Source organism: Apodemus sylvaticus, chromosome 2 (assembly GCF_947179515.1).
Source record: "Apodemus sylvaticus chromosome 2, mApoSyl1.1, whole genome shotgun sequence".
NCBI classification, from domain to species: domain Eukaryota; kingdom Metazoa; phylum Chordata; class Mammalia; order Rodentia; family Muridae; genus Apodemus; species Apodemus sylvaticus.
Window position 1 is genome coordinate 32,366,407 of NC_067473.1, and position 104,718 is coordinate 32,471,124.

Consider the following 104,718-nt stretch of genomic DNA (forward strand, 5'->3'; position numbering starts at 1 on the left):
GTTTCTATGCTGCAGTCATTCTCCCATGTGCTAACCGTGACCTCAACCAAGGTTGTAATTCTGTTTCCCTATCTGAATAAGGGAGATAGTATTCATGGTCTAACTTGTGATGAAACTTTCAACAAAAACATCATAGATTTGAAAGTGCTTAAAGAGTACCATGAGGTTCCTAGAAGATCCAGGAGACTGAAGGGGGAAGTTAGGGAGAGCTGTCACTTCTCTGTACCTTTGAATAGTTTCAGTTTCCATCTGTGGCTAAGTACAGAGCATACATGTGTGTGATATTTATGGAAACATTAAATGCATGTCTATACTATGAATAGCTATGACTGAGAAGTGTTGAAAGAAGTCATACCTTCCTTTGAAAATTAACAAAGGGACTAATCCCTTTAAGGGGTTAGGCAACTTATAGCTGGCTCGGTGTTCTGTGCACTCTGACTTTCTTCAAAGTTCCCCAGTAAGAGTTTTCTAAGAACAAGTGTAGTAAGGTTGGTCTGAGAGGAAGGAAAGGAGGCAACTCAAACCTCTTTATTCAGTAATAACTTTAAGGGCCTTGTGTATTTTTGTATTATTAAGCGACACTTCTGTAAATACTTTGTTGAATAATGGTGCTGTGGCAAAACTACCATTTATTTAGGACACTGCTCCACCCAAGGCGAGCGATTAGAGATGGTATGTGTGTAAACTCAGTCACCCTGACTCCCCAACTCAACCCCGGCCACAGGTGAGCAGTACCAGAAAGAACAAGGGGGGTGGAGCACCTGGCACAGCTAGGGAGAAATAGGAAGGGCCGGAGAGGAGACCGCCAGGAGGAAATCTGTAAGTGGAAAGTCGTTCTGACTACCGATCCCAGCATAGTTAAGAGACGTTGGAATGGCATAAGATTTATTAAGAAAAGAATTATTTCCCTCCTACATAGTATAATAACAACAGTCTTATTTTAAACGCAGCCAGGAAGACTGAGTTTACTCATGACATCAGGTTTCCTCACTTCCCACACCTGTAGAAATAACAGCTAATATTGACTTAACGCTCAATTATACCTGTTGGTCGAGACAGGCTACAGTGGAAGAAAACTGGGAAAGATCAGTGACTCTATCTGTCCTGGAAAGTGACTTGGGCTACAATGCTCGCACACTGAGACAATTCATTCTTTATGAAGGGAGAAAACAAAAGAGGTTTTTACAGACTTGATCTACTCTGAGCATCAATACTGCTGGGGTGTCAAAGAATTTGTTTTAGGCTCTCAGGAATGATAGCTCTGGATTTTATTATACTTAGTTTGCTAATCTGGTATGTAAAGCAATGTGGAAGCAGAACACCCTTTAAAAATATCGGGGTCATTATCATATCAGTCAAATAGTAACTGTTAGCGAGTCCATCCCATTTGCCTGTTCCTCAGTGAAATTCTATGTAATTAAGATGCTTCTGTCCTTCTGGGGCTGAAGAGATTGCTCAGCAATTAAGAGCACTGGCTGCTCATGCAGAGTAAACTGTTCAATTCCCAGTACCTAGAGGGTGCTTTACAAGTGTTTGTAACTTCAGTCCCAGGAGAAAAGATACCCACTTCTGATTTCAGAGAGCACAAGGCATGCATGTGATAGAGAAATACATGCAAGCAAAACATTCACACACATAAAAAAAATAACTGGGTATTTTTCCTGCGGATCCCTACTTTGAATATCACTGTACTTTATTTGAAACCATATGATTATATGCCAATTATGGGAAATGCCAGACCCCTTAGATTATTTTGTAGTTATCCAGGTAGAACTTTGGAAGCTCTCTTTTGGCAGTTTTCATGACTAAATGGAATATATCAGTGCTGACCCGCAACTGGCTGAAAATGAAAAGCTATTCAGGTCCTTGACAAATATTTATTTCCAAACTAGTGTTTCCTAGATTTGCCTTATCATACCCATCTTTGAGGGAGCTTGCTAAAACTTGCGACATTGCCTCTTTAAAATCAGATCAGCTGTGACTACCCACATAAGAACCTTACAAGATTGAACCGGTTGACATTCCCTTGTGCAACAGAGGGAAGGCTCACAAGGCAGTAAGCACTCGCCAACAGCTCTTCTGTGGTAAGATAGTTTCCTTTGGTGGTAGCTTTTTATAAGATGCCCCCTTCTGCAGGTAATCTTTCAGCCATGTTCCTATAAGTAACCTCAATTAAATTTATTGGTTCACTGATGTGGAATTCTGTGGAATCATTTCTTTGGCTTGTGTTTGGTACCTTATTGGGGGAGAACAGAGGCTCAAATTTCCCCAGTAAAAGTCAGCGCAGAGCCTGTTCAACATCATATAACACTGCTAAGTACCCCACCCTTTTAAAATCTTTGTTAAACAGTGGCCTTTTGATGTAAAAGCAGAAACCTACTGTTATGGTTTGAATCTGACCTGTCACCAAGGGCTTGGCTACTGCTAGCTTTCGGGAAATGACTGGATCCTGATGACTCTAAGCTAAGGAATGGATGAATTCCTTGAGGAATCACAATATGATGGCATTTTAAGAGGTGGCAAAGGGGATCATATGGTGCTTAACAAAGAAAGTCTCTGGGGTATCTTGTCTCCTGGCCATCCATGTTTCTCTTTGTTTCCTGGTTATCAGGAGTTGACAGTTCTACTCTCTCATGTCTCACCATGATGTGCTGCTGGTTTCTGGCCAAAGCAATAGACCCCATTGCGTTTAGACTGGAATGTCTGAAATATGAGCCTGTAAGAGTAACTTATTCGTCTAACATAATTGTACTCTCAGACGCTTACTGCTGAATAAGCTCACTCTTTCTAGTTCTTTCTGACTCTTGGTGGCTGGCTCAACTCAAGCTGTTCTGGCTCAAACTCCTCTCCAAGCTGACTGATTCAAACTGGCTTCTCTTAGCTTCTGACTGAATTGCTCTGTTTGGCCTCAAATTAACTCTAGCAATCTTCTAATCCTTTGGCTCCTTCTCCTTCTCTGGTTCATTCTGTCTTCACCTGTGTCTAGTTTGCTCTCCCTTCAACCTGTCTCTATTAAAAACTGTCCCTGTATGAACTGCCTCCGAACTCCAAAAACTGAACTGCCATGAACTCCACTTCACCGCACTGCACTGCCTCTCAGCTCACTGACTCAACTGAACTAGAACCCAGAGATCTGCCACCCCCTGCCTCCTGAGTGTTGGGATTAAAGGTGTTGTACCACCAAGCCTGGACCTAAGTTTCTCTTTACTTGAAACCTGCTCTATACCAGGATGTCCTTGAAGTCAGAGACTTGCTTGCCTTTGTCTCCTGGAATGAAAAATGTGTCTGGATTCCAGCTGGGCCTCACAGACCTAGAAGGTCTGTGGATGTGATCTCTTGACAGAGCAGCTAACACAGAAAGTGCACAAAAGTTGTAGAAATAACTATAAGGAACTGAGAGGCTATCAACAACCAGGAAAATTACCTTCAGGTATTACTAGGCACCTGCTGTATTTTCGTCACTATGTAAGCATTAAGTGATCAGTTAATGAATACGAAGAACAAGGTCCCTGCACCTGGGGACATTACTATCTCATGGGGAAGTAGAGAAATACAAATACATTACGAGTGTATAACTTGTAATGAGAACTGTGCTTGAAACAAAGTGTCTTAATGATGAATTATTAGTGACAAATGAGGACTCAGAAAGGACATTTTAGATCTCTGACTTTTGAGACTTGAAAAATGTGAGGGGAGCCCTCAGGGTTTGACTGGGCTGAGGACACACCTGTGTAAGGGCTCTGCAGAGCCCTTTCAGAGGAAGTGAAAGGAAGCCATGATGGCCGAGACACACAGGGGAGGGGAAGCTCAGCAAAACCAGGCGGAGAGGGAAGAACAATGAGAAACAGGCCAGGCTCTTTTGAGCAATTGTAGAAGAATTTTAATCGAGCAATGTGGCTGCTGTGATCACATCCAAAGACCCTCTAGGCATGCATGATCTAGTAAGAATGCAAAAAAGCTCTTAGTACACCTCTTTAATCCATCTGACTGCAATCCTGTAGAACACACTTTTAATCCCAAACTAATTGAGGGGCAGACAAAGTGACAAATCAGAGAAATATGTGACAGAGTGACTCAGAGATAGGCTACACCCAAGTCTCGGGATAAAAGCTATTTAAGAGCAGTGCAGAGAGAGCGAAGGCAATTCAGTCAGTTGGGAGTCAATGCAGTGAGTGCTGTGCACTGGAGTTGAGTTTCTTCTTGCGTTCATGCAGTTCAGTGCAGGTCAGCAGAGCTAGTTGAAGCCAGAGAATAAGAAGTATCCAGAAGTTTAGAACAAATTACCAGAATTAGTTTGAGGCCAAGCAGAACAATTCAGTGAGAAGCTGAGAGAATGCAGATTGAATCAGTCAGCTTGGAAGGGAGTTTGATCCAGAACAGTTGAGTTGAACCGGTCAGTCAGAGTTCAGAAAGAACTAGAAAGAATGAGTTTATTCAGCAGTATGCCTCCAAGATGACAATTATATCTGCTGAATAAAAGTTATTTTTACAAACTACGTTAGAGAACTTGGATTTCATTGCAAAGTTATTGGAAGGCATTGTCCAACATACTTTCAAGGTTACCTTGAGTGAGAATTGATGACTAGAAACAAGCAAGGAAGTGCAGGTGACCAGCTGTAACAATCACTTAGGTAAGAGATGACAATATTTGGAATTAGTGTAGCAGCAGAAGAGATGAAGGCAGGTGGATGTGTTAGATATCTATGTATAAGGGACAAAAAAGCTTAGCTGAGAGCTCGAGGTGGCAAGTGAGGGAGAGTGACAAATCAATATTGTCCAAGTTTCTAATTTTAATAAGTGGAAAGATAATAGCACTCTATGAAAATTAGGAAAAATATGAAGACAGGAAGAGCTGTTGGGAGACAGTAGAAACACAGGAGTTAAGAACTTATTTCTAACTCTGGGAGGCAGAGACAGGCGGATTTCTGAGTTTGAGGCCAGCCTGGTCTACAGAGTGAGTTCCAGGACAGCCAGGGCTATACAGAGAAACCCTGTCTCAAAAAAACCAAATCCAAGGAAAAAAAAACCCAAAAAAACATTTCTATTGTGAAAATATTTATTTAAAGCATTCCTGAAGACTTCACATTCATTCAGGTAATTGGATGTATGAATACTGAGCCTGGAGGAAATGTCTGGTCTGGAGAAATAGATTTAAGAGGTGCCAGCATTTTACAGTATTTAAAGCTGAGATTGATAGGAAGATGAGCAAAAGAGAAGAAAGCAGAGTCTTCGGTTCAATTTCCACAGCTACGTAGAAGAGAAAGAATCCCTAAAGGTATCAGTCAGTGGTGGTTAGAGAAGGGACAGACTAGGCAACTGCAGTGTCCTAGATTTCAACACTAGAGAATGCTTCCAACAAGCTGAGCTTAACCAGTTGTGTGGAAAATGGCTGATGGTTGGTGTAAGAGCAGGACTGGTGGATAGATATCCACTGTGCCCTGAAATATGGAATCTCTTGATACTCTCTAGTGATTGTCGATGACATGGAGTGGGTAGAAACCAGACTGGGTAAGAAATCAGAAGCGAAGAATAGACATTTCTCTGGAGATGTGTTCCTGCAAGAGGACCATCAAATTCTGAATAGTGATGGAAAGAAATAGGACAAAACCCCTTTTTCTGTTGTAATGTTAGCATATATTATTGGGATCAATCAAGCTGTTGGTGGTAGAGAGAGGGAGGATACCTAAAGAAATGAACTTTGCAAGAAGGTAAGAAAATATGAGCGAAGAAAGCTACACATAGAAGCTGAGGTACAAGTAGAAGAGATGGCTTTGGGAGGGATGGAGAAACATGTAAATGCAGATCTGATGGAAGAAAGGGACTGGAGTTGTATCCATGGTGATGAGGCAGGATGCTGATGGTTTCGCAGAACTGAAGGGAATGGGGAAGGCATGATCATTCAAGAGCCCTTTTCCTAGCATCTAACCTCATTTCTCCATTTTTTTTTTGTTTCTTGTTTTTTTTTTTTTTTGGATTTGGTTTTTTTCGAGACAGGGTTTCTCTGTATAGCCCTGGCTGTCCTGGAACTCACTCGGTAGAACAGGCTGGCCTCGAACGCAGAAATCTGCCTGCCTCTGTCTCCCAGAGTGCTGGGATTACAGGCGTGTGCCACCACCGCCCGGCTCATTTCTCCTTTTATACAAGTCACTTCATTCTTTTAGAGTTCTGCTTTTGTTTCCTTGGACTTGTAACAGAAAATGATCATGCTATGCACAAATTTCTGTGTTTACCTAACCCATGTCTTCAATAAAATAACCCTTTTCTTCTTTTTATTAGCATGCATTAATTATATAGAAGGATTTCACTGTAATGCTCCCATATAGGCATTTAATGGGCTTTGACATATTTCCTTCTTACTCTTTCTTTAAATTCTTCTTTAGGCTTATTCATTTTTTCCTCTTATATGTATTAGTGTTTTTATCTACATGTATGTATGTATGTATGTATGTACACATGTGTGTGCCTGGTGCCTGTAGAGGAGAGGGGTTCAGTTCCCCTGAAAATGGAGTTTTGTATGGTTGTAAGCTACTGTGTGGGTGCTAGAAACTGAACCTAGATCTTCTGCAAGAACAGCAGGTTCTTTGTTCTTTCCACCTCCTTTCTTTTTTCCCTCCCTCCCTCCCTCCCTCCTTCCCTCCCTCCCTCCCTCCTTCCCTCCCTCCTTCCCTCCCTCCCTCCCTCCCTCCCTCCCTCCCTCCCTCCCTCCCTCCCTCCCTCCCTTCTCTCTGCTTAATACAATCTTGAGACAATTATCTTCTATTTTCTTTTACTTGTTTCTAGGGTGTTCCCAAGCTTTCAACATTCCTATGTAGGACAGCTCTGTTTCCTAAAAGCTGGGGCTCACTGTCCGTCCACTGCTGTATTGCACTAGCCAGCAATACTGGTCAGGTCAGTGGTGGGTGGCTAGCAACTGGTTCTCCTAACAGCCAAGCAGTCCCTCCTGGCCCTTTATCTTCTCTTCTCTGCCATCTGCCCCTCCCCTGCTTCCTCTTCCACAGCCCATCTAGTCTTCCTTTTACTTTCATGTGCTTCTCCTCCCCCTGCACAGATTCCACAGGAGAGGAAACCACGCTGCCCTTGTCTCTGTGAGTCTGGCTTATTTCACTTAACATGATTATCTCCAGTTCCATTGATTTTCTTCAAGATGACATAATTTCTTTCTTCTGTACGGCTGACTAAAACCCATTGTAGACATTCATCATATTTTCTTTATCCATTCTTCTATTGATAGGCACTTAGACTGATTCAATAACCTGGATATCATGAATAATGCAGGAAAAAAAGTCCATGCAGGTATCTCTGAAGCAAAGTGACTGGTTGTTTTGGGCGTATACTTTAAAGTGGTATAGCTTTATCTTTCAATTCTTAGTTCCAAATTCCCAGGAGAGAAAATATGATTGCCACAGCTTTAATCACTCATTGAACGTCAGTCAAATCAACTGTAGCCAGAGGGGCAAGATTAGTGGGTACAAATATAGCAGCAGGCCCAGACTTTCTGTCCTGGGAGAAGATTCTTGGAGAAGGACATTAACTTACTTTTTGTAACACAAACTCTCAGTTTTGTGAAGAATACTTCTCTCTGCCCTTTCCCTCCCCCCATTTCCTCCCCTTCTCCTCTTCTCTTCCCATCCATGTATGATTTTCAAAATTTTCTTTGATTCTCTTTTCCTTGTTTTGCTCTTCTGCTTTACCAACTTTAGTTGTACTGATGGCTTTAAATACAATATCGTGTACATGGGTAATTCCCAAATCCATAATTCTGCCATTTTCAAGGTCAGTACTAATGAGGAAGAGGAAGAGGAAGTAGTAGTGATGGTGAAGAAGAGAAAGAGGAAGAGGAGAAGAAAAAAGAGAAGGAGAAGGAGGCAGGGGAGGGGAGGATACAGAGGAAAACCACTACTTTAATATTCTCTGAGTTTTAAATGTATAGCTCCACGCATTCTCTTTTCCCCAAACTCTTTGACTGCCCTGATGCCTACTCCAGTTAAAGCCATTTCTGTCTTCTCAGGCATCCAAACTTGGAGCCTCAGACTTGTCTGATCTTCTGGGACAGCTGGCAGGGTCATCAGCTAAGCGGTACCATTTGCATCTTTGCCCCCTTCTCCATGCCCACTGCCATTCTTCTTTCTTAGCCCACTGAACTCACGAGAGACCACCCTCAGCGCCCCCTACGCTGACTTCTACCTCTCAGTCTCCAACGCATGCAAATTATTCTTACATCCATTTTCCTAAACTGTAGCTCCACTCATGTTTTTGCACGTATCTCAGTTTCTCGGTGCTTCTCAGTAAAGTGCATGTCTCCCTCCGCAGCTAGATCCTTCCCTGATGCAATGTTATCTTCCACTGTCAACCAGCCAAGGCACACTGCAGTCTTCAGGCAGGTCCCAGGCATTCCATTTTATGCATGTCTTAAAAGTTTTCCGGAAGGGGGAGGAGGATGGGATTGGGGGTTTTCGGAGGAGTGAAGAGGAAAGGGGATAGCATTTGAAATGTAAATAAAGCAAATATCTAATCGAAGAAGAAGAAGAAGAAGAAGAAGAAGAAGAAGAAGAAGAAGAAGAAGAAGAAGAAGAAGAAGAAGAAGAAGAAGAAGAAGAAGAAAGTTTTCCAGAAAAGGGAGGTTTCCTCTCCCTTGGTCTCCATGGTACTTTGTTTCTATCTTCTTTATCATAGATATCATATCCTTTTGATCCTAAATAGATCACAGTTTACCAAAGTGTGAGAATGGGTATACTCTGCAGTTTGTAAAATAGAGGCCAGACATGTCAAGGATATTTAATAAGTAACCTCATGAAGAGCTCCTATGCCTTGGTGTAGTATTGTGGCTACTAAGCCTTCCACTATCTTTGTTAGACACATCAATATGGATCTCCTCACTAGAATACTAAGTAGACATGCCTCAAAGGTCTAAAATAATAAAGAAACTTCATTACTGCTGGTGAGTGCTTATTTTTGTTTTTACTATTTTTGGTATATGATGATTTGTCTGTATGTCTATCTGGTGCTCTTAGAGTGGACAGGATGACATTGGATCCCATTTCCAGACAGTTGTGAGCCTGTTATGTGGGTCTGGGATCCAACCAAAATCCTCTGAAAGAGCAGTAAGTATGTAACTAAGGAACCAATTCTCCAAATGTTGACTGCATTTTAACAATCTTTCAACACACTCGCTTTAGTGATTAACAAAAAATCATCAATAGATGAAGAAATTAATTTAGAGGCACATGGTAATCTTTATATACTCTCATCTAAAATATAATAAAACAGATTTCTTTCATCGGACTACCACTGGTTTAATATATTACAGACCCAGTGTGCTTGGGAATTAAACAAATGCAATGTTAGGGTAGAAAGGAATATTGCCCCACCCCACCTTGGGTTATCTTAATGTGTAGTTTTCTATAATATAGTCTTCCAGCTTAATGGTAAAAGTCTAGTTATTTGCATGTCTTTGGGGTGTGGGATTAACTTACCACTTGGCAATCACAGCTGCTATTGGAATTAAAAGCTAAAAAGAAAAAAGAAAAGGAAAAAAAAAAGAAACTGTGGTCCTTTGCAGGGTTCGTTGGAAATTTGTGAGTTTTGTCATATTACCAGCTACAAATATATTTGGTTTCTATTATTTCTTCTGAGTTTCTTTTAGAAACAAAACAAAGTTTTTCTAATTTACAGGTGATGGTCTGTGCTACTGAGTTAAATATTTTTTCAGTTCCCTTATACTGACTCTTGGGAATAGCTATTATAAAAAAAAAAAAAAAAAAATAGGGCCACCTACCAGTCAGCAGATGTCACGTATTAACTAATCTTCCTGAACTGCCTTTCTCTGCCAATTCTGTTCTCTTTTCTTTTTCCTGTAGGTTTCAACTACCAAGTGCAAGGTACAATTTGTAGCTCATGAGACAAATAGTGACTAAATGTTGCCATTTCCCCTCGCCATTTATTGTCATCTGTTGTGCCCTGAGCACTGGGGAGACCCAGCAGCTGTAAATCTGATAAATCCTCAAGACTTTTTTATTATAAACACAACAAAAATATTGTATAGTAGGTTGGATGGTGATAGGTACATTAGGAAATTATGTCGGCGTCGAAGAAACCTAGAGGGTGCTTCCAGTTTTTAAGAGGGCAACCGGAAGGGCAGAGATATTTGAGCAGAACACTGATAGCCAGGGGAAGTGTGAAGCAAGAGCATTTTAAAGGAAGGCAAAGCCCAACGTAATGATAGGCTATCCCAGGCAATGGAGAATTTTACTTGAAGCATCTGCCAGGGATAAAAACCAGGCAAGGCTTTGTTGCTGTTATTAAGGATCCACTACAAGAAAATGTAATCAGATTAAGGTGAACATCAGTGCAGATCTGTTGAGTGTTCTCCCAGCCATGACCTCATTGTTAATCTGGACAGCCTGGATGCTACTCAGACTGGGGTTAGCTGCAACGCTGCATTAGTCTGTTCTCCATTACCACAACAAAGTACCTGAGGCAGATTATTCGGGAAATTGGCTCAGCTGGCTCATTGTTTGGGATGTGTAAAATCTATGGTGGCAGTGGCGGTGGTGGGGGTGTCTCTTGCTGATAGTCTTTTTGTTAGCAGTGTCCCTGGCAACTCTGTCAGTGATGTAGAGCACCACAGAGCAAGAGACAGGAAGCCTTTGTGTATGTATGTCTAGTCTCTCTTCCTCTTCTTATAAGGCTTATAAGATCACCAGATTGAACCATGAGGGCTCCACCCTAACGTGCTTACCTCTGAAGCAGTCAGTTTCAGTTTCCACACTTTTGCATTCTTATTTGTGTGTATGTGTGTGCACCTACTGTGTGTGTCATGGTGTGCACAAGGAGGCCGGAAGACAGCATTTAGGAGTTGGGTCTCTCTTTTCTCCATGTTGGTTCCTAGGATAAAACTCTAGCTTTCAGGCTTGATGCCCAAGCTCCCTCATCCGTGGAGTTATGTCACTGGTTCACGTTTCCATGTGCTTTCAAAGCAGAAAACAAAGCCAAACAAGCAAACACCACCAACAAAACCACCACCAAATTGTTTATTAGTAGAGACATTTTACCAGCATGTGTATCTGTGCAGCATGTGTGTGCTGGTGCCCTCTGAGACCAGAATAAGGTGATTGTTGCAGGATGTTTCATCACACTGTGAACCCTGAGATTGTGTTATGGTGTGGCTCGGCCATTAACACACCTTTAATCCCTCTGGCTGGAATAATGACCTGTCCTTACTACACACCTTTAATCCCAAACAATGAAGGTAAAGTTGGTTTGTAGAAGAAAGCAGCCATGCTTGGAAGTGACATCTAATTGAGTAGTGGATGAAGTGATGAATCAGAGAAAAATTTGATAGAATGGGATATGCCCAACTCTCGCTAGAAGAGACAGGGAAGGGAAGCTACTTAAGGAGCAATGGAAAGAGCAGGAGGCGGAGGCGGAGGCGGTGGCAGAAGTGGAATTCTACAGGAAGAGTTTTATATAGACCGGTTGAAGAAAGAACAAGCTACACACAACAGGTAAATACAGAAGGATCCAGGGAATGAGAAGGAGCAGAAGATTAGAACAGATTGCTAAAATTAGTTTGAGGTCAAGCAGAACAATGAGAGAGAGAGAGAGAGAGAGAGAGAGAGAGAGAGAGAGAGAGAGAGAGAGAGAGAGAGAGAGAGAGAGAGTTGAATCCATTAGTGTGCAGAGGAGGTTTGAGCCAAAACAGCAATAGTTCAGAAAGAACTAGAAAGGGCAAAGCTTATTCAGCAGCAGGTCTCAGAAGCTGAAAACATTCTAGGCCTAGATTAGATACTATGGAGGCTAGAAACTCCCAGGTCTAGGCCTAGGTTAGCAGACTGGGGCAATAAGCCGTGGAAATGACAGTTTACCAGGAGCATAAAAGTTACATTTACATCTGGCACCTAATTACAGGTGATGGTTACAGGTAGCTGTGAGCCACCATGTGGATGCTGGGAATTGAATCTAGGTCCTCTGGAAAAGCAGCAAGTGCTCTCAACAGCTAGCCCATCTCCCCAGTTCTGAGTTTTCCCATCCTTAATATCTCACATTGGGGATAAACTTCAGCAGGACTTTTAGGGGACAAGTCATATTCAAACTGGGGACAATACTAAGCATGGATAGAGGAAACAAGCAGACAGAACTGGTGGCTTCTAGATGGAACTACAGGCTTCCCAATGTTTCATCTTGCTCTCTCTCTCTGTGAGGGGCAGCGTATTGTTAATTGCACGGAGTTAGAAACTTCTGCTTTCTCCTGTTTTAAGTTAGTCTTCTGACGGTCCTGGGATTTGCAAATTGTGGTTCCATATACATGAAACCTGAGAAAAGAGGGGTTCATTATTATAATTTTAATCACATGCATTTAGTTTGGATGGAGTGTTGTGCATGTGCCCGTGTGTGTGCGTATCTGTGTGTGTTTGTCACTAGAATAGATCAGAAGAAAACTTGGGCAAGTTGGTTCTCTCTTTCTGTCCTGAGTCCTGGGGAATCACACTCATGAGGTCAGGTTTGAGAAAGTGCTTTCTTTTCCCCACTGAGCCAACAGACATGTTTCTAAAGTTATCAACTTGTGCTTTCACTCCTTCAAGTCAGAATGGTGTAGCAATGGGTTTATAACTAACATTACGATTTATGTAAAATGTTCAGAGGTCATTACACACATTCAACAAACAGGGAAATTGCACGGGCCCTGTCTATGTTATAGTGGTGTAACGGTGGACTTCAAGCCCGGCAACCCATACTGTGGCTCCAGGGTTTAAATTTTACTTTCTCCAATGCTTCCATATTCTCTTAGCTTTTGTTACCATCTTCAGTAAGAATAAATTATCATGCATTTAACTAACAGGCATTTGAAGGCAGGTGCTGTATTTATTGTAGCTCATTTAAATTCTTAGGTTTGACCATCACTTCTTATTTCATGAGAATAAAGTTTTTAGAGGGACCATGTTTTCTTGAATAAAGAGAAAATGATTGGAATTTCAAATAACTCATGGTAAGTTCCTGGAAACTGAAAATAGTATTGTAAGATCAGATAGTGTCTGGGGGTGTAATTCAATGGCACGGCACTTTGAGCGGCCTATGCAAGGCTCTGGGTTCAATTTCTAGCACCAGATGCCTAACAAAAAGGCACTTCAAAACTCAAACAAATTCTCTCATTTAGATTTCAGATACAATTTAACTTCATTATGTTAGAGCTGAATGAACAAGAAACCTAAAATTATGGCCAGCTATATTGTTTTTAGATCCAAACGAAATGCTACTGATCAATGCCAAATGTGGCTTACTATGAATTTACGATCGTCGTGATCCGCGTGTTGTAGTTGTTCCACACTCAGATGGAAGTGACCAGAGAGGCCATCACCATAATGAAGCTATGCTGGAACCAAATCACCAACTTTAGGCCTTTGCCAACTTTATACATTTTTAGTGTATATTTGTTATCATCTTATTCTTGCTTTTCAAAAAAAAATCACTGAAAGAAGCCATTTATTGTTTCTATTCCCAAAAGGTTATAATATGAAACCATTAATCTTTAGGTGGAACAACCAATACCAAAGACAAATTTTAAAGTCATTTTGTTCAAGATATAATTAAAATATATGTTGTTCTAGAAAGTAAGAAAAAGGAGCTGCTTTTCATTTATAAAAATGCTTTTGGACATCTGTGAGCTACCATAACGACTTTTTGATCAGAACATACATCTTATGCTTGGAGGCACTAAGGCATGGACGGGGCTTCTGCAGACTCTGCCTTGGGCCCTCTGGTCTCAGCTCTCAGCTCCTGCTTAGCTGAGTAATCTCAGACAAGACAATTAACGTCTTTGTGCCCCAGATAGGAAACCATTGAGGTTAATAACAGCACAAACCTTGTGGATTATGTGAAGAACGAATGAGTTAACACGTAATAATGTCCTTAGAACAGCAGCTGGCACGTGGTGAATGTTTAGTAAATATCAGCTATTATTTCATATGTGATAAAGCGTGTAACTATGACTAATGTAGTGATATATAGTACTAGATGCTAATTTTTTTGTATTTTGATTAGGCATCATCAATATTTTTTCTAATATATATTTTTCTTATGCCCATCTAAAAATCTTTGCACTTCTCATTTTCCTTGCAGAAGAATAACCCCCCCCCCACTCCTGTCCCACCCATCACACAGACGAAAATAACCACAATGAATTGTTACATTATGCCTGGTATTTCTCCCAAGAGACCACCTGCTTCTGGGTAGTAAACTAGGTGCCCTCCATTAATAAATCTGATGAAACGATGAAGTAAATTTTCTTGTTGACATCTACAATTCTGAACTTGATGTTCTCCACCCCACCCTGTAACTACAAAAGGTTGTAATGGCAGGTGCATTTTGTTCATCCATACACTACTTCTGAAGTTGTTTTGACTAAGACACTTAAAGATATTTCTAAGATTAAAAGGGTTAGGCATCCTTTATTCAGCTTTAACTAAAACGTCTCACAGGATGCAGGTGTATTTGCAAAGTTGGTTTGGCTTCAGCGTCCTCAGCCTCAGGTTGTAGAGAGCTCTGGAGGGTGGAACCCTAGCAACTTGCTTACGGAACGCGCGCGTGTCTTTGGGCTCAGAGCACGGGCAGGGCACGCATGGACCCACTTTTCTAGCCCGACCCTCACCTCCAGGGCTGTCAACTCTTTTGTCCCGCCCTCCCCGCGAGGCCCTCCTCTCTCATCCACTTCCATGCTCCGCCCCTAGAGCGGAAACGTAGTATCATAATTGGCCGAATTTCCTCTCACTCCGACTGTACAACCAATCCTTGAAATGCTGGAGTAGGGTGGCGTTGCCAATCAGGACGCTCGCACCCGCAGGAGCCCGGGTCCGGAACGCCCAGAGGCGGGGCCGGAGGCGGGGCGCCGACACAGGATTAGTTGCCATTCCGAGTGAGAAGCGGGTCGAGGTGGCGGCAGCGGCGGCGGCGTTTGCGGTGGCGCGGGTTCCGCGCAGCGCGAGGCGCCTCGAGGCCCCTTTCTTTCCTCAGAGGCCAAAGTCCCGGCGCTACCCGTAGTCGCCGGGTCCTGTCGCGCGGGAGACCCCCGCGAGGGCTGAGGAGCCGCGGGAAGCCGGCGAGTGCCCTGTCAGCGCGATGCCCGGGGCGGCGGCGGCGGCGGCCACGGGCTCGACGCGGGCTCGGCCGTGAGCGCCCCGCAGAGCGCCGCGGGGCGGTCGAGCCGTTGGACGTTGGCCGTCGCGGCGTCCCCTCCCCCTCGGCGGCGGGGTGCGCGTCGGAAGGGGAGCCCCGCGGCTCCGCCCCTCGCCGCCCCTCCCCCGTACACATCGCACGCACCGCCGCGCCGGCTCCCACACGCTCGCTCGCGCGCCCGCTCGCCCGCCCGCCCGCGGAGCCACCATGTCCACCGCGTCCTCCAGTTCCTCTCAGACCCCTCACCCCGCGCCGCAGAGGATGCGGCGCAGCACCGCGGGCTCCCCGCCCGCCGCTGCCGGGAGCGGGACGGGACCGGCCGGGAGCTGCGCACCGGCTGCGGGAGCCGGCCGGTTGCTGCAGCCCATCCGCGCCACGGTGCCCTACCAGCTCCTGCGGGGCAGCCAGCACAGCCCCACGCGCCCGGCCGCCGCCGCTGCCGCCGCGCTCGGCAATCTCCCCGGGCCCGGAGGGGCCCGCGGCTCCAGCCCGTCCAGTCCGACTCCACCGCCCGCCGCTGCCCCAGCCGAGCAGGCGCCTCGCGCCAAGGGCCGCCCGAGACGGTCCCCCGAGAGCCAGCGGAGGAGCAGCTCACCTGAGAGACGGAGTCCCGGCTCGCCCGTGTGCAGAGGTAGCGAGCCCAACCCTCCTGTCCTCCCGGGCTGCGTCTCCCCGACGGTGCCCTGCGTGGAAACTTCAGCCTCTCCGGGCTTCTGTTTGCTAGTGCATTACCGAAGGTGTGAAAGTAGCTTTGGGAATCTCACTCCCCCCCCACCCCCCCATGAGGTCGCTGCAGGGCTTGAAGGAGCGACCTGAAAATCAACTTTTATCTGACCCTCACACCGCCACTCAGATTTTTATCTTGCATCCCTCGCCTGCAAAAGAAAAGTGTTTCGGTTTAATAGCTTATTAGCTTTCTGTGTTTGGAGCCGGGGAAGGAGGAGCAGGGCTAAACCCTTTTAAACAGGCACACAAACTCTCTAGCGGTGAAGAAGGTGGTAGTGGTAATCTCCATAGCCTTTGTGCTTTCCCACAAAGTTCTTGTCTGGAGTATGTTTTGCTCGTTTTGTGTTTTGGAGGCTTGATGGCAGTAGTTAGGTTGTTAGGATATCCTTTGCATGTGTAGGGGAGACAGTTTTAAGTGTATAAGGTTTATCCACCCTCTCATCTACTTTATATAGTCATGCATTAGATCACTATTGCACTACAAGTGGCTTATGCCCGAATGGTGATTTTTGTGGTAAGTTTCGTAAAGCCTGTTTGTGGAGTGTGTTCACTTTTTCCTTCCATCTTTAAGTTTACATACCAGTTCAGCTGAGCTGTGTAGGGATCTCAAGTTTCTTTTTTGTTAGGTGTCAAAGGTAATGGTGAGTGGGTGGATGCTGTGGACTCCCCTTAATGTTTTCTGTTTGGGTTTGGGTTTGTTTATGCCTAGGGACATAGAGCATGAACTAGTTGACTCCTAGGGGAGAAAAAGAAAATTAGGCAAAACAGGAACGTAAAGGCCATAAGGGAGAGTGGAGTGCCTAATATTCTTAGATATTACCTAATCTAGAGCTGTAGTTGCTGCTGCTGCTGCTGCTGTTGCTGCTGCATAGTGGAAGGAATCATTCGGAGTAGGGAAAGAAAACAACAAAAAAACCTGCTGAGAAGGGAAATACTACCAAGCTTCATACAGTGTTTATGTGGTATGTGGGATTTTTGTTTAAGGTGGATGATCTTAAGGTGTTTAGAGTTAGAGAAAGGATTGCAATACGATAGATCAAAGTTTAGGCATTTTTAGCTTTAATTTAGACCTGTAATTAGCATGTTGCTAAAGCACTTGCTTTCAGATCCCTTGATGGTAAGCCTCTGGGTAGGATGTAAGTGCAGTAGATAGTGCAGAAGCACCAAGACATACATCCTGTAATCTGTATGCACCAGGAGGAATTTGCTCCCCCACTCCTCCCCCAGGTCAAGCCAGCTGCTGCAGAAACTGACATCCTCCAGCAAATCCTGAATGAATGAATGAAAACAACGTGATCGCCCTAATAATGACCACAACTGAACACACATCTTTGGCTGCATTTTATAGAAAAGTCCACCATTTTCTAACAGATTAATGCCATATGCAAGTCCCTTGCACATTTTCTGGGGCTGTGTTAAATGAGAGGTAACTGAAAGAAAAGAAGGCAGCAGCAGTCACAGACATTTTTGAATGATTTAGCTTTAACAGTTTGTTAATGGGAGTTTGGGGATTATCTTTTAGGAACAATGTAAAAAAAATAAGAATTGTAGATTGTGTGCAGAGGATTTTGTGGGCAGAGTTTGAGAAGTTTTGGCAATTGCTGCAACAATATAATGGTCACCTAGTACCTCCTTCCTTTTTCTTGATAAACAGTAACATCTTAGCACAGATAATAGTACAACTTGTTTTTCTACATCCTTCAAAAGCCCTAATTGCTTAGGAATTACATGCCCCATCATGAAGTAGTTTTAATGAAATTTGTGATCAGGCTTAAATTCTACTCTTTGTTGTAGAATGGCACATCAGAGTTTAATGCAATTTTAATGCAAGCATGATGAAAACACTTAGTTTTGAGTCTGTGCAGTAGACAGATTTGCAGGGTCACAGCTTGTGCTGGGATTGAGGAGCATTTTATGCTGTAGTTCTGCTGTTTATAACATCAGGTGTTTTGTCAGTTTCTTGCATCTTAGGATTTTTGAAAGCATGCTCTTATGTTCCTAGATTCTTGATTGCATTACTACTATGTTACTTGTCCACATTCTGCCTTGTTCTCCTCTGCCCATATTGAAAGTACAACATATAAGTAACATGTTCTGCCTCTTTAGCCACTTCAATTCTATCCCGTGACTTAACAATTTCAATTAGTTCCTTTTGAATTCACTAAGGTTCTGACATCAGTGGGTTTTAGTTTCCATTGACCAAAGCGCCTGCTGCTGCTGCTGCTGCTGCTGCTGCTGCTGCTGCTGCTGCTACTGCAGACACTGACATCACTCTACTGCATGAATGAAAAACAACAACGTGCACCATTTCTTCCTCTGCTCTCCTCCTTCCTTTTTTTGTACCTTTCAAGGTGGGGATAGACATTATATTATGCTTTGAGAGACTACACATCAGATTTTTAGGTAGACATTGACTCAAGGGATATGTATTTCATGGAGATACATGTTGTTTACAAAAAGCTTTTAAGAGCTATGGGTATTTAGATTGTGGGTGAAAAGGAAGCATTCAGAATTTTATTCATATTTTCTTTAATTATGGAAGAAAATATAGAAACTAAGTTGTCTGATTCTTTTATCACAAAGAATTGTAAGCAGAATTTTGAATCCAGTGTCAGTGTTTTTCTCATAAACACTCCTAGCTTAGATATTTATGGGATTAAGCTAAAGTAAAAGAGTTGATACTTATGTCAGAAAGTGGGGAGAAAACTGAATTCTGTAAATGGGAACAATCAGTTTTAAAATTTATCATATTTTAAAATCCAGCAGAAAGATAGTAATTCTCTTTATTTTTGTACCATAGCTTTAGACAATTAAATGATTACCGTAATGGAATATGCATAAACCTGCTAACATCATGCTTTATTTAAAAGACATGGAAATTACAAATTGAAAGTTGTGTTTTGTTGGTATTCCTGGACCATTCTCTTTTTGTATTTTTTTCTTTGTTGTGTATTTTAAAACTTCAAGGTTATTATTTATATTCATTTCTGAACTTCTGCTATTAACAAAATGTCATCCTTCCCCTTGTTTGATTCTGAAGGGTCTTGAAGTGGTGAATGACAAGCTACTGAATGCATCCTATGGCGCCCTGTGATGTGTTTGTAATAGATGTAAAATCATAAAGTAGTATGCAAATAGTTATTTTTGTGATGGTAATATACAAACTCTACCTCTGAGATAAGTAGAGCAATTCAAATGAGACTAAAGCAGAGTATTAGAGTTAAAATTAATGATCTTTGAGATAAAGTCATTAATAATGATCTAAATAAAATATAAAGTACTTGCTTTCTAAAATCTAAGAATAAACCCATGGATTTAAATACTAAACAAATAAGATAGTAGGTAACAAATAGAAATTCTTATTTCTATTATTATTAAATATCCAAATTATTATTAAATATCCAAATTAAAGAATTATAGGTTATAAAAGAGGCAAAACTAATTGCATTAAAGTATTCTATTTGGAGAGTCCTGCTTATGTTTATTTTGCCAAATCTAGTAACAAAATTTCTGAAGATCTGGTAACTATTAGTTTCTTCTATGAAAAATAGTGTGTTAATTTTGATTCAACCTACCAGATTTTTTTTAGGCCTCCTACTCCTAAGAAATTGGCAATTCTAGAGTGAAATTTGATCAGATTTTTTTCCCCTCAGGAATCTTGAAAGGCTTTTGTCATATATAAAGAAATTATGCATGATTTAAAAGATAATACAAAGCCAGCCAGCATAGAATGTGTAAGTGCAGGCACTGAATTAATGTACATATATATGCTTAACTTGGTCATTTGCTTTAAGTGTTAAGCTCTTCATTAATTTCCTCTTTTTGTGTCATTTTAATGTTCTTAGTTGTGAAATAAGAACATTTTGCTATTTTTCCCCCTCTGTTTAGAGACATTTCTTTAATTTCCCTTCTGAAAGTTTATTATCTGGTTACTATTTCTAGAGGTGGAGGCTCTCTTCTGTACTACTCTACCCCATTTGAAATTTATTTTTCTTAAAGTCATTATGAGAAATTATTTCTAAACTTTCCTTCATTGAGTGAAATTGCATTAAGATATAGGCTTCCACAATAATCTTTGAATTCTGATTTTGGGGAAAGTTCTTAATCTCTATTTAGTTAAACTAAATAGTGTTAATTTATGGCTCTGATTTTTTTTTTTTCCCTTCTGTCAGTTACCTTATGGTACATAAAGTTTCAAAATCAGTGAATGAATAGCAGTTATTTAATCAGTAATTTATTTTATAAATTTATCAACTTACATTCAAAGATTATATTTTCCCAAATATTATTTACATGAACATATAGAACATTAAATATATAAGGTGTATAGATAGAGTAACTTAATGAATTTTTAACTGTATATAAAGCTTTATGTGTGCCTATTTATTGAAAATTTGGTTGGAGTATATTTCACATTTACTCTGGTTTACATATTTGAAAAGGATAATTATGATGTATACATTGGATAAATATTGAAAGATAATGGCATTCTTTCAATTATTTTATTTGTGATATTGTGGGTTATATTTGAACTAAAGAAACAAAACTCTGCTTCATTTAAATTAAGTCTGAAATTGTAAAAGAAATTTAAAAGCCAGTTTTACTAAACTTTTATTTGCTGCTAATAACTGTGTCAAGGTGCATATTACCAACGACTCTGGGTCTTAATTTTAGTTCAGTCTTTTTCCTAGTGCTTAGAATTTCCAGATACCACCCAAGTTGCCTTCTTCGTAGCACCTGTCCTGGTACTATTGTTATCTGTGTTCAGTATATATTGTTTGTTCTCCTATTAAATGTCTAAGAAACCAAGTCTTTGACAGTGTTTTTTTTTTTTTTCATCCTACATATTTATTTAAAAAGAAGTTGAGCTGATCTAACACATGGTCTCTTAACTGGTCTGCTAAAATTAAGCTGAAGAGAGAAAGTACTTCTAAAGAATTGATGGGAATGACTGGAGCGCCAAAGGCCCTTACCCTTTGTCTGGACTTCTAGAAATGACCAGAACATTGTTAGTTTTTCTGATAATTTAGGAAAATATTTGTGCTTATTCTGCAAAATAAAATTTAGTAAATTAGCAGTAAGTTTGAACTATCAAAGAATATTATTTATGAACATATTGTAGAAAAAAACCTATCCAGAATTGTCATTTTTATAGAAATAGGTATGACTGATACTTTTATCATTGTGGTTTATTTCATATTGATGTTGTTGAGGCAAATAACAGGAGGCAAGTTCATGAATACTTGGTGACTTCCTCTGTATTGTCCGGTTTCTAGTTGCTGTAGATAGAAAGGAAGAAAACATTCGAGGGAAACTATTTGCCAAGCTATGTATACTTTGAAATTCGGCAAGAAAATGGTTTTAGAGTTTTGTTCTTTTAGTTCTAGATTCCGTGTTGATTCCACAGTTGATTTATGATTTATGCTGATATTTTTAGGTAAAAGAATGACAAATGGGTTTTCTTTTGTGTTTCCATGGCACTATTCTGTTGTGCTGGGACATGCTCTGATACTTTCAGGGTGTGTAAAAACTTTAGGACAGTTGGCTAAACACAAATGGAATATGGAAGGATGGCCATTTTCTCCTCTTGCTTCTTACGGGGCAGGGCGAGGGGCACGCACACATGCACATGGTGGAAATGGAGATGGACATTGCTCCTTGTTCCTGGGCTCGGGGAGCTCAGGGTTATGAACATCATTGTGTCTGTTCTATTTACATCTAACTAGCTGTTTCTTAAATTATATTACACTGTGAAAAGTGCTTTTCTCTTTTCATAATCTTAAGAGTTAGTTATATATGGTGATAAACTGACTTGCCTAATGCCCAAAGAATTACTAAGCAGATACTAGTCTCAGGTAATTGTCTTAGTAGCTGGCAGTAGCTTTAGTCAGCTTTCCTGGCAGCCAACAGCCATGCTTGCAGTGTGAGTTTGAACTCCACGTATATAATTTAACGGAGTGCCACTATGTTGTACCTTAATTATTACTTGCCAGAATTAAGAATGAGTTGAAGAAGCTAGTGAAACCCGTGGTAATGTGGCAAGGTTAGTGTTTAAGATTGTCTGCCAAGTTATTACAATTAAATAATTCTGCTGTCATCTAGCAGTATTTCTAAACAAAAAACTAAAAAGCACTGCTACTTGCTGCCTTGTATTTCTGAAGGTGAAAAGTACTCATGAACTGCTAGTAGTAATAAATATTGTCTTATTTATCTAGTATGGTCATGGGAAAACTTTCTGAAGAGTTCATTAACTGATTTTTATCTTTTTCAGTATTAGAAATTTGTAAGTTAATATAGTTCTTAAGAGAATAATTAATTGACAAGGTCCCCTGGTATAGTTAAGGGTAGCACAAGTTGTCTGTCTTTCTGCCTCAAGTTCTTGAGTTTTTGGGTTACAGGCATGCTGTCCAATATCCAGTCTTTGATCTTCCTTAAGAATCTTTAGTATCTATCTATAGTTGCACATTTAAAAAGCATTCTCTCAAATGTCAGAACAGTGGAGTGGTCAAGGGAGTTATTTTAAAGTTATCAGTCTGTTATATATTTTCCTTTCATTTTTCAAACTGAGAATAGTTTCATTCCATGGCTTCTGTAATATGTCTGGATCTACTGCATTCATTGCATATATATATATACACATACACACACACACATATATACATACACATATATGTATATATGTGTATATGTATATGTATATATATATGTATGTATGTATGTATAATGTTCTCCCATGTTTTAACTTGGAGTGATGTCACTGGCCTTTGTGCACTCTGAACACACACACACATACACACACACACACACACACACACTTTGTTGTAGAAGTCCTAATTGTTGAATGTGGTTTCTTGTGAAGTATTGTAGGTATAGCAATACTTAATAATGCCTTTTGAGACCACTGAAATAAGTTTGACTTGGCTTCCACTAAAATACCTGCTACTACTGATGAGAATTAAAAGTAGTAATCATTCCTTTTGTAGCTGTTTTTGTGGAGTGCTCAATGACTTATTTTTCTTGCACTCAGAAATTACCTATTTTTATTTGTTTTAACTTGTAGTTTTTATTTTAAAGTAATATTAGCATTATAGTCCTTATGGTTACTCTTATGTTTGTCTTTAGGATGGTTGCTGTGTTTTTTCACTTTGCCTAAGCCATACACTCAAAAAGTTAACATATTTATACAGATAACTGCTATTTAAGGATTACATTTCATATCCAACCTATGAAAGAACAAACAGATGCTTGATAAATCATATTTTTGTGTCAAATAGAATATTGAAGAAAAATCCCTGAATATAACCATGTGGTAAGTCATCTGGAATTTTAAGTAGGGAATTTGGGAAATAGGAAAGTATAGAAAGTGATGAAGTAAACTATTGTTGTTTTATAATCATTAAAAATACTTTCTTCTTGAAGTTTCTCAATATGAAAAAAACTCCATAGTCAGTACACAGTGGGGTTGATGAGTCTTTGTATGTTTGATTCCCATTGTTAGTCCATCTTTGCGTGTAGCTTTTTACTACCTGGCCTATGCTCCAGGAATGGGCCATACTACCAGCTATCTCCCAGCTTCCCTTGAATCCATGGATAAAAGACAGACACACAGTTGTTCATTTTCAACTTGCTTTCTTGGCATAATTGCTAGGCTCTATCTCTTGCCTGGAAAACATGCCTTTATTACTCTTAGCTCTGCTCTTCCTACCTGCCCTAACTTTAGTTGGTCAGTTGAAGCTAGTCCTTGCTAAACATCTCTGACCACCCACCTATTGGAGCAGCCACAGCCCACTTCTCCTGAGACCTCACATGGCCTCTTGGCTTTCTCTCCCCAAAGCATGGCAAACTGTCTCTCCTTCCTTGCATCTCCCTGCTTGCCTCCAGGGACCTGGAAATCCTGCCAGTACCTTCTAACCAGCAATTGGCCCGTGGGTTTCTTTAGTGACAGGACAGATCAAGAACCAATTGGGGAACAGACCTTAGCAGCATAACCACCCCTACAGTCCATAATTAATGTAGCTATTTGGAAGTCCTTGACAGTTTCGCTGAAATTTGGTTCATTTATCTTAAAATTGTCTGAATGTTCTGTAACTATGTATGAAGATAATTTTGGTGGGTATGCCTACTTTACCTAATACACCTGTTTCTTTTTAGCATTACAGTATGTAATCTGATATCTAGTATTTAAAAGGCCCTGCAGTAAATATTTATTAAATCCATATATAGGATTTACAGAGATTTCTGTTTCAGCTATATAAATATACATGTGCACACACTCTAAGAGACAAGTATGCATACTCTGCAATGAAATCACTGAAGAATAATCATAAGACAGGAAATCTTAAAAATACATGACAGATTAAATTTAATAGGTTATATTTATGCTGCTCCTTTTATAGAAAATTAATTTTTGATCACTAATGGGTTTTTGTCTTTGATTTGGACTTAACATTCAAATATGGCTAAGTTTGGGAAAGCACTGATTTAGATCTTTGTATAGAAGGAACCAGTGTTTTTCTATAGAAATAGTTTGGACAAAAATGAATTTTACACAAGTGTTCATATTTTGAAAGCTATAACATAGGCTTTTATAGAGTGTTTTTTTTGTGTAACATACAAAGTTTAGACAAAACTAAACATGTTTTTAGTCTTAGAGTATGAAATGTACTAAATGACTTTAAAATTATTGCTTACAAAGTAATTTAACAAACCGATATGTAAACCAACCTTGACCCTGAGACAATTTCCTAAGAAGCCAAAAGTCTGAAATGGAAACAAACATTTTTCTCATAATATTTTGACCTATGTACAAATTTTGTTTTGTTTTGTTTTGTTTTGTTTTGAGACAGGGTTTCTCTTTTGTAGCCCTGGCTGTCCTGGAACTCACTTTGTAGACCAGGCTGGCCTAGAACTCAGAAATCCGTCTGCCTCTGCCTCCCAAGTGCTGGGATTACAGGCATGGGCCACCACCGCTGGGCCGACCTATGTATAAATTACCCTTTGTTTTTTGGTTTTTTCCCTTCAACCCCTTCCACATCTCCCTACCTCCACACCTTCTCAAACTCGTGGCTTGTTTTTCTTATTAGTGTTCCGCTCATACTGCTTGTTTATATATAAAAGCATAACTACATAAATACTACCTGCCAAGTACATTTAATGTTGCTTGTATAAGTATTACTACTTGTTACTGGATACCAATTAGGGTGCTCATCCCTAGGGAAGACCAATTCTCCCTCTTTGAGCAGCCATTTGGAATTCTGTCAAGTGGATTTTGACCTAATGAGATTCCATGGAATAAAGATCTAAATTTATATTTCCAGTAATTTAACACCATCATGCCCAAAATTTGGTGGTTCTTTTAGTTAGAAGTGTAATTGTACTATCTCTAAAACCCAGGTAAGGAAAATGTGAGTTATATATCAATTTGTTTTATTATTATGGAAAACTGTCAGGCAGCTTTATTTTTTTATTATTTTATTTTTATTTATTTATTTATTTATTTATTTATTTATTTATTTAGTTTTTTTGAGACAGGGTTTCTCTGTGTGGTCCTGGCTGTCCTGGAACTCACTCTGTAGACCAGGCAGCTTTATTTTTTTATTATTTTATTTTTATTTATTTATTTATTTATTTATTTATTTATTTATTTATTTAGTTTTTTTGAGACAGGGTTTCTCTGTGTGGTCCTGGCTGTCCTGGAACTCACTCTGTAGACCAGGCTGGCCTCTTCCTCCCAAGTGCTGGGATTAAAGGTGTGCACCACCACGCCCTGCAGCTTTTTAGGTGGTTATTTGCTTTACAGATTCTTTAACTTAATATACAAGTAAAATGATTTAATTTACCAAAATGTTATTTGCACAAACTGTTTAGGAAGTCAGTTATACAAGGTTGAGGCTCATCTGAGGTTTTTAAAACATATTTCTGAATAGTATAATTTCTCTTTGCTGAATAAATGTTCTGACATTTAGCAAAATTAGCTAATACCCTAAGAAGCTGATATAAATGAATATGGATATATCATTTCCATTACTTCCCCAGTCTAAGTTTGAAAGTTCTCAGAAATTTGGAATTCAAACAACTCCTAAAAAGGAAAGAATTCCTGTACTAATTATTCTTCCTCTCCCCCTGCTCTCCTGTGAAAAGATGAATTTATTTTAGATAAATATTCCAAGGTCTCTTCTCTAATTGTGTCCTTACCAGAAAAACAAATAAAAGAACAAGTAAAGAAACATTACTCCATATAATAGTCCATAATAATAGTGCTATTCCTAAGCAGTCTTAGGAAGTAGTTCTTTCTTGAAAGAGCTTTTAGAAACCCCTATATTCTTAATCACTGTCAGAAGACAAAACAATGAGTAAACATCATTAGTCTAGTCATTTATTTGTAGGAATGGAATTTTTTGTTTATAATTAGATATTCCCAGAGGGTGTTTTTTGTTTGTTTGGGTTGGGTTTTTTGCTTTTCTTTTCTTCCCCTCTTAACGTAAAGCTTTCCAGGTTGGGAAGAAGGGAAGAGAAGAGGAGAATGAGAACACCTGTATGTGTCAGAAAAGCACATTTCTTTCTCAGTCACCAGATGAGAAGTTCCTGATGCTCTCTCCACATAGTATAGAGGTTCATGGTAGTACTTTTTTTGTAGTACTTCCATTTTAGTACAGTGAATGGTAGTGACCCCTGACATAAGATAAAGTCAGTGGAGACCCAACCGGGTTCAGTTTTGAATTTCTGTAATTATGAGGTAATTTACTACTTACATCATTACAATGATGTTTCTTTCCAAGAGGAATGGTTTAAATGTTGAACTTGTGCACTAAACTGCTTCCTTTAAAGTTATTTGATAAGAATAGATTTGTTGTGTTGGTGTTTGGAGAAGAATTTTTTAGTGTCAACACGGTACCTTTTGTGAATCATTAAACTTAAGTATATTATTTTAAAAATTTTGTTTTTTTTTTTAAATGGATGGGTGTATTGCCCTGCATGTATATCTCTGCACCACACATGTGCCTAGTCAGGGAGACCAGAAGAGGGTGTCAGATTCCCCAGGGACTGGAGTTAACAGACATATGGGTGCTGGCATATGGGTGCTGGGAATCAAACTCAGCTGTTTTTAACCACTGAGCCATCTTTCCAACCTGCTTATCTTTAACAAATACATCTTACTTTTCTCTTATGGGCTTCTTAATTTTTGAGTGCAAAATTGTCTTGGTTTTTTACATTCAAAATTGAAGCAAGCTTTGAAAAGTCTAAGCTAGGTGTAGTCATGCATACCTATAATATCAGATAGAGGCAGGAGGATAGTGATCTTAGAGCCATTCTGAGCAAAAGACCCTGTCTGAACTTAAAAGAAAAAGTATAGGGGTTTGAGAAATACCTCAGAAGTGAAGTGCTTGCTCTTGCAGTAAATTGGAGTCCCATGCCTAGCACCTGGGTTAAGGGGCTCACAGCTGTTTGTAACTCTAGTTCAGGTGTCCTGACACCCTCTGCTGGCCTCCGCAGGCACCTATAAACAGTTATAGCACACCTACACACACACACAAAAGTGTGACATTTCTGTGGAGTAGAGTGATTATTCTCATAGTAAAACTTATTAAAGATTAATACCAACCTCTCTATATTCTATAAACTTAAAAATCTAAATTTTTTGTTTGTTTGTTTTTTGGATTTTGGTTTTTTTCAAGACAGGGTTTCTCTTACAGCCCTGGCTGTTCTGGAACTCACTCTGTATACCAGGCTGGCCTCGAACTCAGAAATCTGCCTGCCTCTGCCTCCTAGAGTGCTGGGATTATAGGCGTGCGCCACCACCGCCCGGGTAAATCTAAATATTTTTAAGCATAACTATCTTTGGGAAGTTAGTACCTTTCTTCTTGGACCTATGTTTTCACATAGTAGAGTACACTACACTCTTTTCGTTTGGAAATTAATTGTTCAGAATACATGTTTGAAAATTGTTCAGAATACATGCTAGAATTGTTTTATGGTACTAAAAGAATAAAATAATTAATAAATATTTAACTATGTAGTTTCAAGTTTGAATCATGCTTTAATAATTCATTTGTACAGAGATAATTTAGAAGAACGGTTATCAAGATGAGAATATTGAATGATTCAAGTTTAAAGTCAAGGACTTGATGTGGAAATGGTTTCTTTGTTGGCACTTTTGAACACAGTCATGGTAAATTTAGAGTATTGGATGATTGTGGTGATGATAGTGATGATGATGATGATGATGATGATTTGTGCCAACATAAAGCTTGACTTTCCTTCTAACTCATTTTTCCCTTCTGACCAGAAAGAATTCTGTCTCAGAATTCTTTTCAATATATCAGGTTTTTTTTACATTCCATCCAGGTGCTAACTATCCCCTGTTAGACTTTTTATAAAAGTGATTTTTATAAAAGATGTCTTTGGTTTCTAAATTAAGGTTAATAAGAAATAAAATCTACCATGTTTAGCTTGACATAAAAGATTCACTCTTTGACACATCCATTTTGAACCTGTCTTCTTGCTTGATTGAACTTGCTGTTTTTAAGAAAATGTTCTGTTTTGGTTTATTAAGTAAATGTTCTCTTGTCACTTTTTGCTTTGAATTCATGGTCCCTGTTAGAAGTGTCTCTTTCTCTAACATACATGATTTTTCCCAAAAACTCCTGAAATCTTTGCAAGTAGCCTTCAAATCTCCCCACCTTTTTCAGGAGGAGGTAATTGTTATTTCTCATTATCTTTTGAAGCACTAACTACCTGCCAAGGTACCTTTTGTTTTGTTCCAGCTATTTAAGCCCTTGTGGACTTACAAAAAAGTGTCAGTTTCTTGAGAGTAGTCACTTTGGATATTTCTACTCACCAAATATCTTCCTCTACTCAAATGTTTTAATGTTTGTCAGCTTGTTTGAAATTTTACTAAAGATTCTTCTGAGTTGACAGTTACTGAAAAGTCTCTGAAAAGACATTGAGATTTGTTATATTATTTCCCTTGTGCTATATAGATTAGAACAAACACTACTAAGAGAATGAATGTTCTTTTAAAAGTAGAAGAGAATGATGAATATAGTCTTTTTTGGATAGAAAGTGCTTTTTTGATCTTTCAGTAAGATCGATGAAACTAGGCATTTGAAAATACAACAGCCTGTTTTCAAAAGGCTCCCAATTCTATACCAGACAGTATTCTATAACAGACAGTAGCACTGGAGTCCTTGCTTACCAAGAGATTTTAGTTTATCAGAGGTGTTCCGTAGGGCCAGTGAGGTGGCTCAGCTGGCAAAGATGTCTCCTCTGAGCCTGATCTGAGTTCTGTCCTCTGGAACCGCGTGGTGGAAGGGGTTAATGGACTCTGGAAAGTTGTCCTCTATCCTGTACATGTAATGCAAGTGTTCACATATGCACAATAAATTAAAATGTAGTTTTAAAGTATGTTTTGTAAATTGCTGTTAAACTTAGAATATTTAGCATAGATATGTTGTTTTATGTTGCTCAGCAAATTATTTTTCCTATTAGATGTGATACACATATATGTGTAGTTAAAATCTAATTTTAATTACATACCTCATATCTCTGATAAACCTGTAGAACTTTTAGGTAAGTGTACTCTTCTCCAAACCTGTGTAAGGATATCACATTGAGGAATTACACATTTATCCTAACACTTTTTTAAAAAATCTTTTTTTGGGGAGAAAATTTTATTTATGGTATTCTCAATGAAAGTGAATCTTTAGTAGGGGTGATTAAGATTTTTGAAAATAAACAAAATAAAAATTACTAAGTCAACATAGTGTTGACTAATTTAGATTACCCTGTTTGCAGTGGCAAATTATGATAGCCCAGTGAGACTGACTTTAAAACTTGATTCAAATTGTCCCTCAGGATAATTCAGACCTTTCTGTTGTAAAGATTTCTGTGTTTTTGCTAAATCCTTTATTTCCTTGTATAAGTCCACTTGTAGAGTATACTTTGTAGCCTTGCTCCTTACATCATAACAAGCTAAATGGCATATGACGCTTTTATCCTGTTCAATGTTAGTTTGATCTTCCTTATTCTTGATCTTTCCTTCTCTACCAGAAATAGATTCCTGCAGAAGACTGAGGAGGTCTAGAAGAATAGTGATTAAAAGATGAAGGAAGTCTGAGACACTGAATGATGATACTGAGGCCCCCCTGTCAGCCAGGAAGATACACTTTAGCCTGTTACTGTGACAACCCACTTAGCTTTCAAATAGTAGCAGTTCGCATTAACCAACATTACTTTAGAGTTTAAAGAAAGGTGGTTAACCAGCAATTGTCTTTGCAGTTACTTACATAGTTTTCCTTGGGAGACTCATTCTTTCTTCTCTGGTTTGTTAAATAGGCATATATATTGTCAGTGCTTCAAGACAGCCCATCAAGTTGATCATGTGACTGTGATGGAATATATTTATTTGGAAGTAATTAGGTATCACCAACCAAAGCACCTATAGCTACACTCTGATTAAAATAGTAAAACATAATCTTTAAAAACATTTAGGAATATCTTAAGTAGTGGCTGCCTCATACAAATAAGACCAGTCTACTGGAGTACATGGGAAGCTCAAGGATCTTAGTGTGTTTGCTGAATGGTTTTACATTTTGTTCAGTTCTTATCCCATATCAACACTACATTGAAAGGATTAAGAAAAACAGGTGGAGAGGGAGGGGGAGAGAGGGAAAAACAGTTGAGTCATCTTTTTTGCATAATTAGGCTGGTGTGGTTTCATCTTCCTCCCACATTGAGATGAGTCTCCAGTACATCTGGAGGTGGTGCTCACGTTTGTATTCCAATTCCCAGCTCTAATGTATATTTTTAATGACAAGTTGTTTCCCAAACTAAAATCTAGATTATTTCACTCATGTTGCGGGGCACTGGAATTGAATAAGGTTATCCCATTATTTAAGCTAAAATTTTAAACTTAGATGTCAATAAATACTGGAACCTCTACTTCTATCTACTGGGGATTGCTAATCTTGACTCAAGAACTGTTCAATCAGTAATTTTCATAGACGATTATTGACTAAGATGAAATGGCCAGTTTTATGATTAGAGGAATAAAGGATGATGCTATTCTAAAATATTTCTAGTAGTGCATTTACTTTATTTTCAAGTTGTTTTCAATCTTTGGCATTACTTCCTGACAATCTTTTATGTATAATATTGGTAGAATGGTTGGCATGGAGTGTGTTCTATGCATGCAAACATGAACTAGTGTTTTATCTGTTCTTTAAAAAACAAAACAACAGCAGCAAAACCTTCCTGGCCTTGATGAAGGTGTCATTTTGTTTTTTTTTCTTCAGGATTTTTTCTTCTGTTTTTCCGCTATTCCAGTTTTAATGAAGCACTTGATTTTGGATAAACTGCTTCATAGTTAGGTATTTGGTTCTTTAGTGTCAATATTTAATGGAAGTAAATGTTAGAATAAATATTTGTACTTCCCTATTTCTGGAGACTTCATTCTGTTGAACTTATTTACTCTGGAGAAGTGTGGTTGTGTATTTCCGGTCAATGATATGTTCCCTTTGCTGGGCCTAAGGATATTATTGTGGAACTACACCTTGTAGGGTAGATTTAATTTACTAGACTGTTTAATGTTGAGAAAATTGATAGATTTGCACATATTTTAGGGGAGATTTTTGTTTATAATCTTGGCATCAGTAGGTTAACCTAAAAGGCAGTCATACATCCATAAGGTTTTACGTACTTATTCTTTTCCTAAACTTTTTTTTGCTTCATCTCATCTATAGTTTACTATGGATTTAACTGCTCACTCCGTGATTAGGCTGTTATTGGCCTATTTACCTGTAGTTGCTGTTATAGGAGCAAGTAGTTTAAGTAATTGAACCATCTCATTTATTTTATTTAAACAAGAACATTTTTACTTGTTTGTTTAAACAGACGGATGTTTTCAGCAATATATTAAATCATTTTGCTGCTACTCAAGTAGGAAAGAAAACTTATATTTTTTCCCCAGAGTGTTGTTTTTTTATATTGTTTTAGAACTCAAACTAAAGGAATACAGATACATATATATCTCATTTTTTACATTTCTCATATCTGTTCATACTGTACTTTAAAGTTGACAGAACTCAATTGTTCTTTTGTAGAGTTTCTATAATATTAATAGAGATAGCTAATTACTTCCTTGCCTTAGGAATGTTCAGGTACTGGCTAGAGAGATGGCTCAGTGATTAAGAGCACTGACTGCTTTTCTAGAGGTCCTAAGTTCAATTCCCAGCAGCCATATGGTGGCTCACAACCATCCGTAATGGGATCCAGTGCCCTCTTCTGGTGTGTCTGAAGCCAGCTATAGTGTACTCACATACATACAATAAATAAATAAATCTTTAAAATAAAAACAGACAATCAAAATTATATTAAAAAGTTCAGGTACAGATGAGATCAAGTACAGATGAGATGGCTCAGTGGGTAAAGCTCACAAGCCTGAAACCATACTTCAGCCTCTGAAGCCCATGTGGTGGGAGGAGAGATCCAAGTGCTGCGAGCTTCTTTTTGACCTCTGTGTACACACACACACACACACACACACACACACACACACACACAAACACACAAACACGCATGCATGCGCGGCATGCGCGGGGAGAAAAGGTGAACATTTTTAAAGAGACTCATTTCTGTTCCTTGTTGACATGTCCAGTAGATTTGGATAGTTGTGGGGGGAATCTGGTTCTTTTTGGCCCTTTAGAGTTCCTTTTAGCTTCTTCCATGGCCAGAGAAGGTCCTTCTCAAGCCTTCACTCTGTGATCTCTTTGTCATATGGCACCCTCTGTAATTTGTGGGTCTTCAACCATTTTTCTTAAAGGAATGTACAGATTCCTGTTTCTTGATCCCTTCTTAGTATCTGACACAGGCTTCTCTAGGCTGCCCTTTAGCTTTATCCTGTGATTGTCAGCTTTTGAAGATGAGAACAGGTCAAAATTGTATTAGTAGAGTGCAGGTGGGGGCTCAGATTTCAGTTAGTTTCCTCTCTAGATTGAGCAGAAACTAATTTCTGTCTTTATGTGAACAAACACATTTCTAAACCTAGTCAAACACAATGAAAGTATAGTTGAATATGAGATTTTACACACGCACGCTCACACACACACACACACACACACACACACACACGCACGCGCGCACACACACACACACACACACACAAAGCTATTCTCTCTGAGTCTGGTTTTAGAAAGAATTCAACATCACACAGTCACATATTCTGAAAATTTTGTCTTAAATTTAGTAGTTAAGAAAAACACTAATTTCATTTATGTAGTTCAGTATTTATTTGATTTACTTGAATATACTTTCTCCTCTTTCAAAGATACATGCTAAATGTAACTACATGTCCGTACATTCCCACCATCCTTAATTGCTTTGCAGACTTTAGGTTCAATTCCATCTATGGTAGATTCTTTCAAAATAGACTCAAGAAGAGTATTATTTTAATTCTTACTGATGTGCATAGTAAAACTCATAGAGTTTTCATTATAATTTTTCTTTATTCTTGAGACTATCATACATTTTTATAATGAAATATTTTAACCACTCCTCCTATTTCTCTTACCTTCTTGTAGTCCTTTCAATCTGTCCCCCTCCCAGCTCTTCTTTTTTTTTGATTTTGTTTGATTTTTGTTTTTTGTTTTTGGTATAACCTGTTAAGTCCAATTAGGGCTGCACATGTGTCCGTATGGAGCCAGAGAAACTTACTAGTGACCACACCTTCAGAGAAAAAAGAACTTTTCCTTCTTCTGGCAACCATCAGTTGCCAATAATAGCTCCTCAATAAGTGGTGGTCCTGGAGAGCATCTCTGTTGCCTGTACTAGAATTTTGGCTGGCTTGCTCTTGAGCAGGTCTTATGAAAATAACCACCTCGGCTATGAATTAGTGAGTGCAACAGCTTAGTCATGTCCTGAGGAAAGCTTTTCACAGAACTCCACTCCGTTATCCAGCTCTTATCTTCATTCTGCATCCTCTTCTGTGATATTTTCTCAGTTGTAATTTTTAACCATGGCTATATACTTTAAAGATAATTTTGATTTTATTGAAATATATTTCAGAAAATATATTTCATTTAAATTGTTCTAGATCAATTAGCTATTTTTCTTCTTTTAGTATATAGTTTCAAGTTTTATTTTAGGAATAAATAGTTAAATTATCTTTCCCCTATTGTATTCTTTTGAACAGAAGAGTTCTTTAGGAATGCTTGTTAGACATATGTTGGACCTTCTTTGCCTGCATTGTCAGTCATTTATTGTTTTGCCACATTGTGTCTACTGATAGGACTTTAGTTTTCTCCTTTCGGTTTTATTTCAGATAGCATATTCAAATCAATTAGCCTTTTTTTTCTTATCTAAAGTTCATTTGAATTTGTGATTTTATTTTGTATAACTGTTGTGGTTGTGTATAGGTTTTAAATAATGGCTGAGTATATTAATTTGACTGTTGGGAGATAGAGCCTAGTAAGAAGTGCTTAGATTATTAGAGTGCTGATGACTACATTAGTGCTGTATCACAAGAGTGAAGGAGCTAGTGCTTGCTTCTGCAGGAGCCACTTAGCTAGCGTGTGATGATCAGTTACTTAAAGCAAGGTGAGCCCTTATGTTCTGCCTTTTACACACACCAACTGCCTTTTTTCCTCTGCTGAGTATTCAGGCTACAATAAGATTCTCACCAGAAGCCAAGCAGATGCTGGTACCATGCCTTTGAATTTCCTAGCTGTATGAACTATGAATCTCTTTTGTTTACAAATTATCTCATTTCTAATAGTCTGTTATTCCAGCAAAGTGGACTATGACAGTGCTTGTGTATTAATATAATTTTTCATTATTTTTATGCCGAGGTAGACAAATAGAGGCTGCTGGTGAAATTTCTGGAACATGTAGACTTTGCAAAATCTAAACTAGTTGTAGTTATATTAAATAATCAATATTACTATGCATTAGATAGGTAGACATGGACCTCATTGCTCTATTTCCCTTCTGTTTTCTCAGTTAGGGTCTTATGATGTATCCTTGACTGGCATGGAACTTGTGTAGCCTTGGATGGCTTCAAACTCATAGAAATTCTCCTGCCTCTGCTTCCTAAGTGCTAGGTTTAAGGAGTGCACCACTATGTCTGGCCCTGCTTTTTTTTTTTTTTTTTTTTTTTTTATTCTCAGTTGTCTAGTTTGAAAGTCATTCTTTGTACCTATGAGGCAAGAGAAAATATAATTTGGTAGTAGTGATATTTAAATATTTATATTTATATAATATATAGTAAATTATAGTTAAAACTACTTTCTAAGATAATTGTTCTCATTACAAATATATTATAGCTAAATTTATTTATGAATGGAACTTTGTCAATTTTTTTCTTTAACTATAATAAACCAATGGTGGGCATTTCCTACTGTATATATTTATGGCTATTTTTCAAATCTCAGATAAAATATATATAATTTTTGAATATTTTGAAATTAGGGAAAAGCCACTAAAATAATGTCCTGCGGTCTTGATACATTTGCTATTTTGATTTCTCTGAAGATTAAAATAGGTTAATCATTATAAAGTAGTATCTTTAAAAGGTAAAGGTTGTTTTATAAGATCAATTCATAGTATTGTAATTTCAGATTCAGGATTAAATCCTTCAGTAAAATTAAGTTGTTATGGTTGAAGTTTCACCCTGCTTAAATATCAGCTTCACTCTGCTTATGTATTAAAGTCCTGACATTTTGGTTGTATAAAAAAGTATTTAATAGTTATTGAGACTGCTTATAGTAAATGACTTTTATTGTTGTCAAATTTCATTTACATTCCAAGTAAATGCTTTAAGTGCTTAAATCTTTATCCCACTTTTTCTCTTTCCTCCCACTCCATTTCCATAACTTCTCCCAGATCCACCTTCACTTGCCCCCCCCCCTTTTTTTTTAAATAACCAACTGAGTCCAACTGGTGCTGTTATTATTCTCAAAGGGTATAGGATCAGCCACTGGAGTATGGTTGACCCTCCAGTAGGGATCATTTCCTTAAAGAAGCTGTATTTATCCTTGCCAAGAAGGCATCAACTATCAGTAGGTCCTCAGGAGTAGGGGTGTTTGCGAACCCCTCCCTCTTCTATACTAAGGCATTGACTTGTTTACTGTTGTGCATGCAGTCACAGCTAATGTGAGTTGCTGAGTTTAATTATCTTGTTATGTCTAGTAGACACTGTTTCACTCTGCTACTCCCTAACCTCTGGCTCTTAAAATCTGCCTTGTCCCTGAAGCCTGGGGAGAGGGCATGATTAAGATGGTCTACTTATGATGGGAGCACATGCATACTTATTAGTTGTGAATTCCTGCCTTAACCACCACCCACTGTGCAAAGAAACTTAAATTGAGGATTGATAGCTGCATTAATCTATAGATAGATAGTTATGAATTTACAGGACAGTTTGAGATTGTGTTCTTTTAGCAAAGTAATGATAATAGGCTCACCCCCTGGGGCCCATGAACGTATCAATTGTGGGTTTTCAACTGGGTTAGCAGTGCAAGAAATGCTTTTCCTTTGTGGAGTAGGTGTTAAATCCAATCAGAAAGCAGTTGTTTACCATTGTAACATTTCATGCTACTGTTGCACCCATGGGGATATCTTGTCACACTGGTCATTGTGGTTCACAAAGTTCTCAGTTGGGTAAAGCTGTTGCTAACTTCCTCTCAGCAACCCACATTAGCTCCTGCTGGTACTGTGAAAACTGGCAGCAAAGCTTCTTGGTCAGCACCCACTTGACTTCTCCATGCCCTGTGAGCAAAATATCTGAAGTCTTCAACAGTTCTCATCATCAGAGTCTGGTGCTCAGCCAAGAGAAGGGACAACAGCCTGTGTGTGTGTCTGTCTCTCTTATCTACTATCTATCTGTAACATACATACATACATACATACATACATACATACATACATACATACGTATGTATGTATGTATGTATTTATTTATTTGGTGGGACGTCTCTAGATTAACTGTGACCAAAAACATGATGTACCTGTACCTAGCACTAGGGTTTGCATTTGGTAAAATAAAGCTTCTGGGAGGACCATTGTGTAGCATAAATCCAATTAAACTTTATGTGAATAAATAATAAGACATGTTTCTATATGCTCTTAAAACATCCTTAATGCTAACCAAATCTTCATTCAGCTTTTATCTTCCTAGTGTTTGTAAGCATTCACTTGAGCCTTTGCTTAAAATTGAAATTTTGCTGAATAGCCAGTGCTTAGTTTGGAAAGTGACTTTTTGAAGATCTGACTCTTTATAAAAGTTAATTAGTTAGCTCTAGAGCTTGTCATTGCAAATTTCAAAGAACTGATTGCCCTTTATGTAGAAGGATGTTTTCTTAAGTCAAGCTTTTGATGCCCTTAAGTGGAGTGAAGTGTGTGTGTGTGTGTGTGTGTGTGTGTGTGTGTGTGCATGTGTGCATGCTCACCTGAATCCTAAAGATTCAGTCCATTGGTTTTTGAGTGATCTGGTACCACAAAAAGTTTATTTGAAAAATTCAGATTTCTTCTACCAAACTCTCCTAGACTGGCATTTGCTGTGCATCTCAGGATAGTGTTGACTTCAGGATTCCTGCTGATTCAACAGCTGAGTGTTAGGATTAACAGACAAATCATGCTTGGTGATAAACAAAGACATATTTTGTGTTTTGGTATGTGTGTGTACCAAGGCATGTCTGTGAAGGACTGAGGATAACTCAGGTGTCGCTTTGTTTTCCTATCTTGTCTTAGAAAGGTCACTTCTTTGTTACATCTGATCTGCTAGCTGGCTGAGAGTTTCTGCAGATGTTCCTTCCTCTGCTTCCATTTCCCTATAAGATTATGTTGCTGGGATGACAGATGGTAACGATTGGCTGGTATTATTAGTTCATTATTTGTAACAAAATGCTAATATGATTTCTGCACACAAAATAATTAGAAGAAATAATGTTAGTGCTTAGTTGTATTAGACATGTTGCTGAATACTTTTCCAGTTAGGATACTTTGCAGTTGCAGTAATGAGCTTCTTGAATTAAGGATAAAGTAATTGATTCCTGTTAGTGCTGTTGTGACATCTGTTTTATAGAGTTGCTGTTTATACTATACTTCAGGGAACGATCACTCTATTTAAAGATTTAAATATAAGTGATTGAAGTTTATGCTTTGCTTGTGTCATAGTAAATGGAATGCTTTGCTCATCTTGAGTTGATTGAGCTCTAAACACAGAGAATTGACAGATTCTGTCTACACACAGGGTGAGCTGAGTATAGGGTAGCCAGACTGAAATGTGTTAAAGTCCAATAAAGAACAGGAGTTCTTTTATTATATGCTTTATATTATTCATCATGGTCAGAAATATGACATCTTTACTCCTTTTTAAGTATAATTTGCAGGGTCTGGTGACTTGTTTTACCCTATAGCTAAACTAAGTTTCTAGCATTCTCAAAATTGGTTTTTTTGTTTGTTTGTTTGTTTAGTTTTGTTTTTTGTTTGTTTGCTTGGTTGGTTTTGGTGGAAATTCCACGTTAACTTTCCACTGGAGATTAGTATCTTAATATATCAGATTTTCAAAATACTGGTCTTCAGTAATTACCACTGGAAAAAAACATATACACAAATACTGGGAACAAATTAGTTAGACATCCTGTTGTAGTATGTTAGCAGTTGGATTTATTGGGCTAAAATGTAAAACTGGAATTAGTGATGAATATATACAAATCAATAAAATTTAAGGGCATCTAGGCTTAGATTTTGAGTGAGTCAAACCCTAACTCATTGACAATTCAGACAATATGACCAGTTGAGTTTGTTGAAATAGTTTTCCTGTTTATGATAAATCCTCAGATAAATCTAAGATTAATGTATTTGGTAATTGGAGCTATTCTGGCTAGTCAGTTCATAGAATACTGCCATTGTCGGTTGAGGAGCATACTTTACATCCACCTGTGACCTTTACATGCATGGCAATACACACCTGTATATAAATATCTGAGTATATTCATACATGAACATACATACAAAATAATTTTTTAAATCTGTATTTATTTACCTTAAGATTAAAAGGATTTTGGTGTTTTGTAGTGATAGGTACTGAACCCAGTATCACGTACTGATCAGTGATCTACATCCTCAGCTTAAAAAGAGTTTTAAAAGCACACAAACTACATATAACTTTCAAATATTTTAGAATGGATTAAGTAGAGATATGTAGTTTTTACTTGATTTTCTGTGTCCTTTTTTATTAGCAGGCAACTGCTATAAGTATTAGCTTTGTCAATAAAGGAGTAATTGTTTTCATTCTTTTTGATAGAAGTATAAAGTAACTTTCAAAAACTTTAAAGTCATGAGAAACCAAATTAAAGAGAAAAAATAATTTTGTTTTTCATAGTTGATAAAATTAGTAAATATTGGTTTTATAAAGTGGGAAAACTATTGGAAAGAATTAAAAGAGGGGGTAAGAAAGGGAAACAGGAAAAATAGTAAAGCAAAAGCAAGTAGGAAGGATTATAAAATAGGAAAAAATATACTCCATGCTGTTGTAACTAGTGAAATCAGTGGGATAAACTCACTATTTACAATAAAATTTGATTAGATAATATGTACAAAATATGCATATTAAATTTGATTGGTAAATACTGAAAATTAAAGAATAAACATATAAGATAAATTATATAGAAAACAGGATCCTAATGTTCAGCTTGTCATTATTTAAAAGCAAAAATCAGTAAATGAAACAGATTTTAATTACAGTGCACATGTTATAATGATAATGTTAGGAATTGTACATGTATCAAATTGTAAAGAACTAAAATATAAATGAATTTTTTCACAAAGTTTTTAGAACTTAATAGTTTAGACATATTAGAGTGCATTTCTAAGTAACAGATAAAGTGGCTCACTCTGTATTAAAGTTTTTTATTTAAATTGACAAGTTGCCTTGTCGTCTAAAACCAAAATGTAACTTCTACACTACCCAGGACAATTAATCATGGTTTTCTTTTCTTTTCTTTTCTTTTCTTTTCTTTTCTTTTCTTTTCTTTTCTTTTCTTTTCTTTTCTTTTCTTTTCTTTCCCAAAGAAAATTACAAATAATTCTAAGCAGAAATAGACAACATTAGATTTTCTCCTTTCTTTCATTAAGTTATAAGATTAAAGAGGGAATTGGTAATTTTCAGATTTTTCTCCAATAATTCTTAGGTAAAACAAGTTACATTTTTAAAATAGTGGCTAAATAATATAACATCAAAGTATATAGTATTATTTCTCTCTATTTTAATAAACTAGTAGTGCTTTCTGGTTTCAAAAAGATAGCTTAGTGACAGTGACAAATCAAAATATTTTCCATGACTTTAGTTTTATGGACAATATACATTGCATAACTAAAGGGGACTGGTAAAGCTTTAGAAGTCTTGGATCTGTATTGGTTCTCAATCCTCTGGACTTTATTATAGGTATATACACTGGTAGTAAGATATTTGTGTTGGATACATGGAAAAATCTTGTTTCTTTATATGTTATGTTTTTCATGTGATGATTTTGATTTTCAATAGATACTTATGGGACCTGACTTGGGAAGACAATTGAATTGTTGAAGCATATTGATAGAACTGTATAGAATATCCAGAGATCCCTCTGTTCATTTTTCCTTTCATTTTGCTCTATTTCTATTACACAGTGAATTCCCTCTACTGCTTTGAGGTCTTCATCTGAAAATACAGATATTGAATTAAAATATGAAGTTCTTTGTGAATGTTATTTGTATGGTCCTGAGTAAATTCATTAACTATTAAACATCAGATTCCTTTCAGTCTGTAGTATCTGAAATTGTGTTTTTGTGGAAGAGAAAGACAAGCTTAGGGTACCATGAAAGCAGAAGTGATTGAAAATTTCTTAACTAGAAAAAGAGAGAAAAGGATGTTGAGCAAGGTTTCACAGCATTGGTATGATGTCTGACATCTGAACTGGCCTTGGAGATCAGTAAGAGTTTTCCAGATGAACTTGGAAGGACAGAATTATATACTGATGATGTAGAAAGTTCAGAGATAGAGATAGCACCTTATACTTTTGAAAAAATACAAATTATTCATGTGACTCTAGAATAGGCATGTGGAGGAGTAGCAAAATAACAAATATTGAGATAAATGAGAGTCAAATTGTAGAAATCATTTACTTCATAAAATAGATGATAACCATGGAATTAATTTTAGCAGTGGTAATGAGGAGTCGCTGTAAGATTTAATTGAAATAAATGCAGAGATGGCATTTACAAACAAAACTGGCAGTTTGTGAGGCATGATGGAATGAATCTTAATTAAAGCTGTAATAGAGATGATGTGTGGATTTCATTACAGATGCCTAAAATAGTTGGGCTTTCAAGTGTATGTGAAAATCCTCAAGATGTGTTTATTATATATATGAATGCATTTCCTTGGAAAAGGGTCCATAACTTTCATCAGCTTATATAAGAAGTGTTTGGGGGTGTCTGTGTTACAGGAAAAAGTGGTAAAGTGACATTTACAAGCTCTGAAGTTTATGAATTTAAAAATATGCTCTAACATATAGTCTATTTTTTTTTTTCACTTTTTTAGTGGACAGGCCAAAGTCTCAGCAAATTCGAACCTCTAATACAATAAGGCGAACCTCTTCTTTGGATACGATAACAGGACCATACCTCACAGGACAGTGGCCACGGGACCCCCATGTTCACTACCCTTCATGCATGAAAGATAAAGCGACTCAGGTAACCAGAATGTAATTAAATTATTCTGAATATGAAATACGCCCAACCAAAGCAGAATCCCTTGTTTTAAATATGCAGCATAATAATGATTTGTTACTCAACTATGGAGAATTTTAGTTATTTAATAAGTAAATGCAGGCTGCATTACGATTTTGCAGACATGCTGTCATTTTAAGAATTGCTTTTTTAATAAGATGGAGATAATGATTAGGATGGATTTTGAAAAATTTGTTTAAGAAAAGTTTGCACAGGTCTTGAAAAATAGCTCACAGAGTATTAACAGCATGAATATGTTGAAGGGCTCTTTTTTTCCTGTTATGGAGGCAAGGCTTAACACCAGTGAAATAGGAAATTTACCATTTTCTTAACTTCTCCTATTTTAGAAGATTCCTTAGCCTTTTGATTTGAAGAATATTTCTTCTCATATCAGAAAAAAAGTATCTAAACATCTTCATTGATTATGATCTGAGTTTAGATTCTATCACCACCAAATATTTCTTAAGAAATCATGAATTTCATTAAAAATATAAGTGATTTTTATTGGGCATAAAGAACATGTTAAACAGGTAGGGGTAGAAGATACTAAGTACCTATTAGATTAGGGAATATGTAAAGGTAAGGACATTCAGAATAAGAACATTTGGGGCTTTATAGTTTTACAAAGAATTAGTGTTTCTTGCTTGAAGTATGAGGGAAATGAAGGAGGGAGCATTTTGGACGTGGTCTCTGAAAACCCTTCTTATCAGTTTGTTGGAAACAGAAATGAGTTGCTTCTATCATCGTCCATCCTATCAGCTCTTCTTCATAATTTTTTTTATGATGCAACCTTTGCTTTTTTTTTTTTTTGTTTTAACTGGGAAAAGCATAAATTTGATATGGCAAGCAATGGGATTCTCAGCAGAAATGATTTGCACACCTTACAGATGTGGGCCCAAGCATTTAGAGGGAGGCACACATAGAGATGACTGAGAATCATTTTCTAGAAGAGTTGGATTCTGGTTGTGAAAGTGTAGGTATAAAGGATAAAAGAGAACACACCAAATGAATCAGAGCATAGGGTTAGAAAGGTATACAAAGGGACGAAAGAACTAGATTCATTCATTTGGAAGCAACTAGAGAAGGAAACATTTTAACTTTATACCATAAATTGTTTGTTTTATTACCTTTTTCTTGTTTAATTTTTACAAGAACATTGCATTGTAATTCACATGGGAAACAGAAACTCAGAGAAACAAAACGACTTGCCCATGATCATGCTAAAAGATTTCTTTTGTTTTTTTTATCTTTTTATTCGATATATTTTTTTATTTACATTTCAAATGATTTCCCATTTTCTAGACCCCCACTCCCCGAAAGTTCCATAAGCCCCCTTCCCTCCCCCTGTTTTCCCACCACCCCTTCCACTTCCCTGTTCTGGTTTTACCCTATACTGCTTCACTGAGTCTTTCCAGAACAAGGGGCCACTCCTCCTTTCTTCTTGTACCTCATTTGATTTGTGGATTATGTTTTGGGTATTCCAGTTTTCTAGGTTAATATCCACTTATTAGTGAGTGCATACCATGATTCATCTTTTGAGACTGGGTTACCTCACTTAGTATGATGTTCTCCAGCTCCATCCATTTGCCTAAGAATTTCATGAATTCATTGTTTCTAATGGCTGAATAGTACTCCATTGTGTAGATATACCACATTTTTTGCATCCACTCTTCTATTGAGGGATACCTGGGTTCTTTCCAGCTTCTGGCTATTATAAATAGGGCTGCTATGAACATAGTGGAGCATGTATCCTTATTACATGGTGGGGAATCCTCTGGGTATATGCCCAGGAGTGGTATAGCAGGATCTTCTGGAAGTGAGGTGCCCAGTTTTCGGAGGAACCGCCAGACTGCTTTCCAGAGTGGTTGTACCAATTTGCAACCCCACCAGCAGTGGAGGAGTGTTCCTCTTTCTCCACATCCTTGCCAACACCTGCTGTCTCCTGAGTTTTTAATCTTAGCCATTCTGACTGGTGTAAGATGAAATCTCAGGGTTGTTTTGATTTGCATTTTCCCTAATGACTAATGAAGTTGAGCATTTTTTAAGATGCTTCTCTGCCATTCGAAGTTCTTCAGGTGAAAATTCTTTGTTTAACTCTGTACCCCATTTTTTAATAGGATTATTTGGTTTTCTGGAGTCTAACTTCTTGTGTTCTTTATATATATTGGATATTAGCCCTCTATCTGATGTATGGTTGGTGAAGATCTTTTCCCAATTTGTTGGTTGCCGATTTGTCTTTTTGATGGCGTCCTTTGCCCTACAGAAACTTTGTAATTTTATGAGGTTCCATTTGTCTGTTCTTGATCTTAGAGCATAGGCTATTGGTGATCTGTTCAGAAACTTCCCCCCTGTACCGATGTCCTCAAGGGTCTTCCCCAGTTTCTTTTCTATTAGCTTCAGAGTGTCTGACTTTATGTGGAGGTCCTTGATCCATTTGGAGTTGAGCTTAGTACAAGGAGACAAGGATGGATCAATTCGCATTCTTCTGCATGCTGACCTCCAGTTGAACCAGCACCATTTGTTGAAAGGCTATCTTTTTTCCATTGGATGTTTTCAGCCCCTTTGTCGAGGATCAAGTGGCCATAGGTGTGTGGGTTCATTTCTGAATCTTCAATCTGCCTGCCTGTCACTGTACCAATACCATGCAGTTTTTAACACTATTGCTTGGTAGTATTGCTTGAGGTCAGGGATACTGATTCCCCCAGAATTTCTTTTGTTGTTGAGAATAATTTTAGCTATCCTGAGTTTTTTGTTATTCCAGATGAATTTGAGAATTTCTAACTCTGTGAAGAATTGAGTTGGGATTTTTTTTTTTTTTTTTTAAATGCTGGATCAAGGCTTTCCAGGATTAGGGACCTCTTCTTCCTTCTTCATGGGAACCATTTGATATGCTAATTGTATTGAGTTGGGATTTTGATGGGTATTGCATTGAGTCTGTATATTGCTTTTGGCAAAATGGCCATTTTAACTATATTAATCCTGCCGATCCATGAGCATGGGAGGTTTTTCCATTTTTTTGAGGTCTTCTTCCATTTCCTTCTTCAGAGTCTTGAAGTTCTTGTCATACAAATCTTTCACATGTTTGGTAAGAGTCACCCCAAGGTACTTTATACTATTTGTGGCTATTGTGAAGGATTCTATTAATTTAGAATTTAATGAAAATGAAGGCACAACATACCCAGATCTTTGGGACACAATGAAAGCAGTGCTAAGAGGAAAACTAATAGCCCTGAATGCCGCCAAAAAGAAACGGGAGAGAGCATTCACTAGCAGCTTAATGGCACAAGTGAAACTCTGGAACGAAAAGAATCTCCTTCACCCAGGAGGAGAAGAAGACAGGAAATCATCAAACTCAGGGCTGAAATCAATCAAGTGGAAACAAAGAGAACCATACAAAGAATCAACGAATCCAGGAGCTGGTTCTTTGAGAAAATCAACAAGATAGATAAACCCTTAGCCAGACTGACCAAAGGGCACAGAGAAAGTATCCAAATTAATAAACTTAGAAATGAAAAGGGTGATATAACAACAGAAACTGAGGAAATTCAAAAAATCATCAGATCCTACTACAAAAGCCTATACTCAACCTAACTGGAGAATCTGAAGGAAATGGACAATTTCCTAGACAGATACCAAATACCAAAATTAAATCAGGACCAAATAGATCATCTAAACAGTCCCATAATGCCTAAAGAAATAGAAGGGGTCATAGAAAGTCTTCCAACCAAAAAAAGCACAGGACCAGATGGTTTCAGTGCAGAATTCTATCAGACCTTCAAAGAAGACCTAACTCTAAAAGATTTCTTACACATATTCTGTCTGGCTTCCCTAGTGTAATAGCTGAAATGGTGCTGAGAATAGTTGCTGTTCTTACATTTCCACCAAGACAAAAAAATCTATTGTTTATTAAACATATGTTTTGTGCTGACAGGTATCCAAAAACAGTATTTTATTTATCTTTGAAAACAACTCTTAAGAAACAGGAGCCTAGGAACAAAAAGCAGGAAGAAGTGGATTAGTATAGTCATAGAAGCCAAAAGAGGAAACATTTCTAAGAAAGCTTATTGACTGATGCTAAAGAGAAGTCACAGAGAATAAGGATCTAGGGATTAAGGGCACACTGTCTTGGAGAGTATGGAATCCAGGCTGTGGTGGGGAGAATGCCAGCAGAATTGGGAGTGGAGAGAAGTGTAGCAGTTCTGGCTAAGTTACCTCTGTGCCTCTATCTGCGCAGTTGGTATATTGAAACCTAATGCTTTATTACACAATTAAGTATGATGCTTAAGTGTGGCAAATGCTATACGTACACACAGGTTTTAGTACTAGATGTAGAAAAAGCCAATTTTAATATTTTGCTAAGGGACCTTAGTAAGTATGAGCATCCATGAAGCACACGTGTATAAATTATGTAGTTACATAAAATATGGCTTATCTTCCCACTTTGACAAATTTTTTTAAGGACCACAGAGTTGAGTTTGAATTGCAGATTCTTGGATTCCTCAGTTATATGGCAGAAAATGTCTACATGGGACATCCCAAGTCTAAACTATTATCTTTTTGTCCCATACTATATTCTGTAATTTTAAGTGCTTTTATACATTTGTAGATATTTAGTATATACTTTTCAACCCCTATTCTCACAATTACATTCTGTCCACACTCTCTCAGAAGTGTGAACCAGGAAGTAGGTCCTTTCAGAGTATGGATGGTCAGGATTCCTATTGTTTAGTTCTAAATGAACACATATACATATACTTATACATATGCTTACATGTAGGCCTATGGGTTAAGTTTGTGGTATGCATGTGCTTTGTTTCTGAGGGTTTTTTTTACCCTGCATATGTCTAGAATAGGGTCATAGTAATTTCCTTGAAATCATGAAGTACAGAAGGAGAGCTTACCATGCCTGGGTTTGGATATAGTTCATTTATTTGAAATTTGATATTGAAAATAAAATAAAAGACTTAATTCTGAGTTGATGAATTTAAGGCTTAAAACAATCAATGGATATATACATCTTATGTAGCTTGTTAGGTATAAAGAGACTAGTGCCCAGATTGAGCTGATCCTTAGACTTCTGTTTGTTTCTCCAGTTCTTCACTGCTACTAATTTATATAGCATTTAATCTAGTATTTGCCTTGTATGCCCAAGAAATGGTCTGACCTCCAAAGCATCTGTAAGTTTAATTGATGATACAGGAGATGAACATACAAAATTACTTTTATGATTATATCCATGTTCATGAATTGACTCTCAAACTCTGATGGGAAGTAGCTCTTCTTAATTTGGCAAAAGTCAATTGGATATAGTGTAGTCTCATCTTGCTACAGATATTAAATATTTGTCTTTTCTTTGTAAAGAGCATTAGTAATATCTTCTTTCTTGGGTATTTCTATGTTTGAATTACCTGACAGTTGATGGCTAGCGAGAAATTCTTAATTCAAACAAGTACATGCATATGGGCCTTTAAAAAGGAAGTAGCCTAAGGTTGTCAAAAGATAATGAGCTTTGGAGATAGACCTTGTTTTCAGATCAATGCCTGCTATGTTGAAACCCATAGAGATGGTGGAAATATGTGTCTTTGACCTTTATGTTCAAATTAAGGACCAATAAACAGTAACATCTAAATTAAATGAAATGTTAGGGGGTTTTTTTTCCTTCTTTTTAAAGTAAGTGTATTTTGTAACTAAAATCATAGACTTTTATTGTATGTAGCATATGTTGATATACGTATATACTGTGGAGTGATTATGTCCGTTCTCATAACTTTTTTGGATAACAACAACACTTACAATTTAGTATCCTAATTTTTCAAATGCATCCAACATCATTTAGCAAACAACAGAGACACTTTTTTTTTTTTTTTAAGATTTATTTATTGTTATATCTAAGTACACTGTGGCTGTCTTCAGACACACCAGAAGAGGGCATCAGATCTCATTATGGATGGTTGTGAGCCACCATGTGGTTTCTGGGATTTGAACTCGGGATCTTTGGAAGAGCAGTTTAACCACTGAGCCATCTCTCCAACCTGAGACACATTTTAAGAAATATCCTTATGCAGTTTCATCATTGCATAAGTATGTAGAGTGACTGCAAACCTAGATGATATTAGCCAATTGCTGGCCCATAATATCTTGGTGAAGAGATATTTGAGGCTCAGGTTGAGAAAACCGCATGCTGTTTTACAGTAGATATTTTTCATTTTCTTTTTTAGTGTGGAAGTGCATGCTCTGATGATAAGGCATTGTATTTTAAGTATGTAAGATATTATCTATTATCAATTATTACATATGGAACATAATTTCATCTACTGTATGTTTTTACAGCTGTGGACAAAGTGGTATTTGTTTTCAGCAACCTCATTGTAAATATGAAATGTATTATGTGATCATGTTAAAAGCACTGTAATTAGGCAAAAGGAGTGTTTTTAATTCCATTAATAATTTTATGGAATCCCTGTTGTATGATTCCTTATACATTTTTGAAATGTCATTATGTAACACATGACTATATGCATTATGTTATTAACCTTGGTCATTTTGAAACTTTATTTCATGAAGTTCTTTTTCTTTATTGAGATTTGATGCCCTTTGAGACCAACCTGGGTTACATAGTGGTAACTTTTCTAAAACAAACAAAAAAACAAAACAAAGCAAAAAACATAGCTCATTAAATTGACTACTATATGATTCACACGTTTATATCCTTTTCTGTAAACTTAATATTTAATTGACCTAATCACATATTTACTGTGGGTATTAAAAGATAAGTCCACTGGTGATTAAGGTTGCTTCTAGTTTATCAGCTTAATCTTTTTCTCATAGTAAAAAGAAGTAAAAAAAAAAATCTGTAAAATTTTGTTATTTTTTTATTAGGCATGGATGGATAGTGCTTTTTTTAACAACTGTTTTATTTTTTTTATTTGATATATTTTTATTTACATTTCAAATGATTTCCCATTTTCTAGACCCCCACTCCCCGAAAGTCCCATCAGCCCCCTTCCCTCCCTCTGTTTTCCCACCCAACCCTTCCCACTTCCCTGTTCTGGTTTTGCCCTATACTGCTTCACTGAGTCTTTCCAGAACAAGGAGCCACTCCTCTGTTCTTCTTGTACCTCATTTGATTTGTGGATTATGTTTTGGGTATTCCAGTTTTCTAGGTTAATATCCACTTATTAGTGAGTGCATACCATGATTCATCTTTTGAGACTGGGTTACCTCACTTAGTATGATGTTCTCCAGCTCCATCCATTTGCCTAAGAATTTCATGAATTCATTGTTTCTAATGGCTGAATAGTACTCCATTGTGTAGATATACCACATTTTTTTGCATCCACTCTTCTATTGAGGGATACCTGGGTTCTTTCCAGCTTCTGGCTATTATAAATAGGGCTGCTATGAACATAGTGGAGCATGTATCCTTATTACATGGTGGGGAATCCTCTGGGTATATGCCCAGGAGTGGTATAGCAGGATCTTCTGGAAGTGAGGTGCCCAGTTTTCGGAGGAACCGCCAGACTGCTTTCCAGAGTGGTTGTACCAATTTGCAACCCCACCAGCAGTGGAGGAGTGTTCCTCTTTCTCCACATCCTCGCCAACACCTGCTGTCTCCTGAATTTTTAATCTTAGCCATTCTGACTGGTGTAAGGTGAAATATCAGGGTTGTTTCGATTTGCATCTTCAATCCTGTTCCATTGATCCGCCGCCTGTCACTGTACCAATACCATGCAGTTTTTAACACTATTGCTCTGTAGTATTGCTTGAGGTCAGGGATACTGAAACCCCCCGAATTTCTTTTATTGTTGAGAATAGTTTTAGCTATGCTGGGTTTTTTGTTATTCCAGATGAATTTGAGGATTGCTCTTTCTAACACTGTGAAGAATTGAGTTGGGATTTTGATGGGTATTGCGTTGAATCTGTATATTGCATTTGTCTCTTAAGCCTTGAACACAGCCTATCAGCTGGCATGAGCTACAGAGCAGTGACATAACAGGCCCCTAGCCCATATTTGGATGGATTACTCACACAGAGAAAACTGTCTCTACTGAATGAGGAAAAGATCAAAGTAAAGCCCACAGATGAACAGGACAGTAAACTATTAAGACTTTGTTTTTAAAACTTTGAATAAGATAGAAAAAAAAAGTTAATGTAAGTTACTAACAAAACTGGGCAGAAGGACTTCTATTTTATGTCTTTCATCTATTCCTTTTTGATATTGATTTTATTTCCACATTGAAAGTGTTGCGAGATTTTAATTAAAATAAACAACACCATGCTCCAAGAAGCTTTTAAAAAGTGTTTGAAATGATTATATACTGCCTATTGGTATACTGGATTATGAGATGGTAACTATTCAACAGTACACACAGATAGCTTAGAACTCTGAAGTATTTTCTTGCTCATACCCAAAGGATAAGGTTAGTAAGAAGCTAACACTTCTCCTTGTCACTCAGTAGCCTAGAGGGATGGAGCAGCAATAGAGCCTGGTCCTTTCCCTTGTTATAACAAATGTATATGAGCTTTTTAAAGCTCCACTCCAAAGTCAGAGTCTGCGAACAGTTATAATCATTCATAAGCCTGGGAAATTACAGAAATCACCTTTGATTATTGCTATAGACTGTTTTCATTGTGTCCACTTTACTCATACACACACACACACACACACACTCACACACACACACTTCACAGTTTCAAACACAGATTTAAAATATGATCTGAGAATGAACATTCTTTACACTTAGGGACAAAGGCTGAAAAACTGTTCCTAAAGCTTGAATATAGTAAGTAACCTTAATGCCCAAGTTAAAATATTTAGATTTATTTTTATTTTATGTGTATGAGTATTTGTCTACATATATGTCTATACTCTATGTTTGTGCCTGATGCAGACAGATGTCAGAAAATGCTTAGGTCCCCTGGAACTGGAGTTAACAGATGGTTGTGAGTCACACTATAAGAGCTAGGAACTCAACCTGAGCTCTCTGCAAGGACAAGGGCACTTAACTGTTGAGCCATCATTCTAGCCCCTAAGTTAAATTTAAAAGATTTTAATTTTTCATTAAAAGCACTATTTTCTGATGTAATATTGCTGTGAAACCATCAACTTTACAACATTGAATCTTACCTGAGTAAAAGGTTATTTGTTTTCAGTTATTTTTGTGTTTTAGAAAACAATATAAAACCTCTTTTATAAGATCACCTAAATATTGCTTAATATTTTGTTTTATGATCTGCTATTAAAATTAAGGTCTTTGACTACCTTCTCATTTGTACTGTATCTCAGTTGAATGTCCTTGTTTCTAATACATTTTCACATAATTTTCTTTGGCTTTTCAGATATGATCATACAAACAATAATTCTGTCTTCTTTTTCCCTATTTTATGTTGTAAGTCTTCTCTTATAATTGTGCATGTTAATACTGTCAATCATTCAGACTACTGACTATGCTAGCCAATACTGTTCTTGTCTCTAAGGTAAATGTATTCAATGGGCATTATTTTGCTGTGATGTAAGTATGCTTGCTGTGTATGTGTCCAGTATTTATATTCTTATTTTACTAATTTTGTTTATTTTCAAGAGGAATTGCTTGTATGATGGATTACTTATATAAAAAAATGACATTTTATTGTCATTTAAGATAGCATTTTATGATATGAATTTCCCTGAGAGACAAATTTCCACCTATGTCACTTCTCAGCTGTAGCGAATTTCAGTAGTAGACTATTGTTTGATTGCTCTAATGAACATTTTCGGAAAAATACTTTATTAGCAGAGATGTAAAATAAATATATAATAGCACATTAATTATTAATATTTATTAAATATTCAGAAGTTTATCATGAAGGTCTGAAGTTTTTTCTAAATGATGTAATACATAGGTTAGTGTTAGTTATACTTCCTTTGTGAAAAGGTCTTGCAAGATTTCCTTCCTTTTTGTTCTAGAATGGTATAAATACCATTTGAATTGTCACTTTAGTATGAAGGAATTTTAGTCTATGAAATTTATTAGCATAGTATGTTTTTAGATTGCAGTTCTGTAGGGAAAAAAAACATTTGTCATGTCACTATGTCCTTTGTTTATATGTGAAAGAAATTTCAATACATGTGTTCCGTGAACCAGATACTTGGAGGAAGGTCACTTGAGCCTAGGAATTTGAGAATAGCCTTGGTGATATGGTAAAAATTCTACCTCAAACAACCCCATTAAAACTTGTATCCTTTAAGGATGAAAAGTGGGTTGTTAAGTCTTAAAAGATGCCAGCGGTGGTGGCACATACCTTTAATCCCAGCTCTCGGGACTCAGGGAGTCAGAGGCTGGCGGATCTCTATGAGTTCAAGGTCAGCCTGGTCTCCTGAGTGTTTCAGGACAGCCAAGGATAAGTAGAAACCCTGTCTCAAATGAAACAAAAACAAAACCCAAACAAAAACAGAAAAACTCAAAAAGAAAACAAAATCATAAATGGAATTTTTGTATATGTGTGTTCTTTCTTTAGGTGATGTTTTTATTTCCTATTTTAAATTATTTTAATTGTAATTTTAAATGTTTCATGGTTAAAATTATGAAAATCAACATATTAAAAGATGCATTATGTAAGCTTTTTTTAATCTCATTAAGCTTTTGTAAAGGGAGGTTTATTATGATCTACCAATAGTCTTCTTTAGAAGTCTGTCTTTGAGAATATGTATTTATGAGTTGGCTGTAGCCATCATTTAGTAATCAGAGCTCTGAATTAAAATATATCCATTCTTTGAAATAGTATTAAAATGTCCAACCTCCTCTCCTTTTATCTGAGAATAGCTTGTTTAGGTAATCAAAGGAACAAGTGATATAGACCTTAATAATTAAAAATAGAGAACTTTCAATTTACAACTTAGATCAGAAATTTATTGTTTTTTAACCCTAAATCACAATTGATAGAACAATTTGGGTTTGCTGTACCCTTGCTTCAGGGGCTTTCTGTTGAAATTTTTTTTAAGAAAAAGAAGCACTTATTATTATTATTATTATTATTATTATTATTATTATTATTGGTATTTAACTTTTTGAGTGCTTTGCATGTTCTACATATTAATCAGTCATTAATACACATAGTGCTAACCATTTTGTCGGCTGTTTTTTTCAGTTACTCCCTTTGCTGTCTGGAAGCTTCTTCAGTTTATGTAATTCCATTTGTTAGTTCTGTTTGTGCATGTATGTGTGTGGGTATACATGTGTTTGTGGAAACGTGAAAGTGTGTGTGTAGGTGTATGTGTGGAGGTTATAGGTCAACATCAAGTGTTGTTCCTCAGGCTCTGTCTACCTTGTTTGTGGAGACAGCATTTCTTACTGGACTGGAATTTACCAGTTAGACTAGGCTACCTTACCAAGGAACTCCATGGAGTGATCTCTTCCTCCCCAGAACTAGGGTTACAAATGTGTCACCATGCCCAGTTTTTTTTACAGGGATTCTAGGGGTTAAACTCAGGTCATCATGCTTGTGTGACAAGCTCTTGACTAAACCATCTCTTTACCACCTCCCCTCCAAATTTGTCAATTCTTGGATTATTTCCTGTTCTATTAAAAGGTTTTGTCTGAAAATCTTTGCCTATCCCTATGCCTTAAACTATTTCCCATATATTTTTTTCTAATGGATGCAGAGTTTCACGTCTTAGATTAAGGACTTTAATCCATTTTTGATTGGCTTTTGACAGGGTGAGTAATAGGGTGTCAATTTTCTTCTGTGTGTGGCTATCCAGATTTTTGAGCACCATTTGTTGAAGTGGATTACCAAACAATCCAGTGAGTCAGTTAGTTGGGCAAATTAAATGATCGGACAGTTTTCAAAAGATGGAATACAAACAACTAATAAACATTTAAAAAGTGTTCAACATTTTTAGCCACCAGGACAAAATCAAATCAAATCAAATCAAAACATTTTTGATTTTTTTTAAACCCCAGTTAGAATTACTCTAAGAAAATGACATGCCAGTGGCAGTTTGAATGGGCGTGGCCACTGTAGAAATCAGAGTGGAGTTTCCTGAAAATACTAAAAGTAAAACTACCATATAATAATTATACCACTACTAGGAATGTACTCAAGAGTTAGTTATCTAAGAGAACAGACTAGAGAGACGCCTGCATGTCCTTATTATAGTACTGTTCTCCATAGCCAGGGTGGAATCGGCCTACATGTCTGTCAACAGATGAAGAGAGAAAATGTGCCCTGCGTATGTGTACTCAGCAGTGGACTTTTATTGAGCCATAAAGAAGAACAAAATTTGTGTGAAGGAAAGTGGATAGAACTTAAACTTATTCCATGAAATGTCAGACTTAGAGTGAAGATTATTGCATGTTTTCTCATATAGAAGGATATTGACAGGTGTATATATAATCATTTATATGTGTATGGCATAAAAGTGAAAGTAGATCTTGGAAATTTTTGGAATTCAGTATGATCAAAGTGCATCTTATACTTGAATGAAAATATACTTAAGAAATTCATGTTTTTTTTCTTAGTACAGTTAAGTATGTCCCTTAAACAATAAATAAAAATTTCTACCCAAACCAGGACCATGGCTACTTTGGTGTGGACTGACTGATCACCTCCAGATGTGCTTTGTAAGATTATAGTTTAGAATTTGATAAAGGAATAGTATGAGAAAAGATTATGCATCTCTAGATGGTAACACTTATTTTGTGTCAATGTTTTTTTTTTTTTTACATGAAAGGAACAATGAAAACCATTTGAAAAGTTTTTTGTGCTTCCAGAATTTACAGGATAACTCTTTTACCTACTACAGTGAAGGCTATGCAGAATAATCTATGTTATGCTTATCCAGAAATTAAGATGCTACTTTAAAAAAATATTTTATTTTCTGTATACAGGTGTTTTATATCTGGGCACTGTGAGTGTGCAGTACCTGCAGAGGCCAGAAGTGAGTGTAGTAGCATCCTCTGGAACCAAAGTTAAAGAAAGTTGTTAGCTTTCATGGTTGTTGGCCATTCTCTTGGTGCTGAGAACTGACCCAAGGTCCTCTACAAAAACAACACTCAGCTATCTATTACACTGCCCTATTGCAACTACCTTTGTAATAGACTATATTTCACTGTCATTAAGGTTAAGTACAGTGTATTAATGTCATTATTATTAGTGCTATCAGTTTCTTAATACAGTTATGAACAGTAAGTCTTGTCTGACAGGAAACGGCTTAGAGATGATAGATTACCTTGGAGCTTGAAATGGCGCTGAAATTCTATAAGTACTGTAAGGTTAGAACTGTAATTCAGACATGTATTGTTTGTCTTTGTAATTTTACAAATAAATGGTACTTTGAGTTACGAAAACTCCTTTGGCTGTTACTTACGTTTACCATTATCTAAGCATGGTTAGTTTTTATGAATTCAGTGGAGTTTATTGGAATGGTATGAAAAATATTTGGCAGTATCTAGTAGTTACTCATTGTCAGGGATAAGAGAATTTTAAAGCATTACATACTAAAATGTGGCAAGATACACGAGTGGTCAATGTGGCCAACATGGCAGATTTTAATTGGGTAATTTCTTTTATCAGTAGTCTTAGGTTTTTAGACTTACATTGTTTAGATGCATAAAAGGTTCCTTTTCTCTTCCTTGATAGTAGAGGCAATTTGAATAGAAAGAGGAACCTCCTAAAGTATAGTGGCCAAAGATCATTCTGTTATATACAAGAATAAAATTATTGAGGACTGTTTTTCCAAACTCTCTGTGGACTACTGTTTTACATGTTGTTAGTAAGTACACTTGTAAAATAAGTGTCCAGTGATCATGTAAGTAAAGAAAAGTTCAGCAGGCTTTTTAAAAAGTGTGTATGTATTTGAGTTTTTAGAATGCTAGATTATATTGTATATGGAGTAGAAAGATGGAATAAATGATTTCTCCCAAATTTATTTGGCCATGGAATGCTTTTATTAAACATTCTTAGTAATATCTAGAAGCAAAGATATAAATAGCACTTTTTCAAAAATTGTAGTTCAGATTGTAGACAAAATAATGGCAATTGAGCCTTGGGTCTCACTGATACCAAAGGACAGAACCTCTATGATTTTATCTTGTCCAATAGTAAGTTTTCTGCTTACAATTTTAAACATTTATGAAATATTCAACATTGAAGAAATTGGATTAACATTTATTTAGCTTTTCTTCTCTAGCATTATTCATTTCCATGACTAAGTTTTTTTTTCCTGTGACTGTACTTTTGGTTTATAAGTGTTGTGATCTTTTGTTTTTGTTTTTGGTGACAAAAGAGTACTGCTTAGAAGAAATATTAAGTGTTAAGTCATACAGAACCTCAAAATCTTGACAAAAATGGTCACAAAGGAAAAATTCTATAATAGATTGTTACAGATGATATTATTTGGAGGGCAAAATTATTTTCAGGTTGTCCTATCTAGGATTGAACATAGGAAATTTTGATAATTTTGACAAACATTATTAAATGTATTATTTCTTATTCTCTTTCTTGTCAGTTGAATAAAATGCTCTTTGAGTTGATGAAGTGGCTCCCTTTAATAGCGAACCCCTTGAGCTCTGCTCTTCCCTATCCAATTGGTATTCAATTGTCACTAGTTTGGTTTTAGACAATTGACACTTTTAAGAGGGAGTAATTTTAAAGATGCTCATAAGCATATGAACTGTATAAATAAACTGGATGATGGTTTCTTTATCTCATTATGCAGCTTCTCAAGTGTAAGCATTACAAAAAGCATTTTACTGCCACATGTATTTATTGTGGTAATCATTACCCATTGTCTGTCTCCCAGTTTTTACTTTTTCTAACTTACATTATACTAGATTTTTCTCAAGTGTTAAAGTGTGGTATTTTAACATTTGGATTTTTTTTAAAACTTAACTCCTAAATTTCTTATTTTATGACAACAGTGTTATACTTTAGTTAATATGTATTAATGCTTAAATAATTGAAAATTATATTTTAGTTTAAATAACTTTCATAGTAGCTTAATTTTTTCTAAAAGCTGCATTACTTTCATTTTTAAATCAATACATTTGATTTATATTTGTTTTTAATAATTTTCTGATAGGTTTTATATTAACTGTATTTTTAAAATAAAGTTGACTAATTCTTTTCCCCAAAGAGAATCCTGTCAATATTTTCTTCTCTTAGTAAAATTGACCCTCTAGCCTGATGTTTGTTATATAAGATAATCTATATTACAAATGGTTCTGAAAGTTCTTTTAACCTTCTGTCTGTTTTCAGTAGAATATTTCATACTTACTTTGCTCTCTATAAATTTCAGTATGTAAACTAGAAAGTGGTTATGCATGCCTTTAATCCCAGTACTTGGGAGGCAGAGGCAGGCAAATCTCTTGAGTTCTAGACTAGTCTGGTCTACAGAGTCAGTTGCAGATAGCCAGGGCTACACACAGAAGCCCTGACTCGAAAACTAAAACCATATCCAAACAAACAAAAAAAGCTCAGTATGCAAATCTTCACGATATGCTTAGAATTTGCTGTGTTATTAATGCTGATATGAAAGTATCAAATAGTTTTTTAATGTAGAGATGTCTCAGACATCTTGGATTAAATTAATCAAGTCTGATTAATTAACATTTAAAAGTTTTTACAAATGCTAAGGAAGTATTTTAGTTACACGAGATTAGGTAGTAGTGACATTTCCATTTCTTAACATTTTGATTTGTCTGGTTGGCTTTAAAGACACCTAGTTGTTGGGCAGAAGAGGGAGCAGAAAAACGATCACACCAGCGCTCTGCATCATGGGGAAGTGCTGATCAACTGAAAGAGGTAAGTCATTTTTTTATTTCATTCCAAGACTTGTTTAGAAGACATCCATTTATTGTAACCTATTTTTTCATACACAGAGTTGAATCTTACATTTTGTTTAAATGTGAATTTTTCTTGTTTGGAATTTTCATATTCTCAATAAATATTTAGGTTCCCCATCAACTATAGCATTTCTAGAATGAACTCTGATCTTGTATAATAATCTTTATATCACTGTTTTTAGTTACCTTTATTTCTCTCTTAGCTTGCTTTTTTAAAGTTACAGCAAGAAGAACCATATATCATAGCTTTATACAATATTTTTTTGTTTTCTGATAGCCTCTTTAAGTATTTGTAGCTTATTATGACTTTTTGGGACCCAGTAGCACAGTAGAAGCCAAATCTTTTAGAAATGATCCGTGATTTATTATGATCAACATAACTATATTTATATCATTTTTCCTATTTTATCTGTGTAAATCATTTTAATTCTTACCTATTTGTCCTTTCTAAGCTATAGAAACCTAGAGTTAACTATCTAGTTCAGAGATCTCCTAGTAAGCACTTCTTTCGAAGATGACTATCTCATCTTTGTCATATCTTCTCAGTGATGAGAACTCATCTTTTAAGAGAACTACTGTACTCATCTTAGTGGAGGTCGCTAAGTATGTTTTTATTTTCTTTCTAGTGCTGTGATAAAACACTGTGACCAGAAGCAACTTGAGGAACAAAGGGTTTATTTCAGTTTCCAGGTTATAGATTACAGGTTATAGATTTGGGAGAACCAAGGCAGGAACTAAAGCAGAGACCATGGAGAAGTGCTGTTAACTTGCTCGTTGTTACACATGGCTTCCTTAGTTACCTTTCTTATACAACCCAGGACCACCTCTCCAGGAGTGCCACTGCTCATAGTGTGTGGAACCCTCCCATATCAATCATTAATCTAGAAAATGCCCTGTTAGGTTGCCTACAGGGCATCTTTCACAATTGAGGTTCCTCTTCCCAGGTAATTGTAGCATGTGTTAAGCTGACAAAATTCTAACCTGCAGTTTTTATATTTTGAACTCAGAATGAAATCACTTAGTTTTGACTCCTAACACTTGGATCAGTGTTGTCTCCTTGAAATTTCTGCAAGTTCGGCAGTAAACCAGTTTTGCTGTATGATAAGCATAGGCATTCTCTCAGATTTTATTTATGTTTATGTGTGTATGTGCCTGCTTGTCTGTATATGAACCACATGCTTGTAGTGCTCATGATGACCAGAAAGGCCATGATTCTCCTGGAACTGGAGTTACTGTGAACCAAGCCTGGGTCTTCCACAACAGCAAGCACTGATAACGGCTGAGCCAGCTCTTCAACCTCAGCATTTCTCTTGAATGTTTTTCCTATGCAAAGTTTCATTCTTACCAGTATTAATTTTTTATATACTTTAAGTTGTCAGGTTTCTCATGTACTGTGATGTCTAAACCAAATGGTCTAATAGCATGATACTGTCTATGATTTCATTTTTAGCCACTTTTTTATGTTCTGAATGTAGAAAATCTGCAATTCTGGCCTACTTCTTACCCAAATAAATAGTGAATATAGATTTCTTTATAAGAAACAGAATAAAATGCTCAGTTTAATACATCTAGGCTGAAATAGACATCACCTGTAGGATATATATAAATAATGGGAAAATCAAATTTGCCATTTTGTCTCAGTTCAATATAGTTTCAGACATACTGTGGTTATCTCTCATGGCTGTGATATAGCTGAATGACTATTGTAACACATGATATATGCTGCTAAGAGGGAACACTGTAATTAGAAGAATTGATTGATCTCCCTGTAAAACAACCATAAAACCAAACAAAATTGTCAAAATAAATATTTTAGTACTCTAGATGTAATGAAAATAATTGAGCAATTTTATTTATGAAAACTTGGGGTTAGAATAGTATAAGTTGTGGTATTTTTGTTTGAAGTGAAATAATTGCAAAGGAAATTCAAGATGCCGATGGAAAACGCAGTTTAGATTGTAAAAGACTATAACTTAAAAGACAGTCTTGTGTATACACACACACACACTGGAGGGGGAGTGGACAAGAGTGGGAGAAAGGGAGACAGAGAGAGGGAGGAAGAAGAGAGAGAGAGGGAGATCATTAATTGCTTTGTCGAGGTTTTGTTCTTCTTTCAGTTTTATAGCGCATAATATTTCTGACATTCAGGAAGTTGCTTAGTGAAGTGGTTGAGTTCCTGACTGGTACATATTTGTAGTTAAACATTACTTGCACAGCATTGTGAAGTACTAAAAAGGGGTTAGAAATGGAAGGTCAAAGACTAGATTAACCATTTGTTTATTAGGTGTTTCATATGATTTCACTTTATTTTTAAGTGTTTTACCATCTGTAAAATGGATCTAATTAAGATATTAAGTGGATTTGCAAATGCTTTTGAAAAGTTAGTCTGATCTTGTTACTTTTCTCTGTTGTAGTATGCCAAAAGCAACTTAAAGGAAGGACAATTCTCATCTTTGAGGATACAGTGCACTGTGAGAGGGGAGTCAGGGCAGGGGCGTAGGTATGAACCATATCAGGGCACTGCCTCTGCTTCTTGCTTGTTCCCTGACTCACAATAAATTAGCTTTTTATACAACCTTAGTTCACTTACCTAGGAATGCTGCTGCCCACAGTAGGCTGGGCCTTCCCCTGTCAATCACCAGGCATGACAGTTCCTCATAGCCATGGCCACAGAAGAGTCTGATTTGGGTTACTCTTTAGTTGAGGTTCCCTCATTCCAAGAGACTCTAGGTTTTGCCAAGCTGGCAGTAAAACCTAATCCGCACAGTCTGCTACATTTGTTAATACTGTGTTGATAGTTATAAATACACTTCTGTGTTAAAACTTTGTTTATGGAAGTTCTCTTAAAGCAAGCTGTGTTTGAGATTTTTGTTATGTGAGTTGTCTCTGTCTATCCCTGGGTCATTTATGTGAGACTGTATTTTTTACAGATATATGGATGATGTATAGGAATCAATTTGCTTTTAGCTAGACTGTAGAAATGGTTCTAAGGATATACTTAATCTTTAAAAGCATTACAGCTTTTTTTTTTGCATTAAATCATGTTATATAATCCTTGTTTAGTATCAAAATTACTAATACCCTGAGCTTTAAAACCAATTTCATTGTCAGAAGAATTAGATTGTCTTTCATGATTATTTAGAAACAGCAAGTGATATAACACAACTCTTGCTAAATATTTTATTCTGGTTTGTTTACTTTTATAAAATTTATCTTTTTTTTTTATCTTGATTCTTCAGCCAATATAGTGTGGTGGTTGTCTTAGCTTTCTACTACTATACCAAAATATGTAAGATAATCGGGTTAAAAAGAAGAAAGGTTTATTTTGGTACATAGTTTCAAATTTTTCAGTCAGTAATCACCAGGATCTTTTTCTTTGTACTGTGGTGATGCAACTCATCATACTGAAGCATGTAATAGAGGAGGCTTTGTTAATTCATGGTGGCCAGGAAGTAAAGAAAAAGACAGGAAGGATTTGGGTAGCTGTATAATCCCAGCACACACCCAGTGACCTAATATTTTTCCATAAGGCTTGCTAATTTTTTTTATTGAATATAATCTTCATTTACATTTCAAATGGTAAAACCTTTCCCCGTTTTTCCCCTCCCTGAAAACCCCCAACCCCGCCTCCAAGTATATGCCCCTCCACCCAACCCACTCCCACCTTCCCCATCCTCCTATTTCCCTTTGTTGGGGCATCTATTGAGCCTTCATCTGACCAAGGACCACTCCTCCCACTGATGCCCGACAACAAGGCATTCCTCTGCCACATTTTTGGCTGGAACCATGTGTACCTTGGTTGATGATTTAGTCCCTGGGAGCCCTGGGGCGTCTGGGTGGCTGAAATCATTGTTCTTCCCATGGGACTGTAAACCCCTTCAGCTCCTCCAGACCACCCTCCAACTCCTCTATTGGGGACTCCAAGCCCAGACCAAGGGTTAGCTGCTAGCATCAGCTTCTGTATGTGTAAGGCTCTGGCAAGGCCCCTCCAGAGACAGCCATGGCATGCTCCTTTTGGTATACACTTCTTGTCATCCATAAAAGTGTCGGGGTTTGGTGACTGTTTATAGGATAAATCCCCAGGTAGGGCAGTTTCTGGGTGGCCTTTACTTCAGTCTTTGCTCTACACATTGTCTCTCTTATTGCTCCTGTGAATATTTTGTTCCCTTTCTCAGAGGAACCAAAGCACCTTCACTTAAGTCCTCCTTCTTCTTGAGCTTCCTGTGCTCTGTGAATTGTAACTTGTTTTTTTTTTGAGATTTTTGGGCTAGCATCCACTTATTTGTGAGTGCATACCATGTGCATTCTTTTGTGATTGGGTTGCCTCGCCCAGGAAGACACTTAAGAATTTCATGAATTCATTGTTTTTAATAGCTGAATAGTACTCCATTGTGTATATATACTACAGTTTCTTATCCATTCCTTTGTTGAAGGACATCTGGGTTCTTTACAGCTTTTGGCTATTTATTTTTTTGCTTTTTAATGTTTCCACAACCATCAAGTAGCACCGCAAGCTGAGAACCAGCTCTTCTAACAAACACATGAGCCTTTGGGAGGACATTCTAGATTGTAGCTATAGTATACTAAGAGAGCAGACTCCAGAATTCCATTTAATTCATATTTGAGTTTTAACATTTAATGTGAATGTATTAAGCTTTAAAAATCTTGCTATTCTATGTTCATTCCTCTTAAATGGGGGGTAATAATAGTACTTATGGTCTTTTGTTGAAAACCAAACACAACAATTAATGTCTAAAGTGGTGCAATAACTTCTATGGTGCTTTACTGCTCAATAAGCAGTTATTAACCTTTAATCATAATTTTTTATTTGTGGTTGATATAGTCATAAACAAACTAGCCTTCAAGTCACTCTGAACAATGGTTAGAAAGTATAACAGTCAGAATGTGCATCATTAGAACATTTTATCATAGCTAATCATAATGTTTAAAATTTTGTCATATACATTTGACAAGTGATAAATTCACAATATAAGGATGTCTATTTGTACAAAGAAAGTATGTTCTAGTACACCATTTGTTAAAATATCAATAACAAAAATAGGATATTGTAGCTATATACTTCTGAGGTCTTTTTTTCTGCTACTTCATTTCTGGAACCTATAGGTCCCAGTGCTCCTAATGTAGTATCAAGATTACTCTTCATTTAAAAGTTTTCCTTTTTTTTTTTTTTTTTTTTTTTTTTTTTTTTTTTAATTTCCTCGGTTTCTGTTGTTATGTCTCCCTTTTCAGTTCTGATTTTTATTAATTTAGATACAGTCTCTGTGCCCTCTGGTTAGTCTGGCTAAGGGTTTATCTATCTTGTTGATTTTTCTCAAAGAACCAGCTCCTAGTTTTGTTGATTCTTTGTATAGTTCTTTTTATTTCAACTTGGTTGATTTCAGCCCTGAGTTTGATTATTTCCTGCCATCTACTCCTCTTGGGTGTATTTGCTTCTTTTTGTTCTAGAGCTTTCAGGTGTGCTGTCAAGCTGCTAGTTTCTGCTCTCTCTAGTTTCTTTATGGAGGCACTCTGAGCATCCCTGGATTCCTGGGGGTTCCCAGATACTCCCGGTTTGGGGTGGATGTTGTGGCTTCCTATGATCCTGGGCGTGTTAGAGCACCTGGGAGTCCAGCTTCCTCTGGATGTTTTTGAGATGTAAGTAGTTCTTGCAGAAGAAAATTTACAATGAATATCACATTAAAGTAAAAGACACTCCCATCTCCAATCTCTGTAGTATATTGAGAGTTACAGTTGTTTTATAACTGCCAGAATTTGGTGCTTACTATTTAGTTTGTTGTTAATTTACATTTTTCTGATAAGGATAATGTTGAACATCTTTTCTTTGTACATTGGCCATTTGGATATTGTCGTTAACCATGTGTGTCATTGAATCTTTGATTACTTGCAGTTTCTTTATATTTGCTGAATATATGGTGTGTCTTTCTAAGGTTTTATTCCTGCCTTTGCATTTTAATATATTATGCATTTAATTGTGTTTGTGTGGATGCATATCTGCACATATATGTGCATATCTCCATAGGCTAGTGATGGTCAGAATACAACTTGCAAGAATTAGATTTTTCCTTCACTTCATAGGTCCCATGTGTAGAATTCAGGTCATCAGACTCTGTGCCATATGTTCAAGTCCCAGTTTTACTATGGAATGTCAACTTTGAACCATGCTAGAAGGATGGATTAGACTCTAGACACTATGGGTAATAGGCTTTTGTTACAAATACTATTGAGAACTTTTAGAATAGCATTGGCATACATACTTACCAGGTTGTTTTAACTTCAGAACTAAGAATTCTGAAATTCTCAGAACCTTTTGTGTGGTTGTGCTTTCTTCTTGGTGCAGTGATAACTGTGGTCAAGGACTCACTAGCAACAATAAATTTTGCTGATGAAAACCTATGTAATTTTCCTGGTTTTGATTACCTTTCTTTTTAATGCCTTCTCTTGTAAAAATCCAAGACTGTCCTACTGTTACCACTTAATCTTTTTGAATTATGATTTTTTTTATTTCCCAGAGCTACTATGGGTTTGAATTAATTCTGAGAACTAAGACCATTCCTACTCCCTGATACACATGTGCTCAACCAGTCTTTTGAGAATTATTTTAGTTCATTCCACCATTATCTCTAATTTGTGACCCAAGATTACTTATTTCTAGTGGTTTTTGAACACTGGGGCTGGTATAGTTAAGTAGAAGATAAATTTTTAGAGAAAAAATGACCATCTATAGTTTTTTTTTTTTTTAAAGAAAAGAAAAAACAACCATATACCTCATGTAACTACATGTTCTATTTTGAATGGAATGTCATGTTGGACATTTTATCACAGTAGCCCTAGTAGATGACTTACTGAAGAGAAGACTGATACTTTGCTATAATACAGTGGGATATAGGTTTACTAAAGCTGTTTTAGGCAGAATTAAGCAGTAAGGATAAGCAGAAATATAACTTCCTTTGCCTTTCCTCCAAGGGACACTTATGTGTACTCTCCATGGGTACTGGGGTTGAAGAGAAGAGGTGGCTTCACATTCCAAGGCTGCTCTTTTCCAATCAAAAGGGAAAGAAGGGACTTTTAAATAAAGACTGTACAAAGCTATAGTGTGTTTTTTTTCAGTTGCCATGTCATGTAAGTATGCCCCTTTTGTCTCTGTGGGCTTAACAAATGCAGGAGTCTCCTGCCTTTTAGATTTTATGGAATGGAAGTCTCACTATCATTTTATCTATGTCTAAAATGGAATTGGCAGCATTTTAGGTGTATATATATATATATATATATATATATATATATATATATATATATATATATTTGGGAAGGTAGGCATTCTTTTTATTTTCATGCCTACTGATTGTAAACATGAGTATAACTATTATAACAAAGATAATAGAAACTACAGGTCTATACTATTTAATTGGCATTCCAAGAACTATGGGATAAGAACATTTTTTAAGCTTTTCTTTCTAGAGTTTTTAAAATCCACATAGAAGAAAAGGTTTCTGATTCATTTTAATGTATAAGAGGCCATAAGAGATTCATTAAGATTAATCAATTTTAAATATTTATAGTTACAAATTGTTTTAATTTGTAGGCATGCTAAACTGTTTTATATAAGCACTCCTAGTTTTCAAATGCCACTAAAACATCACCAATATTCAGAAAACACCTAATTTTATATTCATATCTTAATAAAATAACGTGTACAATTTGAGTTCCTATTTACCTTCTGTAATAGAGAATAATTTGTCATGATTTAATAATGATTACCTACTAACTTTAATTTCTTTTCTCATGAAAATTAATGCTCTCTGGAAGAAAATTAAGTCATTTAAAACTAGAGCAAGGAACAGAAATATTATTGTACTCTATCTTGCTTATATAGTTTGCAAAGGTACGGTATGAGAGATCCATAACTCACAAATGTGAAAAAATGTAAAATCTTGATAGTAAGGACTAATTATCCCCCTTTTGGGTGGTTGTACTATTTCCCATTATGTAATACCAGTAAAAATAAATTTCCTCAACAAGTTGTATCTTTTTACATTGAGCATGTATAGGTTTTAAGACTAATTGTCTTTTTGTGCGTTCTGATGTCTCAGTTACTTATGGTACATATTTATATAGCTTCATAGTACATTGTATTTGAGAAAATTCATACATTTTAACACTTTGTGCTTATATTTTATCTAGCAGACAACATAAAAACAGCTTATTCTAGATTCAATGAATAATTATTGATTAATGCTGCCATTTTCTTTATGACAAAAATATTAGTATTAAAGACTTCCCCCAAATTGTTAATGGTTCTTTTTTTAATCTGGTCTTCATTAAATACTAAGTAATATGTAAAATAAAAAAGTAGATTCATTATAAAGTGAGAAGGTCAAAAGTCTTAAGAGTAAACAGCCCTGTCTTGTTTGGCCTTAGTGAGTCTTATGATGGAAGATCGAATAACAGGTGGGTGTGCAGGAAAGGGAAGTCACGTAAGGAAACGAGTCTTCATGAGAGTTAGGGTCCCATAAGAAACACACTATTTTCTAAGGGTGGGCTAGCACCCCTAATGATGCAGTCATATTCCATAGCCCCCACCTTTTCAAAAATGTGTCCTGTCAGCTCCTCCTAAGCTCCGCTTCTGGAGGCTCCTGCTATTGCTGTGACTGTGTACCGTGTGTGTGCCTGTTGCTCATGGAGCCAGAATAGGGTCAGATTTCCTGGAACTGATACTACAGATAGCTGTGAGCCACTATGTGGTTGTGGGGCCAGAACTCTGGTACTCTGCAAGAACTGCAAGTGTTCTTAACTGCTGAGCCATCTCTCCAGATCTCCAGATCTTAACAGTCCTGTGCTAGGACCAAATTTACAACACATCAGTTATTTAGGAATACATGTGACCAGTGTTTTTACCCACACCTTTGAACAATATTCATATCCTTTTAAAATGCTTGGGAAGTTTTAATGTACATTTTATATCATCTAAAGTACATAAGCAGTTTAGTAAGTTCTAGATGATACTATAGTAAAGACATTGCCGTTAAATCTGGAATGCAATCTCCTTAGAGAGATCCAAATGTACATTTATCTTTAAATGAATAAAAAATAATACAATATAAAGTTAAATATATAAAACTGTCCTCATGAAATACAATATTATGCACAGTGACTAATAAGGTGCTAAATGTCTGATTGCCTTTGCTACCATTGCAGTGTATAGTTTAGAACATATAGTTAATAGATAAGCTACATCTCTTTTGTTTATAAAAGTGAAATACACGAAAATTAATGCAGCCTCTATTTAAGATATAGTTAGTCGGGTCTTTAATTTCAGTACTTGGAAGGAAGAGACAGACAGATCTCTGTGAGTTTGAGACTATGTGTAGTAAGATCCTGTCTAAAAGGAAAACTGGGGGGAGAAATAGATGTCAGTTTTAACAAATAATCAGTAGACATTTGAAATACTACATACCTAACACAGTTTCCTCTTTAAAGGAGGAGACTTGTAGCATTGTAAAGGTAAATCTGAAACAGTCCAAGAAAATGTAGTCTACCTGCTTACCAGCACACCATATAAAGTTGCAGAAATGAAGCATTTGTTCCATTTTAAAAAAATTTTTAGTTGTCTTAGTCATAACAACTTGAAGAATAAATAATTGTGGTAAAACATTATGTTTTATTAAAATTTTTGAGAAAAAAAACCTGAAGGAAAAATAAAGCACTGGTATTCACTTTTGTTTCTTTTTCTCTATTCTCTCCCCAAAGCAGATTGCCAAACTTAGGCAACAGCTACAACGTAGCAAGCAAAGTAGTCGGCACAGTAAAGAGAAAGATCGACAGTCACCGCTTCACGGCAACCATATAACCATCAGTCATACTCAGGTAGGCTAAGCTCTTTCAGATTTGACTGATTCATCTTAATGTATTACTGAGGGGAAAGCTTTACTGTCACCAGTCACTTAGATAAATTCATTCATTCATTCATTCATTCATTCACTTCACAACCCAATATCAGCCCTTCATCTCCTCCCAGGAACCCCTGCAAGTTCCACCATTCTCCCTTTCCCTTCTCATTTGAAAAGGGGCTTCCCCCACCCCCCGAATGTCACCCTTCACTCTTGTAAATGCTTTAAAATTGTATTTTTAGCAATGTTTTAGTAACAGATAAAACATAGTATAGTGACCTAAGAATGATTTTTACCTGTGCTGAAATCACAGGTAATGTGCTTCCTAAACAACTGAGGAGTATCTTGTTTAATCGTTCTATGAGTGGAAGGTACCTTAAACTACTTGTGCTTTGAGTGTTTTGTATCTTTTTCCATTTGAAGAAATTTAAAAATAGACTTTATTTTCCCCCAAGAAATGTGTACTGACACATCTTATGGAGCAGATCTCCAAAGTGCTGCTTCAAAGTGATGAATCTTCATGAGTTAGCTCTGATGCCGTGACCAGGTAGCATATTGGGAGTTCATACAGATAAAGATAGTTCAGCGCTAGGAAATATATTTCGGATATATACTCAATATATCCGAAAGTCAAAGCAGAGAAAAAGCAAATTGAATTTTTTTGATGTTTAAAATAACATTTGATAAAACATAGTATCCATTTTTGGTTATAAAAGTTCTTAATAAATGGAAAACAACAAAATTTTCTATTGGGATTGTGAGTGTACTAAGATCTCATCCTTAAAATACTGGTTGCATTAATGTCAAGATAGAAATCGCCACTGAGGTCCTCATTTATTGACATGTTATATAAGGCAATAAGAAAGATATCACTAATTATATATTATATATAGGAAATCAAAATGAATAGGTATACTATGAAAACTAATTATGAGATTATTAATATAGAAAATACTAAGCCAGGCAGTGGTGGCACACGCCTATAATCCCAGCACTCTGGGAGGCAGCGTCAGGCAAATTTCTCAGTTCAAGGCCATCCTGGTCTACAGAGTGAGTTCCAGGACAACCAGGACTACACAGAGAAACACTGTCTCGAAAATACCAAATCCAAAAAACCAAAAAAAAAAAAAAAAAAAAAGAAAAAGAAAAAAAATACTAACAATAACAAGTGGTAATGAAAGTGTAAAACAAGAGTGTGTGTTGCAGTTAGAACACAATAACTACTTTGTCAAGCATATACTGATTATTCTACCCAATATTGTTCCCTTTCAAGTAGCCACTACAAATCAAGACATATCTCCATGAGTATTTAGGGAAGCATTATTCATAATAATAAACAAAATGAAAACAAATATTCTTTGGCTAGTGATTGGACAGATATTTTATGTAATTATACAGTGTAGTACTATTCCACAGTATGCAGGAAAGAGCTGATAGATTTGACAGAAGAATTGAATTTCAAAACCCTTTTGCTAAGTGAAGGAAGTTATGAGGAAAAAACTGAATAACATATGATTTGTTACATTAAATTCTCAAGAAGGAATAATTATATAAACTACGCATCTGGAGTGGGAGCTGATGCAGCGGCCCTAAAGAATATCTTCTGAGGGCTCTAACTGTGACTCTATGGTAACTGGATGGCACTTCCTGTTAGCAAAGTTCAACTAGCTTCACGCTTAAACTAGGGTTGTCTGTTGTGTCTGACCAGCGAGATACAACAGGCTGCTATCCCTAGACACACAAAGTGGGAATTATGTTTGGTTTTCTTTTTCTTATTAACCTAGTAAAATTAATATTTGCAAGTTTGTTGCAAGCAACCACATATCTGGTTGTTCATAGAAACTGTTTACATTTGCTATATAAATATTTGTCATGGAATGTGGGTACAAATTTGGTAGCTTTAAAGAACAAAAAGAACTATTTAAATAAAATAAGTTATAAGTTAGGAAATTTTCTTTATTTTTAAACTTGCTTCTGTACATATATACTCAAACATTGTTGATATTCTAATTATGTTTATGATTAGAATCTTATATGATAGAACCTGAAATTTAATGAAATGTTTCAAAGTATAGCCATACAAAAATTTAACAGCATTATTTTGGGTTGCTTTAAAAAATATACACTCTCACCTGTTCATATGAAAAGAAATATGCAAGTTATACATGTATATTGGAAAGTCAGAAAATTGTCTTAACATATTAGCTGATGAGAAGATATTTTAAGATACCTATTTATCCCAAATTAGTATGCAAATTGTGTATAAGCTCCAGTGGAAACATCAAAGGAATTGTTTTTATTATTTGTTATCAAAAGAGTTCTTTTCAAAAATCAAACTATAAATACACACACACACACACACAGAAACATACATAAGTAGTTGTTTCCAAAGGTCATACAAATACATCCATAACTAAGGGAAATTTTTTTTAATTTGGTTTTTTTTTTTTGAGCCAGGGATTCTCTGTGTAGTCCTGGCTGTCCTGGAACTCACTCTGTAAACCAGGCTGGCCTCGAACTCAGAAATCCGCCTGCCTCAGAAAACTGCCAGAGTGCTGGGATCACAGGCATGCGCCACCACCGCCCAGCTGGAAAAAATTTTAAAAGACTTTTTTTCTATCAAATACCAAAATTACTGTACCATTGCATTAAAATGAACTTTGTATAGAGATTATTAGATAATAGCTTAAAGAAATCAAATAGAGAATTCATGAAGATATGTGACATCAGTGTGTGGGTGTGATAGTAAAATTGTTTTATACTACATACCAGAAGCAAATTATGACAGGTATAATATTTTATTATGAAAACCATAAAACTAAATAAGAAAATGGAAAATGTGTGATAGAGTAGTATTTAGTATTTCATTCACTTGTTAATGAGATTTAAAGCACATTAACATGTAGCAGTTCAAGCATGAGAAATATTAACATGCTGACTACCACATTACTAATTATATGTATAAATTCCAGTTGCTCATTACAGGAGATTATGTTTCATTATTATCCTTTGTCTTCTTAGTCTTTGTTTTTCCTTATGTCCTTCTTATTGTATAATAACCTTGAGTTGTAAAATGTTTGTTAGCATTTTTTGTTACTAACTTTAATAGTAGTTGTGAGAAGTGGCTAATTTTTGAGAAACCCTGCAGGAAATATTTGAAAACAACCTAAAGTTGCTAAGAGAGTGTTGAATTTAATGTAGTATTGTTTTTATATTGCTTATAATCCAGTTATTGTCTTAACAGTTGACAAAATGGAAACAAAAGTACTAACACATAAATATCAGGGTATATCCCCAGGACTGCAGTTGAGTCACATGATAAATTGCACAATTTTAATTATACTTTCCCAATAAACAAAAAAAGCCATTAAAAAGTGCTGAAAATTTTATCTGCTGTTCTACTGATCAAGTATAGTTTTACCTTTGCACTTAAAGATTTTGAAGGATTGTTTTGATTTCATGTTATTTTTAACTTCCTTTATAATTTAAATTTCTGTATATGTATTTGAAATTTTACAATATTTGAAGTTTCAGAAATAACTGATAAATGAGTTTATATTAGGGATTTTTGTTTGCATCTTGTTTTTATAGAAAGCATGCAGAGGAGCCTATATCCATACGTATCATCCTACGTATGATAAACAACGTCTGTCATTGGGCTACATCCCTGGCTATTCAATTTTGTCTTCTTTTTTTATTAGATATTTTCTTTATTTACATTTCAAATGTTAATCCCTTTTCCTCATTTCCCCTCCTAAAACTCCCTATCCCATTACCCTTCCCCCTGCTCAACAACCCACCCATTCCCATTTCCCTGTCCTGGCATTCTCCTACACTCAGCATCAATCCTTCATAGGACCATGGGCCTCTCCTCTCGTTGATGTCCAACAAGACCATCCTCTGCTACATATGCTGCTGGAGCCATGGGTCCCTCCATGTGTACTCTTTGGTTGGTAGTTTAGTCCCTGGGAGCTCTGGGGGTACTGGTTGGTTCCTATTGTTGTTCCTCCTTTGGGGCTACAAACCCCTCTGCTCCTTGGATCCTTTCTCTAACTCCTCCATTGAGGACCCTGTGCTCAGTCCAATGGTTGGCTGAGTGTGTCCCCCTCTCAGTTAATCCCTCCAGTGTATTTCTCATGCACTGGCAGAGCCTCTCAGTAGACAGCTGTATCAGGCTCCTGTCAGCAAGCACTTGTTGCCATCCACAATAGTGTCTTGGTTTAATAACTGTATATGGGATAGATCCCCAGGTGGGGTAGTTCCTGGATGACCTTTCCTTCTCTGTTCCACACTTTGTATCTCCTCCTGTGGGTATTTTGTACCCCCTTCTAAGAAGGACCAGAATATCCATACTTTTGTCTTCCTTCTTCTTGAGCTTCATGTGGTCTGTGAATTTTATCTTGCATATTCCTAAGCTTCTTGGCTAATATCCACTTATCAGTGAGTGCATACCATGTGTGTTCTTTTATGATTGAGTTACATCACTCAGAATATTTTCTTGTTCCATCCATTTGCCTAAAAATTTCATGAAGTCATTGTTTTTAATAGCTAAGTAGTACTCCATTGTGTAAATGTACCCATTCCTCTGTTGAGGGGCATCTGGGTTCTTTCCAGCTTCTGGCTATTATAAATAAGGCTGCTATGAAAATAGTGGAGCATGTGTCCTTATTACATGTTGTAGCATCTTCTGGGTATATGGCCAGGAGTGGTATAGCTGGGTCCTCAGGGAGTACTATGTCTAATTTTCTGAGGAACCACCAGACTGATTTCCAGAATGATTGTACCAGCTTGCAATCCCACCAGCAATGGAGGAGTGTTCTTCTTTCTCCGCATCCTCATCAGCATCTGTTGTCACCTGAGTTTTTGATCTTAGCCATTCTGACTGGTGTAAAGTGGAATCTCAGAGTTGTTTTGATTTGCATTTCCCTGATGACTAAGGATTTTGAACATTTCTTTAGGTACTTCACAGCCATTCGAGTTTCCTCGGTTGAGAATTCTCTGTTTAGTTCTGTACCAATAGGGTGCATTTTTTAATAGGGTTATTTGGTTTTACTGGAGTAACTTCTAGAGTTATTTATATGTATTGCATATTTGCCCTCTATCAGGTGTAGGATTGGTAAAGATCTTTTCCAAATCTGTTGGTTGCTGTTTTGTCCTAACAGTGTCCTTTGCCTTACAGAAGCTTCGCAATTTTATGAGGTCCCATTTATCTTAAAACATAAGCTATTGGTATTCTGTTCAGGAAATTTTTCCCTGTGCCCAAGTGCTTAAGGCTCTTCCCCACTTTCTTTTTTTTTTTTTTTTTTTTTTTTTTTTTTTTTTTTTTTTTTTTGAGCTTTTAGGAACTTTATTTTCTTCCCCACTTTCTTTGCTATTAGTTTCAGTGTATCTGGTTTTATGTGGAGGTCCTTGATCCACTTGGACTTGAGCTTTGTACAGCGAGGTAAGAACCAGCACCATTTGTTGAAAATGCTGTCTTTCTTTCTCTGAATTGTAGCTTGTTTGTCAAAGATCAAGTAAGCATAGGTGTGTGGGTTCATTTCTGGGTCTTCAGTTCTATTCCATTGATCTTCCTGCCTGCCACTGTACCAAAACAGTTTCTACTCATGATTGCTCTGTAGTACAGTTTGAGGTCAGGGATGATTCCACCAGAAGTTCTTTTATTATAGAGAATAATTTTCGCTATCCTAGGTTTTTTTTTTTTTTATTCCAGATGAATTTGAGAATTGTTCTTTCTTTTAAGATGTATCATACTCCAGTTCATGGTTCTTTGACAGTAAATAATTTGGCTCCATTTTGTCTTTTGCCTCAAAGACTATTGGATCAAGGTCAGTCCCTATGCCTCTATCAAACATATCCGTGCCAAAATCAACTGTTTCACGTGTATCCTGTAATGTAGAAGGAATAAGTCCAGAACTGGAAAAGGTATTCATCAAAGAAAACAATGGGAAGGAAGAAGTGTCCAAGGTAAGATCACATTTCCTTTAATATTATAGTGTTTCTCAAAAGCACTTTGGGAGACTGAAAACAGCTTTCTGGAAATACCGTATAGGTCATTGTCTTTGTCAATCATCTCTCTTATCTTGCTAATATATTCTGCTATAGGACACCATTGATCTATTCTGTGGGTCTATGAATATTTCTGTTCTAGATATTTCACATAAATAGCGTCATATAGCATATGGACTTTGGTAACTGGCTGTTTTCACTTAGCATAGCATGTGTAAGATTCATCTAGGCTGCAGCACATTTTCTACTTTGATCTATGCTTCCATAAACATTTGTACAAATTTTCTTATGCATATATTTTTTTCATTTTATGTATGGACATAGGACTAGAATGGACAGTGTACTTTAGGTCTGTGTTTAGATGTAAAGGAACTGTCAGGCTGTTTCCAAAGCATTTGTACCATTTTACATTCCTACCAGTAATGTAAGATAGTTAGATTTCTCACTATTTTGTCTAAAAGTTTCACTAATCTTTCTTGGTTCGTTATAGCGAACCTCTCTAGTGGGAGCAGAGTGGCATTCATCATAATGTTGCTTTGCATTCCTAGCAGCTAATGGCACTTTTTCATAAGTTATTGATAATTTGTGTGTCTTCATTAAGGGGATGTTTATTTCTATCTCTTGTTCTATTTTAAATTAAACTGTTTTTTTTTTTTATTACTAAGCTGTAAATGTTCTTTATTTTGTAGATATAAATTCTCTATCAAATACCTCATTTGGAAACATGATAGTTGTTTTTTCATTTTGTTGATGATTTATTTGAAGAGCAACATTTTTGATGAAGCCTAGCTTATTATTTTATGTGTACATTCCTTAATCCATGGTCCCGTGATTTATTCTTGCATTATTTATCTGTGAGTTTTATAGTTTTGGCTCTCTCTTACTGCCTTAGTTAGGGTTTTTATTGCTGTAACAAAACACCATGACCAAAAGGCAAGTTGAGGAGAAAAAGTTTTGTCTTATACTTCCATATTGCAGTTTATCATCAGAGGAAGTCAGGACAAGAACCCTAGACAGGTGTTGATATAGAAGACATGGAGGGTACTGTTCCTAACTTGATCTCCATGGCTTGTCCAACCTGCTTTCTCTCAGAAACCCGGACCACCAGCTTAGAGATGACATCATCCATAGTTGGCTGGGCCCTCCCCCGTCAATCACTAATTACGAAAGTGCCTTATAGCTAGATTTTTTTTTTAATGTTTTTAATACTTTTTTTGTTTTGTTTTGTTTTGTTTTTTTGTTTTTTTGGGTTTTTTTGTTTGTTTGTTTTTTTGAGACAGGCTTTCTCTGTGTAGCCCTGGCTGTCCTGGAACTCACTGTAGACCAAGCTGGCCTAGAACTAAGAAATCCACCTTCCTCTGCCCACCAAGTGCTGGGATTAAAGACATGCACTTCCACTGCCTGGCTCTTATAGCTAGATCTTATGGAGTCAGTTTCTCAATTGAGGTTCCTTCCTTTCAGATAACTCTAGAGTGTGTATCAAGTTGACATAAGTCTAGCCAGCACACTTACATGTAAGTCTTTGATCCATTTTGAATCTTCTAGATCTTAGTACTTATAGATCAGAAGATATAAGCAACATTCATAGGTTCTTCTGTACCTGTACTAGTAGTATGTGATGAGTCTCTACATGAATTACTGTAAGTTAAAATTTTCCTATCAGAGATTTAGATTGTTTCCCATCTTTGTCATTAGTGCTTTATAACACATTACATACTTCTGCAAACAGGCCACAAGTGGTGAGATTATTTTACCAATGCATTTTCATATTTTAAGTTTTGATATGTACATCTTCCCAAAATATTGTGCTATTTTAATCTTTATCATATATTACATTATTTTTATAGATATAATGCTATAAAGGAATTTATTGGAATGGAGATTGTTATACATCTTAGCTATTTGCTTTAGAATAGTAATAAGAGGAAATAAACTTGATCTTATACTTGGAAGATAATCACTAACAAATTTATCTATTTACTAAGAACATCAAAGCAAAACTTTTTACTACAATATAACACATTTCTTGAAAATGATATTGTATCTTAATTTGTAAGGATACACATTTCAGAATCATTCTGTAAGTATCTACAAACTTATAACTTAAACATTGAGTTTTTTAAGAAATTTTGTATTTTGGGTATTTTCTGCATTTTAAAATATTTCTATTTAACACTATCACCATCAACTCTATGGATTCTTTATTTATAGAAGCAAACTTTAGTGAATTTTAGTGAGTTCCCTAGTTCAAAGCATGTGATTGGATTGTAGTTTTCTGCTTTCTGTTTTTTTCAACATTAAAACTAAGCAAAATTATGAATAGTCATACTTAGTTATATGCCAGGGTAGCAGAATTATTGAGATTCGTTATTCTCCACTGAATACCAGTAAAATTTTATTAGATATTTTAGGTGATTTCAAAGGAAACAAAAGTTCTTGGGATCTAATTAATTGGTAAGGAATTAATAATGTGAAAATTTATTTTCCCCAATGTGAGGTTTTTATTTTACCTTACTAGCATGTGAAAATGATTTCTCTGAATGTTCAGTTTATCCCCAGTGTTTATATGCTACTCATGATACTATGTAGTGATGCGTTGTTAAACTCAGGCTGCTCTTAAAGAATAGCATTGGAACTGCCTGGGAGGACATACAGGGAAACCTGTAATTTTTAAGAGAAACAATTTGAAACAAATTTTAACCTCAGTAAAGGCAACATGCCCAGAAGTTACTCTAAGATACAAATGTTGTATTTATTCACTGAGGAATAAATTGTGGTGATACTACTGGTATAATATGCGTCATGATCTGTGATAAATAGAATATACTTTCTATCGCCCATATGCTTACCAGTGTTCCTCTTGCAGCCTTTGGACATACCAGATGGCCGAAGAGCTCCACTCCCTGCTCACTACAGGAGCAGTAGTACTCGAAGCATAGATACCCAGACACCTTCTGTCCAAGAGCGCAGCAGTAGCTGTAGCAGCCACTCCCCTTGTGTGTCCCCATTTTGTCCTCCGGAATCCCAGGATGGAAGTCCTTGTTCAACAGAAGATTTGCTCTATGATCGTGATAAAGGTGAGAATGAAGTCATCCATTTATATGGAAGGCTTGCCCTTATTCATTATAGTCTGCATCTTGGACCATTTCCCCACATTTCTTCTTTGTTAAATGGTGAGATTGTAAAAGATGAGTTATTACAGGTTTGTTTGTTCACCGGTTTCACTTTCCTCCTTTGTGACTCTCAAACATCTTCCATAATGTGTCAGATAAGCACAGTGGCTGGTTCTAACAGCTAACAACAGCTATAAAGTGGATTGGCTACAACTGCATATCAGTATTTTCTTTTCTTTTTTTTCAGAATTGATGATGATTATGATACAGTTTATATTTCTTATATCTAAAGGTAGAGTTTATATGCAGTGATTTTGAAGGGATGTTTTCTCAGAGTTTCTTGAGAATGAGCGTTGTGTGAAGGTATACATGTACATGTATGCATATAGGGAGACTAAAGTAAGACATGATATGCCTTCCTCTATTTTTCATTGCTTTAAGGCAAGGTCTCTTACAGAATCAAAAGCACTTTTTTTTTTGAATGAAAATAACTGGCCAATGAGCTCTCAGGATTTGCCTGCCTCTGTACCTTCCAATCTAAGGCTTATAGGGACATGAAGTCCTGCCCAGTTAAGATGTGGGTAGTAGGATGTGCTGGGACCAGAGCCTAGCATAATTGTCATCATAGAGACTTTATCTAACAACTAATAGGAAAAGTTGCAGGGCCCCACAACCAAATATTTAGGTGGCGCTCAAGGAGTCCTATAGAAGAGGAGATCAAGGAGCCCCTATGGTTAGACCTCTCCATATGTGCTGTGGTTGTATAGTTTCATGTTCTTGGTATGAGATTCATAACAGTGGGAACAGAGGCTGTCTCTGACTCTTGGGCCTGGCTTTGGGATCCTTTTCCTGCTATTGGGTTGCCTCGTCCAGCCTTGATGTTGTGTTATGTGCCTGGTTTTATTGTAGTTTTTACATGTATGGCTGATGTCCTTGGAAGGCATACTCTTTGAGGGAAGGTAAATGGGGGTAGGTCTAGGGGAAGTGGGAGGTTGGAGAGGAGAAATGGGTGGGAGTGGTGGAAGTAAAGGAAACAATCAGAATGTAATATATAAGAGAGGAATACATTGAAAAAGAAAAGACTTAGGTGATAGAGATTTGAACTTGGGTTCTCAGACTTAATTGGATAGCAGGTTCTCTTACCCATTGAGTCATCTCTCAGGACTGTCCATCTTTTTATTTGAAATGGTTTCTCATGGAACCTGCAGTTCATCATTTTGGTTAGATCAGATGTCCGGGGGGTCTCTAGAATCTGTCCAGAAACTTTCCAGCCCGAGGTTTCAGATGCACACCACTATGCACAGAAGTGCATAGGTCCTCATGCAACAAGCACTTTAATATTGAGTCATCTTCCTAGTCTCTTCACCACAGTTTTTCAAGGTTCCATTACTACTAAACCTGGACCTAACCAACTCAGCTAAGCCGGCTGGCCTTCGAGCTCCAGGGTTATGGACGTACTCTGCTCTGTGGCTCCATGACTGTATTTTTAAGTAACTAAAGAAATTTCAGAGTGTACCTACAGAGCATCACCTTAAGGTTTACAGATAGATTCTTATTAACTGTTGGAAACCTGGTATTTCTCATTGCCTGTGAGGTCCAAATAGTATCTGTGCTGCTGCTGTCGTCAGGTTAGGTGTTTGAGCACCACAGGTTATGCTTCTCGGTCTGGCCCTCAGACCTAGCTGCAGGAGGCATGCCGGTTGCTCACCCTCCATGGTCCTTGACTACTTTCAAAGAAATGGAAATTGTTTTTTAGATAGAAGTCATGAATAACAAAAATTTTTGAATATCTTCCTTACACTGTTCTCTATGATTTATTTTGTGATACTGTTTTATGTAAAATATGTGGATCCTGAGTGGTCCACCTGAAGTTTTATATATGTAGGCATCCATGAAGGCGGAGGCTCAAGGTGCAGATACAGAACAAGTGTGCTGTCTTCTAAGGCGCTCTCTCCCTCTCAGGCTTCCCAGGTTGCATCCTTCCTCCGGAAGGAACCACAACTCGGTTTTCCAACACCACAGTTTAATTTTTACCTGCTAAAGGAAATTCACAGAAATAAAATAATGTTAGTGTATTCTGTATGCTTTTGTGTCTGGTTTATTCCACATATTTCTTAAGAAAAGGTAAGTGAAAGCTATTTTGGACTTTGTCATCTTATTTTATATCTTTTAAATAGTTCTCCCCTTTGATCCTTTTCCTTATTGCAGGGTTTGTGGACACATTCCTTTAAGTATGTTGAAGATATCTTTAGATATCTCTCCTTTGCTTAGAGTGTCAAGCTAAAATACTTGACATTCCATTAAGAAACTGTGCTAGAGGGCTGGTCATGTAGGCTACACTTTTACCCTAACACCGGGGAGGTAGAGATGAGCAGAGCTTGGTGGACCGAGTAACTTCTGGGCCAGGTAGGGCCACACAGTGATACCCTGTCACAAAAAGAATAAAATCAAATAAAAACTGGTACTAGAGCAATTGGGAAATGGGGCACATGAAGTTGGGCAGATGGGGAGGAAGGATCTAGAAGGATTTGAGGGATGGGAAAGAATATAATTAAAATATATCGTATAAAAGAACTTTCAAATACAAAAAATATTTACCCAAAATCAGTTTCAAATTATGGAGTTTGAGCTTCTGAAGCAAGCGTGGGTCTCAGCCCTATAACCCTACTACTTTGGAGGCTGGCGCAGAGAATTGTTGAGTGTAAGGGTGGCAAGAACTGAATAGTGAAATAGGCCGTATCAGCTTTGGCTACAGGCGAGAAACTGTGTGAGAGAGGGGGAGGGACAGTGAAGAGCTGAGAAACATTTACGTGTTTTTCCCACTTTCTATGAGGAAATCTCATTGGTTTCTTAAAATTCCTACTATATTTAGCTAAGAGACATTGTTTTGTGATTATAATTTCGTATAATTAAGTTTTCCTTGGAAAACTATATGGCCTGCATGTAAAATTCTAGTTCTCAAGAAAAACACAAAGAGATCATTAAAATGGTGTTTTTAAATTTATATGTGCATATATACATACACATATATTTTTTTAGAGCTGGGTATAAAGACCTGTCCTTTTGAACTAAGTTTTCTTTCTTCTGGTTTACTTAAATATTTGGTAGCATATGCTACACATCAGGTTCTGTGCTAGAAAGTAGACAAGTAGAGAAGAATAAATATTCTTTGTCTTAAGGAAGTTGTAATCTCAGAGAGTAATAGGAATGTAAAGATAATATGTTCTTACAAATATTTAGTATTTTAAACAATGTTTTGAATACTAAATGGAAAAAAAAGTGGCTTATCAGGTTAGGGAGCTTGTATATTATATATCAACTATAGAATAGTCTTTGGCCTGTGGCTTCTCTTTGAAAATCTAAATTTTGGAGTACTTTGTATTTTTCAATATTAATTTTGCCTTATAATTTATGTTTTTATGCTAAACTTTGGGTCTTTTTATATCCAGTTAAGATAAAAAGTAAAAGCAATCTAATTCTTGTTGGTTTTCATCAACTGTGGACATAGAACTGTGATTTTTCTAGTCAGCTAAGATCCTCTTGGAGTCCCTTCATACTGTCGTTGCTCTAAGACATTTCTTTGGTTAAAATACTTAGGCCATTCTCATGAGGAAGAGAGAATCAACTGCAATGAATATATATATTCTACTGAAAGGGGTGCTGGTGAGCCAGTTATTTTTTAGTATTCTTCTATTACGTATTTATCCTTTTTCTGACGTTGCTAATGTTTTCTCTGCCTATTTATAATATCTATTCGTCATGAATCATGTATAATTTTCAACTAAAGAATTAAATAGCAGGCTTTTTTTTTTTCTGATTCATCAGTTGCAAATGATGAAGAACAAAAATACTTTGTTGAGAAAAGACCAGTTGTTGGAGAAACTTGTTTGAGGTGGAGATTTTCGTTTTGAGTTTGCTTGTTCATTTGGGTTAGGTTCTGTTATTTTCTCGTAACCCAAAGACTTAGAGCAGCCTGGTCACGTGTGTTGAGCCACTAGGCTAGCTTGGCTCCAGCCGCATATGTAGTAGAGGGTGGCCTTGTCTGACATCAATGAGAGGAGAGGCCCTTGGTCCTGAGAAGGTTTGCTGCCCCAGTGTAGGGGAATGCCAGGACAGGGAGGTGTGAGTGAGTGGGTAAGAAAGCAGGGGGAGGGGGATGGAGGGTTTTCGGAGGGGAAACAAGGAAAGGGATAACATTTGAAATGTAAATAAAGAAAATATCTAATAAAATTAAAAAAAAAAAACCTAATAAAGAAATAAACCTCATTTGAAGAACCTCCAATTCAGGATAGGAGCTCTCATCTTGACACCTCTTATATTAACAATGGCAAAAATATATCCCAAGAGTTGGCCTAAGTTCTTCTACATCAGCATGTCTAAATTGCAATGGAAATATATATAAAATACAGATGACAGCATCAAAATATTACCTCTTTTAGCAGCTCTGCCAATGTTCCCTGGTAGCCAAACTAGTGCTGGGCAGGCCCTAAAGCCTAGACTTAAGCTGCTGCTTGACATAGATCCTTGGCACAAGTCACTCAGGCAGTTGTTAGAAAGTTCTGCAATTTTGCAAGATATTGTAGAAACATTGAGTGTTATAATTATGAAGTAAATGGAACCATTTTGTTAAGGCCAACTACTAAAAGTTATATTCTAAAAATCCATAAATTGATTACTTGTGGTTTAAACTATATTTTATTGAAGGAAATATGCTATGGAGATGGAATTTCCTATGCTAGGGCTTATAAACCAAGTTAATTTATATTGTGAGTGACTCATAAATATTAGTATTACTAATCTTTGGGTTTTAAGCATGATCAATCCTTGGTCCCCAAAGAGCAAATAAAAAGTATTTAGCTTGTCTTTTTAGGGTCTAAAGCCTGTTTGGACATTTTTTAATTCTTGTTTTCTATTTCTTATTTAGCCGTATTACCCTTCAATCATAAGCTTAGATTTGTGACTTTTCTATTTTTGTAATTTATATTATGAAAACAAATGTTGAATTTATGTTTTAACTACCTTATCTTGAAAATCACCATTTATCAAAAACTTTTTTATGGTTTTGAAGTAACTTTTTTGTGACCTTTTATTGATTTATTTTTGTGTAAATACAAATACAATTTTGTGTAAATACAATAATATGATGTTGCACATCATACACCCCAGTCCCTGTCTGTTCATATTCTCCCCTTTCCCTTGCAGCCTTCACCCCCAATAAACACAAACAAGCAACAACAAAAAACCAAAGCATAGACAATAGCTCATCCTGGAAGCTGTGGTGTGTCCCAGTGTGTCCCACAGTATATCCTTCTGCCCACACAGCATCACTTACAAATGTTCACTGCAGAGCCTTTTGTCTGGTTCAAGATCTCTGGCTTCTGTGACACCATCAGCATTAGATCCTTACTGGGACTCCTTGGAGGAATTTTTTAATGATAAAACTACAGATGAAAAACACTGTACAAAGGACTTTATATCACATGTTAAAACTGCCCTGCTGTGTTAGAAGAACTTCTTAATAGTAAAAGTAAAGATTGAAAATATTCTAGCAAAGGACTTTATATAACATGTTGAAACTGCCCAATTGTAGATTTATCTGACTAAGATCATTACCTATTTATCTTTAAGACCACATGAAACATTGCACACATTTCCAGTGTCTGGAAGTATATAATAAGAATCTAGAAACTTCTTTATACTTACCATTCTATAATTTTTACAGTTGTACCATATCAGTAGCAGTTAATGGGACAGGTCTATGTAAATGTTATGTCATTCATAATTCAAAGTACACAGTAAGTATAAGTCAGTTGTATCTGTTATAGATCAGTCTAGAATATAAACAAAAGGAAGATTTAAACATTTCTTCATATGTAATTTACTTGATCTGCTGTTACCTGCTTACTAACTTGTAAGTTTCAGTAACGATGGGCACCCTAGTTTAGTTCATTGCTTTCTCCTTAGCAAATTCAGTCATACCAGGCAGGTATGGTGCTAAGTAGAGATTTTAAAAGTATTCTTACAAGAACTTTCTTTATAACAATAAAGGTTTATGTCTTTATTGCTGTTTTGAAAATACTGGCGTCTTTGAAAATAACTTTTTAAGTTATTATGTATGTGTTTTGCTTTTTTAATGTTCATGAAGAATGTGATTCTCTTAATGAATAAAAAGGTAGCCAAATGTAGACGTATGTACTTTTGATGAAAGAGTTGGGGAGCCACAAAGTTCTCATTTCTTGGTGAAATTAAAGAAAAGAAAATAACTTTACTAAGAAATGTATTACCTTTCCTTACTATTACTCCTGTTGACAATTTCTAAATTTTGATCATGTAGCAATTTTGATCGAAATAGCAATTCTGTTGAGACTCATGTATCTAGTCAGTCATAATTCTAACCTAATTCATAGGCTAACTTCAGCTTTTTGTTATATTAATATTTTATTTCAATATTTTTGTTCAATTCTATTTTCCTATTGAACTACTACCTTCTTTGGAATGAATATATTCTTATTTCTTGATTGGTTAATGCTGTATATATCCTCAAAATCATTTTTTTCATAGTCTGAAGATTCTTAATGGTTTAGGCATTGGTTATAATTTCAAGACATTAGACCTCTCAATCTAGCCGTCATGGTCAATGACTAGCATAGCAGAGTTGATGCCAGACAGCTTCATTCTTGGAGAATCTGGTATTCTAAAGATCATCAGTGCTATGGAGATGATTCAGTCTATAAAGTGCTTGCCATGCAAACAAGAAAACCTGACTTTGATCCCTAGAAGCCAGGTAAACAACCTAGCACAGTTGTTTGTGCTTGCAATGTCAACACTGGGCAGGTAAAGACATGTAGGTCCTTGAGCGTCGATGCCCATCCAGCCGCTCTTGCGGATTTTCCTCTGGCTTCCTTTGACACATGCACTCAGACGCACCTGGACACAGGCACATGTGTGTGGGGACACACACACACACACACACACATACCATAACCTTGCTTTCTGCAAGAAATAGGATATTATCTATGTAACAATAGCATCAGTGTGGGTCAATCTATTTAAAACAACACTTATTTGACTAGTGTCTGCTCTAGAGATTGGAAGAGTCAGTTTTTTAATGGCATACTTGTTTAAAATTTGCAGATTAGAGACTTGTTATTAATATTCTTGAGAATTTTCTGTGGTTTAGGCGCTTCTTAGTCCTTTTACATTACATTTTAAAACACCTGTGTCTTATTAGTCATTCCTGTTTTATGGATCAAAAGCCAGGAATGCACCAGTAACATGGGTCATGTAAGTAGGCACAGGTAAAAGTCAGCTAGTCTGATTGCAAACCAGAATTCTGAATTCTCTTAACTCTCATTTCTCAAGTTTGCCTTTATTTCAGATATAGTTAGGAGATTTTTCAAAATGAGAAAATTAAAAAAGCCAGGCTCATTTGAGAGATGAGATGTGAACTTTGGAATTTAAAATGCTTCTAATGAAGCTAGGGTTATGAGTCACTGCTTGGGCTAGGCATGTGGCGCCGTGGTAGAACAGTTATCCAGCATGTGTGTGGCCTACATTCAAGTCCCAGACCTCACAAAACAAACAAAGGCATCATAAGTTATTATCGTTGCCTGGAAAGTAAGTTTATTTGATAATCTAATAGGAATATAATATACATATAAAACTTAGGGCTATAATAGAACCATAATAAAGACTTTATGTACCTGATTATATGACTCAACAGTCATATATGTGAATGACTTTTATATTGGGACTGTGAGTCATAGAATGTAGTATATGAGATACTAAGTCATTTCTGAAAGGTAAAGATACACATGGTCTAATGCTTTTTCTGTATAAAATTACAAGTTTTAATAATTTTAAATTTTTCCAGGCTTTAATTTGTTTGAAAATATTTCAGAAATTACTTGTATTTGGTGTTAATATTGTACATGCATAAGTATGATCTATAATAATAAGTAGTTAAGTTATATGCTAACTTGATGGAAATGGGACATTTACTTATTTCTTACACACAGAAGAAAGGAGGGAAGAGATCTCTTGCCTAGGTTGATGCAGTGCACACAGGAGCTCAGTTTAGTGCTGTCTCTGAGTAAAGTTAAACTGTTAGGACTGCTCAACTTCTGGTAAACTCAGGTTTACCAAACTTTTGTTTATAGTTATTTTATACTGTCCTTTTAGGTCACCAAATATTAAATGTAAATACCCATATATAACCAGATGATCTTTTTTTCTGAAAAAGCAAAAAGATTTAAGTTATATATTTATGTTTGTTTTTTAACATTAACACTGCCCTACAAAAAGAAAGAACATGAATGTTTAAGAGAATAAATTAAAACACACTACCTCTGAAATTATAAGAAAAACACGTTTAAGATAAAAAAATCATTTATTTTAAAATACTGTATCCATTTTCTAGTTATTTAGCTTACAACTAGTTTCAATTTAGGGAGAGTCCTTTGAAATTATAATAAAAGTGTAAAGAGAAATTGAGTAATAGGCTTGGTGATGTAGTTGAGGCCAATGTGACATTTCTTGCATGGGAATAATGTGGGTACTTGAATTCTATTGGGAATACATCCCAATTGATGGCATGAAAGTCTTATTAAAGGTTCAAAATCATGGCTTGAAGTTGATTCCATTTCCTGGTGGCCTATGCTGTGCTCATCAGTAATCTGAATGAGGTGCCCCATGCCTGTTCATCTATTTGTTAGAAAAGTAAGGTTGAGGTAGAGAGGGAACTCAAGGTCTCATTCACAATCACTTAGAAGTTCAGTCCTACCGGGCGGTGGTGGCGCACACCTGTAATCCCAGCACTCTGGGAGGCAGAGGCAGGCAGATTTCTGAGTTCAAGGCCCCACAAAGTTGAGTTCCAGGACAGCCAGGGCTATACAGAGAAACCCTGTCTAGAAAAAAACAAATCCACAAAAAAAAAAAAAAAAAAAAACCAAAAAACAAAAACAAAAAAAAAAAGAAGTTGTTGAGCAGTCCTAACAGTTTAACTTTACTCGGAGACAGCACTAAACTGAGCTCCTGTGTGCACTGCATCAACCTAGGCAAGAGATCTCTTCCCTCCTTTCTTCTGTGTATAAGAAATAAGTAAATGTTGCATCTAAGAAAATCATTAAATCTGAATAAATCTATAAATAATATATACTAAATCATTAAATCTATAAAAAACTAAACCTCATTCTGTTATTTAGTTCATTCCAAGAGGTTATTCTATGCATATTCTGTAATGATATGTCTAACAGTGATAAACTGTGCTTTTGTATATTGTCTAGTAGTGTGTGATTTCCCAGCCAGGGGGACAGCCACTTTCAAATCTAAGTGCATATCTGCATTTCTAAGACTAACATCTTATATATGCACAAAATAAAGTCTTAGAGTGCATACTTTCTAAGCATGTATTATGTACCTCATGGTGATAAAAATGTTCCCATTGCAGTTTCTGAATGCTGGGCTGCTTTCCATATCCTAAACTAAAGCAAATCACCAAATGTAATGTAATTTATTGTTAATACCATTTTTCAAAATTCATGGAAATGATACATCTCAATAGATCGTGTATGTGGTATTTTAGTAGTGAACATTGATTTGAATTAAGTCAGAACTTAAGAAAATGGGACTATTATATTATACAGATTTGTTTACAATTTGGCGTCTTACAAAGATAATGACACATCTTGGTGGATTTGGATTTCTAAACACTTTTGCTGGTTAGGCAAAGGATAAGTTGCACATAGGTTTTATAGCTTTTTATGAATAGACCATTTTGTTTTGGGTCAAAAAATAGGAGGAAAATTTTGGGAGCAGTGTTTCTGGATTTTTCATGTCATTAGTGTCCAAAATGCAAGCTGCACTCTTTTAGAGTCTCTATTTTATAGACTCTAAAAGCAAAATTTCTGGGCAAATTATGCTTTTTAAAATTATTATGGATACATGGAAGACGTTGCAAACTTGTTTTGCCCTGTGTGGTTATTATTACTAGTGTTTTAAAAGTGTCATTTATTAGGAACTTTTGTAATAAAAATTATTTGTATATAAAAATCACAATTAAGTTGGCTAGTGAGAGATCATGTAGAGAATGCCTTAATATAATATTAAGATTATATAATTAATCTTATAATTCTTCTGTATGATTAATGCAGATTACTGAATTCATTTATATTTTTTTCAGATTACAACTATGATTTTCTTAAAACAGTTTTCTGGGCTAAAATGTCATCTTTTTATATTCTGTGGTATGGCAGATTACTGTTGAATTTAAGTTTTTGTTTAAAAAAAGTATCATACAAGGCTGTTAGAAATACCTTTGCAATGATAAGAGGCTGGCTTTGTTGTGGAAAAAAAAAGATCTGTTTGGAAATCAAGTTTAATTTAACAGCACTTTGAACTCCTAGTTAATATAACTGCTTTAAATTTACAGACAGTGGGAGTAGCTCACCGTTACCCAAGTATGCTTCATCTCCCAAACCAAACAACAGCTACATGTTCAAACGGGAGCCCCCAGAGGGATGTGAGCGAGTGAAGGTCTTTGAGGAAATGGCGTAAGTAATGTCTTCCCTGTCAGCTGGGATCTGAAACTTTTTACTGAGATGTTGATTACAGATGAATCAACTCCTCCTCTGTCCAGCTGATACTTGTTCCAAAAGCAAATTTGGAAAAGAGAATTGAATAGACAAAAGGTCCTTCAGTGAGGATTGGAAGGCTACTAGAAATGCATGAGCCAGAACTGTAAACTGAGAAGTCCACCCTTAGTCTCCCCCTTGCCCTTCCTGTCTTTCCTTTCTCCCTTTCTCCTTGTTTCCTTTCCTTCTCCTCAGTTCTTTCTCTCTGCATTGTCACTTACTATTTTTCTCTCCTTGTATTTTCTACTTTAAAAAGCTCCATTTTTTAATCTTTGAGATTTTTCTTTCAAAACTGTTAGTTTAGTTGACTGACAGAAATACATTTAAGAGTAAGACTAGTGACCACATGCAAGAAGCTTGCAGATGGTCTGTGTTTCTGCAGGTCAGAGGGAAGGTGGTTTCCTTCTGTAGACATGTCTAGCGTGTTTACTCATGAATTCATGTTTTCTGTTCTTTTTTATTTTAAATTTTCAATATTGACAGGTTAGGAATTAAATTAGAAAAACAGGTGACTATGTCGCTCTTGGTGTACCGCATTCATTCCTTTGTCCCTGTGGGTACCAAATGCAGACTGCTTCTCTTGCATCCCAGAAGGGAACAGAGACTGTACCAGAGTTAGTTATTGGTTAGTTTGGAGAGTGGGTGTGGTAGGAATACGGACTCTATTCTTTTGGCTGATTGAAAGATCACAGAAAACAGTTTTTCCCCATCTGTATTGATAGATGTATATCTAAAGAAGCAGAAAAAGTTGAAAGGGCTTAAAATCAAATAAACGATAAGTAACATCTCTATTTATACTTTGTATTAGTGAAGTTCATCCTAAATGTGTATAATACTCAAGTACAGTGTAGAATTTCTTTTATATACCTCAATGATTGGAAACAAACCAAAGATCTCTAAAAATTTGTCCGGCCCTTTTGAAAATTCTTTTTTCCTTAAATGTCATTTCAATACCCTGTATGTGATAGTCTCCCAGCTACCTGTGCTATGGAAGATGTTTCTCCTCTGTGTGCACATAATTCATTCCTGCCATTCATATTGTAGCCGTTTTAGAAAACTCCAATTTATTCACAAAGTACTTTAGAGTAATCTGAAAACTAATTCTGCTTTATGGTTTTAGGTCCCGTCAGCCTATCTCGGCCCCTCTCTTTTCATGTCCTGACAAAAACAAGGTTAACTTCATCCCGACTGGATCAGCTTTCTGTCCTGTAAAACTTCTAGGCCCTCTCTTACCTGCCTCTGACCTGATGCTCAAGAACTCCCCTAATTCTGGCCAGAGCTCCGCCCTGGCAACACTAACCGTAGAGCAGCTCTCCTCCCGTGTTTCTTTCACATCTCTTTCTGATGACACCAGCACAGCCGACTCCCTGGAGCCCTCTGCCCCGCAGCCATCACAGCAGCAGCAGCTTCTCCAGGATTTACAGGCGGAGGAACACAGCTCCACTCAGAACTATGTGATGATCTAACAGAGGGGGAGCTGGCCTCCACCCATGTTCCATGGATTGGGAATGAGATCTCAGACATCTATCTGCATGGAGTGACAACTTTCTGAACACCACCAACAGCAAAATACTTAGCATCATAAAATAGCTATTAACACTGATCTTGGCAGGGACCGACTTCTCTTCAGCAGTTTTTGTGGAAAGCAGTAATGCTTGCAAAAATGTGTGTGTCATTCAGCATTTAAGTGGAGACTATGCATTTCATAGTATGTCTGACAGATTAGTACTGTGTCCTGTGTTTTGTTCCAAAATTTTCAGTATGAATAAGCTCTATTTCAAAAAGTTGCCTGTCTAAGTAGAAAATGTCTTGCTGTGTTTTGTCCTATGGAAAATACTGTACTTCAGGATTATGTTTACAATTGATCCAGGTGTTTGTTTCTAACTTCTATAATACATACAATGCAAAAAAAAAAAAATGGCCACAACAGTTGCACAGTGCCCACCCAATGGCCTAGCTTCAGGTACTTCAGTTGAAGTCTAAACTCAGGTAACTTGGAATGTATGTCATATTGGGATATTAAATATTTCACAGCTACAAAGCTAAAGAGGGAACATCACTCTTTTGCCTTTCCTTGTTTTATGCATTTCCTTTTCTTCATTCCATTCCACATTAGAATAAGAAGTGCATTCATCCCTAGGAGATGATAATCCTGGGTATGGGGGACATGAGGAGAACCAGCAAACCTGTGGTGTGTGACATCACTTTTGTCATGTGGTTACCAGTAGAACAACTGTTGCATTCACTGTTTCAACATGTGTAAATGTGGCTTTTTTAAGAAAAAAAGTTGTGTTGCTCAGTTAATGAATGACTGTTACAATGTTGCAAATAAAGCTTCAGTAGTAGACTGTACATAAACATTCCACATTGTGTGTGATGGAATTTAAATGCAAGAATGGCTGGATTTGATTTCAAAGCAAGTGAAGTTTTACAGAAATAAGTAATTAAGGATTTTCGTTTATATTGGCCATTGGGGTCATAATTGCTACTATTTTTATCTAAAGACATATTTATGTTTAGCTTCATTTTAGAAAATTCTAATTTGCTGGTTACAAAGTGAGACTTTTTGGTTACTGTTTTCCTCAAGTATTTGATAAATGAGTTGTATTCTTGTAGAGAGAATGTGTATGTCTCAGAACCATTGCAGCATAAGCAAGCAGATTTCTTGTTGACTTACAAGAGCAATAGCTTAAAGCTGTCTCATTTAAGCCTCAGATAACACTATCATGAATAATTTTTGTTAAGACGTAGAATGTGTGGAGTGGAGCAGAACCCCAAGTTAATAGCCTTGAACTTGCAGACTTGACAGAAGTTCTCCACAAAGTGTGAAGAGAGCCATAGAGATTCCTGTTGCCACCTGGAGAGCCTGACTTCAGATTTTTTTTCTGCAGCACAGCTTATGCAAAAGTAAAGGGAAGCTTTTGTATTTATATTCCATTGCTTTCAGTTCAGTTAGAGCCTAGAGTTCTCTCATTTCCACCTAAAGTGTGTGGCACATTTTTTTTTTTTTTTTGGTGTTGTTGGTTGGTTGATTTTTGTTTGGTTTTGTTTTTAGAATTAGGGGAAGAAGTTGCTTACAGTTTATGTTCAGGGTTCCTTAGATCATTCCTGAGTTTTTCTTTGACTCTTCTAAGGAGTCGATGAGTAGAAGGATGAGCTGATGAAGTGACACTATGTTAAGTTTTACAAAATGCTGTGCATGTATGTGCATACATGTGCACCCAGATGTGTGTGTTCTGTGTGTTATTTCATCACCTCAGTCGCTCCTTTCCACCAAAGTTTGCAGTAACACTCTCTCCTGAAGGTGCGTTCTGGCTCACAGTCAGTGTTACAGAGACTCATGGAGAAAAGGACTCAGTTGACTCTTGCCATTTTCACAGGGGAACCTTTTAAAACAATCTTCTCAGCAGCAGACACCTTTAACCCTAATAATCTCAGGCCTTGACAAAAATACTATATTTTGTAGATTATGGTTAAAGGAAGAAAATTACTAGTTCCGTAAGATAAATATGAGCTCCATTTAACTTCTGATATCTGGGTTAGCATTACATGATGTGTTGGTCGTATGCTCTGCTTTTGTCTAAGATGCAATAGTATCATTATCAATTTCAAAAAGATGGACTGAATATGCTTTTTTGGTGATGAAATCTATGTACGATATTTATAGTGATGTGCTTTTATTTTCTCATGAGAAACTAAATATTGTGTTGTACATTTGTTTTTAGCATATATTAAAGTTTTGAACCAAATGTGTTAAAGCTTATGCTTTGCCATGTAAATTTCCCAGAAGTTGTTGAGCTCAAATGTATCCTACATCCAGCTGTAGAAACTTGTCAGAAATTGTTTAAATTTTGTATATAGGTGTACTGTTTAATTTTAGCCACTGCGCTGAACAGTATTCAAGTTATATAATATGGCTTTACACAAGAAATGTGTGGCTTCTGTTTTGTATTTTTTTCAGTATAGAAGTTCCTGTGTCTTATTTAAATAAAGTTATTAGTAAAACTGGAATAGTTTACATGTGTTTTTAAAAAGACTGGTTGTCAGCAAGTTACTCATCGAGGGGAATTCTGCCTTAAGTAATGGCAGTATTGGTGCTTGCTGAGTTCCTGACCTGTAGGTCTCAAGCTGTGGGGCATCTTAATTGGATCAGATTTCTCCAGTTTGGTTTCCTCTTGACATTTCATTTGCACACTTTGCATCCAGGGTAACAAGTTGGATGTTTGGAGTCCACAGTTTTGCGCTACTTCCAGCTGTGAGCGTTTCTAACAGAGAAAACGTTGTTCTGCTTCATTCCTATGCCTAAGAATTTTTAGGGAATGAGTTTAAATTCAGTAAAATCACCTCAAAGAAGTTGCATGTTTCCTATAAAACTATTATAGTAGTTTGTTTTAATCTGACTAGGTTCAATATAAAAAGGACCACAGTTTTAACAAAACAAAGCTAATATGTGTTTTATGCCAGTAAACAGTTACACAAATAGCAAACATTTTGGGAAACCACTGTGATTTGCCCCAGAGTATTATTTCTGATACATAAAAGAATTAGACAAAAATTGACATATTAAACTTAAAAATACTTACTTTATTGCCATTTTTTGGTTGAGAAAAAACAGAATATAAAAGGTCATGTACTGAGGGTATAGTCCATGCAGAAAATTTTTCTAAGTGTTTTTAAATTTCAATTGCAACTAAATGTGAAGGAAAGTTACATTTTCATCCCCATGTTTGACTTAATCATAAAATAAGCTTAATACAAGGAGCCATGAGAAATAACCAAACTTTAGGAGCAAGGGAGAGAAATGAAGCCGGGGGGTGTAGGTGTTCCCCCTAGATCCACCTAAAACAGCTGTAATTATGAGTTTTCAGTGGCCACCTGCCACCCCACACTGAAAAGTGCCACCTAGTTTGAAGTTCATTCTTTATGTATTTTCTACTGCTCTGTAGGTGGCTTTTACCTTCTATACCCATCTCTAATAATCAGAACTCTTGTACCTACCTAAACATTTCATTCTTGGCCCATTGGACATGTGAACCTGCACAGTTATTTGGAAAAATAATTGCTTAATTTATACTTCTGTTCAAGATCTTAATGCTGGTATCTGGTTTGTACCTGTACTTATTATTAACTCAGACTTCCAGCTTAACTCAACCTCAGTGATTAAATGTAATAAAAGTAGCACTTTACTGTAACTGCCCACAGTTACATCGAACGGGTTACCTGGAAGGGAAGCTGGGGATGTATGGGAAGGCGGTGAAAAGAGATGGAGACCGAGACAACACCTGCTGCTCAAGGTCTCAAGATTTAATGGAGGACTCCAAATATATAGGCAGAGGAAAACCCTTCCCCCAAAGGCTGGAAACTTCTCCTCAGAACTGGTTCAGTTGCTCTGCAGGTGGCTAGTGTTTTTCAGAAAACTGCAGGTTCTGCTCAAAGGCTGGGAGAGGAACTTCACATTGGTCCATGTCAAGTTCCTGCCGGCTGGCATGGCACCTCAATAAGGCTCTCTACACTTTAGCCTTATGTCAAGCCAGCTTTTCCTATCTGTACTAGCCATCTAGCAGTCTTCTGAGCTGGATATATTCTCTTTGAGGGAGGAGTCTGTGTTCAAAACCTTGGGAGCATGATTGGGTCTATAGCCATAGAAACTAGAATTTCTATTCAAGTGGGTCATACAAACTCTTGGTACTGGCCACAGACATTCTCCCCATTCTCTCTCTATTCAGAAGAGTTCTGTCTTATATCCTGGAAGAAGAATGAAAGACCAAAAATAATCTAAAACTTAGATTCTTAATAGGACTTACTCAGTTTTTCCTCTCAAACAAAACTTATATGTTGAAGTCTCCAAGGACAGGATTTGGAGTGATTCCAAATGGCTAGGCAAAAGTTTCTAGAGAGATATGCTGAGAGTAACATGGATTCTTCCTTCATACCTTGCCATACACATCTCCCCATCTCTAGCCTTTGCAGTATTATTTATAAAAATAAAAACTTTACAATAAATAGTCTTTGAAACTCTTCTCTTTAAAGGATAGCATAATTGTCCCTTTAAGTGTGAACTGGACCACATGGCTTCTGAGATAAATATGGCAGATGAGATGAGGTGTCAATTCTGAAGGTAGGTTATAAAAAGACCGATGTCTTAGGTGTACAGCTTTCTCAGAACCATTCCAATGAGAGGATGGGAAGGAGTACCGTGAGGAACCTAAGAAGTCTGTGAAAGACTGAGTTGTGGTTAGTGGAGGCTTTGGCCCACCAATATATAGAAATAGCTGCCAGACCAGATAAGGTTAAAGGTAAGTACAGTCTCACCAGTTACCTTGGGCCAGAATGCTGAGCTAAACTGCTCTTCCTAAGTGCCTGACTTTCAGTAGGTGTGTAAGAGGGTATGTGCTTATTGTTTTAAGGTGCTAGGATTTATGAAAACATGTAGGCTTAGTAAGCAGGTACTACCTCTCTATGTAATCACGCTTTATTACCCTATTTTACATCATGTAGTTAGATCCAGATCTGGGAAATAAGGCTTACTTTTTCAGAATGGACACATAAAAGTAGCTGCACTCATTACTTTCCTATCACTGTAGCCAAATACCAGACACAACGAAGCAGACTAGTTGCAGGTTTTATTTGTGCTCCCATTTCAGAGGAATACAGTCCACTATGGTGGGCACGCCATAGTGATGTTCATGGTGACCCAAGTGTATGGCTAGGACCCCTCACGTTTTGGTGAAAACAAGGTGCAGAGGAAGAAAAATGGTGGGTGCTCTGCTGACTGACTCCATTTTTACTTGGGACCCTAGCCCACAGGATGTTTTATCTATAATTCAGAGTGAGTTTTTCCTCCTCAACTTCTGGAAGCTCACAGATATGCCTAGAGGTATGTCTTACGGTTCTCAATCCAGTCAAGTTGACAACATGGTTCACCATTACAAGTCAACCCCTTGTCAACTTCGACACCATACATAACACTTTATTCCAGATTATTCCATCCCTGGCCCATCAGAAGGCTTTTATGACTACCTTAGCATGCAGTACATAGCATTTAGTTCATCTCCAAGTGTTTGAACATTTCCAATATTGTTTTTGAGAGGCCAAGACCAAACTTCACTCAGACATGTATTTTCTCTATGAGCCCCTGTAAAATCAAAGCACAGGAAAAAAAAATAACATTCATTTTCTAAAATGGCAGAATGAAGCAAGCAAAGATATGGCCAAAATAGGCCTAAATCCCACAGGGCAAACACCATATTCTGCAGCTGCCTGTCCAGCATATGGGCTTCTGATAGGATTTCTGAGACCCGATGGATCGGAGTAGCCCTTCTTCAACAGTTCTACTCTCTTGGGCCAGCTTCACTCCATGGCTTTTACCTTTCCTTGGTGGATATTCCATAGTCCTGGAATCTCCAACACACTTAGCTTTCCATTGCAATTTGGGCTTCATTTTCAAAGCTTCATGCAATGGATCCCCAGAGCATCTTTTTAGGGAATCTTTAGCCCTGCACCAGATTGCCTGACTTCAGTGGCTTTCTGGAACCTTGGCACAGCCTCTGTGTAAATCGCTGTGTACCAGCACAAGTGGACCACACTGACAGCTTCCATCTCCTACTTATGACAGTCTGTTCCTCTTCTATCACAGCCATATTGGCCTGGGTGCATAACTAGAAGCTGGGAAAATACTCTCCTGGGTGGTTATTTTTTTGGACAGTGGATCCTTGCAATAGCATTCTCAACTCAAACTCTCTTCAAATAAATTTGGGGTATGCTATAGCTGGTCTATATATATGCTATAGCCTCTCAGCACCTTTCCTCCTGTCCCCATGCAGAGAATAGGCTACTTCTCTTTAATGACACTAATTTACCTAACAAGGAGAGTTGCTTTCACCTTACCTACTGTGCACCTTTACACTTGTAGTCCTTTCCTCACCAAACGGCACAGTGTGTGTGTGTGTGTGTGTGTGTGTGTCTTCTTAATAGAGACCTAAGCAGTCAGTATGTACCAACCATACCACATCTTCAGCGATACACTGTTTTGAAATATTCTCTTCCAGACAACTTAGTTCATCACTTTCTGATTCCTCCTAACTTATACATTCAGAATATTAGCAGGATGTTGACTGATTCTTTGATGTGTACAATGTAGCATGAATGGTCAGTGGTCCAGTTCCCACTAGAATCCTCTGCCTCTGAAACCTCCTGGGCTGACCTCCACAGATCTGCCTTTCTCTTGGGCATTGTGTCTTCCAAATCCCCATCCGAATGGCTTATTAAGTTGTGCCTATCTGGGTTTTTCTCACCCAAAGTTTCAAATTATTCCAAATTCCTTTTGCAGACGAGTTCCAAAGGTGAAGTGATTTCCATTAACGACCTCACTTCTTAGGGACCGTGCCTAAGTTGGTTTTCTCATCACTGTGACCAAACACCTACAAAATGTAACATAAGCTGGGAATTCCTGGAGCTCAGAGTGGGTGACAGCGGGGAAGGTGTCCACGGCAGTGGAAACACTGTGAGGCTGAATTTCCTCACAGCTCCACAGACCCTTTTCCTTTCTTTATTCGGTCTGAGGCCAGTTGGATTGTGCTGCCATGTTCAAGATGGCTTTCAGACATGCCCAGGGTTGTAGTAGAAGATTCTAAATCCTGTCAAGTTAATGATGAAAATTTGCCATAACAAAACAGTCTCATAGAAAATGTCATCATTCGAAAATCAAATGATGGTACACCTCTACTGTGTGAGTCTAAAGTTAACCTAAAATTAGACCAGCTAAGAAACCCGGTGAAATACAAGGATGTCTAAGGCTCCTGGAAACAGGGATCTCCTTGGGAAATAATGCTGAAAGAGCTGAATAATTGATCATGTTTTAAAGAGTGTTGACATAAAGGAGAGAGGAAGATAAAAGTTAGAAAAAGATTTTTCTACCCTTGAACTCTTCGTTTCTTTCTCGTCTGTTTTATTTTTGAGACAGAATTGTGTTATATAGCCCAGGTTGGTCTGAAACTCATAACCGTGCAGCATCAACCTCCCAAGTGCTACAGCTAAAGTACATACTACTATACCCCACTTGAACATTTTTTTATTTTATTATTTTTTAAAGATTTACTTTATATATATATATAGATAGATAGATATAGATATAGATATAGATATAGATATAGATATAGATATAGATATAGATATAGATATAGATATAGATATAGATAGATAGATCTGTCTCCAGACACACCAGAAGAGGGCATCAGATCTCATTACGGATGGTCATGAGCCACCATGTGGTTGCTGGGAATCAACTCAGGACCTTTGGAAGATCAGTCAGCGCTCTTAACCACTGAGCCATCTCTCCAGCCCCACCCCACTCCCCCTTGAACATCTTGTGGTGTTTTGTTTTTCCTTGGTTACCAAGAGGCTGGTAACCCACTGCCTCTGAAGTGGGCTATCCCATTCCATAGGCATTTGCATCTCTCAAAAAGAGAAATATATGTTTTTACCACCCCGCCCCTGCCCAGAGGTTCCAGATCAGTTTGGTGAGGATTTCTCTCATGTGCAATAGCCTGTTTCTTAGCACTAAGAATTTAAACAATTAGATCGTTTTTCTCTAAAAGATTTTATGATAGCCAGAATAGGTTCTCTTTCACACTATAAATACTACGCAAGCCTTGGCAGCTGATTGGAGCATAACTCTGATGGCAATCCTTTAGCCAGGATTGGCTGTAGCCCGGCAGGCAATGGATGTTATTTCAAACCGCTGTCTGGAAGCAAGATGGATAAAAGGTGGATGCAGGACCTGCCAGAAGGGGAGAAGGGTTCGTATTGGAAAGCCAACCCTCTCCTTAGGTTTTCTGTTCCACTTTGTAAAGGAAAAGGATTGCACTCAAGGGACAGAAGTTAACAAAGGACACCACTCATAGGCTGCAATGAGCAGCCTGTCATTTTTCATATGGCCTGGAGTCAAGGGAGACGGGTAATCTTAGCTGACGTCCCTTCACCTGCTCCTCTGATTACAAACAACTGGTGTGGTCTCTCCTGCTTCCTTCCCAGGCCACCACCATCGAGCAAGCCCGGGAACCTTTTAGGAAGAAGCAATTCCTATTCATATTCTTAACCTTGTCTCCGGATTGCTGCCTGGAATCCAGGGCTAGAGTAGCTGGTCCTTTGGGAACATAAGAAGGAGAGGGGCAGAGCGCCGTATGTGGTCACTGCTGCTCATTCACACTGGCATGTGGGAGAATGTTAGATGTGTGCTGCCGGGTGCTCATCTGCTCTTTGCAAGTATTTGATTTTATTTTTTTCTTAAGACAAGCATGTATTCCTATTGGGATGATTAGGAAAAAGACAAAGAAGCAATGTGACCTTTTGCAGGATGACTGACAGCCCTCCTACCTCTGCCTTCCCGGCTCCTTCCCATCCACCTGTCTCGTTTTTGACAGAGGGCAGCTATGACTTAGATTTACATAGTGCCGTCATAAAGGGCAAGGAGAAAATGGAGCAAATGACTAATGTGAAAGTAAATGTTAGCCACACTAGTAATCAGTGTGATGTACGTTAAAGCAGTCTGTTGCCTTTCGGTTGACAAAGAATAAAAGGATAAAAGCTCAGGGGAGGTGAGGGTGCTGCCCCTTGTAGTTTTAAGTGTGTGTTGAGAGATCATGCTCTCTCCTGTGGGAAGCAGCAGATGCCTAGGATATGGGTTCTAATAGGAGGGTGCTGGCCATTTGAACCCTGTTCTTGATGAGGATGTCCAGTTCCCTGCCCCTTTCTCTTCTGTTTTTGCTTCCAGGCTACCACAAATGAATAGTTATTCTATGTCCAACCACCAATATGTATTGTGTTGCCAACAGCCCAGAGTTGTCAAGAAACTTTGTTCTCAAACTTCTGAAACCATCATCCAAAGTCAATCTCTCTTCCTTCTGTTACAAGGTATTTGTCTCGGGCATTTTGTCACCACATCATCAGACTAACAGAGACAAGAACAACAGACTTGCTTTGAACAGCAGTGTATGTGCAGTCATTCATGACAGCTGTCACCAAGGGCACAAACCCGCATGCTCACCTTTTTTTATAAAAATATCCATGTGAGCAAAACGGTATGAAGACACTGCAAAAAAAAAAAAAATGGTGGTTACATGTGAGTGGATAATTCTTTAACATCTCCTTTACTCTTGTGGAAAATTTTGACTATTATTATCTGTTAATCTTGTCATTTAGAAAACAAAACAATGATTTGTGAATACAAAAGAAGGGAGAAATGTAGGAAGAGGAAGAAAAAAACAGTAGTAGCACTGGGCGGTGGTGGCAAATGCCTTTAATCCCAGCACTTGGAAGGTAGAGGCAGGCAGATTTCTGAGTTCAAGGCCAGCCTACTCTACAGAGTGAGTTCCAGGACAGCAGGGGCTACACAGAGAAACCAATCAAGTGGCTTGAGAATAAACATAAGCCTTTAAGTCCAGCCCTTAGGAGACTAAGGTAACAGAATCTTCATAAGTTTGAAGCCAGCTTGAGATGTATTCTGATATTAATGCTAGAGGAGAGAGTTTCCTGGTGTGTGGCCTGTGCTAACACACCTTTTCCTCTAGTTAGATGGGTTTATTAAATGGGCAGTCAGGGAGCCCAGAAATCTGCCCCTCTCCTTTGTGCTTGCTTCTTTCACGGCCTCATCTAGAAAACTGTACACTAACCCAGAAGACAATGAAATGATAGTGTTTGAATACGGTCATGTTTATAGTAAACTTTCTAGCAACTAGGGTACCTGTGGGCTGGCCAGGGACACTTGGTTCAGTTGGAAAAGTACTGGCTTCCATGGGTGCAGTGAGTGAGAGTCAGCCGTGGTACAGCCATGGCACAGCCGTGGCACAGCCGTGGCACAGCCGTGGCACAGCCGTGGCACAGCCGTGGCACAGCAGTGGCACGTGTACAGACGTGGTACACTCTTACTCAAGTCTATCTGGAGAGGGACAGACAATGTGGGGCTCCGTACTTTCTTATTCCTCTTTCTTGGTGAGTTTCTGCCCCTTATTCACCAAAGGAGATCTTTCTACTGTGTTGCTTGTGATTTTGTCAGCTGGCAGGACACTCTCTGTAGAACCAGGTCCTTCCCTATTCTGGAACTCAGTAGCTGTGAAGCAAATGGGAAATGAGGCAAAGATATTGGTGTCAGATATGCGTAAAGGAAGACCTTGCTAGACTGGGAGTTTTTATTTATAAAATGGAGATTTGAAAGTCTACCTTATTCTGCTTGGGTGCCATAACAAAATACTTTAGACACTGTATTGAGGGTTCTAGAAGCTCAATGTCCTACATCAGGGTACTGGTGAGGATCCTTTCTGGTTTGCAGAGGTGGAGTTGTCCTCATATGGCCTTTCCTATGAGATAATGAGCAAGTTCTCCAATGTTTCATCTTATTTGGTCCAAGTCTCTTCCATAATGCCTTTTCCCCTTAATTACCTCCTAACAGTCAACTTTCCAAAAACTGTGTCATTAAGAATCAGTCCATAGCAAATACTTACTTCTATCAAAGAAATGCAAATTGGACCTGGTAGGGGCACAGCTGTAATCTCAGCAGAGTAGAAGGACCAGGAGTTGAAGGTTAGCCTGGACAACATAGTAAATGAATGTCAGCCTGTGCTCTATGAGTCTGCATCAAAACAACAACAACCAAAACCCAAAATGCAAAACAAAAATTAGAGAAATGCAAATTAGACCTACCTCCCAACTGACAGGAAGGTCCTGAAGGATAAAAACGGTCAGACAATTCTAAGTTCAACTGAGGACACAGACAAATTAGAGCCTACAATTACTTCTCCAGGCATCCATTTAGAAAAGCCCTTTGAAAAGCTCCCAAAAAGGTTAGAGCTATCAATTGACCCAGCAATTCCATTCCTTGCTTTTGTACTGAAGAAAACAAAATAGGTATCTGCACAAAAGCTTGTATACAAATGCATTACCTTCAACAGTTCCTGAGTCCAAACAGTCCAATGTCCACCAGTCAAATGACGACATAAATCACATGTGTCATCTGCAGACAGTTGAGTATTACTCAGCAAGAACATTCTTTAATGAGATGCAGATAAAACTGATGAGATGATACGGATGAGCCTTAAAAACATTATGCTAAGTCAAGCAGGCTGGGTACAAGATAATCCCATTGATAGGAAATGTTCATACAGAGCCAACGTTGGGCAGAAGTGAGCCTGATGGTTGCTAGGGTCTGATGAAGGGAGAGTATGGGTGCATAGTTTCTTCTAGAGGCAATAAAAATGCTTGGGGATTGCCAGAGTTACATGACTATGTAAATATATGAAAAGCTATTGACTCAGACACTTCACGTGTGGCACACTTCAAGGAAATGTATGTGTCTTAGTCAGTGTTGTGTTGCTGTGAAGAGACACCATGACTACAGTACTTCTTATAAAGGAAAGCAATGCAGAGGTTTGAAGTCCATTCTCATCACAGCGAGGAACATGGAGGCATATAGGAAGCCATGGTGCTGGAGGAATAGCTGAGAGGTCTACTTCCGGATCAGCAGGCAGCAGGAAGAGAGAGAGAGGCACTGGGCTTGGCTTGAGCTCTTGAGACCTCAAAGCCCACCACCTGCAAAGGTGTACTTTCACCCAAGAAGATCACACTTACCCCAACAAGGCCTCACCCCCTAAACTAGCAATTCTCAACTATCGAGGGTCATAATCCCTTTGGAGGTTGGAATTACCCCCAGGGGTTGCATATCCTGTATCCTACAAATCAGATATTTGCATTATGACTCAAAACAGCAGTAAAATTACAGTTATGAAGTAGCAATGAAAATAATGTTATGGTTGGTGGTCATCACAACATGAGGAGCATCATTAGGAAGGTTAAGAACCACAGAACCACAGTCCTAATCCTTTCAAATTGTATCACTTGTCACTGAGGCATTCACATCTATGAGCCCATGGGGCCATTCTTATTCAAATGACCACAATATACATATAAAACCCCTATACCAAGGCTTTCTTAATGTGAAACTGGACATAGTGTGTGGCCTTTAGTAGCCCTTTTGTGGACAATAGTTGCTTTTTTCTCACCAGCTGTGTAAGGTCAGGAGTTAATGGAGTAAAACACACACACACACACACACACTGCTGATAGTTAATAGGAATTTACTCAACAGATGTGTAGCGAATTTCCTCCTCTAAGGTTGTATACAATATGCCCTTTGACCCTTTCCTTGGTATCAGAGGGTGGAGCAGTCAAATGCCCCACTGCCCAGCTGCCCATGATTTCTCAGAAAACACCTCCCCCCTTCTATCTTACTGTGAACCTGACTGTCTGGTTTTCTCCAATCCTGCCTAGCTCTAGGAAACAATGCCAGAAACCTAGGATGATTGAGGCTTCAACCCAAGTTCACCCTTTGTCTTTTTGAGGTATTTTTTTTCTTTAACCACAGACCTGGTTTCTAGATCAGAAAAACAGAACAGTTTAGCTGTGGGCTTCTCATCATAGGCTCACAATTGGAGGAGCTGGGGCTCCTCTAGGGCTTGCAAGGGAAGGTAACAGATGGGTGGAAAACTGCAGGTAGCCAGGGCTTAGGCTAGTGTGCAGCGAGCATTTGCTCTCTTCTTTCCAGCAAGAGCCAAAGTCACAGCTCACATAGGAGAGCAGGTCCTATTGGCAGGATAAAAATACACCTCGGTTTGACTATGGGGGCACAGTTTGGCTACCTCACTTAAAAGGCAGGGAAAGAAGAAAGATTTACAGAAGGCTGGGGCTTCCCTGCTGGTAAGTGGGCTACTGGGGAAGTCTCCATTCTATTTGCACACAGATGATAAAGATTGTCAGTGGTCAGGGGTTCCAGGTACCCTGTGCCAGTGCATTGGTCTGTTGCTGACTTTGATTGTCTACTAATGGCTTTGAGAATTTATAGAAATGCTAGACTGTTTCCGGTGGTAAAAATACACATACGTGCATTTTTATAAATCCTTACACGTGATCTCAGGATTCACCAACTGGTGAAACGCAAAGGTTCATAAGTCTCCAGAGCAGAATAGGTTTTATAACTGAGCTGGCAGAGGTCCAGACAAATTGCAGAGGACAATGGAACCAAGAGAGTTGATTGTTCAAGTGTTGATAGCCTGGCAAACTCCTTCTGCTTGTACTAGGGATGGGAGCCTGGCAAGGGTGCTGGACATATAAAACTGATTTTTGGAGCACCACCTGTCAGAAGCAGATATATCAGTAAGAAGACAGATCATTACCAATAAAAGAATTCCCTTTATAGTAGCTGGAGAAGGGAGCACAAGAGCTTTGATACACAATCCAGCCTCTTTGGAAGAGGTGTTTTGAAAATGATTGGCATCTTCACTGGCTGGTAGAGGGTGAACAAATGGAGACCCCCTTGAGCTTCAGAGTTCTTTGTGAGAGGCCCTGTGAATGACACAGCCACATGTGGGGTAAGAAGGAAATCCAGTTCAACATGACTCAGCTAATAGGATCTAAAAACTTCTAGAGACTGATACCAGGAAGTTGATTTTAGGCATATTTAAGTACAGCACCACTTTGGAAAAAAAAGTTTCCTAATGACTATCACAATAAAACTTAAGACATACTACACTGAAACTCTCTTGTAAAACACATGTGATCTCTTCCATAAGAAGAGTTCTACAGTTTATAAAGATCTTGGGTGGATCTGGTGTGGTTGGTCTCAGTCATCATCGAGGTCACTGATTACAAGTACATGTGACATCTCCCTTAAGTATGGGTTCTGATGCCTGAGAAACAATGCTCAAGATAGAGACCTAGGGAGAAAGAGTCTGGATAATTCAGGTATGGCCTGGCCCCATAGATGGCACAGACCACCAGGTTATTTACAGCATCCTTGCCCAGCTTTATGGGAAGAAAACAGGTCTACATCTCCTCTATTGAGTAAACAAACCTGTATGTTTAACAATCCCTATTTCCCTAGTGCTTATCTGAGCACAGGACTTTGTGCCCTCTACACTCCTAAGCACATCTGATCAGCTTTCTACTCTGGAAGGACATTAGTGCTAGTTGTTGCAACAAGGTACCCCACCAAAGCCAGTCAATGAAGGGAAGGTTTATTTTGGCTTATATTTCCCAGGGAGATACAGTCCCGCATGGTGGGGAAGGCACTGTGGCAAGAGCAAGAGGCCCGTTGGTCACATTGCACCCACAGTCAGGAAAGACAGAATGAACAGGAAATGGACCAATGCTACAAAACCTCAATCCCTTTTCTGAGTGATCTGTTTTCTCTAGTTGGACTCCACCTTCCAAATGTTCCACAACCTTCCCAAATAGTGACACCATTTGCAGACATAGCATGCAAACTTATGAGCCTGTGGGGGATGTTTCATTTTCAAACTACAAGAGTCAGTCATGAGGAAGTCGCTCATTTTGTTACTATAGAGAAAAAGGCATTCTGATGGGCTTGGATAGTCTCCTGAAATACTCCAGAGGGTCAAGCACAGAGAAAGTTCAATTCAGAGCATAGGGGACTCCAAAATTTGATTGATTGGACTGTTCTCTCCAGAAGACTGAACAAAGGGTTCCCTGACTATGGTCAAGTGTTTAAGAACTCAAGAGCCAGCCTTTGAGTATGTTGAACATAGCAGGGCGCTTGGGTCAGTAGTTTCTGATCAGAGAAGACAAAACATAGGTGTTTATTTTGACTTAAGGGCAAAGATCCTATTTTCAGAGTTGAGTGCAAAAATCAGAGAGGCTTGGATGAGCATCAGGAGTTTAATGACACTCGGTCCCTGAGGTGACTCAGTGACCCACTTTTTGAAATTTATCTTATTTTTATTATTTAAATTTGGTCTTTGAAGATGTCATACATGTATGTTGCATTCGGATTCCTCTTTCTCCCTGTCCTCCCACCTGCATGAACCCTCTCCTTCCTTACAAATCCTGTTCTCATATTCATGTCTCTTTGTGTTGTGACCCACTTAACTGAGGCCATCTGTGGGACCCTGGGTTTGAAGCTATCCGTTGACACCTTGTGGACTCAACAGTAGGAACACTGCTAATGACAAATGACTCCCAGACTCTGTTAGTAGCCAATAGTTAGGTAGGGAAGGGGAGGTCCCTATACATTCCTTTCATGCAATAATCTGTCTTCTAGGAACTATCGCAGTTGCTCTGAGCCATGTGGCCATTTCTGCATAAGGGGGTGGGTGGGAGTGGGCTACTCATTGGATGAAGCATTCGGCGTTTGACTACCTGATCACCCTCCCTTGCTGAGGTCTGCAAAGCTCAAATTTTTGTGTGGTCATGCTTGCTGAAGCCCAGCTAGCCCTGCCCTCACTGACACATGGATGAGTGCTAATCCATGAGACATTTGCCTGGGAGTAGGTTCTGCTTCCTTGCATCAGGAGGCACATCTGATGCCCTCACCTGCATCGTAGGCTGGTTCTTCTGGTCCAGATTCTCACAGGCTCTCTTGCTTCATGAGGACTGGTGTATGGAGAGTTCAGAATCTAGTCTCTTCCCTTTTATCACACTTTCTAAGGAATAATTTACACTCAGTACAATTCATCCGTTTTTACCTTTATGGATTTTGACAAATTCAGGCAATCATGTAACCATCAACCAAATC

General features: G+C 37.3%; 1 protein-coding gene across 3 annotated transcripts; it reads left to right on the forward strand.

Moving 5' to 3' along the window:
• Positions 1-15,307: 15,307 nt before the first annotated feature.
• On the forward strand, positions 15,308-91,151 carry Glcci1 (glucocorticoid induced 1). Of its 3 annotated transcripts, none has more exons than XM_052173236.1 (8): positions 15,308-15,799; positions 41,471-41,622; positions 57,355-57,441; positions 67,248-67,364; positions 73,202-73,354; positions 76,263-76,473; positions 86,939-87,059; positions 88,261-91,151. In XM_052173236.1, exons 1-8 carry the CDS (start codon positions 15,376-15,378, stop codon positions 88,604-88,606), a joined length of 1,611 nt encoding a protein of 536 aa, XP_052029196.1. In that variant the 5' UTR covers positions 15,308-15,375; the 3' UTR covers positions 88,607-91,151. The 3 variants fall into 3 exon arrangements, with proteins under 3 accessions (XP_052029196.1, XP_052029197.1, XP_052029198.1); XM_052173237.1 differs by having other exon boundaries at positions 67,251-67,364; XM_052173238.1 differs by lacking the exon at positions 15,308-15,799 and adding an exon at positions 15,841-15,905.
• Positions 91,152-104,718: the final 13,567 nt, after the last annotated feature.

Bases quoted from the DNA above. Each gene is read 5' to 3' on its own strand.
- Glcci1 (XM_052173236.1), top strand. From the start codon at position 15,376: ATGTCCACCGCGTCCTCCAGTTCCTCTCAGACCCCTCACCCCGCGCCG. The intron at 57,442-67,247 runs GTAAGTCATTTT...CTCTCCCCAAAG, and splicing joins GTGCTGATCAACTGAAAGAG to CAGATTGCCAAACTTAGGCA. The intron at 67,365-73,201 runs GTAGGCTAAGCT...TTTGCCTCAAAG, and splicing joins TAACCATCAGTCATACTCAG to ACTATTGGATCAAGGTCAGT.